We start from the raw sequence: 144,179 nt of genomic DNA, 5'->3' as shown, positions 1-144,179 counted from the left end.
AAGAACAGACTCAAAATGAGATGTTTTATTCAAGAACGGGGAGATAAAATTTAAAGATTCAAAAAGTATGTGAAAGCTGTTTTAATACTATATTTATTGATATTTATTGATTATCTAATACACCAGGCACAAAAAGTTTCGTGAAAATCAAACAAGAATTGACCAAGATATGCGCCTCCAAACCCTCAAACCCCAAAATCAAAAGTTGCAATTTCAACAATTTTCAATGGGAACGCATCGTTGTATTGCACACAAGCATCACGGGCCAATCAATAAAGCACACAATGTAACAGGCACAACTGAATTGTTAAAATTGCAACTTTTGATTTTGGGGTTTGAGGGTTTGGAGGCGCTTATCTTGGTCACTTCTTGCTCGATTTGTACGAACAGGGTGTCAAATGAGAAAACAAAGTCCAATGAAAAATCTGTATATTTCAGAATAATCGCATATTTATATACGGTACTCAAACATAACCGATCTTCAAAAATATGCATATAGTTTGTTGAACGTTGTTTAGGTTATTTTTGTGTTGATGACGGTGTTAATGTGTGTAGGGGGTAACCGTGTGAGGGTGTTGGGGAGAGAGGGAATGCTGAGGTGGGGTGTTATTAGAGTTGGAGTTGTGCAAGATAAAGCTGAATAGAAGTAGTTGTATTGATATGCAAAAGTGACCAATCCATCAATACAAACAAGTGACAAATCACCGAGTGTGAAGAAAGCAGTCCCACAACTAGCAATAATAAATTATTGGAATGATTATGATTGCTGTATCGTAACTCAATCACTCAGTGCTCAAAATTGAAATATACGAGGTCATTAATTTCACTAAACGTACTACGTCATAAGGTGCTTTTACTATGATAACTAAATCATTCTCAAACATCATTCTTCCCTACACACAAATTTGCGAAAAAATTTGAATTTTCCCCTTGTGTACCGTAACCAATCTTTATGTGGAGTTGTTAGCACGCATTTCCAATCCTCACAAATATACCCACACATTTCACATTATATTGCAAACTTTGATACTGCAATTTATACAAGACACACGAAAAATTATATAATTATACATTTAATATGGTGCTTTTTTCGAAAAATTCTCTTTTATAACCAATCATTAAAACCAAGACAAACGATTTGAAAGAAGAGTGATATATTAGCCTGTTAATTTAGTAACAGTTAAGTTTTAAAAACGTCCTTTAAAACATTGATTGAACAAGGAATTTTATAATTTTTGAGTAAAATAAAATAATACCAACAAGGCTACTCCAATAATATTCTAGAATTGGGAGTACAACAGGTTGATCCAAAGAGAAGTTAACTCTTGTTTGACGAGCTGTAACTACAGATCTATAACGAATTTGATGTAAATGAAAATATCATGGGAAAGAGGAGATTTTGAATGTTTGAATTAAAAAAGTAATTGGTGTATTTGCTCATAGCAAATCTGAGTTACAACCATTTGAATAAAAACACTCATTTTAGTATCTGCATGATTGATTTTCATTGATATCTATTTCGCCGAATCAATTATCCGTTAACAGGATTTATTGTTGAAATGACAACTTTTGCGTTTAATGCAAATTCTAGAACATAAGTACTGACAACATTAACCGAATCAAATTGTCAGTAAATATTGAATCTCTCGTTTTGGATAGTGTTCTCTTTATACGCTGGCGAAGTTACGTAATTAATCAGATTAATTACCATAGCAATAGGTGAAAACAATTTCGCGCATATTTCGCGCTGCACTACAAGCAGGTTACACTCATCACCTGTGCATGTCTGCAATCATAGATTTAATACAATACTGGTCTTTTCAAAGATACTAATCTTACAGGTGCAAGTGATCAGCAAGATATGGTTCAATGCAGAGGTACCGCGTGAACGTATCAGTGCAGCGCGGTATATATTCAAAAATTGTTTTCATTTATTGCTATGGTAGTTAATCCGATTATTACGTAACTTCGCCAACGTATAAATGAAACAACTCAATGCGTGTACGATGTGTGATACAGTTCTCGTGCAAACATCACTGCAATATAGTACATAACACAATTATATTGCACTGTATAAATTCATACAAATAAATACATTGCCCGAAATTAAGATAAAAATCTGAGAAAGTTTAAAGCTTCAATAATTGTACATATTCGTTCATGTGCCACATTTATGCTTGCAAAAATAGTGGAAAATTATGGAAACATTTCACATTTCAACGAACAATGTTCTGAATCTAACTTTTACTTTTAGTTCTGAAATCCAGAAACTTTTCCGTTTATGACAGATATCCTGGTTTGCAGGTGTGAACAGATTGCAAAAACATTATTGCATTTAACGTTTACCACTCTGGTTCACCACACAGTCAAACTTATCAGACGTATAGGATGAAAAATGGCATTTGAACAATTTGCAGGAAGCCTGAATATATTATATTCCTGCTCGCGATACGTATTATAAAATAACATAAAATGACATATTTATATAAAGTAATTCTGAATATCAAGAAAAAGGCAGATATGGATAGTAAAAGTGTAAAACACAAGACTCACCGTTGGATTTGATCAATTCAGTTGTAATATCCGAGCAATAGTTTTCATAACTTGTCCTCAGGATGTCGTATGGGTACGAATGTGGCCAATTAAAGCAGCAACCTGCTCCTATATAGTGGCAGCCTTTCAATGATCGTTATATATCCGTATAGAAGCTGGGATAGAAGCTCTCAAATTCATCCGAGTTATTTTCTGCTTTCCAGCAGCTGAAGTTAAAAATGAACAGGTGAAAAATATGAGCATTAACTGGGAGAAGTAGAAAAGATTTAACTTGTCAGCAACTTGGTAACACATATTTTGTTGTCAGTTTACCGTAGGGTCAGTGACGCAAAATAGGCCGGCAAGTTTTCGACATGTTTTTGTGAATCTATGGACCAATCACGTTGTACCACAGATGTTCCAATACTAACGTATAATGTGATGTAGTTGTACCAAAATGCTCTATCAAATTAACGCACCCATACTAATCACAGATACTAATACATGTAGAGTGAACGCATGTGTGGATCATCTTTCGGAAGTGTCTACTGGTCCGTTGGTCTTAAATCTACCATAAAATTCCTAAACGCCAAGTGCTAACAAAATGATTGACAGTTAAACATGTCACTTTAAAAATAAAAATAAAATTCTCAGGTTGAAATGAAATATTGCAATTATTGTTTAATTTATTTCTGGAATAGCTAATTAACCATATTACGTTGAATGAGGAGAGCAGCCGGTGAATTGAAATGTTGCACGATATAAGCTATTAATTGTACTTTATTATACGTCAAAGTTAAAATGTCGATGGTATTTCAAACAATACAGGGTGTCCCAGAAAAAATTACCGGGCAAATAAATTTGGACGTAAGTCGAAAAATAGACATCAGAATCCAAAAATCTAAACATCAGCGTGTAGCCCATCTTATTCTGCATCTTATACGCCAATTTTACTGGAATCGGTTGACTGATCGCGAAGAAATGAGCGATTACATAACGCATGTGTCAATTCACTTCATTCCAAGTTTGGAAGAAAGATCATTCAACACAATGTGCACGAGTGGTTAAACTGTCAATGGGCTTCATATTTGAAATCCTTTTCGTTCTTTATAACAACCTGTTTCTTGCAAAACATTTAATTAGGTTTTGTTCAAATTTTAAAACCTGCACGATATTGAAAATGAAAGCTTGCATGTGAGATGATGCTCGGTATTTGTAAATATCTTTTTTCGTTAATGTTGATATAAATGTTGCATGAAGAATACTACATAAAAAATTCCAGCCGGCTTAAAAATTTCTCACACACATTAATGTTTTCGGAATATTTCCAAGAAATTGTATTGCAAAGTTTAAATTTTTTTCAACTTTATCATTAATGTTGCGTGGTATCAAAAATCACACGTAAAGCTGTAAGCACTTGAACATTGTCATTCTTGGCTCAAATGTTCTTTGTAAAGTATATTTGCACAGCCTAAAGAATTTGAGTTGGAGAGCTTCCAATTACAGAAATCAAACTTTTCTCGGACAAACTGTTATTCATCTTCAGTGAAAGCATGAATGAGATAACACCGTCGGATTTTAATAGATAATGTGAACTAAATTTAATGAGATACACAAACTTTAGGAAGCGGTGAGCGAGTATGAAAAAAGCGCCTGTTGATCAAACTTGGAATGAACTGCATTGATGCACGCATTATGCAATCGTTCATTTCTTCAAAACCAGTCAACCGAATCAAATAAAATTTTCGTATGTCATGCACAACAAAATAGGCTATACGCTACATTTAAATTTTTTTGATTCTGATGTCTATTTCTCGACTTACGATCAATTTTATTCACTCGGTATTTTTTTCTGGGACACCCTGTATGTCTTTTACTTTAGGTAACTAGAACCCATGAAATGCTCCTGCACAGTCCTAGCATTTTTCGCTCGATTAGATTTGGCCTCTAATTAGGATGTACATTATCTCCTAGAAGCGTACCCCCTGTGCGTTCCCGCGTAAATAACTGGAATACTTTTAACTATTATAAAATAAGCGGATCGTACGCTAAAAATTGGTATCTAGTCGAGTCCCTTAATCTGAATAAAAATCATAACCAAAAGTTTAACCTTATGCGATATGTCAAATATGCTTGTATTGATCACAGTTATAGGCCTACGCCTATAATTTAGACAACATTGTGATAGAGAAATATCTTTTTTATAAAGGGGTAAAAAGAAAAAAATCTTCATCAGCCTTGTTGAATGAATGATATAAAACAGTGTAACTTTTATTTGACTTTTCAAACTCTCTCGGGGATGATTATGTATATTAAGACAACTTCCGCAAAGTCGAGGTGTAAATAAAGTCTTTTGAGCCACTAAAATCTTTTCAAAATCCTCAGAAATCCGTGACATTTGGAGTCAACAAATTGGTGCCAATTATATGCGTGTACAGGTGTGCGAACCGTAGTCGTACAGGGCAGAAAGAAGTGAAAATCGACCGATAAAAAGGGAGTGCGTTTTGCGCGGGACGGGTGTTTAAGACATCGGCATTAGAGTACAACAGGTGAGATGGCACGTGGCCTACAATATAGTCTCTTTCAGGTGAAGGTTGGAAGGCATATAGCAGCGGTAAACATTGCTCTGATAAACAGCAAATTTGTAGAGAGGGTAACCCAGTAAATAAGCATATTCCTTTCATATCATTGATTGAAATCATTTAACTTATCTGACGCATTCTAGTGAAGTTATCTGAAATGTAATTCTTATAGTACTGAACATAATCTATATGCATACTGAGCAGAACTCTACCCTAAAGCATTTGGGTTTTCATTTATATGAGGTACAGATCATCAGTTCCTATTATGCACACCCTGCACGCATATCATAATCATGATTATGTACTTCATGAGTTATGGTAAAAATCAAGACCCTTGTCATTTCATTTCTATAGTACTCTTTCCTAATGTTTCTTCCTTCGACGAAAATTAAAATTGCTTCGTTCAATTATGCCTGTAGATATCTAGAAAAATCCGCTACTAAATAAATTGAATCCATTTGCGAGATTTTCCCATTTAATTATTTAATATAGTTTGTCTTCAATGAGCCACTTACAAACCAACCAGTCTATACAAATGAAATGATACAACCTAAATCGTCACGACGGTCTGCGTTCACCGTTGGTAATCGGTATCTATCGCAAATTATGCGAACACAATATCATGAAATATTACACACTATGTCTTGGTAGCACTTTCTGTAACGATGTTGGGAGTGTGTTACCACCCGTCTTACCAAGTGCAACTGAAATATTCGATACCACTAGTTATAGTTTTGTAAAGAACTTTATTCGTGTATACTTCTGAATATTCATGATTACAAGTATAGTACTGAGCAGCATGCAACAGGCAGTATAGTAAGTTGTCTAGTGGAAAGAAGCCATAACAAGAAACAATGACGATGATAATAGCTGATGATGATAATGGGTAAATGCTGCTACTACTACAACAGCTATACTGTTCAAGATGATGTTGCTGCTGCTGCTGCTGCTGCTGATGCTGCTGCTGCTGATGCTGATGCTGATGATGATGATGATGTTAAAGATGAAGATGATGATGATGCAATGATGCTGCTGCTGCTGCTGATGATGATGATAATGATGACGCGACGATAATGATGATGATGATAATAAAGAAATGCGAAGAAAAGTTCATACCATAATCTACCGGTGATGGGTTCACAGATATAGGTCATTTTAAGTCAGTAACACAAGCTTGAACCTCTAGTTGGACATTCCAGGCATTTACCTAAGACATCAGTATTGTTTAATAATAAATCGTTCTCTGACAACAACCGTTCATCTCTGCCGAAATGTCGTGTTGTTTACATACAGTTTTGACAGCAAAATATTAAGCAAGCTTAATTAAATCGTTAATTTCAGATGGTAGTAATTTACTATGCTAACAGCTTTGTTAAATGATAATTCCTAAATTTATTAATCTGCATTAATCTTTTAAAATTCAGATTGTTAATAATCTCAAAATTAATGAATCCCAAATCATGCAAATGAACACGACTTTGAAAGGTTTCCTTTAAAAATCCCCCCTATATTTATAACGCACTAGCAGTAACACCTTTTTAAATGCTTGTAGAATTCCTGTTCAAATTTATGACTGTTTAAAGCATGGCCTGAACTTGAACTCAGGGAAGCAGTAAATGATGTAATAATTTCACGGTAAGCTAGCTACTTGGAGAACTCATTAATCATAAGATTTGGCATGAATTTAATAAGTGTCAACTTTTTTTTAAATATTATTTTCCCCACATCTTGGCAAGTTAAACTTTACTGTGCGATCCTTTTCATGTTAATACGGACAAATGGTATTGCAATAGACGAGATCATAAGCGCAGATTTATGTGTTAAGTTACCCCCAAAATACCGTCAAGATCAGTGTCAACTTTGCCTTTCCCCCTTATGTTATGTCGTCCGTCTCCTTGGACAAGTGGAAACTTTCTAGGAGTCAAGACATCATGCATCAAGCCCTTCTTATTACAGCAAGAAGAAGAATGAGAAGAAAAATTATCACAAGAAAAGAAAACAAAGCAGAAGAAGATGAAAAGAAGAAGAATATTATTTTAATGTAAAGGAGACAAAACGTAAGAAGCGCAACTTCACATCTCGCTTTTAAAGCCCTACGGGACGAGAATATACTAATACACGGTAGGCGACACCTACAAATTCTAACAATCAAAGTAAAATGTTGGATTTATATAAAAACGCAAGCTATTTCTACCACAGCGAGATTCCCTTATATATCATAACAAAATAAACATGCTATGTCCGTAACATAATTGCTGTTACAAATCTTGACAATTTTACTTATCTGAATATTCATTCTTTTAATTCCAGTGAGTTGAAATGTTTTTGTGTGTGATATTATCAGTTCTAATGCTCACAAAAGTACAAAGTATCGTTCGTTCAAGTTTTACACAATTGTAATGTACTTTGATCATACAAAAAATAAATGAAAAAATCTGTACTGATACATGCAGTAATTATGATAGGTCCAATACGTCTCTTTTTTCTAGTACGTATTGCGTGTCTTCCCAGTGAATTGCTCTGACATTGATACACAATACAAGAGGAACAGAATATACAGACGAACATGTTTTATATGTACTTACTTCATTAGTCAATGTCAGGCAATATGCACTGTGTCACAAATTTTTATTTATCGATATTTACCAAGAGACCACAATGAACAATGAAGTAAGTTCATTTAAAACATGTTCGTCTGTATATTCTGTTGCTCTTGTATTGTGCAACAATGTCAGAGCAATTCATTGGGAAGACACGCAACACGTACTAGAAAAGAAAGACGTATTGTACCTATCATGATTACTGCAGATATGAATAATCTTTGGGGTGTTATAGAGATACTCAAGAGCGACGAAGATCAAACCAAATGACACCGAATGAATTCTTTGAGGATTGGAAGAATTATTTATTCAAATGGTAAACTCTTCTTGATGTGGCGCATTAAATGCCTACAAATCATTTCTGAGTTCTTAGCTGCCAATAGTTTATTTCAACACCTTGCTCGTTATACTATTTCATATCAACAAGTCACTAAGTCGCTATCTATCTTGATCTATGAGAGAAGCTTCAAGATCAAAATCATTTGAGGGATGATCGTTCATTGGTAGGCTCTTTACGTGGACCTTAAATATGGTAAAAGTTTTATCTGTGATTAGTTAAAACTTCTCGCTTTCATTGATTAATAAACAATTGTTGTTATTGTTGTCTTCTAAAATTCTTATGGTGTGATTGTATCTTACAAAATAATGAAATAAATGAATGACGAATTAAACAAGACGCTTAAACCCTGAGCAGGAGGGAACACAATTAAGCAACAATCTAATTAAATATAAAATTGAGACTGTTATAGGTTCTGATCGCAGACCCTAAAACAGTGTACAAAGACGAGTTTCGTGCCCGGTTTCGTGCGTTCGATGACATCTCCGTTTGTATACTACTACGGTAAATATTAAGTTGCATTACATAACGTCTCCTCCTTCTTGAAAACGATGAATGCATAAAATGATGTCAGAGGAAAGGATACGTAAAGTTTATTATAAGAATTATTAAAATTCAGGGAGTTTGTTGATTTAGCCTTTACTCTTAACACATCACGTGCAACATACATGTACTATCATTCATTTAATCGACCGCGGAGCAGCTTCTGTCAGATTTGTTCTTACATACTATCACGTTGTTGATTTGTCTCAGTCTTGGCATAATTAGGTTGGCTTCCTTTACTAAATACTATTGACAGTGTACATGGTCTACGTGAGCTTTCATGTACAATCATGATGATATGATATATCTCAATCATAATATATTAACAGAATAGAATATAATTCATACCGACAATCAATTGCGAAGTCATCTCTCAGTAAAAATATAATACTATAAAGTATAAGCAGAGAAGATGTACATTACATCTTCTCTAATATAAGTAATAAGTATTGAAGACCACATATTTTCATACATGTATTGTCGAACTTGAAATAAGTATATCGCGCACCAACTTTGCGTTTGATTTACCTTTTATCTGAATAAGATGTGAGAAAAATACATTTATTGTACCCATCATTTCAAAAATCATTTCCGACTACAGTGATGGTTACTATTGTTCAAATGTACATTTGGCTAACGATTTATTTTATGGCAGATTGGCGGTGTAAAGTATTGAACCATAAGGTATCGTTGTGCCTTTAAGTGTGAATATAAGATTATAAAACGTAGCAACTTACAAGAGGTATTTTAATATGATGCATGGAATGGTGAACAAAATAAAAAAAATTATTGATACATAAGACATATTAATATAATTCAAATAGAAACATGATATATTTAGGCTAAATGGTGTTACAAAATAATGACAAACCTAAACAAGAAATGGCCACTGCACCGGAAATCAGTTGAAATAATAATCAAAACATTATCGATCAAGTTCAGTATATCCAGGTCAATCAAAGAAATCACTTTGTCCAAAAATTACTACCCAGTTAATCTTGACGATATAATTAAACTAAAGCTAATCCAATTATTACGCTGAAGTGAATTTCAATCGAATTATTATGGCTAAATTGAAGGTCAGGTGTCAGAATTTTGGCTTAATTTAGAGCTAATTGTTTAATGTTGGTTTAGTAATAAATGCAGAAAACGACCTTTTTTAACGTTCTGAAGTGAACCATGAAAGTGCAAGCAAATATATGTCGGGCTTTTGTTATTGTTACTGAATACTAATATTTTGTAAATTCATTTGAGTTTTTACTGATTGTTCAGGTAAGATGAAGGGTTCGCGAAATTAGATGTATTTTAACAATATTATTTAAATAAGACTACTAGTATTAGGAAGCCAATTAAGTTCATTATGCAAATTTCATTTCATCAAACTATTTTACACTCTATCATGAAAACTTGGAGGTATAATTTTGCCAATTTGCTGCTAATCCTCCACATACCGCATAATCATAATTGTTAATTGTATGAAATACCAAGGAAAGGGCGACAACTGGCTTATCAGCTTATCTTTCCTTTAGCGAGACAAAAATTTTATGGTAAATGTTAAATTCTGTTGGATTATTTTCAATTGCCCTTTCTCATTTCAACCTACATATGTTAGATATCGCTGAAAATGTACTTGTAATGCAGTAGGTAAAAGGCTCACCATTACCATGCCTTAAACAATGTTAAAAGTTAAGTGTATCTACCAAATATTAAGGTGTGAAGGGGTGTCCCGGGGGTGTCCTTTTGAACTCGAAAACTTGGCTTCTCCCTTACATCTTCCTTGAACAAGACAAATAACGGGACTTGACAACACTGTGTTTCAAGCCCCGTCCATCCACAACGCGCTATACAACGGAAGCGTGGTGCTGAAAGTGGCACCACGCTTCCGTTGTAGCTCGTTGTGGATGGATGGGGAACGTTTAACGATTAACCTCTCCAACTCTCTTCGATGAAGTGATGAAGATGCTAGATGCTCACGATATGAAAGCCAATTAACTTGGTAAACACTATCAGAATATGACTATAGTTTGATATGAATATAGATACAACATAAAAACACTCATGGTACTGGTCCCTCAATTCTTTAGAGAAAGCAGATTGGATTGTTGTATTTTAAGATCAAAAAAGCAGATGGGCCCTAAAACTATCTTCGGTAGACAGCGTATACAAACAAACCACCAGAAAATGATCCTATGGCTATGAGCAAAGCTTGAAATCAGGTTAACAACTGGCTGCCATGTATTTTGATGGATGGACGCCTATGACAATTCGTCATTGGGCACTAGTAGGGGGCTAAGGATGCCTAGTTTACCTTTACAGGTGTCAAAACATTCCTTAACAATTTACAACGGGTACTCCAAAGAGACATTGCAATGCGGCATTATATGTCACACAAAGAATATGTCCATGCCGTGGATTCGTTTTAAGTAGTAGTTTTGTGCATTCCATATTGGGATGATCTTCTTAAGTTTAAGGAGTACTTAAGGCGCTACATGTTCAACATCTATAGTGCCGGCGGGAGCCATTTAGTCTATCAAATACTCAGGTGTGCCCATACAACAGCCGTGTGCCAATATTTGCCAGAATTTCTTAAAACGTTCTAACCACATGGTCTTAAGACTTACTAGGTGCCGGATGGAAGACTAGAAATTGAACAACAATGACTTTGTTATTTCCGATCCCTCTCTTTCTCCATGTTAACATGGTTAATAGTCGTCATTCTTGCTATTTTTCTTGTTAGACTTCAAGTTCAAATACGAAGAAAACATGTTCTGCCTTTTGCCATTTGTTGCATAAATATGGGTCGGAATGTTTCAGGGTCGATAGATTACAGCAAATGAATTTTTGTTAGTTTTTCATGTCTTAATAACATTCAATATCTCAAAATTCCACATCTTGTGTCAAACTAGGCACTTAAAATGATTGACACGTATCAGTAGCATTAACATACTTACAGACAAAAAAATAGCTGCTGAGCAAATTGCACTTGGCAAAACGTGCGCCACTAGTATTGCTGGTAGCACGCTGCATCCAGTGATAGTGTTTACTCTCGAGTGAGTTTGACTACTGTTACAGAATATACCCGAGAGCTGTTGCCTTGGTAATAGGATACTTTGACTGGCACGTTGTGAGCAAAACCATTCAAAAATGAGTTAAAGAATAAGCAATGAAATGGTAATTGTTTGTACCATGCGCGACAGGTACATTATAAAATTGCATAATATGAACTTTTCTTTTACTTTTGGTCTTAACATTTATATTCCGAAGCCTCTCACACAAAAAGATGAAAACTGAATTCGTTTCTCATTCATGACAGTTTTGCGACCATGCTCATGACAGCACGGGACCTCAGGGTTTTCAGATTAAACGCTTATTGATTAATAACTCTTGTGCCTTTTTGTAACCACCTTTAAATGTCAAATGTTTGATATGTTTGAGCAATTCAAGCATTATGAGCAGTCTTGAAGCCACAAGTATTACTTTAAAATTTCAAACAAATCACGATGTTGAGATAAAACAGATACTTATTCAAAATACGTCCAGGACAAGGTACTTTAAAAGCATATAATGGAAAATCAAATCTAACATTACGCATTTAAAGAAATGCTTCAAAATATGTTTCTTTTCAAACATTTCAGTCAATTGAACACTTATGTGTACCATCCTCCATCCATGGAGGTATATAAATTTATTATATACCTCCATGCTTCATCCATTTCACTTTGCACTGAGTAGGTGATACTAATTACAGTTCCGCCAATCTTCGCCTTTACCATGTTTACTATCGATCCCGGCCCTGATTTTAAACAGAATTGCACTCATCAACCCTTCAACTGTTAACATAATTATGAGAATAACTTACATTTTGAAGTTCATCAAAGTTCACCTCTTTTCAGTCAAATCACTAGTATAACATTCTTCATAACAACATTGCTCTACATGTGTGTATATCAGCAAATAAATGAACGCAAACAAACCACATCGATGATGAGATATTTCTACTCAAGTTCAGATGGAGTGCACCAATGTTACGGAGACACCAAATTGAAAGGAAGGAGCCAAACCCATCTCCCTCCAGTGGAGTACAAGACCAAACTACATCCAATAACTCTAAATTTGGTACCGCAATGTTTTCTTACCGTAATTACCCCCATTTAAACCACCCTTAGAGAGGACATATTGGTTTAAATAATGACGATATTTATAAACGATTTTGGTTTCTACGAACCGTAGTTACCCATCTCAAATAGGCAACACGCCGAGGGTTCTAGCAGTTCCAAGTATCAAGTAGAGTTTGTGAATGAAATTTTATTAGGTCCCGCCATGCACTCGTGTCTTAAGCAAGAAAAGTCCAATAATAGTGATTACACCCACCTGAACAACCACTAGCGTTTTCTCTTTAACCACAACATGAAGTCTTCCTCATGGAACTATTAGAAACATTTTTTATTTGGTTTCTTTATATATTTTGCTTGCATGCATGCAACGACCTTCAGACAAAAATCTGTCTTTTGATATGACCTACAGTACCCGTATAATTTTCACCATTAGTAAATATCAAATACAAGACTACTTAGGAAACAAATCTACCACAAAAGAATGCTTGTCTATTCAGTAATAAGTAAACTCATTGCGCGACTACCTGACTATATTAAATTGACCTACACAATAAAGGTAAACTTGATTCTTTACCAAATTACATACAAGTTCCAGTTACAAAAGATTTCACAACTCCTTTGGTCCTGCAAACATATAGAAAATGCCAACTATGCTTATTTTGGTGCGTGTTAAAGGTAGATATGGTTCTGTTTTGGGTACAAATATTAAATCCATGCTACTGACATTCGCTGATAAGAAAATAAGGTAAAATTCTATTTTAGTCTGAAATCCCCAGGTAAGTCAGTCTCGCTTTATATATTTTGGCGTACCCTCGATAAAATTATTGAGAGAAATATCAGGGTTGGGCTAATTGTCTACTAATTGGGTTGACACCTGGGGCAGGTATGTAATGGACAGTCATTGGTTGACTGACAGTTTCAATTCAATAGCTGGTTTCTAGTTAGTTATTCATATTGGAGAGAATAGTTTTATAAAACTTGAAAGCTTTTTGATGGCTTTGTAAGCTGAACAAAATAAAAACGAAACATTTTTTAATAAACTTTATTTAAAAATAAAGTTTATTTAATGTTAATTTTAAGTATTGAGTTTGGCTTCCAGGTCTGGCTTATTCCAACAATCCACGCGGCGTTGTATAAACACAGTCATTGTATTTGTAAATATTTATGATAATAATAATAATAATAATAATAATAATAATAATAATAATAATAATAATAATAATAATAATAATAATAATAATAATAATAATAATAATAATAATAATAATAATAATAATAATAATAATAATAATAAATAGTAATAATAATTATTATTATTATAATAACAATAATACTGTCCAGTTACTTAGTATCTTTGTAAAGCTTTTAGAGTTACATTTGCTATTGAATAAAAAGTTGTGAGATTACAGTACAGAATACATGCATAAGAAAATAGATGTTGTGACGGAAATGCCCGATGAGCAGCTTTAAAACTCTTGAGTTTTAAGTCTGGCAGGTGAAAGGTATCAACAGGGGGTAAATTCTAGCCCTCTGCCTATAAACCGTAACCAGACAACAGAAATAGAAATGGGAGTAAAAAACCTCAACAGTTGTACATTTGCATCTTCAGACTAAAGTCATTTACTATCTATGAGTCAATTTAATATTTTTTGCAAAAACAATATTCAAATACCTGTACGGGCACTCGACTTATTTTATTTTATTTCTTAGTGATTTTCCAAAATTGTGTTCTTTTAGTAAGTTATTTTTATATTATGACAAGTGGAACTCTATTGCAGCAGAGAAATCGATAAGTCTGAGGAGTGAAAGATATGTGATAGGGGGTAAAGCCACAATGACTTGTGTCATAGCCTACATATTAACATAGGGCAATCTGGGGGCATCGAGGTAAAACTAATTTTGTTTGTTCACTGTTGTTCACTGGATGGACCAGAGAAGAATCTTTCCCATCTTCTCTGACTGGACACGCTGTATTTTTATAAAGAACGATTTTAAAATTAAACGATATGGTAGTACAGTCAATGGCTGAAATAGTTTTAGTAGAGCAGATATTCATTCAAATAAGTCCAGGTAAGCATATCATGACCTTGTAAGGTAATTGAATTCCAATGTTATCAACTTTATTTTTAACTTTCCATGTATATAACCACATAGTGCGAAGCAAAATATAGATAGATCAAATACAATGATACATAGTATAGTGTATCATCGCTATGATTATGACATCTCAAAAAAACATTATGGGACAGAATGTTGTAGTTGCAGTTCCAAATATATGGAATAACCTTCCACAACATCTGAAACTGTGTAATAAACATCAACACTTTCAAGACTCTGTTAAAGACACACCTGTATAAAACAATGATGCTCAAATTTCTCAATTGGTTTTGTTGTAATTTGTGTTTATTATTTATACTGCCACTCCTACCACAGACACCCAACGTACACCCCCTACACACACACACCCCACACACCCACGTACATCACTTTTAAAAAACATTAAAAGTGCAAAATCAGAACCAGACTTACCTTTCGACAAAAGATTATATATGGAAGTCTTCTAAAATAATGTTCCGAAGTTTGCCTTCTAATGTATGTTTGTAAGTTCCTACTATAATGATAAATTCCTGTGTTGAAGCTGTCTAAGATTCCACGTAGGAGCTTTACCATAAATTGCGTTAGCTGCTCAATGTTATGTCACCACTGGAATGACGTCTAATGGAGTGTGTAACCAACCAAGCAACTTGTAACGACCCTAGCCAAGTCAATTAATCAAGTAAGTATCAATGCAAGGTATAGGCATGGCCAGTCACTCACACAGCCACATGGTGATAAGTGGTCTATGAACCCTGCTTGTCTTCAGTCAAAATCTGGGTAGGGTCCCGAGGCAAACCTGCATTCCACCTAGCCAACCATTTGGCCGGACCCTGGGCCAAAACGGGTAGCTCAAGGCAAGCAAGACATGACAGATCGAGCCCTGTCTTGTACCACGCATCTCGTAGATAAATGAGCTCACATGGTTCCACAGTAACAGGTCATTGCTTTCAGTTTATCTTAACCAGATTAACCACGGTTGTCTCTCAACAATTCTATGCTATTTGTGTCCAAAATCATGCGGGTGTTTAATAATTTGTGATTTGCATAAAGAATAGATTCCTATTTAAATGTTAGTTTTCACTGATCACATTGTCCCCTTTTAATTTCGAGCCAAACAAATCAGGTAAAACGAAGAAAATTGCTATTTCATTCCAGCGTCTACAAATACAATGCGTGTATTAGCTCGCCGATCAAATGAGTATTGGTATAGCTTCACACAGCTAGAACGAACAAACAAGACCAGGAAAAGACGTATTACGAATAGCAATATACACACAATGATCCAATAATACACACGCACGCGATGTGTTTAGCCCCCACTGAATTTTTTTTCAAATTTGACCCATGTAGTGGTCAAAACTTGACTTTTGAGATCTTTTTGCTTATATCTCGAAAACGGTACATCGCAGATAGGTAAAACTATACTTTTCCTGAATCCGAATGACCTGAATACATTGGTCTAGATTTTAACATTTTGTGTATATATAAGGCCCTTCACAATTGATTTTGAGTTCACTGTTTCTCTCTCGCCTCCAAAATTGAGAATTGCAAGATATTTAATTATTTGATTTTTATTTGACATTTTTAGTCTGTAAATGGCAATTTAATTACATTAATTTGCTACATTCTTACTTTTATCATCTTAACTATGATGCTGAACAAACACAGAACACCCCTGTATTATTATCAATGTATAAAATCAACAATGCAATATAATTAAATCCGCAGCGCCAAAGTGTACAGTTGATATTGCTTGTGACCGCTCGTTTCAAAATAAAGAACATAATAAGTAATTAAAATTAATAATTAAAAGTTACCTCGTCCTTTACAATCTCCAACAGTCAACTCGGAATCATTATTGTGAAGGGCCTAAGGGGTTTAATATTTTCCCGCAAAACGGCTGGTCAGATTGTTTGTTTCCGTACTCGATATATCTTACAGATAAATGTGGTTATACCATAATACTAGGCTTGTGCGATGCATGAAAATACGAGTAGGAACTATTTGTTTGTGGGCCATCTGAAAAGGCTGCTTTAGAATCACTGAAATTGACCAAGTTATAAACACCAAAAAAGTATATTTTGGGTTTTGATACTTCGAAATGGTATGTTTTCTCGTATATAACATTGTTGTTGAAATATTACCAAAATTCATCCGCACGGCATCGGTATTTAGTAAATATTTCCCCGCCTTACCTAATTGTAAGTTTCAGCTTAAAGAGGAACAAACGTTGGCCTGGTCAACTGGCCAGTTGGTAGGTGACCTTGTCCTTATAGATCACACTCCTGTATACTTGTATACATGTCTGGACTTAGGTGGTGTCTGGACTGACATGCCCTGGGCCACATAACTCAATTATGTAGTTCATTATTCCAGATGTGCTTGTTCCTCTTTAAAGGGCGCCCTGCCATTTTAAACTGTATACGGTTCAGTGAGTTAGATTGATTGATTGATTTATTTATTTATTTATTTATTTATTTATTTATTTATTTATTTATTTATTTATTTATTTATTTATTTATTTATTTATTTATTTATTTATTTATTTATTTATTTATTTATTTATTTATTTATTTGTTTATTTATTTATTTATTTATTTATTTATTTACTTATAACAATTTCAATGGTAAAATACATACAACAATTACAAAACAAACGAACATTTAGCAGTTAGGTACCCAAATAGAAAAATCTAATCTTAAGGAATCCCCAGAAAATACAGGAAAAATATGTACAATTGCAAACATTGATATCAAAATATTAAAATTTAAAAAATTATTAAAATAAATTGCACACGCCCCAAAAAGCATACGATTACGAACCGGGTAAATAGTTCAAAAGTTGACCTTAGTCATTAGGGTAAAGCTGCAAAATTATATCGCTATTGCAATGCTCTTCATTTATCATTATCAAAATATGAACATTGCATGATGTACAGCACCGAAAGGTTCACAAAACATGATACAGTATCTGCCGAGGGCCCTTGTAGGTAGATATCATTATGTGTTTTATCGGTACACTTCGATGAAACTTAAATTAATCTGTTACGTGCCTCATATTAAGAATGTTGAACAAGACTGTATAAAGCCAAAGTGATAAATTATTTATAGTGCCAACATTCAACTGATGTAATATTATGCAGCACTATCTAGGTTGTACATCATTTGACCATAGGTATGATAGGCTAACAGTTCACAAGGTTCACAAATATTCTATATAGAGTAGCGGGTATATTATAGTTTGTTGGGCTTATAATTGGCAAACATTATTTGGTTTTCGGTGTTTGCAACTGTGCGAATCAATAAAGTCCCAATACACTCGCGTAAATTCACATAAGCGAGCGTCAGTCAGACATTGCGCAACGCGCAACTTGCGTAGATGGTGCGCCCAACTGCGTGCTTGTCATTCTATATCAATACACGATGTTACCTTATCTCATTTTTTTGCCAATTATAAGCCAAACAAACTGTAGCAGCCATTTTCCTTTCTTATCTACGTAGTAAGTGAAGATATTTGGAAACCTAAGAAACAAGATACTAACTGGCATACTGCTATTATTGTTATCTTCCGAACTGAGCATTCTTAACGCGCAAAGCATCCTCTATCTTAACGTGCTTAGATAACATACAGAAACACGGTTAGCTTGCTACTTTTTTTCTCTCTAGCTACGTTTTCGCTACTATTTTGAGAAAAGTATTCGCTGTCGTTTAGTGTGACGTCAAAAATGATCGTTGCCAACTGGTTCACACCATCATTCGGAACCACGATCAAAATGATCACAATATTGTCAATGGGTTGTTAACAGGTGTGCAAACCAAGCGTAAACCAGTAACTAAGCTCCGCTACATACTTTTCAGTGGGCATAAAATACTCGCCGCGCTGCAACATGTCTTCGTTATTTAATTTATTCCCATTCTATTTATTCCCATTTTAATTTATTCCCAATCTATTTATTCCCATTCCAATTTATTCCCATTCTATTAATTTCCAGTAATGTTTACGTAAAATCGATAATATACTTCCACCAGGCATTAAACAAAAATGAATTGAAATAGACTGAATCACGAATATTTGAACAAATACTCTACGTCGAATATTCGCGGAGTATGTAATAATGACGGCGAATACCTAAATAATATAAGAATGGTCTTCCTTTAAAACAACGGAGACGTGGAAATGACAATTATTAACTGCCATAACCTGATGCCCAGTTGGCTAAAACAGATCGATACCTTTTTGCGTCTTTACAAATAGCAACTAAGCTCAATCTAAATAAAGGATTTACAGATTTCTGAAACCAACTCACACATTTCTGTTTTACCAGGCATGCCAGGTTAACATATTTGTACTAAAGCACTAAATGTGGAAAATGTAATTATATTATTATTATTATTATTATTATTATTATTATTATTATTATTATTATTATTATTATTATTATTATTATTATTATTATTATTATTATTGTTGTTGTTGTTGTTGCTACAGGCAGCTTATATTTCTCAAAACTGACGAAGATCTGCTTCTGTGTAGCATGTGTAGTGAGATGTTCAATATGCTCTAATTGGGCTGCCTACAAACTATGTCCGACAATCCAGTAACTACTACGTCACGACCATCTGTGTTCGCCGTTGTTAATCGATGATGCATTGGAAGTATACGAACATGGTGTATCGTGAATTTACACACTTTGGCTTGGTATTACTTACAGTAACATTATGTAGTTAGTGCGTTACCACCCGTTTTACCAAGTGCAAGTGTGGCACTCAATTCAATATGTTCAATCACTGATTATTTATTGAACTCCACCACATATTTATTGTTATTACTGTTATTACTTCGCTATAGATATACGTTATCCGATAAAGCATCAGCCAATTCTTACGCATTTCAATTTTAGATTAATATGAATTGAGTAAATTGAGTACCGACGGAAAATCAGCGTATTCTTGCTTTGGATTAATCAGGTAACAATTACTAGTATATATACATGTAGCCTTGTAAATATGATGTACCCTGAACAGTATGAACCCCCGGATTGTGATTTACCATAAAGATGCCCCTTATATTGTTCAATAAACATATTCATGGGCAATTGCAAATTAGAGATGTTACAGAATGTGTATGTAACATTGACTTACATAAAACTGGCGATTTACAAAGTCAAGCTAAATTGTCGTTTTTATAAATAGGACTACATGTCAAAAGTTCAAAACTTGATAACTTTCATCGAATGCGATTACATTTCGATTAAGCCTAGACAGACGTGCCTACAGGTGTTAAGGACTAAGGTCTCTCCTATCCAGGTCAAAATATGTGACGGTTCACTAGCTAGGGTGGGGGACGACTGGGGGCAAACATAAACCGTGTTATGCCAAAATGAAAGATCTCACTATCAAGTGTAAGCCTGTTTCCGGTCAACAGGTACGTCCGGATGTTAACACATTAAGAGTAGTAAAAACCTTTTTAGGATCTATGGTTTCTAGGCCTACTACTGTTCCAATATCTGTGGTTCGAGTCAATTCCTCTTTTAACTGATAAGAGCAGATTTGCTCAATGAATTTAAATCAGTTCTTGATACTAACGATGGCAGTGTGTGTGCATCCATGTGTCCTAGATATCTGCAAGTCTAAGTGGTTGTTGATGAGTACAATGTGTTGAAAGGGTTGCTAAGGGCAAGAACACCCTACTTGCCAATCTGAGTGACCTTTGACCCGCCCTATCCATAGAAAAGCAGGTGGTAATATCTTGAGGGATCGTCCTGTCACTGGGCATCTTGTCTTTTAGTGATCCAACCCCGTCCTCAGTGGAGTAAATACCTCAAATTTGAAATCAATACTGAAACACCTCATCGACACACATGAGTGAAAAAGAAATTAATTCAATCTACAAAGTATCAGCATGAATGTATTTGCACAGTTCGGCTTGTTTGGGTAACAGCACCACTGTTTAAAATTATATGTTTCATGTATGTTAGGTCCATTTGAAAATTTACTACTGCATGTGATTTTCTTGAGATATTTGTAACATCTTCTTCACCATGTTCACGCATAAAGACGTTACTTCCTGGATTATAATCTGTGGGTGCTCTCAACACACTGGATGGGAAACACCAGCCCCGGGACACCAGCTAAATGCAGCTATGTATATTATCTTACTTAGATTGATGTCGAGATGTCATTGCCAGTCTATTTCTAACAACAAAATAAACACAAACTTGTATTTTTTGTGTACACAATTATATAATTCGGCTTTCTGATGCCGTCTGAATGTAAAGCGAATTTATGAAAATGTTAGAAGTTTGCAAATATCGTTGAACCACCATATCATCTACATGCCCACTCAGAAGGGTACTCTCTTTCCCAGCCGGATTTCAAACTTTATTCTTATTAGACCAAGTTAAAGAGGGCACTTGGTCGGTTTGGCTACCATCACCGATTCCATGGATGTGTTGGAATGGCAATCATGACGTATTCTACTTCAAAATAAGTTTGCTATCTTCAGTAGATAGCAGTGTTGTTCCCACGTCAAGCAAAGGCTTGAGCACGAATCACACTTGTGAGAGAGATGAAATAAGATCATTGAAGATGGTAGATTTTCCCGTATCTTCACAATGAGAGTCACATATCTTACATTGTGTGTCTTAAGGAACAGTTTTTCAAGACTAAATAAGATATGAAAAGAGAGCCTTGTGTTATACTTGTAGAACAATTGTTATATGTTAATGCATCTGGTTTAAAGATATAGTCTAACTTTGCGGTTGCCGAGAACGACTAATGAAATTAGCGGCGTATTTGATTTTTTTTGCAATGGAATATCATCAGTATTGGCCGTTATACGGTAGAATGCAATCTTTCAATTAACATCAACATGATCAATCTCTGTCTCGAAATGTTGCTTTTGATTTCTAACATTATAATTATGGTTATTCTGTGACATTTTGTGACATCAACTTTCGTGAAAATATGATATGTTAGATTTATCAATTTATTGTAATGTCCTATTATTTCCAATTGATGAATAATGACGTTTGTAAGTTAAAAACACGGTCATAATTGTCTGAAATCGGTCAGATTGACGACGATTTCCGCTACTGTAGGGCATACTACGGCCACAGCACAGCAGTACGCTCAGCAGTCTAGTAAGTATGAAGAAGTAGGTCTAAAGTGTCTTTTGTCATTTATTCTCTAAATATTCTCTAGCTATGAACCGTGATTTCTGGAAAATCAAAGGTAAGAGGAGCAGAAGATTATAGCTGAAATACGTATTTGTTTGTCTTTTATTAACAGAGCGAAGGGAGAAGGTGACAATAAAAAATTGTATAAGACAAAAAGCGAAATGCAAAGAAATATTATGCAAGTAAGGAAAAGCGCAAATTATGTAATAATTGTATGATCTGCATCAATAATCGTGGGAAAACAAGGTGAAAGACCTCTTTACATCATTGTGTTCATAGTGTGCTAATAATTATTTTATTTGTGAGAAATACTTTCGTTGGTCAATGTAGTTGGCTATGAGATACCTCCCACAATGGTATTGACTTTCTCTCACGACTGACCCACAAAATCTACCTTATAGGTGAAGTCAATAACCATTTCAAACAATGTTCACTTTATAATTATACAATTGGCCCTGAGAGTTCAAACTCCCGTTAACTCTGCTGGGTGAAGAATAGCGAATATACAAGGAAGAACCAATATAAGCAAGGAGTGAACGGCAATACCAACTGCCCTTTCCAAAGGCGAGTATGGATCCACTTGAAGTGATTAGGGCCGTTGCTCAATGACATTTCATCATGAACTTCTATTAATTTGATGTAGATCAAAATAAGTTTGCTAATATAAATGGTGATGGTGGCAATTTTCAAAATGTTCAATGTGAAAGTTGGACCTGTTAATGGGTACTATCTTTTAGTACACTTATACATGTTAACCAATTTCCCATGAGTTCAAATTCCACAGAATCATGAAGCGTCCATACGTTCTTCATTCCGAAAATGCTTACATGTTTAGATTTCCCAACTCTATTTATCCAGTTATTTGCACAGACGTTTTCAACAACTTAATAATGGGTAGTCTTTTGTGCGAATGTCGTTTGGAAGTAAGATCCGATGGAAGACCGTCATGAACGTGATGAACCGTCCATACTTTCTTCATTCCGAAAATACATGAGTTAATTGATTTGTCTACCATTTCAGCACAAGGAGGTATAATTTGCTGCCGCCTTATCATCGGTTTCAAATAGTAGCACATGTAGACGTAGTAGTTGAACTCATTTTACCCGCCCGTTGTGGAATCTCTTGTTTCATTCAACTCGTAATCAAGGTAATGTATCAAACGACAATTTGATAACAACTTGAAGGTGTGATGAAAAGCGCAATCTTTTAATAAATTATCTTATCAACAACTACTGTGATTTATATGCTATTATATCAGCAACAAATCGCTGTACTTATTTAACCTTTTCACCCTTGCTAATAATTCGTGATCCTAAGTCATGTTTTACATAGATTTTATAAAGGTAATTTTATTGCTACACTTGCAAAGTTGGTGTCATTTGACATCAACAAAATGTCGAATAAAACCATTCGCTGATATTTTATCTTCCTGTTGTTTTAAACTCCCGGAGAGTATAATTCCTTGCCCTTTTGGGCAAAGCTCACACCCATAAACTCATAAATACCATATTGGACGATATTTAGGAACCAATGTATATAGTTATTTCCATACTACATCGCTAGTTGGGGCATTTATGTTGTTCACTGAACGGCACGATTTTGTGAATACTTTATAATCATCACTGAAAAGGACTATGCGGATATAGGAGTTTTGTGCTCATCGCCTTTTGGACTCGTTCTTAATTGTCTAAAGACATTTACAATATCGGTTGTGCTTCATTAAATAGATAACCTAATACTTTATATATTCAACTTATTCAAGGAATTTTCTTTCAGCCTTTTATACTCAACTGAAAGGATCCTTATACCCAAATATCAGTGATTTACTGCGATGTTTTACTGGATAGTTCAAATGACGACCAGTATTTACGCAGAACGGAAACTGCTAGTATGGTCTGTTGATCACACTAACAATAATGATTCTACAAATTGGTCAGAAATTATCACATCACTCTTACCATGTGCATAATGTGTAAAGCCCAAAAACAGGAATGGTGTCTGTTTAAGGTTGGTCAGGAGTGAAACCACTGACACGCCTTAATCATTTGTGTGTCTATCTTAACAATCGAATTACACTTGTATACAATTATGGTCAGTAGCTAGATTACGTCAATTTTACAAATACTATTCATCAATTTTTTATATCATGATATTTTTATTTGATTACTATAATCATTTATCATGTTTTAGTTATTTCGTATTTTGTTTATTGTTGTTATTTATTTGTGTTGGACATTGGATAGAATAATAAGCATTGCTTTATACACAACCACCCAAAACCTACCCCACAGACGACATACACATGCACACGTGCAAACCACCCCAACCGCACCCTTCACCCACAGTGACATCCCCATATATCCAAGATAGTAACGTCAATTTTAATTATTTACAATATATATGTGTTAGTGGGTGTGTAACCGCTTTGTAAGTGGGTCACATAACGTATTAGATATTTGATAGTACTACTACTAGCTAGTACTACTAAGGTGTTTTGACGAATCTATAAACGAATAACATAATGTAGAACCTAAACTTGGCATATAGCGTAGTGTCCTTGGTCGAGACGTATCGTGCATTGTTGACACCTTGGTTCTATCTCACCCATGACATAATTACACGCTATACCTCTCAGAAACGGTAACAATACAGCCAACCTTTGCATGCATGGTGTGTGTATAGCATGTAGGCTATATTAATATACAATACGGATATACGCGAACTGGTCTGGCACTATTATAATAAAGGAGGGACAAAATCAGAATCGAACCAGCGCGCACTCACGATTTCATGTCGTTGAGCTCATAACCACATGCCACAACAGCTCATGGCGGCGGATCTGCCAGCGAATTAAACATGTAATGATTTTATTCTAAAACGCAATAGTAACAGTTTTTTAGGGTTTTACATCTATATACATTTAGAGTTTATTACTACTAGTAGTATAAACATACATGCTTCTAGTAAGTACATTATCAATTATATGTGAACTATATCGAGTTACCAGCATTTAATACTCATGTACTACATGTAGATACGATGATAGAATAATTTCAATCTATTCAACCAGATCATAATCCAAACATACATTGGAGCAACCTACATGTAAACTGAGCTCAAAAAGAAACTTATAATTTTTTACAACTTGTGAATCACAAGGTCATATCTTAAAATACTGTCAATCAAAATGAACCAAACTTACACACAGGATTACCTTAATACTCTACTCAAAACACATGTCAGTAACAAAGCAGTTGTCCAACTGACAAAACAGCAAAATGCACTGTCATGGGACAGCTTCCTGGACTTCCTTCACTTTCACAGCCCAACATTTGGCACCCAGCACAAAAAATCTGTGAGAATGTACACAAGATCCTTGCACAGATGATAAAACGGTGCTGCTTTCTGCTTTTCATACACTTTTTTTTTGTTATTTTGCTGGGCTGTGAATGTGGTCCAGGAAGCTGTCCCATGTCAGTGCATTTTGCTGTTGTGTCAGTTGGATAACTGCTTGGTAACTGACATGTGTTGAGAGTAGAGTATTGAAGTAAACCTGTGTGTAATTTTGGTTCAATTTGATGGACAGGATTTCAAGATATGACCTTGTGAAAAATTACAAGTTTCTTTTTGAGCTCAGTTTAGATATATGTAGTCTGATGAAATTCAGTGAAAAATAAACACGGATTGTTTCGAACAAAAGGGTTTCGCCATTATATTATAAAGCCAAAGTCAAGTATATTTCAGCAATTTCACACCCGCCTAACACAAGTCACCCCATTTCGGAAACTGGGTGCTGATTGTACAATCTCATGAATAATGATTGGCCCCAGTTTCGAATACTAGTATGTCAGCGCTCAAATCGGACACACAATAGAAGAATAAAAGCTGCAGTCCGTTGATGAAAATACATCACAAGAGAAGTAACAATGGATTTTTTCAGGGCTGTCAACTCACGCATTGAGCGTGACACTCACGCATTCGGGCACTTTCTCACGCCAAGGTAGTAAAATCTCACGCCAAGGTAGTAAATCTCACGCCAAGGTAGTAAATCTCACGCAAAGAGCGATCAAAGTAGTAAAATCTCACCTATCGTCAAAATATTACGTAAAAATAACAAATATTAGTGTAAAAATGATGCACCAAATGGCTTCAGTTAGACTTTCATTTTCGAAATTTTTCCACGGCTCAAGCGGCACATCCCCCTCAGACACCTCCTACTCGAGCAAGCGTCAACTTTATAATTTAGACAATATCTCACGCCAAGCAATTCCGAAAAGTTGACAGCCCTGGTACTCCCCGTGTGATGTGTCATACATCAGGATGGTACAAATATATCTAACCATGAAGATTGGAATTGCGATGAGCACAAGCGAAACACCATTAGACATCTAACGGTATAGGCTGAATGTTACAGTTGGTTCTGTACTTACCTATTATAAGTTTGACTTAAGATCTCATTTTTGAAATCACATGTATTCCAAATTGTATATTCCTCTTGGTACTGAAGATCTGCAATCAGAGTAAGAAATGGAAATCACAATTATCAGTTAACCGTTTAAAAATCCATGTTGCAATACTTTGAATCTCCGTGAGGTAGTATTGTGAGGTGAGGTTCAGTGAAATATTTATAATTAAGTAGTATTTATCATTTGGGTTGTCCCTACCCAGAGAAAAACTGATAGGTGAAAGGTGAATGTTGAACGAAGACATCGTATGCTAGCCATTCAAGGTGTATGCAAGGTGTTATCAGGCGCACCCTTAGCTAAGTGAATTTATGTTTAGCTTTCCCAACTCTGTTTATCCAGTTATATGCGCAGACGTTTTCAACAACTTAATAATGGGTAGTCTTTAGTGCGAATGTCGCTTGGAAGTAAGATCCGATGTAAATGGTTTTTCCAAAATTGTATGCACTTTCCGTTTTAATTCTAAAATATATTAACAGAGCCTGTAAAACTGCAAATACAATGTAAAAAACAATACCAATGTGTTGTATTTTGATTAAGTCCAGTAATGAAGTGTTAATTGTTAAGCAACAAATCAACCTTTTGTGAATCCCTAGAACAGAAGCTAACTCACGTACGTATGCTGTGCACTTGCTCTATGTTTCATCCAAGCATTCATATAAACAGATGTGTTACAGTGAAACGGCGCAGGTAATCAATGATACTGATATGTCACCATACCTGATTGATATACTTTATCGTTAATGACCCTACCGTTAATGCTTGGTCGATTAGCGTGAAGATAGGTGCGAAGTTGGAACACTATTTACCCAAGCTAAATTCACTCAACTGACAAATATCACTGCCAATTTGTCAGTGATAAATACTGTCACGTGACAGTTGATTCGCATGCATAAAAATTGAGTTGCTCTGCAAATTTTACGCACAGATATTGTTGTAGAAATGTCAACTTAGTTTGATAGCTTTGAGGCAAAATGGCTGAATGGAGGCTGAATTAATAATTACGCATTATCTACTTAAAATAACAGTATCTATGAATGAATATTTTACGAAAATGATGCAAACATAATCAATTGATAGTAGTTTAATTGTTTTAAAAGATTTGTTTGGATATCCTGTCTAAAGGTAAAATATTGTTCCACAATATGTAGAGTAGTATACTCGTGGCTATCTCATGAGATGCCATGTTTTGGAAACATATCAAAAAAAGTCTAAGTTCAAATTAATATCAGAATTCCTAAGATGGTTTCGAAGCGTGCCTGACACATGTTAACAAGAACTCCTTCATATGCATGATATGTGTTATGACCATTTTTCCCCGTTGATAATTATGACATAGACACTTGCCTCACACAAGACAATTTACTACAGTAAACTACATACATTGAATAATGATTTGCAATCTGTTCCAATCTGTTGCAATGAGTGTTGGGTGGTTTACGCATACTTCTGGTTTAACCAAGATGTGTGCTGTGGTGCAGGTGTGGTGTAGTACAAAACTATTATTTTAAACTTTTTCCAGAGTGTTTTGTGTTCAATAGTCTTGGCCTTAAACCGTGGCATGTGGCTCAATCGCAATTAGGAACGACAAAAACTGGCTGTGAAGGAGATTGTGTGTTAATATTAAGACTGACCATCATGCACATCATTGTCTATTTAATAGCCAATAGAGTAGGAGCTTTTGTATTCACACCAGTCTGTGCTTAAGGGTTAAATGACTACATGTATATCATGATGTAGATGTATGTTTGAGACCCAATGCATGCTATCTCGGCAAAAGGTTACGTCTATACAATGACAATGCTGGTGTTTTCAATCCAGGTGAGCGCACAGAAGCTCTAAAATGAGTATTTCATGCAAAGTGTCAGGTAAAACACTGCTGCATTCAGGCATAGGCGTCCTTTTTTAGAAACTTTGGTCAGGTGAATGTTCACAATGTTGGAAGTAATCCGTCTCGTACTTAAAATGGTAGATATGTCAAAGATTCTACAGAATATTTGTACCAATTACAAGAAAGGTTATTACCGGGTACCTAATCAATTATTTGATAATAAATGTCCAAAGCGAAAGACTTTTTGTTATAAATAAGAGGCTATGACATGAGTGAGACAACCCGGTATTCCGAGTGTTTCTGCAACCATGATCATGATGATGAAACAGCTAATGATCTTGACAAGAGTCTATGACTGGTGACACCCCTTTATACCTTAGATTATGAGGTTATCGTTAAGCACGTGAATGTCGAGCCGACAGGTGATTCGGGTATAGACGTCCTTTTTACACAGAAACTTTGAACAGGTGAATGTTCACAATGTTGTAAGTAATCCGTTTGGTAAACTCGTACTAGTTAAAATGGAAGATTTGTCAAAGATTCTGTAGACAGAATATTTGTAACAATTACAAGAAAGCTTATTACTAACTTAATCAATTATTTGATAATAAATGTCAAAAACTTTACGATAGACTTTTTGATACATTTAAGTGAGTGAGACAAACTGGTATTCTGAGTGTTTCTGCAACCATGATCAAGAGGATGAAACAGCTAATGATTTTGACAAGAGTCTATGACTGGAAACACTCTTTATACCTTAGATTATGAGGTTATCGTTAAGCGCGTGAATGTCGAGCCGACAGGTGATATAAAAACTTCTGAACTTAATCCGACAAAACTGAAAATGTGTAGTATTGGGTGTACCATAATAGGGGAAACTAATCAAGCACTTTCAATTACAAATCACAATATGAGCCAATCACAGCATTAGAAAAATAGAGATTCTTAACAGCCCTGTGTTAGTATCCCAGCGTAAGTGTAACAAAATTAAAATTGTTTATAAATTGCCTAAAAGTGACGGACAAGTCATTGACATTGTCATTAGATATTTGGAACTTTTAGCATAAATTTTGGGATTTTGATGATGTTTTGGATAATCATATCACCAAAATACAAACCCTAAACGTCAATATTACACTCACATCGAAGCTGTAACCACCATTGAAAGTCATTGAAAGTGGTTGTTATCATGGTTATGGGCGTGGGAAAAGCTAGGCCAAATTTACATTAGCGTAGATCCGAGTGATTCATAATTTGTATGAAAGGCACACAAAAGCTTTTCCTTGGGTCATTTCAAGAAGAATAGTTAATCCTGTGTTTAACATGCTGAAAAGTCTTAAAAGTGAGTTACTGTGGTTGTTTTGTGTCAGTGCATGGGATGTGGATTTCAGTTGTTGCAGAGATATTGTTATTTTGTGGGTCACTTTATTTTGGTGTTAACATGGTTAATGAAACATAATTGGGTCATACCACTAGCTGCCCTTCAATAAATGCTGACTAGAAGTCTTTTATAATCGCTGCTTACAATATTTGTAACGATTTGATTTTAATCATTGAATTAGATCTTATCATGTTTGCTTTATATCCAATGCAATGTGGTCTAGCCATTTGACCACAGTCTTGTACAATGGTTAAGTGCCCTTTTAATTACACTATTTCGTCAGTTTGAGAGTACTCTGGGAAATGGATATTATTTATAGAACTGTGTGTTGTTATTGTTAATGATTTGATCGATTGGGCTGTAGTAAATATGACACTAAGTCAGCAAAAACATTTAAACAGCCTGCTAGTTCGTTGAGGCATGCTACCAACAGGTCGTTTTGATTGATACTGCTTATTTAGCTAATGAACTGAAAGATTGGTGCCAAACACCACTATACAAATCAGCCAAACACGCTAACTGCAATAAGAACTGTTATTCTGTTAAACGATTCACATACGTGTTTGATAACGTGATCCCGTCAGGTATACATTTTATTATTCTGTTACTTCTTGATCCTACCTATTTGTACCTAATTCTCAAACTAGACCGTTAAATGTTTAGAACTGCGTAAAACTGAACAAGTTTATTTGCCAATTAAATTTCAATGATAAACGTAAGCTTTACTTTAGAACTTGTAGCACGTTAATCGCTCGAGTCCTCCCACGTAGCTGGTGTCCGTTATTTGACATAGCGTACATGAGATGATAGTACGATCTTAATTGCGCGCGAATTGAGTGTACTTAACATCGACACCTTACCACGCTTAAAGCAGGGTTAGCTAAAGTACATTCCACCCCCATCTATCTGGGCAACAATAAAGAAATTTGTCATAAATTGGTGCTATTTGTTCAACTCTGGTTTGGGATCAATCTCTGTCTATTGTATGACCTTGGCACTGTGTTAATTTTACGTTCGCACGAAAATTACTGAAGAAGAACCGCCAATGCAGAGCTACAAAGTATCTGCTGAATCATTTTCTAGAATACGGGATCACTATTTAAATATCAGGAAAAGTCGAAATTACTCTGTTGACCTACAAACACATTTGGTTGGTTCCATTTAGGTGCAAGTTGATACATGTGTAAACATTACATTACTTTTAAAACAAGAACAGTCTTTAAAAAGACAACGCCACATATGAAGATCATAATAATTTTGCACTGGAACACTGGTAATAATATTAAATGTGTTTTGTGTGTGGAATAATAAAGTGGGTGGGAAATACTTTATACCAATTTCATATAATAAGATCGTACATTATGGCTTTAAATTCTGCTCTTCATCAATTGAGCTTGATAATCCGTTGAACAAAATAATTCATTGTATCATTTATAACCTAAACCTAAAAAGGGGAGTAAATTATGGCTTTGTCAGGATTAAAAAGGTCGTATTTTATTTCAGTTCAAAGTACGTAGGTGCATAGGGGTGGGTGGGTGTGTATGTTGGGCGGGGGTATATATACTTTTATGTATTACGTACCGATACTAAAAGCACAAGCATTTTGATTTTTCTCTCAAACTAACGCTAGATTAAATGCAGTAGGTGATAGGTAAGGCAATATTGAATAATAAACCTACTCATGCAGTTAACTGCAGTGACTGATAGCGATCTAATTTTGGTGTGCACAACTTGACCGTGCGCGTGGGGAAGATGTGCCATTACAAACAACAAAAAGACAAGATAGCCGACGGTCGGCGCCGACTTTACACATTCAAAGTTTAACAAATTGTAGTGCATATCTGATCAATTTCATTTCAATACCAGTAATAAATGGCATTTTAATTACACTATTTAACCCATCCTATACACAACACCAACACGCACCCAGCTGCTAACTTGTTTATACCGATTTCAACTTAAAAGGGTAAATATATGTCTTTCAGCCACTGCACGCGATACCAGATACACTATTCAAACTTTCACACGCAATTTCCACATCAGAGAATCTGACGGGTAAAAAAGTTAAGATTAGAGATAGCTGCCTATTATTCGTTTTCACATTGAAGACTATCCTCGCTTCAGGAGTAAGAAAACAAAAGTCGGGTGTATGCGCACAATATATTTGATTGGCATAATTAAGTACTAATGTGTCCATAAACTTCAAATACAAATATGAAAAACTGTGATTTCTAGGTTAAGTGTAAAGTGTGCCGAGGCCCGTTGTTTGGTGTAGTAGGGCAATATGAATCACCTCAGTTTTTTTGTGTGTGTGTGTTTTGTTTGTTTGTTTGTTTGTTTGTTTGTTTAAAGTTCTATGCTGAAGATCTATTAAAGTTGAGCAGGCTATTCATTACTATTAATATAGTACTCACAGAGGAAATATTTCATTATGAAAACGTAGTAAGTTTAGGAATCCAAAGATAAAAGATAAAATTGCAGTTACGACATTTCAAAAAATGGGATGACATGAAAAATTAATGTCAATAAATATTTAATTACTTCTTGATTTAAATATAATTCACTAATTCAAACCAGGAAACTTTTAAAGGATTTAGACATACAAAGTAAACAACAAACACACGGAAGGTAGGACGTAAGATCAGCATGTTTTATGTCGAAAATAAGGCTCTAAACTACTTTATACACTGAACAGATTAACATTCCCTCTGTCATGTCTGTAGCATAGCATTCTATTATTGTATCTGGTTAGCTTACAACTGCTTTTAGCCATGATCTTATACTACATTACAATTGGTTGCTTTTCTTGGTATTTCTTGTATTGTTTGTCACTTTTAAGAAACACAACTTTGAAAAAGAAATCTCAATTTGCCTTGACTATATTTGAGTATTATAGTTTTATGGTAATATTGTCTACATCTTGTTCATTATACCTTTTATTTACCTAGTTTGCAGGAAACCTAATAACTTGGCCCTATTTTGTTCCTGCTAACAGTAGCAAACTATATCAGGACACACTGATTTCATTATTGTCAGAACCTTCTCCTTCCTTGCAGACGTTGCAGTGTGAATTTGGTACAAGGCCATAGGTTCTTTAAATAAGGGATAACAAAAATTATGTAGAGATTTAATCAGATTCATTCAAAAACTACAGAATAGATCAAGGACCACTAATCTGGTGCAAGACATCATCACGAATATACGAAAGCAAGCTTTAATTTTTAGGACCAAGCAATTATCAACATTTTAATTCCTTACTACCATAACTTACCACCTGTAGACTTTACCCAACACGAGTATGTGCAGAGTGGGTTAATTCGTTTTACTTAGTTACAATTGTTTAGTCAAATAAATACTGTTGTCATATTTTATTCTATCCTAAGTAGTCGCATTGAATGAGGCTAAACATGCAATTTAAATGTTCAAAACACGTAGTATGTCACTTTGATTTGTGTCAATTTCACATATCTCTCATGCAATCAGACTTCTTGCAAATGAGAAACACACTTTATACAATCACGTACTGCTGCTGCCAATGGTTGCATAAGGCAGGTACAGATATAAATATACGTGTTCAATTAAGGTATGAACAAACGTTAAGTGCGTTAAGAGTTTCTGGAAAGATATCTTTTAAATGCATTTTTAGCTGTCACAAAGTGATTTTAAAGGTACTTTGTTGGTACTGATCGAAATGAACTTTTTCAATTAATTTCCCAGAGAAACCAAAATCAGCGTACAATACCATCAGGTACAGGGATTGGACTCAATAACCTTTGAACGAAGCAATTTATAATAAGTCAAGTAATATTAAATAACATAGGTAAGTACATTATGTTACATGACAAATCTATATGGTTCTGCTTCCAGTGGCTTATCCTTTATTGTAGTCTAAAGGTTTGGTGCACCCATTCCTGAGCTCAAATGGATTTATTGCGTCGGTGTTTTTTTATGTTGCATTATGACAACGAATGAAGTATAACATAACTGAGCGGTTTTATCAGCAAATCACAGAAATATTCTGATTTTTAAATTGACATTTCAGGTAAGAATTAGTTGACTATCATCAAAATATCGTTTTTATTTCTTGGCTCTTTTTCATGTTTGTTTTCGGTGAATAACCTTTGAAAACTGCTGAAAATGAACCTCAAATAGACCATGACGTGCAAATTGAACAGTTTGTATGTTTTGTGTCATTGTCACCAATAGGTTGTAATCCAATGCTGATGTCGGTGATATCAAATACAAAATAAGCATGAACACTCATATGATTGGTAGATTTACGCTAATTCAGGACTATAATGCTTTTTATTCAATGTTATTTACACTAAGCTATAGATTTCATGGTGTTCAGAAGCAGATTTCAGGGTAAAGTCCCCAAATCAGTCTAAAATCCCAAATCATCATGACAAGTACAAGTACGCAAATATTAGGCATGTTTGTACCTGGACATTGCATGCAAGATTAGAAAGAATGCAACATTTATATATTTACATTTAACCCAGCCTAAGCCAGTATTCTACAATTGGCATTGGTGCTAAAAGGGTTAACCAAAATCAAGACATATATATTGCGAAAAAAAACTGTATTGGATATTAATACCCGGCCTTAATACAACACATTTCGTATGTCGCTTTTTTGGGGCGACGTGATATCAAAGATAAAAAGAACAAAACACTACATTATTTCCGCATACACACTCAGAAGCTAAAGTTACCCTTACTACGAAAATGACTGTTGGTAGAGTGTCATGTCACTGCTATATAGCCTTTGTACATTTTGTTTTTGATGTATTTTCCTTACTCTGTTTTCTAAGAACATTTAAGAAATAAACAGCTCTTCATATAATTGAACCGTTATATTCGCAAACGTTGATTACAGGTTTTAGATATCTGTGAGTGCGAAAGTGGATATGTTATTGTTGATGTGTTGTTTATTTATTTATTTTATTTTATTTATTTATTCAAACCGACTGTGGAATAGTTTGGCTGTTGACACCATGGAATGTAAATTCTTCCATTCCAAGGAGATGGTTGTCCAGCTAAATTTTCTCCATCGTGTCGTCTGACGATCGCCTTTGGGAGTGAAACTAAGAGTAACGATTTCTATTCTGGAAGGTCTAAACTTTGAATATTTATTTATTTATTTATTTATTTATTTATTTATTTATTTATTTAGAGTTATTTATTTATTTATTTATTTATTTATTTATTTATTTATTTATTTATTTATTTATTTATTTATTTATTTTATTTATCTTATTTACTTGTTCTGGTTGTTTAGTCATCATTTTTGTTGTATTGATTCATCTTCATCATGTTCATTATCACTAGTTTGATAATAATAGGGCGAACTCTTACCCACTAAATGCAATAGATCGATTACCAAGCACGTACTGTAAACTTACTCTGTATAGTCTTTTTCGATTCATGTTGGATTGGTGAACCATGCTTGTAACAATCAAATGTTGTTCACATCAAGCCGCCCTGATTCGTATCATAATTGAGACTTTAGGTGGTCCACCTAAGATGGTGGATTTATTAATTTATTTACTTGATTTAAATGAATGGGTAATATCTAACAACACTAAATTGTTGAGAAAAACTTCAAAGCGTTTCATAAACTTGTGTGATACATAATAATTATATCGTTTTTTATTTTTATGTTGGTTTTATTGATATAGCATGACATTTTGTTGCCTTTCACATACATTGTAGTTCCACAGTTTTCTTTTAAGGGCTGGGGTATGAACGTTTGGACAGTATTTATTTTGGGACATTAGAGCACATCAGACATATCGAATTGCATTCTGAATACGAAGAATGTCATTCTGATATCAAATAATTTTGATTTTTTGAAATTCGCAATTTAATACACATTTTATGGCAAATCATTAAAATTGATATTTTTGATATTTAACAGTACTTGAAGTAAACTTTCTAAATCTGATGATTTGTACTTAAAGTGTATGTAGGTGGGATGAAAAGCCGACGATCAATTGAAAATTTTGACCTTTCGTATTGAAGATATGGATTTTTTCCCAAAACACCAAAAAAATTAGGTCTTTTTGGGAAAAAATCCATATCTTCAATATGAAAGGTCAAAATTTTCAATTGACCGTCGGCTTTTCCTCCTGCTACATACACTTTAAGAATATATCATTAGATTTATATAATTTACTTCGAGGACTGTTATATATCAAAATTTGAAAAATATCAAATTTTTATAATTTGTCATAAAATTTGTATTATATTGTGATTTTCAAAAATGAAAATTATTTGATATCAGAAAGACATGCTTCGTATTCAGAATGCAATTCGATAGGTCTGAGGTGCTCTCATGTCCCACAAAAAAATACTGTCGAAACGCAATAAACGCTCATTTTAGATCCCTTAATATGTCCACTGTAATTTATATTTTCCCAAACTCTATTTTACGTGGTATTCTTTTCGTAAATGAATGAATTTTAATGTTATTACATAAGCGGATAATGCTGGGTCATGATCATTCCCACGATATTCAGTGATATTAAGAATATCCTATCATGCAAGAATATTACCAAACTTAGACTGTTGATTTACAAATATTATTTAGTTGAAGCGTTTTCAAAATAAATCAGTGTAATTAACATTGTATTTTCTTTACATAGACAATACTTCAAATTGTCCATTTGGTCCTGAACTTGGACGGGGTTACATCTATAGTAAACACTATACGTTTCCCATTCACACGCTGTATAAATTACGCATGGGTATGTTGTTATTGTTGGATGAAACGAGGCGCAATTAAAATAGTCATTGTAGAGCGACTATAATAAAAACAGTGTTCTTGTTTTATCATCCGCACACCTACAGCTGATAAAATGCCAGCTCTAATGCAGCTAGTGTCAGTATTATTGTGTTCCCTCAAATAAATATTTATGAAAAAACAGACCATGAAAGGTGCGTTACCAAAATAATGGTTACCTAATACTCATCACCTTTTGCCGATTCATTGGACCGGTTAGATTCCTTGTGGTTTTCATTTCATACATGTAAAAGTTACATAGCTGCTTGCTATGATGTAGTATAGATTCTTTATCTTATAACAAGGTAGATAATACATGATTCTTTTGCAACTTGAAATACAGTCGAATCCATGTACGACACCACATCACAAGGTTATAATGCAAAGTTGCGAAAAAACAAATTGTGCAGATTTGTGAAAAAATTTCAAAGTTACGTAAGACTCCCATTTTTCGCAATATGGACATGGACAACTTAAAAAAAGGTTGCACATGACATGCCACATGGAGATCCAGCGTTTGGAATTCCACAAGTGTCTCACATCTCATACCATGTGATTGTCGTAATATTCGCGCGTTGTGGGTCACGCATATTCGCGCGTATTTGATATGGATCATGGTGATACAGTTTTGTCTGAATAAGCATGATAAGACGATGTTTAACCTGGACCAGATTCATGGACCGTAAAAACCGGTCATTCGTCCATTTGATACACGTTTTCATGGCAACCCCAAGCAGGTTTTGGATTTTTTCAAAGACTTTCACAGTAGTAGCCATTTATCTTGGTGTAGACATGGTAGATATATTTGAATTTCAGAATTTTTTTTAAAGTGGAACGTACCTTTAAGGATGATGAACAATTGCATTGACTCTCCAATAATACCCATGATACCTGTTATACAGGTCTTGCAGCACTCTCATAAAAATAACAAGATTGTGTCTTAGCAGATTCTAAGTTAAGGGTATAAAGACTCCGAGTATACGATCTACAATATTCGATGTAACATGTCTGCGTCCGGGGTCTGCGTTCTTTAATCTATTCCCATTCTATTTCCAGTAGTGTTTAACTTCTAACGAATGTTTGATGACGTAAAATCGATAATATGTTATGTAGAATGTCTGATTGAAATATATTATATGTTACAAGCATATCGTTAGAAGTTAAAAATTACTGGGAATAGATTAAATAACCGAGACACGTTACATCGAATATTCTACATTCACTAAAAAGTCGATAGCGGCCCTAAGTGCACAATCTGTAAACAACATCGCCAGTCAAATACATTTAAGTTAAGTTGTCTTACAAAAAAATAAAAAGTGGAAAAAACAAAACGAAAATCGCTAGCAATAATGCGCTGACGACATCAAGGTAATACTACCTACCTTTTTGGTGTCTTCCAGAAATGATATTTTAGTTATGTAGTGTTTTATAAGTCGAACAATATATTCCAGGTATTATTAGCTCGTTTCCATGGATTCCAACTATAGGAGCTGTCAATTTCAGGAAATAATCTTTTTACGTTAAGTACTTTTTGCATTTCCTATTCCATCATTACTCGAAGTTCCACAATGACAAGGACACTTGTTTTGCCAGCCAACTGAATGAAACATTGCATGATATAACTTACGTACTTACTTGTCACATCTTATATTAATCTTCTATGTAGGCTATTCCAAATCAAAATACAGTAACAAGTGTGCAGAAAAGGCTAGTCTGTCAACCGTGCTAAATTGCAACTGGTAAAACCTCGCTGACGTTGCTTGTCGCACACCAACAAATCCGATGTTCATTGAGTAAATTCGCTGTTATTTACACAGAACTTCTGGTGTAAAACACAGGTAGGCCTAATGCTTCAAGTTCCATTGCAAAACAGTCATCGATTTTATTGTCCCAAATCATTGCAAAGACTTTGAAACTTCCATCTAAAGTCGATGCAGTATACAAAATCAGGTGAATTCATAATGGTTAATTGGTGCAAATAGTAAGCCAGTTCCAAGTTCACCCTGTCTCCATCGCATATTGAAACTCGCACAATTATTCTCAATAGCAATTACATATTCATTGTAAATTAAACAACCCATGGTAGAGATGCTATCGATTCCATTGAAGACTCAATGTTTTGTTCACATGTAACCGGTACACACGGGTGGTAGATATATGGTGTGTTTTTTACATTACTGATGTCTTATTTTAGAACAATGAGGTAAACCTCGCTGTTCTGTCCCCGGTTCTGTCACTATAAACACTGCTTTCTACCGTACCATCGCAAAGCAAAAACTGGATAATGATTTAACTTTGATTCGAAACAAGTCTATTGTAGGTACCACTATGGCAACTGACTGATTAGCTGCGATATGAAAGAACCTTTTGTCACCGCTTATTGTCTACATCAAATTCCAATCGGCCGCAAATGTGTAAATGAATCATACATCTTGTATAAAGGGTAAGGCCACAGAACAACTTGTAGACTGTAAGTATCGGTTTACATACCGATATATTGGGCTAAATAGAGATCGTGCTTATACTTGAATATATGGCTGTTCTTGTATGTGATACATGTCCAACAAAGTGGTCCACCGTTTAATATAAATGACTGTCTCATTACCACTCGGAATTGTTCGGAAGCTGGAAATTACAGAAAGCTGTCAAAAGCCCAGATGTACAGCTTGTCCCAGTGAAATGTTACAACTAAAAATTGTGAATTTGCACGAATACATTCAGAATTATCATATAGGCTATAAAAAAACACGACACCAACGGAATGAATTAAAACAACACAGTAATAGAAAACCATAAAGTCGTACGTAAGATGTGGATGCTATCAATGCCAAGAGAATAGGTAAATTAACAATTTATTGCAAAAGGACAAAAAAAACCCTTTGAACAACATTTGGAACAAGCAGTATACAACATTACTTTAAAAGCAAAAATGAGAAATTGACGAATAGGCAATCACAGACGCGAGCTCGTCACTTTGAAGTGATTTTGTATCGAAATGTGTCAGGAAATTGGAAACATAACATATTGTCTAGTGGTTGGGTGTGGCCCTTGGAGTAGCAATGTAATAGTTGAATTAATTCAAATATAGCATTTTCAAGTTGTAAGTTTGCTTCATTTTACAGCAACTGAATCTTACTATTCCACTACACTAGAGCTAGAGAATGTGTTTGTTTTAGAGACAAATATCTCAATGAACTAAGGTTTCGCCCCAGGTTGTTTGAATGTTATCGGTAGCACCCCGTGATTAGTGGTTTTACGATAAGGTACAAAGCAAGCTTTGCAATTATTTCCAATATTAAATGGACATGATTCAGTGTGATTTGAAATAGCAGACCTTTTTGTGGATTGTACACCTGAAAATAATCCGGTCACTTACCCTCTGGCAACCAAGTCGGTGTTGGAAGAAAGAATATGTTAGAAAATAAACAATGGAGCCCCAGATATTTCGCCCGATTTTTGCATTTGCTATAATCTGGATGTAGCAACAATGAGTAGTCCCTATCTAATCATTGTGAAGGGCCGCTACATACTTATTACACTCAGAACGCTCGCTAGTCACTCAATGGCTATTGTTAAATAGTACAAGACTCACTCAGTTATTTTTAAATTAGGCACTGGAACCGATCGAATTCGGAGTTGAAATGAGCACAATTATTGTAAGCTACACCTTTCCACTTTAGAAATTAATTTTCTTGGCCAAATGAAAAGCAGTAATTTATTTCAGTAAATATCAGAAGAAAACAATAATATATATTTGTTTTGAATCCTGGTGTTAAACTTAGGCGTTAGGTTGACCGCTGGTTCCGTCCGGTTTCTATTGTTCTAAACAATGGAAACCGGACGGAACTGTACGGAACCGGCGGTCAACCGCCAGTCGAGTTCTGATTTCATCCCTTAAGAGCTCTTAAGTAATAAGTGATGCAACGCCTATCGAAAGAACACTCAAATAAATAAACTGAGGCGCAGACATTCTATATCATGTATAATTATAGTAAGCAACGAATGGTTCGTGAAATGAATTGAATTGACTAGAAGTGTTTTTGATTCACAAGCCAAGAGTGCAAGCCAAGTACAGAACTTAGATGATATACTGACCATGCTGACGCTGTTGCTTTTGTCAAACCTAAACACGAATTTTACAATAAACGGAAATAACTTACATTTTAACTACTCCCATGTTATGCCATTTCAAAGTGTCTATATGTTAATGTGATGAGTTTCCGACTGCAGACTGCGACAATACTAAAGACCCACAAATACGATAGAAGAATAAACGTATGAACTTTTTTCTACGTGCTTTGTAGATGAATGTTCCTTAATCTCACGGTCTGCGACTCGATATCACACAGGTTGTGGTTTTCTCACTCCAAGTAAATAATTACGATGAACAAATGACAACAGGTTCTCTAAATTTAAGGGCTTGGATGTCTGAATTTTAAAAATAGAAATTTAAAGGGACATATACTTTGATCAGCTCCTAATCGGCGGGAATTGTTAGGCTTTTACCACTACGCCGAAAAGTAGATCGACGTTATTAAGAGTGATATAGTTGACCTGTATGATTTATATTTTGCGTATTAAAGAAAGTAGACAAAATATAGGACTTCAATTAATAACTTGTGATGCTTCTGGCGAGATGTCACAAGACATTTCTCAAAATAAAATATATTAATATTAATCCGCGATGTTATAAGGCCCGCAGCTTCATGGATTGAGTTTGAGAACATATATCACAAGAATTTGGTGGCTCTGAAAAGAACCTTTTAAATCATGTAGTGATATCGTAGTAAACCATTTATAGATAAGATCATTTATATTTTTGTTTGACAAATCCAAAAAATTGTACTCACAACTTGAGCTTCCCCATCCAGGCTGCATCATGATGCCTTGTTCACAAGTAATCTGGTCCACTGCATTTCCCGCTGTCTTTGGACGCAATATCAATCCTCGGGATCAAAGATGGTTTTAGCAGTGGATCATTATACAGGCTGAGAGGGAAAGTGCCGTTATCGGTGATAATTGCTTTGGCACCCTTCTTGTGCATCTGTATTGCTTCTCTGATGCTTCTTGATGTGCTATTGGAGTCTTTGTCTAATATGCTTGCTATCTCCCAGTTGATAACATTCTTTTCTTGTGCGATGTGATCTGTGATCTGCGACTGATGCTGTTCGGATGTTGTTTTCCTAATTGACTTGGTGAACTCTGTGTCTTTAGTGTCTCAGAGTCTTTTTGGTGTTCTTTTAACCGGACGCCAAATTGTCTTCCTGTTTCTTCAACATACGACTTATCACAGCCTTTGCAGAGGATTTCGTATACAGCGTCGCTGGTTTCTCAGATGTCTTTGTTGTATTTGGGATGAACAAGGATACTTTTGAGTGTGTTGGTTGGACGCATGGCTGTAGAGAGTTTATGTTTCTGAAAAATCCTCTCAGAGTTGTGTTGTTCTTTGGTTTGTCAGTAGGGTTTATCTTCCATCTGGTGCTTGACTCTATCAAACGCCCATTTTGGGTAACTACAGTCTGTTAAAGCATTCCTGATCTTACACTCCTCGTCGCTTTTGTCTACTTCTTTCATCACCATCACTATATTCTCCTCTCTGTCCTTGAGGGTTCTAATTACACCGAGCTTCTGATGGAGAGGGTGTTGAGACTTGAAATTCAGGTACTGATCCGTATGTGTCTTCTAAACTAAACAATTTAACCCATCCATCCTCCTTTCGAACAATTAAGGTATCCAGTAAAGGGATTTCCCCTGGTCTATGTGAACTTACCGACCAAAATACCTATGAAAAGCCGAGGAAAGATCCCACGCCAGGTACAAAAGAAAGTTGGTTGAAATCATGAAAAGGCTCCGATCCGAGGATAAAATTGACAAAGGCCAGTACAGGTTGTTGTACCCCACGACGGAAAATTCAGCCCCACAGGATCAATTGGATATCAGACCTCTAAAGCCCTAGCGGAAATTCTTGCTCCATTTATAGTCGACACATCTCTGAACATCATGTGGTCAATTCAAAGTCTCTAGCAGAAGCTAGCAGAGGAGACGATGGGTATGTTCATATCCGATGGTGATATTTTTTTAATTCACGTGATGTCGTTTCACTATTCACAAAATTAATACCCCGATAGAAAATATCTTGACATCATCAAGAAACAGCTAGAAGACGTCAAACCCCTGAAAGAAAGAATAAAAAAACATTATCGAACTCCTACATTTCATCTTCATTGCCACGTATTTCAGCTGTCGTGGACAAATATTTCGCCAGATATTTGGTGCAGGCATGGAAAGTCCGGTCAGCGCAATTGTAGCCAATCTTTTCATGGATTGGTTAGAGAAAGAAGCTATCATATCACAGATGGTTACAGAGCATCTAAACACCATCGATCCAACTGGCAGCATTAAGTTCACACCCACGAAGAAGAAGACCAGGGGAAAATTCCTTTGCTGGATACCTTAATTGTCATGATTGTTCGAAAGGAGGATGCATCGGTTAAAATGTTGGGTTGTCGTAAGAAGATATATACGTACTGATCATTAGCTGAATTTCAAGTCTTAGCACCCTCTCCATCAGCAGCTCGGTGTAATTAGATGTAATTCGGCTCCGTCGAACATTTTCTGATCATTTACACTCTTCAGAGGAATGGAATCCCACCTACGGTCGTACGCAATAAGGGGGCCGAAGCAATCAACCGAGATGACGGCACTATCTCTCCCAGTCTCTCTCAATATATGATCTACAGCTAAAACAAATTAGGATCCCGAGGATTGAAATTGCATCCAAAGACCACGGGAAATGCAGTGGACCAGATAGATCCAGATCACTTGTGATCAAGCCATTAGCCTAAGTCGTATAAAGTACATTTTTTTGGATTTGTTAAGGGCTGGGGTATGAACGTTTGGACAGTATTTATTGTGGGACATTAGAGCATCATCAGACATATCGAATTGCATTCTGAATACGAAGAATGTCATTCTGATATCAAATAATTTTGATTTTTGAAATTCGCCATTTAATACACATTTTATGGCAAATCATTAAAATTGATTTTTGATATTTAACAGTACTTGAAGTAAACTTTATAAATCTGATGATTTATACTTAAAGTGTATGTAGGTGGGATGAAAAGCCGACGATCAATTGAAAATTTTGACCTTTCGTATTGAAGATATGGATTTTTTTCCCCAAAACACCAAAAAAATTAGGTCTTTTTGGGAAAAAAATCCATATCTTCAATATGAAAGGTCAAAATTTTCAATTGACCGTCGGCTTTTCCTCCCTGCTACATACACTTTAAGGATATGTCATTAGATTTATATAATTTACTTCGAGGACTGTTATATATCAAAAATTTGAAAAATATCGAATTTTTATAATTTGTCATAAAATTTGTATTATATTGTGATTTTCAAAAATGAAAATTATTTGATATCAGAAAGACATGCTTCGTATTCAGAATGCAATTCGATAGGTCTGAGGTGCTCTCATGTCCCACAAAAAATACTGTCGAAACGCAATAAACGCTCATTTTAGATCCCTTAAACAAACAAAAAACACAATCTTATGATCTACAATCCTACTGATGCATCTGTTTACGGCATTTATTTATACAAATAACAGTGTGTGTAGTACATGACATCTGTAGGGTTGGCTGTTTGGTTGTTGTTCTTCATGTTAGTCAGTGCTGCTGCTAATGTAACTTAATGTTGTTATATTGATAGCAAATAAGAATCCTGTCGAAAATCGGGCGTATTATACATGGTAAACATAAAGAATCTACGGTATGTGGTCAGCGCTATTGCACAAATAAATTTGGTAAATGTGTGCATACATAGAAAAACCTAAGTGTGTAATACATTCCCTTAACATGTTTTTAAAATACCCGCTAATATATGGCTGATAAGGTGATTTTGTCTCTACTATTCTGGTGGTCTGTGTCTTGACTTTCTACATTTGCACCATGCAGGGTTCAATGTTACACACCGCAAATCAACCTAAAATCTATGCTCTATATTTGAATTTGCCCCCAAATTATCCTGCCTTGCACCCCACACACAACAGAATAGCAGTTAGTACCTTGCCATCACATCCGGTTCACCATAGGAAAGGACTTCCGGCAGGTACAAATTGGGTTGATTTCTAAATTTGAAATTCTCTGTTATTGAAATTAACTTATCGGGTAAGAAAGGAATATTTCCACAATCCACAAATGACTACAATCTGGTTGAAAATTATGGCTGTTTCAAATCTGGAGATTGCGTCAAAACCCATTAGTGTTCACATTACTAAAATATGTTCAATACGCATACTGTCGCCAACAATGTGCATCCTTCTAAACAATTTCCTTTTATTAGACTACCAAGCTGTCAGGTTTCTATCCCAGGCGCTAACAATGTGCAGCCTTCTCAACCAGTCCCTTCTATTAGACTACCAAGCTGTCTGGTTCCTATCCCAGTCGCCAACTATCCCTCTAAACCAATCCCTTCTATTAGACTACCAGGCGCTAACAATGTGAAGCCTTCTCAACCAGTCCCTTCTATTAGACTACCAAGCTGTCTGGTTCCTATCCAAGTCGCCAACAATGTGCATCCTTCTAAACCAGTCCCTTCTATTAAACTACCAAGCTGTATGGTGCCTATCCCAGTCGCCAACTATGTGTATCCTTCTAAACCAGTCCCTTCTATTAGACTACCATGCTGTCTGGTTTCTATCCCAGTCGCAAACAATGTGCATCCTTTTCAACCAGTCCCTTCTATTGAACTACCAAGCTGTCTGGTGCCTATCCCAGTCGCCAACTATGTGTATCCTTCTAAATCAGTCCCTTCTATTAGACTACCAAGCTGTCTGGTTTCTATCCCAGTCGCAAACAATGTGCATTCTTTTCAACCAGTCCCTTCTATTGAACTACCAAGCTGTCTGCTGCCTATCCCAGTCGCCAACTATGTGCATCCTTCTAAATCAGTCCCTTCTATTGAACTACCAAGCTGTCTGGTGCCTATCCAAGTCGCCAACTATGTGCATCCTTCTAAACCAGTCCCTTCTATTGAACTACCAAGCTGTCTGGTGCCTATCCCAGTCGCCAACTATGTGTATCCTTCTAAACCAGTCCCTTCTATTAGACTACCAAGCTGTCTGGTTCCTATCCAAGTCGCCAACAATGTGCATCCTTCTCAACCAGTCCCTTCTATTAAACTACCAAGCTGTCTGCTGCCTATCCCAGTCGCCAACTATGTGCATCCTTCTAAATCAGTCCCTTCTATTAAACTTCCAAGCTGTCTGGTGCCTATCCCAGTCGCCAACTATGTGTATCCTTCTAAACCAGTCCCTTCTATTAGACTACCAAGCTGTCTGGTTCCTATCCAAGTCGCCAACAATGTGCATCCTTCTCAACCAGTCCCTTCTATTAAACTACCAAGCTGTCTGCTGCCTATCCCAGTCGCCAACTATGTGCATCCTTCTAAATCAGTCCCTTCTATTAGACTACCAAGCTGTCTGGTTCCTATCCAAGTCGCCAACAATGTGCATCTTTCTCAACCAGTCCCTTCTATTAAACTTCCAAGCTGTCTGGTGCCTATCCCAGTCGCCAACTATGTGTATCCTTCTAAACCAGTCCCTTCTATTAGACTACCAAGCTGTCTGGTTCCGAGCCAAGTCGCCAATAATGTGCATCCTTCTCAACCAGTCCCTTCTATTAAACTTCCAAGCTGTCTGCTGCCTATCCCAGTCGCCAACTATGTGCATCCTTCTAAATCAGTCCCTTCTATTAGACTACCAAGCTGTCTGGTTCCTATCCAAGTCGCCAACAATGTGCATCCTTCTCAACCAGTCCCTTCTATTAAACTTCCAAGCTGTCTGGTGCCTATCCCAGTCGCCAACTATGTGTATCCTTCTAAACCAGTCCCTTCTATTAGACTACCAAGCTGTCTGGTTCCGAGCCAAGTCGCCAATAATGTGCATCCTTCTCAACCAGTCCCTTCTATTAAACTTCCAAGCTGTCTGGTGCCTATCCCAGTCGCCAACAATGTGCATCCTTCTCAACCAGTCCCTTCTATTAAACTTCCAAGCTGTCTGGTGCCTATCCCAGTCGCCAACTATGTGTATCCTTCTAAACCAGTCCCTTCTATTAGACTACCAAGCTGTCTGGTTCCGAGCCAAGTCGCCAATAATGTGCATCCTTCTCAACCAGTCCCTTCTATTAAACTTCCAAGCTGTCTGCTGCCCATCCCAGTCGCCAACTATGTGCATCCTTCTAAATCAGTCCCTTCTATTAGACTACCAAGCTGTCTGGTTCCTATCCAAGTCGCCAACAATGTGCATCCTTCTCAACCAGTCCCTTCTATTAAACTTCCAAGCTGTCTGGTGCCTATCCCAGTCGCCAACTATGTGTATCCTTCTAAACCAGTCCCTTCTATTAGACTACCAAGCTGTCTGGTTCCGAGCCAAGTCGCCAATAATGTGCATCCTTCTCAACCAGTCCCTTCTATTAAACTTCCAAGCTGTCTGCTGCCTATCCCAGTCGCCAACTATGTGCATCCTTCTAAATCAGTCCTTCTATTAGACTACCAAGCTGTCTGGTTCCTATCCAAGTCGCCAACAATGTGCATCCTTCTCAACCAGTCCCTTCTATTAAACTTCCAAGCTGTCTGGTGCCTATCCCAGTCGCCAACTATGTGTATCCTTCTAAACCAGTCCCTTCTATTAGACTACCAAGCTGTCTGGTTCCGAGCCAAGTCGCCAATAATGTGCATCCTTCTCAACCAGTCCCTTCTATTAAACTTCCAAGCTGTCTGCTGCCTATCCCAGTCGCCAACTATGTGCATCCTTCTAAATCAGTCCCTTCTATTAGACTACCAAGCTGTCTGGTTCCTATCCAAGTCGCCAACAATGTGCATCCTTCTCAACCAGTCCCTTCTATTAAACTTCCAAGCTGTCTGCTGCCTATCCCAGTCGCCAACTATGTGCATCCTTCTAAATCAGTCCCTTCTATTAGACTACCAAGCTGTCTGGTTCCTATCCAAGTCGCCAACAATGTGCATCCTTCTCAACCAGTCCCTTCTATTAAACTTCCAAGCTGTCTGGTGCCTATCCCAGTCGCTAACAATGTGTATCCTTCTAAATCAGTCCCTTCTATTAGATTACCAAGCTGTCTGGTTCCTATTCCAGTCGCCAACAATGTGCAACCTTCTAAACCAGTCCCTTTTATTAGACTACCAAGCTGTCTGGTTCATATCCCAGTCGCTAACAATGTGTATCCTTCTAAATCAGTCCCTTCTATTAGATTACCAAAATATAAAATGCTAGAGTGAACAATAGTCTATGAGGAGTGACACGGGTCAAGAACTTATATAGGCACATAGGCACTATAACAGACAACCACATGGGCCAATCAGTGGTTCGCAGCAGCTTAGGAACAACCAGAGTGAAGGGGTACAGTAAAGCATCAGACATGAGTAATGCACTCTGCTCTTGAAGGATGGTGCGCCGTTGTCAGATATGTCTCCGACTACTCCATCTGGTAGGTTATTCCAAACGTGAACTGCAGTGCGGTTGAAGGTCCTGCCAGTAGATATGGTTCTAGAAACTGGTTGTGAGAGCGTAGCTCTTCTGACTACAAATGGCTTTGGTAGCAGTGCCTTCAAATCTGGTGAGCACAAGCTAGTATGTATTTTGTAGAGGACCACTTGACGTCTTTGATGGAGAGATGTGATGTTCAGCTCTGTGTTTGCTTCCTCCTGTTTCTCTTCGCTCACGCCTATAATTCGAATCGAAGGGAATTCCTCTGAATCTAGTAATCCTAGAGTGGTGGTACTTGCACTCATTCAATACAGTGAGGCGTATTCCATTACACTGTGAACTTGAGCCTTGTAAACGTTTGCTCTGTACTGCCTCTGACAGTTTATTTGCAACTCTCCTCAGAACGCCCAGCTTCTGTCCTGCTCTGGATGAGACTTACGTCGTATGTGCTTTGTCCAGGTTAGAAGATATACATGTTATACATTTATATATTCCTTGCAGTTTTATCTGTGCTTCTCTGTTAGCACAAAGTATTCTAGCTGGCTAGAATACTTTGGTTAGCAGTTGCATTTTTGTCCATTTCATGAACGTTTGCATGTTCATTTATTGTTTTACCATTTGTAAAGTGGGGTAATCTTACGTAAAGTCGCTATATACGTTCCCTATTAAAGTCAGATAAAAGAGCTAAAATGGTAGAACAGAAAGTAAAAAACTGTTTATTTTCGACGTGCTTTGTGGATGCATGTTCCTTAATCCCACGGTCTGCGACTCAATATCACACCGGTTGTGGTTTTTCTTAAATAATTACGATAACTAATTGACAACATGTTTTCTAAGTTTAAAGGGATCGGATAGCAACGATTGCACAGTATTTTGGGGGGACATGAAAGCACCCTAGACACGTAAAATTATAGAAAAATACTATTTTTGATACTTAATAGTCCTCGAAGTAAACTTTATATATCGAATGACAATGCGCTAGTTGGGAGGAAAAGTCATCATATATGTCGGTGGTCTATGTCGTAGCCATGATATTTGCACCACAAAGGGTTCAAAGTTACAAACCGCAAATCAAACTGTAGCTTGTTAATTTGGCCCAAAATTACCAATAACTATGTTTTTACTAAATATGACTGATTGATGAACCCTCCCTGCCTTGCACCCCCCACAAATGTGGGAAGATTATGACAAAAGAATAGCAGTTGATACCTTGCCATGACATCAGGTTCACCTAGTGACCATAGGGGAAGGACTTCAGGCAGGTAAAAACTGTGTTGATTTAATTATCTCAGGAACACTTGAACTCGGGATGACAAACGTCAGCTTCGAATTTTTGGATTTACATAGGATCTTTGTCTGAAATAAACATAAAAGGTACCATCAAACAGAAACATTGCCAGAAAGAAAAACACATTTTAGATCTTAATTTCGTTTTTACTTCGCTAATTACAATCAATTAAAAATGTTTTATTACGAAACATTTCACAAGCTATTAAGACCCAATTCTATACTTCTTGACAATATTAAAGTATTTGGTCAAAATCATGATGGTATTGTTGGTAGCTAAATCAACATCTTGTCCTCCCACAACTGTAAGATCACTGGCGTGTGACCATTAATAAGAACTCAGTGGCTATTTTTGCGAGCCGTCTAAAAATGCAGTTGCCATAAGTCAATTAAAATAACAAGAAAATGCAGTTGCCATTAGTCAATTAAAATAACAAGAAAATGCAGTTGCCATAAGTCAATTAAAATAACAAGAAAATGCAGTTGCCATAAGTCAATTAAAATAACAAGAAAATCACATATTTTACCACTTTCTTTACAGTAATTGACAGAATGCCTTGCAGAATTGTTGGCTATTGTCTGATTGCTTTGAAGGACCAAGTGGAATGGCCCCGAAGATCTCCTGATCTTACACCTCTGGATTTATTCTTGTGAGGCTATCTGAAATCAATGGTTTTCACAAGTCCTCCTGTAGACCTTGATGAACGACAGAGATACAAAATTGCACAAGTTGAAATCCTCCGACAGGACGGACCTCTCATAAGAATGGTGTGAATGTCATTTTACGTAGAGCTGAAATATGCATAGAGGAATGGTGGCCATAGTTACCCGGCCAAGTGGCCATGTGGAAGACTAAGACTATCAAATACTGTAAAGAAAGTGGTCAAACATATGATTTTCATGTTGCTTTGATTTTAATTGACTTTGTGCAAATGCATTTTTACTCGGCTCACGAAAATAGCCACTGACTCCTTATTAATGGTCACACGCCAGTGATATTACAGTTGTGGGAGGACAAGATGCTGATAAGCTACCAACAATACCATTTTGACCAAATACCTCATACTTTTTAATCTAATGGCATTTTTCTGTATTTCTTTATTTTGATACACCATGTACTGCGAAAGCGGAGAAACAGGTTTGAGGAAGAGATTGTTTAAAGAAGATTCAAGTCCTAAAATTTTGTGCATATACTTGTAAATGATGTGTTTTTATTTACTTTGAAAATTGTATGTATTTTTGTATTTTAAATTTGTCTAAGAGTTGTATATACTATATAAATTGTATGTTGAAAATTGTTGCTTTTAAATTATTGTATATATGTGTAGCAGGGCCCCATGTTAGACCAGCTATTTGGCTGAATTGGGCTACCCTGGATAAATATGATTAAAATGAAAATGAAATGAAAGAAGGTGCTTGTCAATTATCATAATTACTGACGAGAACGGTAAATATTTGAGCGTTTTGTGAATCCGATAAGAACTAAACACGATCAAGGTTTTAATTTGTAAATTTTTAATAAAAGTAGTCAAAAAACCTATAGAATTGGATTTAGTTACCGCTAACTTAAAAATCCTTCTAAACTGAGCGAAAGTGGAACATTATAGCTTACTTTTCACAGTTGAATTCTGGGGAACTAATTTGTGTAACTGGTTTCCAGCTAGCATTCGATCCTGGTTTGAGTCTTCATATCAACGTAGGTATCATGCATCAAATGGCTTATTTATTATCGGTGTTGGTGCTATTTTAGGAATACAAAAAACTGAACTGTCACGATTGAAAACACATGCTATAGGCTAACCCTTTCAAAGCGTGGAATATCCGGAGACATAATTCGCAAAATTGTCTCAAAAGTAATATTTTTTCTTTTCAATATTACCTGAGAAGAATATTAAAATGGTTACAAATAAGCATAAAATTGGTTCAGTGGGTTCTGACCTGATATTGTGGTGAAAGTTTGTAAACCATGACATGATAGCAGGTGTCTGAGTCCAACTTCCGCAACTATTGTTCAATTGAAGTTCAATTTGCCAATTTGTCAAAATCTGCCCACATTATTTAAATTGTTAATTTTTGTCCAATTACGGAACCAAATTTAGGTAGGTAATTACCGGAGATGGATGGTTTCTTCCACGAATGATTAGCCTACAAATTATATCTCTTAAGTCAATGATTTCCTTTTGCACGCAAAAGTAAATGGTTCATTCAAACAGTGCAGAATCAAAATCATATCTCTTTTCTGTAAATGACAGCCAACTGATTATAAACATAGGTTTTTTAAATGACTTGGGAGATAATTTAGTTTTTAGTTTTCCTATTTTTAAATATTAAAATAGATGAAATAAAAAGCAAGATTCAGTGCATCAAATAAGATGTTAAACGAAGATAAGACTTAGTAGAAAAAATATGAGGAAAAACGCCCTGCGTGTGAGCATGGGTAGGAACAACTTTAATATAAAATTGAAGACAGGTGCGAAATATACAGTGCAGGTTAAAAACTGAATGATGCGGACTATTGCGGAGCTACATCAGGAGACGATCCCTCAGTGCAATCTTGAAGGCGTCGAGGAATGGGTACTCGGCTGGAACCTTCTTCAAGATGTTCCAATCCTTGATGGTATGCGGGAAGAAGGAATTGGCATAGACTAATAAGCTGGTCTGAGGGTACACGAAGCGAGATTTGTGTCCTCTTGTCTGAGATGTGGATTGGCTAAGGTAGTTGGTCCAATCAATGTCGACTAAGTCTTATACATCATTACAAGGTGGCTTTGTTGGCATCTCTCCTGTAGTGATGGCCATTCCAGGTGTTTCAGCATGGCAGGGCAGTCACACCCCCGGGGTCACACCGCTCTCACGACTGTAGTCACTGGTGACAAAGCGTGCAGAGGTACGCTGTATCTGTTCAACTTTGCAGATTTTTCGCTGGGTGTGGGGATCCCAGGAGGTTGCAGCGTACTTGACGATTGGTCTTATAAAGGTTGTGTATGCAGCTGCCTTGATCTTACAGCTACAGTGACTGAGGTTGTGGTTCAAGAAGGCCCAGGTAGAATTAGCCTTCCTGGTGATGGCATCAACATGGGCATTAAAGCCGTGACTGTGAGTCCAAGTGCACTCCAAGATATTTTGCCGAGCTCACATTCTCCAGTCTGTGTCCATGGATGGTGTAGGATGGGGGGATTGGATTGCGCTTGTTTGTGATCTGCAGGACTTGGCATTTATATGTGTTGAACTTCATCAACCACTTGTCTTCCAACGCTTGAAGGGAATCAAGGTCTTCCTGAAGGCGGGCAGTGTCAAGATAAGTCCCTGTACACTACGCCGTCGTCTGCAAACATCTATAGGTTGAGTTGGAGATGCAGTTGGGCACATCATTTATGTAGATGAGAAACAGTAATGTGCCGAGGACACTGCCTTGAGGGATGCCAGAAGATACTGTGGCCTCACTGCTGCGTTGACCGTCGAGGAGGATTTGCTGGGAGCGATTGTGTAGGAAGTCACGAATCCATTCCAAGGTTGGCCAACTTATGCCATAATGCTCTACTTTTAACAGCAGATGATGGTGAGAAACTTTGTCAAAAGCCTTCTCATAGTCCATCGGTTTGTGATTTGTCACCCAGTCCCTTGGCAAGATGTTGTAGTGTGATGAGTAGTTGCACGCCTCCTGAATCCATGCTGGCTGTCTGAAAGAGTCTTGTGTTCAGAAAGGTGACGGTTCATGGCACAATGTATGATGTGCTCGCATTTGCATAAGATGGCTGTTAAGGAGATGGAGCGGTAATTGGCAGCTTCGGATCGACTTCCCTTCTCATAGATTGGTACTATGCATGCCTTTTTCCATTGCGATGGTACTCTTCCCTGATTGATTGATTGAAGCTTGGAAGAGTAGGGTTACTGCAGGCGCCAGTTCTTCAGCTGTTTCTTTGAGGAGCTTGGCCGGAATACCATCAGGTCCTGATGCTGTGTGTGCCTTCAGATTCTTGAACAGTTTAATGACTCCATCCTTCCTATCAACTCTGTAGAGATCATAACCTGGTGGGAAGACTTCTGCTTGACTTAACTTGGCTTGCATGGCTTGAGCCATGTTTCACAACCATAGATTGGAGTAAATACTCTGGAAATTTATTTCAAGAGCACAAAGACCCTGAGAAGCTTGTTTGCTATTCTGTTTTCGCCAGAGGTGAACCAGGCTGGAGGTGAACCAGGCTGGTTCAAATTGAAACAGAGAAGATTGATGCCATCATAAAGAAATGCATTACAAAACAACATGGAATGACAAAAAAAAAAAAAAAGGACTCAGAAGACATGCACAGAATTTGTTATTATTGTATGAAGTGGGTGTATTGAGTCATTCAATTCTTTTAGCATATCAAACACAAATATATAGAGCTAATCTCCTACGAGGGGAGACCTTTCATTTGAATTAAAATCTTTTAAGATAGTTTAGTTTCTTGTTTGGAACTGTGGCCATCCACAAAAATCTGGTGTATCCGGGCCTCTTTAAGGTGGCACGGTGCACCTCTGGGTGTTTATGCAAAAACATGCAAAATCAGTATATATTACTGGTAGTAGTCACTCCTTCTCCAGGGTTAACATAACATTCATCACAAGCTTAAGGTTTGTTCCTACTACCACCGCATTTGCGATGCGTTGCTTTGCGATGCCGATATATTGATTACTTTTGCCGCAACTCAACGCAATTCGTCGCATTTCCAAGTTAAAATGTATTTAACTTTATTGCGATATCGCAATGCAGTAGTTTGCAGTACGATGCAGTGCGACAACGCACCGCATCGCAAAGCAACGCATCGCAAATGCGGTGGTAGTATGAACAGACCTTTAGTCTTTGGCAAATATCCTCGCGCTACATACTGAGGATGAGCAGCAAATCTTTGAACAGAACACTGAAGGTGCAACAGAGACATGAAGTGGCGACATGTAGCGGCTTTAAGTTAGCCGTACTCCAATCTGGTTTCCATGAGTGTGTGGTACCCTGTAGGTTCTCTCCCTATAGACAAGAGGGACATAGTCTGTAACTCTGGTTTCTGTGAGTACATAGTACCCAGTAGTTTCTCTCCTAAAGGACAATAGGTATAATTATGGTCTGTGACACTGCATATCAATGGCCATATGTCTAACACAGGGGTGGGACCCCTGAGGGCTTCTTGCAGAATGGGCAAATCAAGTGTTTTACTGAGATGGGGGATGAAAAACATTTGACAAGACCACACTTGCAAAAGATGGCAAATTTGATTTGATAAGCAAATAAACAGAAACTACAGGATCAAAACCACAGCTTTTCATATATTGTATTTTTTATTACAAATTATAAAAACCATTATTTACATAAGGCTATGTAAAAATATTGTTAAATATACTTAGCTGAGCAACACCTTATTATATCATACTGCTCTTCACTTTTTCAAACTATCAAAAAAAGGTCAACCTTTTCTGAATGTTAAAATTAGGAGCGGCCACGGTATGCCACTGTACTGAGACAGACTTGCAAGTATAAACAGTAATTGGAAACAGTTACACACCCTACTACAATATTTTAGCATTTGTTGGATAAGCTCTATGCTAATACTAATAAAATAAACAATACAAAAAAAATAATAAAAAATAAACAATACAAATGGCAAATTTGAAAGCAATCTGATGTTCAAGTACAAGCAAACATGTACAAGTGAGCTGTTTCAGCTTTAGAAACTTTTAAGTGTCCTTTAAAAAGGACACAAGCAGTTGATGTTGTGGTAGCAATAAAACTGACAGTGTCCTTTAAAAAGGACACAAGCAGTTGATGTTGTGGTAGCAATAAAACTTACAGAGCAATGTTTTATGAAAAGCTTGTAAATCATTTGGTAGCAATTTTTTCTTTGTTTTATTGTATATATTTTCATATGTTTTAAATTACACCAAATAATCATTGCCCATCAATGTTGGTGCTTCTTGCAACACATGCTTCTCCCATATGCAGCAAATTATGGAACCATCTGAAATGACCAGAATTAATAGGTTTAGGGCTTTTTATTACATTATAGGCAATATCAGCTATATTTAATTTTGCAATGATTTTTTAAAAGTGAAGGAAACCTGTAAGACCTTCAAGCTATAAAGTGGACCTAATACTGCATTTGGATTAGGGGTGTAAATTCTTTGTCTAACCGTTTAAACGGACCACAATCCGGTCGGTTAACCGTGTTGGAACCAGAGAAATGCTGCTATTTATAAAAAATAACTAAAAGTTCTGAGGTTTTTATTCAAAGCTGGATAAAGTTGTACATTTAAATTACTGTTACTTCTATTGAACAGCCAGGGACATATTGAATTAACATGCATTGCTAGCTGTTCAATAGAAGCAAAAGTAATTAAAATGTACAACTTTATCCAGCTTTGAATAAAAACCTCAGAACTTGTAGTTATTTTTTTTTTAATAGCAGTTTTTCTCTGGTTCCAACCTTGAATAACAAGAAATTAAGGGTCTATACTTTACTTTTTACTTTTAAATGGTTAGTGATCTTCCTAAATGGATAGTGCATTTTACGGTCGGATAAACGTGAAACGTGTAAACGTAGACACCCCTAATTTGGATGTGACATTTTTGGACATAACCTTAATAATCACTGAAACAGATGGGTATACCCATCATTTGGACACAGCATTTCATGTTGGGGAACATAAAGTTGTATAGAAAATAGTTTTCTAATATATATAGTAAGGAAACTTGTGGGTTAATTGTATAACTAAACATGCTTTGCAACTATAATATATTTATAAAATTTGAATCATCCATTTTCAAGTAGTATGTATGCTGTAAACCCCCTTTTCTAAAATAACTTTGGTTCCAAACTTCATTTTGCTGTAATACAAAGAAGGCCATCACCTTATATTAATATTCAATTGCTCTGATATATATGTTACAGATGTGGCTCACTGGATATCATCTTTGGAATGTTTGCCTCTTTCATGGTATTGGCAGAGTATATCCATAATTGAATGGAGCAGGTCAGTGTCAAGCAGGGTTTTCTTTAATGCACAAATAGCGCGCATACCATAAAAACTCGATAGTTAGCATATGTGCTTACTATCGAGCACTTTTGAAAACACGAAATTTTACCAAAGTCTGGTGCTTTACCAACTGAGCTAATGGGGTTGAAACACACATTTGCAGGTTTGCTTGTTCGAATATAACTATGTGTATCAATGATTTGCTCAAAACCCTTTACACTGGCCTTTACACCTTTATGTGACTTCCGAATCACGGACGAAGCACATACACTACCTATATCTGCACGTGCTAAGCAGTGTATGGGGGCGAGAAGAAATTCTTCAATTAAATTCTGAAATTAATTAACTGAACTTAATTGAAGGATTCCCACCATATAGGAACTTTTTGGGAGGGAAGAGAATTTTCACCTAAGGCAAGCCCAAGGCTCGAACCATCGTCGATCGTATCTCCCGGCTGGCAGCGCAACGCCTTAACCACTCGGCAATCTCGCCCTCTCAAAGGAAAAATTCACAATTCACAAGAGTAAATATACCATCGAATATACCCCTTCAGCAAAATGCTTAAAGAAAACCCTGGTGTCAAGCAGATAATCATTCAATAAAAAAAAAAACCTATTACAGCAGGCAGAATATTATGTAAATATTATACCTTAAAAGGTATTTCACCTTTAATATACCTAAAAAGGTACTGTAAAACAAGTTAATTTCATGAGGTATTTAATTTCGCTAATTTCATGAGAGTCTACAAATTCGCGAAATTAAATACTCATGAAATTGATCCTTGAAAACACACACAGAAAGCTTAAAACAAGCTTTATGTATTTTAAGCTTATTCTGTCTACACAAACCATCATATTTATATCCATTTACATCGCTCAGAATACAGCATGAAATTAATTTTTCATGATGCATGGAGGTAAAGTAATATTTTAATTTTATTAGTGCACATCCATTTTGTTAATTTTTCAGTCCTTCTGGACTTATTTTGATGTTCTTTTTTGATATATTTTCAAATGATCGGCCATCTTTAACACCCCCTGAGCACTACCTGCCAATCTAACATTGCCTCTGATTGGTCAACTACGTGATAGCTTCATTTTAATCACCAATCAGAATGGAGCTTTGCAAATAATTCACCCCAATTTTTTTGCATGGTGAAAATTATTCTAAAAATGTTGCTGATTGGTCCAATCGATAATGAAAGCTTCTTTTTGGCCAATCGGCAGGCAGTTCTCATGGGGTTAATTTGTTTATTTCTGAACTCCAGTAATGCACCAAATCCTGAAATAATAGGTTAAATCCATGTGTCTGTTAAAAGCTATGCATGGTCTTCAATCTTTAGGAAGAGGAGAGGAACTTAGGCCAATTTGTTACAGCATTGTGGGTAATAGGCAAGGGGCATTGGGAATAAGGTAATCAAATATGGCCGATGGTCCAACTCGGAAGTGGTAAAATATCTCAAAACTATCATCAAAATAGACAGTCAAAATGACAAAATATATAAAAAATCAAGGTTTAATCTGAATTACTAGATATTCATTGTACAGGCCAAGAAAAGGGAAATTTATCCAGTGTTTAAAGCGATGTAAATGGATAGAAATATGAAAGTTGGTGCAGAATTCTGTGGAGTTCAAAATTGGGCATACTTTGTAGGTGTAAGCTTATATCGAAATTGTAAATTCGCGAAATTAAATACTCGCGAAAATGTCGATCATCGCCAATTCGCGAAATAAAGTACCCGCGAAATTAAAGTGTTTTACAGTATTCTGTACTGGTAATCCAGTACAGAATCACAGAATATTATACCTTTAAACAAGTATATCTATACATATTACTGTGTGTAGGACACAAAAGGCCTGTAGGTACATGTTGTCCAATCCAATGATAAGGTGGTATAATAAATGTGATGAAACTACTGTCCACTTAGCTCTAGTTAGAGCCACATCAAAAGTACTAACAGACCAGTATTAATAGCTAACAGTATTGACCACCACTAAGGCACCACATCCAATTTGGTCCTATAGAACTATAGGTGCCCGGTTAGGTACCGATGACTCTTAACATCACTCCCTGGAGATGTAATAAATTGTATCAAGCATTAAAATTAACAGGTGCATAGTGTTATTGTTTTTGATTTAGACCTAAATAAAAAACAAATGCCCTGTACAAATGTCAGGGTACAATGAAAAGTGCCATCGGTACCTCTTCCGCACCGATAGCGCTATAGGACCAAAAAGATGTTGTGCCTAATCTATCTGTTGCTCAGGTCTTGTCTCGTGCTCATACTGTAAGTCCTTGCAATTTTTGGGATATTGCAATCTGAGTAAGTGGACCAGTTCTATAACTACCACAGAGGTCGGTATACACAAGAGTCGCATTAGTGTACATGTTCACGTAACCACCTTCAACTCATTTGCATAGAATTGGATACCAGGATCGTATTCTGATTTGTCGTGCCTTCTAACCTGTTCTAATTAGCATACTTTTGGATACCTCCATATTTGGTATTACCTAATTAAGTATTTATACCTCTATGTTGTTTACATAGTGATGTCATTAGAGCTGGTCACTTCGTCAAACATCCGACGAACGAACGTTTGTGGTTTTCTTTTTATTACTGTTATATCGTGAAATACCATATAGCTGACGTGTTAGTCCAATATGATAGGAAAATATTTCTGGTGATGACCCCATGTTCACATTGGCTAAATAAGCTGTATTTTCGCTGGAAAGGGGCCGGGACATGTCGGCCATTTTGTTTGCAAAAGGCATGTTCTTCTCCGCTGTTACCCGGAAGTGGCAGCACCAGAACAAATGACGTCATTTCTGGATTTCAGCCGGAACGGTTACGTTCACTGCCGTGCATCAGTATACGCATCAGCGTATCTAGGTTTTACTAAAGTAAAACATCTTTGATAACCACACAGTCCAATCAAGAGTGCTGTTTTATACTTCATTGCTCTCTCTCTCTCCATCACGAGTCAGTAAACTGACAATGCATGTGCCCAGCAAACACAAAACGTTTTCGACATCATTCGCAAAAGGTTATAAAAGGTTTTCAGAAAACGTTTAAATGTCGGGTTATATAAAGGGTATATTAAGAGTATAAAACGTTTTCATCACCTTAAAAAATATTTCTTGATAATCTACTGCTCAGCAAACAAAAATGTTTTACAGCAAACGTTTAAATGTCGGGTAATATAAAGGGTATAAAAACGTTTTAATAACATTTCAAAAACATTCTTGAAAACTTGATACAAAACATTCTAAACAGAATGTTATTTTGAGGTTGAAAAAATATTTTGCGAAAAATGTTTGCCCAAAATATTTTCAATAACGTTTTAAAAACCTTTTCATGACCTTTATATAACCCGACATTTAAATGTTATTAAAAGGTTTTGAAAAAACCATTTTAAGAACATTTCTGTGTTTGCTGGGTTCAAACATTTTAACATAATATTATTTAAGTATTGACACAATATTTGGCAAAAATATTTGCAAAAATAGTTTACATTAACATTTTTTGAAAACATTTAAAAATATTTGTTGTAGTGTGTTTTCATACAAAACGTTTTAAAACGTTATCATGACCTTTATATAACCCGACATTTTAATGTTATTAAAATGTTTTTACCTAAACCAAAAGCCAAAATATAACTTATTTAAAACGTTTTTAAAACGTTTTTGTGTTTGCTGGGTGGCTCCGTGTATCTCTTTCAGTGTACACAAATGTATACAAGTTTATCAGTCAAACATACATCTCTGTACATCCGTATTTCTCCAGATGACTTAGTTGTAATGTAGATTTGCTGTCTACTGTCGAGTGCTCATGCTGTGATGAATCTGCCACTGCCACATGGTAGAAACTGATATGTTCTGACATATTCCTTGCAACTGTTCCTTAGCCTCCACATTTATATGCATCTGTGTATCCACATAACTCCATAGTAGTAGACTAGTCTTGCTGATAGACATCATTTCTACACAATGTTATGTACCTTCCAATGTCTGTAGAGCAGTTATTAAACACTCTGGTGATGGTTTCTCAGCTGTATATGCAACTCTGTATCCAGCTTGCTCCATAGCTGTCTTGGTTGTTGGTCCAATGGCAATCAACTGCAAATTACACACACAATGGGAAAAATTGGAATATTAATTATGATACTAACTATAGAAATGAACATTTCAACTTGAGCAGACACAGCTGACAAATTTGAGCTATTTGACATAATTATGATCATTTCATTTCATAAAATACCTACTTCTTATTGCAATGCTATACACCAATCCGACTAGGCCATTTCTGCGGTGTCCCCGACGTAAAACTGTGGTGTCCCAAGATCGGAGGTTCCATCAATTACTTATTAGTGTGCTATACAGAATTGTACACAACAGTGATTTTCGATACACGGTCATGAATTTAAATCTCCCACACTAGTACATCTGTGGTTCCGTCAATAGAGGGCCAAATACAGTAAACGCTTCTCGGATTGGTGTATAGCTGTAAAATGATATTCAATTATTTGAACTACACCAATATGCTACTTTTGAAAAGAACAAAAAGATATTCAGACTGGTCCAATTCAGCCCTGCAGGTAGAAAGATATATGATCAAACAGCATGAAAGATGTAGGAGGCAGTCCATGGATCACATGTTTTATTCATGTCTTCATGTTCCCGCCCTCCTTCCTCAGGGTAGGAAATGCCCCAGACATAGCTAACATAGCTTTATGCAGCCATCAATGGCAACCTTTAAGCATAATCAATTAACTGATTTTTATCGGTTTAAATCAATATACCATAAATTTCCTGAAACCGAATTTGTTTTGTCCTAACCTTATACAAACCTTTACCCCATCCACAAACCTTACCCTAACTGTACAAACCCAATACAGCCCAACAAACTGTTACCCTAACATTTGCTCTAACCACAAAACATAGGAATAATTCAGGGAAAATTACTTTCACATGAAAATCTGACTGTTTAAGTGTTATTACGCATTAATGTGTCACTAATGTATAACTACTTCGTTCAGCCTCATTTCATCACAATTTACTGCCTATTGTTATTGCTAATAAAATAAATCCTTTAAACAAATTTTGGAGAAAAAAAATTTCATGTTTGATTTTTTTCTTGAGTGCAAAGGCCTTTTCCTTGCATTTTTGAATTATTTTCTTCAGTGCAACAGCTTTTTTTCTTGTGTGTTAGAAATTTGAAAATTAGGTTCACACATTACTTTTGAATGACATATTTAGTATATTTTTAACACACACACAAAAAGCTTTTGCACTCAAGAAAAAAATTCAAACATGCAAGAAAAAAGGCTTTTGCACTGAAGAAAAAAATTCAAACATGCACGAAAAAGGCTCTTGCACACAAGAAAACAATTCAAACATGCAAGAAAAAAGGCTCTTGCACTCAAGAAAACAATTCAAACATGCAAGAAAAAAGGCTTTTGCACTCAAGAAAAAAATTCAAACATGCAAGAAAAAAGGCTCTTGCACTCAAGAAAACAATTCAAACATGCAAGAAAAAAGGCTCTTGCACTCAAGAAAAAAATTCAAACATGCAAGAAAAAAACTCTTGCACTCAAGAAAAAAAAATCAAACATGCAAGAAAGGCAATTTAAACATTGATTAGTGTTACAGTGCTAACAATAGGTCCCAATTATCCCCCTCCTTTTTGGTTAGAGCAAGGTTATGGGTTATGGTAAAGGTGAGTTGGGTTTGGTTGTATAATTAAGGTAAGGGTTGTGAGATGGGTTAGGGTTTGTGTAAGGTAATGGTTTACCTGGCTAGGTTTGATTTGGGCAGTGGTGACAGCCTGACAGGATGGGTTAGGGTATGGGTTGGTTGCTTTTCATTTATATCTTGATAATGAAGTTTTTGGCGGGGTGTTCGCACACTTGTTTTTAGACCATAACTTAAAAAACAGAGCTTCTGGCGTGGGGGTATCAGTGCTACTTGTTTATGGTCCATAACTTGAAAACTTCTGCCAGGTGTTTGCATACTTTTTGGGTCTGTAATATGAAAATTGAGCGTCGGGTAGGTGCATGTTTGCAATATGAACAACATTTTTGGTTTTGGTATCAAGCATTTTTTGTTTGTTTTCATTATTATTGCAATATCAATTATGCTTAACAATCTTGGAACATGGTCTTCTTCAAGCATTCTTCATTAATAATCCAAAGGTAGGATGGTTGAGGATGGTAGGGTCAAGATGACATCTGCAGTAATTCAACTCACAGATTCAAGGAAACACTTCAGGGATAGATGGTATCATTGAATGATTATCATCCTTCATCATTAATAACTAGCTATAACTAGAAACAGTAATGCAAAACAAATGGTTAAAGTACATGTACAGATTGACATTTTGCTAAATAGTTAAACACTGATTCCCATCACTCTGACAAACCCAGAGGAGTACCTGTAGGATAGTGAGGAACTTGCAACATGGTGTACATAATATCCCCAAGAAACCGAGGTGGCTATTAGAGAAAGTGGGTGTACCTTGTCAAATACAAATAAATATAAATAAATAAATTTTGGATTTATAAAGCGCCTTTCTCCAGATCTTAGAGGACTCAAAGCACTGTAATTTTGTTGCAGTGGTGAATCATCACAATCAGACCGCATCAACTAGGTTGCTGCCGAACGGCGCACACCTATCCGCATTTAGATTGTAACATCCACCAATTATCTGTGCAGCTCCCCAAATTCCATTGGGTGAAGGAAGTTTTGATAACCAAACAACTAATCACCGATTTTTGTGATACTGGAGGAAACCGGAGATCCCGGAGAAAACCTGCGAGAGCGAGCATGGAATCGGGATAAACCAAGTGCACATGAGTCCTTGGGCCGCACCGGGGCTTGAACCCGGGACCTCAGTGGTGCAAAGCGAGAGAACTACCGCTGCGCTAACTCGCCCTCCCAAATACATACACATATTCCAAAACTATCACCCCACACTGCCCCCCACATATATATATACCTGGTCACCAGTACATAATTACTGGTTAGTGCCCTCTTACATTCATTCATATGACAAAAACCAACCCCAAAACCATCAAGATTCTGATTTAGTCATATAGTCACACTGACGTGCAAGTCAAAAGGACATGAGTGAATTCCTATCAGTTCAATAACCCGTAATGCATCAAGGTGTGAATTCTTGTCATTAAATCATGATATATATGGACATTTTCACAAATTACATAAGCCACAGACTGAACATTGATTATTGTATGACATATCCATGGTGATTGCAACTTACAAAATGATGCACACACCAACCTTGGTGATATGATAGCTGGTTGCCAAACACAATGACATGACATTATTGTCATTAATTCTCATAGAATAAACACTAAGCAATAATTAGCCTGTGCGTCTTCCTTTTTAGCATGTAAAATGTAAAATTATGTGTGCTTCATAAGCACCAGCCCGTCAAATAGCAAAACACACCTTTCATTTGGGCTAAAATAGTCTGAGAGGCGCACCCTTACAATTATGTGCAGAAAGCTATAATTAATAAACTTTTCCATCTCAGCTCTTGAGTTTTTCACGAAAAAAGGAATATTGAAAACCCTACTGAACATTCAAAGAATCAAGAAAGGACTTGTCATGTACTGATGGTGCTGAAAAGAGCTGTATAATAAAATATTTACTGCTCTGATTGTATACTTAGAAATGGTGGCTCTGATAAGAGCCAGGTGATTAAAACAATCTGCATGTTTACACTGAGCACTCTGTATTTTTACCCGGTATTACCTACTGGTAACCCACAATCCGATTCAGGCAACAACCAGCACGTTTCTACCGATGTTTAAAATAAGGGTTGTGATGTGTACCGGAAACACCGAAAATGTTTTCCTGACCCCCAAGCTGCTTTTAAGGTCACAATGTGATACATAAAATGTACATGAAAGGAGTGTAACACCCAGCAACCGTTAACCGCTGTGTTTCCACTGACAGAAATACCGGGTGTCACACCACATGGTCTACCTCATGAGGTGGATCACGGTTGCCGGGTGTCCACACCGCATCACTCTGAACCAATCTGTTTCCACTGAGCACATTAACCGGTAACACTCTAAACTAAACCACATTACCCGCCAACCGTTCCCCAGTAGAAACACGCAGAATGACAACAAAAAAAGGCATTCAATCTAAGAGATCTGAAAAGCAAACAGTCCCTTTCCCTTGTCTACAGATACATATTTAACTTGTAACATGATTATGTCTTCAATTTCACCAAAATGTAAAAAGTTGAAACAGAGGTTACAATTTTTTAAATTCATATGATTTATAATTTATAACCAAGTCAGTATTAAGAGAAATAAATTGCAAGGCAAAATTTACAGAAACTTTTTACAGAATGCAAAGGTGTTGATAAGACATTGATTCCTCTTAGTTCACAGTTGATTGCACTTTCATCAAATACCAGAAATACTAGGAGAGATTTATAGCAAAAATGATATACATTTGAAGGGGATATGATGAAACCAGGGCAGTGTAAACTGCCAGGCAAAGTTGACTCATGTATTCAATGAAACAACATCTGACAAAAACAAGCAGGAAATAAAAAAAAAATCAATCTTTTCATTCAAAAACAAACAATTGGCTGCTGATTTATCCACTTCTGCAATCTGTGATCAGATTGAGCATTTGGTTACATACCACTGATAGGCCTGGGCGATACATGGAAATACGACAATTAACTATTTGTTTGCATGGCATCTGAAAAGACTGCATTAAAATCGCTGAAATTGACCAAGTTATATAGCCAAAAAAGTACTTTTTAGGGTTTGATGCTTCAAAATGGTATATTTTCTCTCATTATATGACATTTTTGTTGTAATAGTACCAAAATTCATACGCACAGCTTCAGTTTTTAGTCAATATTCGCCCTACCATACTGGAGCTTTCAACTTCGAGGACGCACTGCCATTTTAAGGTGTTTACGGTTCAGTGCGTTAAAACAAGAAAAGTCTCAGGTCAACCTATGTTGAGTTTTTGATCATTTGGCATCTAAATCATATAGTTTCACCTGATATTAGTGGCATTTAACTGTGAGATTTCTGAATATGAGAAAATTCCACACAAAATTAGCCATTTTCCCATTGAAACCCGTGTAATACATAATTAGTGGTATTTAACCATTTGGGCCAAATGAAAGCTATAATTTTCGAAGTCAGTCCCAGTGTAGTTTGAATGAAACATCTCAATGAAGCCTTATTTGAAAGTTACATCACTTTTTACAAATTTGCGATGGAGATTTTCAAATTTATGATCACATGATGCATGCTAGAGGGCTTATTTGACTAAGTTGCCAATATTTCAAGACATGATTCAATTAGCCAATCAGGACATCACTTTATGCAGTTATGTTATATCGGTAAAAGAGTGTGAAAACCAATGGCCAATGAAACGTTGTGAAGTATATACCAATCAGATCACAACAGAAGTTTTCCTGACTTTACCTCCCTGCTTCAGCATTACTTCTGGAAGGACATATTTGCAATTGTTGTTTTATTCCTCCCCCATCTTGCAACACATTGCTTCTGGAAGGACACATTTGCAATTGATGTTTTACTCCTCCCCCATCTTGCAACACATTACTTCTGGAAGGACACATTTGCAATTGTTGTTTTACTCCTCCCCCATCTTGCAACACATTGCTTCTGGAAGGACACATTTGCAATTGTTGTTTTACTCCTCCCCCATCTTGCAACACATTGCTTCTGGAAGGACACATTTGCAATTGATGTTTTACTCCTCCCCCATCTTGCAACATATTACTTCTGGAAGGACACATTTGCAATTGATGTTTTATTCCTCCCCCATCTTGCAACACATTGCTTCTGGAAGGACACATTTGCAATTGATGTTTTACTCCTCCCCCATCTTGCAACATATTACTTCTGGAAGGACACATTTGCAATTGATGTTTTATTCCTCCCCCATCTTGCAACACATTGCTTCTGGAAGGACACATTTGCAATTGATGTTTTACTCCTCCCCCATCTTGCAACATATTACTTCTGGAAGGACATATTTGCAATTGTTGTTTTATTCCTCCCCCATCTTGCAACACATTGCTTCTGGAAGGACACATTTGCAATTGATGTTTTACTCCTCCCCCATCTTGCAACATATTACTTCTGGAAGGACATATTTGCAATTGTTGTTTTATTCCTCCCCCATCTTGCAACACATTGCTTCTGGAAGGACACATTTGCAATTGATGTTTTACTCCTCCCCCATCTTGCAACACATTGCTTCTGGAAGGACACATTTGCAATTGATGTTTTACTCCTCCCCCATCTTGCAACACATTACTTCTGGAAGGACACATTTGCAATTGATGTTTTACTCCTCCCCCACCTTGCAACACATTACTTCTGGAAGGACACATTTGCAATTGATGTTTTACTCCTCCCCCATCTTGCAACATATTACTTCTGGAAGGACACATTTGCAATTGTTGTTTTACTCCTCCCCCATCTTGCAACATATTACTTCTGGAAGGACACATTTGCAATTGATGTTTTACTCCTCCCCCATCTTGCAACACATTACTTCTGGAAGGACACATTTGCAATTGATGTTTTACTCCTCCCCCATCTTGTAACACATTACTTCTGGAAGGACACATTTTCAATTGTTGTTTTACTCCTCCCCCATCTTGCAACACATTACTTATGGAAGGACACATTTGCAATTGTTGTTTTACTCCTCCCCCATCTTGCAACACATTACTTATGGAAGGACACATTTGCAATTGTTGTTTTACTCCTCCCCCATCTTGCAACACATTACTTCTGGAAGGACACATTTGCAATTGTTGTTTTACTCCTCCCCCATCTTGCAACACATTACTTCTGGAAGGACACATTTTCAATTGTTGTTTTACTCCTCCCCCATCTTGCAACACATTACTTCTGGAAGGACACATTTGCAATTGATGTTTTACTCCTCCCCATCTTGCAACACATTACTTCTGGAAGGACACATTTGCAATTGTTGTTTTACTCCTCCCCCATCTTGCAACACATTACTTCTGGAAGGACACATTTGCAATTGATGTTTTACTCCTCCCCATCTTGCAACACATTACTTCTGGAAGGACACATTTGCAATTGTTGTTTTACTCCTCCCCCATCTTGCAATACATTACTTCTGGAAGGACACATTTGCAATTGATGTTTTACTCCTCCCCCATCTTGCAACACATTACTTCTGGAAGGACACATTTGCAATTGATGTTTTACTCCTCCCCCATCTTGCAACACATTACTTCTGGAAGGACACATTTGCAATTGTTGTTATACTCCTCCCCACCTTGCAACACATTACTTCTGGAAGGACACATTTGCAATTGATGTTTTACTCCTCCCCCATCTTGCAACATATTACTTCTGGAAGGACATATTTGCAATTGATGTTTTACTCCTCCCCCATCTTGCAACACATTACTTCTGGAAGGACACATTTGCAATTGATGTTTTACTCCTCCCCACCTTGCAACACATTACTTCTGGAAGGACACATTTGCAATTGATGTTTTACTCCTCCCCCATCTTGCAACACATTACTTCTGGAAGGACACATTTGCAATTGATGTTTTACTCCTCCCCCATCTTGCAACATATTACTTCTGGAAGGACATATTTGCAATTGATGTTTTACTCCTCCCCCATCTTGCAACACATTACTTCTGGAAGGACACATTTGCAATTGATGTTTTACTCCTCCCCCACCTTGCAACACATTACTTCTGGAAGGACACATTTGCAATTGATGTTTTACTCCTCCCCCATCTTGCAACACATTACTTCTGGAAGGACACATTTGCAATTGATGTTTTACTCCTCCCACATCTTGCAACACATTACTTCTGGAAGGACACATTTGCAATTGTTGCTTTATTCCTCCCCCATCTTGCAACACATTACTTCTGGAAGGACACATTTGCAATTGTTGTTTTACTCCTCCCCCATCTTGCAAAACAGGTAATGCAGGAGTGTAAAATGCACTATTATTACTTTGGCTGCTATTCTGGAATTCTGGGGCTGAAATAAACAGCAGTAACAGCACTATGTGAATCATTACTTCTGAATACCAAAATAATTACAACCATGGGGGCAATAAATTAATTTCACTTGCTTACTCCCTTCCATGTTTTTGTACATTTGTTGAAATTTGTCAAAGGATTAACATTTTATTACAAAGATTTTCAGATTTGAGCACAATATGATTGGCCTGGGGTTGATACTGGCCATGAGAGTAGGGTCATCGGAAACTGACCCACTTTTTTCCCATCCACATTCCCTCCACCCCCTTCCTTACCCTGTCAAATAACATTCTCATCATAAAACTGATTTACAACATCACTGCCACTATTCCAAATCCCCTTTTTATTTCATCATACTTGTTTTTCAAACTTTTGACTGCATGCATGAGTTTCATGGTAGAAATATACAATCATTATTTTTTTTTATCACACATTAGTAGAATGATGAACTACCAAGTACCCAAGCACATACAGGGTGTCCCAGAATGATTTATACCGGGAAAGTAGAGTTTTTCTAGGTATGAAGAGCATTACTATTGGTAGTACTGTTTTAATTTCTAAAATCTAAATATATTTAGCTTTTTTAGAAATTTTAGATTTTAGAAATTGGACGTTTCTAATAGAAGTTACAGGATATTGCGTAAAAATGGTGAATTCCAAGTTTTGACAAAACAAACTATTTTGAAAACCTGTTATGCAGGTATATTTGTTGCGTCCTGTTCTTACTTCTACTAAAAAGTCGATATCTATCGATTATTTATGATGTTACCAAGCAATTCTTGTATGGAAGAAAGTATTTGTTACGCTTTGAGTGACCTTATACTATTCTTTATTTGGCAGCAGTTTTGAAGACAATTATTGCGTGTGTGAGTTTCAACATTTGAAATGCCGGCAGAGAAAATTTGTCATAAAAGTAGGTTCGTCCTTCGTGTCACAGCATGTATTTATGTCCACAGTATATTAGCAAACCCACAGCTACGTAACGGAGAAGATTAAAATGTGCTGCGAAGGATCCTCCTCGAGGAAGTTATATCCTCTGTAATAATGACATTTTTGGGTACAAATTTAGGTCAAAATCGCATAAAAACTATGTTTTTCAACTTAAATTTCTGAAGTCATATTGAAATGTTTCACTTAATCCCATATCAAGAATTATTCAGCGTTATAAGCTCTACAGCTGTGCCAAAATTGATGTATTTCCTATAAAATAATGTAGGACTTCTCCAATATATTGCACAGTCCGGCAGGACGATGGTGATAAAGGATCCATGCGTTATGATTCCTGTAAATTACACACACCGTTTTCATCCATTTTCAGTAATATCAATGTCACGCTAAAACGAATCAACCTATTTATATGAAAGTCACAGAATAAGTAGGAGACATGCCTGTCATTGTACTGCACTTATTAAAATTGGATACACTGTTGACTAAATATTTTTAATATTTTTTCAAACACGGTATAAATCATTCTGGGACACCTTGTACAATGTTCATCTTGCGTGGTAGTCTTTACTGTTAACTCACAGGTCTGTTAAATTAGCATCATGGAAGTGAGCAAGAAATCTGGGGTAGTAAAAAGTTAATAACATAGTTTGGAGTCAATACATTGCAATTATATTGTTTGTTTGTTTGTTTGCTTAAATGTCGCTCCGTGTGGAGACATGCTTGGGTCCTGATTTGACCAGGCTCAAACAAAATGCTCAAGCCAGGCTAAAAAGCCTATATAAGCATGCTGGCCTATATGGAAAGAGAAGTGAGAAACCGATTTGAAGACAAAGAACAAGGAAAAGAAGGCCACTCCCAACAATCAAGTAAGGCCATCCAGATGGCTAATCTGACAGTGGCCATTCAAAGGCTATCCAATGGCTAATCTGACAGTGGCCATTCAAAGGCTATCCAATGCCATCCAATGTCTGCCACTTTTTTATTTGAATGCTTTGGAATATTGAAACATATAATTTTGGCAGCAAACATTCCAAAGTTCTTTCATATTTCACAGAACTTTTGACAAACTTGCCCATGGACACAAAATATGGGCAAACACGAGTCACACCCAAGATTTTTTTTTTTCATGTAAGTTACATAGAATTTACATAATTTCTGCTCTATAAAATTTGCTAAACCTAACTTGGCAAACCTGATCGCAACTTCACAAATTATCAGGCTAAGCTTAAATTACTATCTTCTGTTCTGATGGCTATAAGAACCAAACTCATGAACCCATTGCAGTAGGAGTGTGCATGGAAAACAAATTCTATACATCCTTCTTGGTCTTTAAAAAAATTGTTTGGTTTCTCTTTGGGTGGCTGCTTGAATCTGAAATGCCACATTCCAAGATTTTAACTGCAATTTCCATTTTCCCAAAAATTATACCAGGCAGTCGAGTTGGCTATTAAAAACCTGACACTCATTTTGAATGATGAGTCAATGGTATGTGAAAATTCAAAGGAATAAACCGCTCTTTACATGTTGTGAATTTTACTCTGCTTGTAACCAAGGAAGTTGGGTGTGAAACTTTACATTTACATATTCCCATCACATAAAAATATGAAATACAAAGCCATGTACAAAGCATAGCAACTAAAACCAAGAGTTCTTTGCACACTCCATCCCTGCCTTGGTATAGATACCTGCCTCCCATGGCCAAGTCACAAAGAAACATCAAATCACACACTTGGGATACTTCTGAAGAGGAAAACACCAAAAGATCGATGACATTCTATGAATAAAAAAACTAATTTTTGATTATGTTTCTCTTATGCTCTTTAAACATTGATGTTATTTTGGCCCACTTCAGGTTTTTGTACACATACGTGACCCCGGTTGTAGTTGTACAGTAAGGGAAATTCCCATAAATAAGGCCTATATGGTCGTCTCCTGCTTTCCATGAAAAGCTGCATCTTTATATGAGCTGTTCAAAATCACATACTACAGATATATAGCCTAATCATAAATCAAGTTTTTATTTTGCTTATGATAGAAATACTTGATATTTCCCAACGTTCACATACTGGTACAAGATGTTCAGCAAGTAACCCTTCCAGTATAACCAAAATATAGTGAAAATATGGCAATTTTACTGATTATCATTTTTCTGGATAAACATGGGGATCTAACCTCAAAATTTAAAGATCTGTTACTCCCACTGACATTGACAAATGTCCTAATCCTTGTCATGATAACACAGTGAAGATTCAATCTTGATTAGACCAATTAGTAAAAAAGTACCAGTTGAACATCTAGATTTTTTTTCAAAAAGAGGAGGAGGTCCTTTTTATTTACTATTTTTATACAATGCAAAATCTCCCATTAAATCAGTAATCAGTTGTGTAACTTGAAGAGGAAGAAGAAAAATATTTCTATTTGATAGTTCTGAGGGGTTGATTAAAACTAAAGCTGTTCTAAAAATGCTTATTGGATAGAAGCAAATCTAATGTCAACTGATGGAACATATTTACAAAAAGGTTGTGCCTGAAATAAAGAAAATGACAAAAAAACTTAAGAATCTCTAAAAAACGGAAGTGACCGAGCAATCAACTGGTATTTATTTTACTTAGCCTTATACAAAATTTGCTATATATGTTCAAAGCAAACAAACAAGTAAAACAAAGCAATCATAATTTATTACAGTTTCATAGAAAACAAAACTTCAAACCAAACAATTGTCATCATATAAGTTTAAAAATAGGATTTGACACATGCATACAAATGGCTAGACCATTCACAAAATCACTAGGAAAGAAAATCACATAAAAGGGTATAAATCAAGCAAAAAAAAATCTTTTCTTCCAATAATCAAAGCCTTAGGGTAGTAGCCACCAAGTGCGTCATAGAAACAGTACAATGCTAGTAAACCTATTGTTACAGACAACTGCTCATTGTCTTATTCAACAATAGGAAAAAGTGCTTCTTTTATTGATATAACCTAATCTAAATAGTAATGAGACAATGCATCAAAGGCGTAATCTAAGCCACCTATCAATGTGTGCTGCTCATTAAATCATACTTTGTATTGACTCATTGTTTGTGAATAAGGGATGTATTTACATGTGAATCTATACTCAATGAAAATGATACAAAGAAATGGTGGCTCATAGTTAGTTGGCTGTTCATAACCTCTGTGTTTTAATAAGGTCATAGACATATGGATCGATTACCTTTACAAATTCAATCACTGTTTACGTGAGATTTCAATTTTTTCTAGCAGGTTTGACAGGCCTGGGTGTATGGATGGGTGAAGTTTCACAAGAGAAAATCTGCCTGAACTGAATGTGTTTTTACATGAAGACAATAGACTGCCATTGCATAAGCTCGCATTAATACACAACATTAATTACATGTATGATACACTGTGCAACAGTCAACAGGATATATCAAACATTTTATTTGCATGATTATTTTGCAACACAGTTCCTTCTTTTCTGCCCTGCTTGATCCTCTTTCCTTTGATTTACTTTTTTTCTTCGTTCCTTGTTTTTCAATCTTCTTCTTTCTTTAGTCTTCCCTACTTTTCCTTCTTTCCTTCTATCTCCACATATATTTTACTCCTTTTCCCAGGTCCTTTTTCTCACATGTATGCATTCACTTTTTTGCGAGTTACGAGTTACTGACAACAGCTAATGAGTTCATTGAAGAAAACTACAAAAGAAATTCTCACACACAGTTATTCTGCCATAGTAATTCAAGTTCACACACAGTGTATATTGCCTCTAACATGGCATACAAAATGCATGGGAACCTACTCATAAATGGTTACAAATAAGAGTAATTAACAGAATGATTCCTTTATTTCCATCAATTTATGGGCATGTAGGATTAGCACAATAAAAGATTGATCTCAACTTGATGTGAACATTAACCTCCTGGGTTTAACTTTATAATGAGTTGCTTTACATGTTGTTTTTCCTTCAAGTTTATTGAGAAAATATATTAGGTGTAAAGCACTAATTGGATGATGATCCCAATTAAGCATTTGATGACTTTATGAGTCACATTCAAATTGCAACTGATCCTGCCTACACTATTTTGACTATGAATTCAAGAATTCAAATCACTATTTTTGTCTGACCATGTAGCTCAATCGGTTTGTCAACTGCACAATCAAATTGCCCAGTAACATTATAATGGTACTTTCTTTTAGTTGTAGAAATCACATGAAATTGCTGTAATAATGTGTCAAAATCTGCCTCCCCTCTACTCCACATCATGTCACAAAGTAGAATATGAAACATATTATCCACGGCTAGCTGACTTGTTTGCAAGCAGGTTTCTGATCAATCCATCTATCATTTGGTTACACCTCTTTACTACACAGAAGCTTACACATACCAGCTACGGGTCAATGAAAGTTTTCTCTATATTATACACACTCAACACAAGATTGACAATTTAACCCTCTGTGTGATTCAACTTGTCTATGAGTAGAACACTTCCTGTCCGGTCTGGTGCTCCAACTAAGTGAGATCCTGTATCATGTTATAGTGGTTTACCAACTCTGATAAAACCAAAGACAATCGACTAGCAGAATCTAGACTTGGATACTTATTCCACCACATACCCTGCAAAGGTTGATTTGTTCATATGTGACCAGCTCCAACAAAACCAGGAACAAGTCGCCAGACATGTTTTTGAGTTATAGGCCTTTAAAGATGAAATTCCCCCAAAAAAATGTTGGAATTCTTAATTTCATGGTTTTTTACTGGGAGACTAATTGGACTTTCAAACCCTTGAAAGTACTTATTAAAAAGAGGTTTATTTAATCAATAATTAGCAGTTGAACTATGATAATCCCTATTCAATCCTGTGCAAGGCAGGAAACTAATTGGCCCATTACTCAGAATAGCAATTTAGCAAAACTATCAAGGTATCATTTACAAAATTATACATATCTTGAAAAATATTGATGCTATTTATATAATTTTGGTATCATTTTAAAGCTTAGGGAACAAACCAAAAGATCGACGACGTCCTATAAACGTAACTAGTTTCGTTTCTCGGCCGACCCCCTCCCTCCCTGCCAGAAACGTAATAAAGAAATGTTGAACATTTTGACATAATAATAATAATGACACATTCGATTCAGACCGATGTTTATTTTTACCCCCTCCTCCTAAACGAAACTAGTTTCGTTTATAGGACGTCATCGATCTTTTGGTTTGTTCCCTTACTGTCTAGTGCTTACTTTTTATTGAAATCAAGAAATGTCAAAAATGTGACTTGTTCCTGGTTTTGTCAGAATGGGTCACATATATTATATGCTTTTGATAGCTTATACTGTATGTCATGGAATTCTTTATCAAATCCAAATTTGATGTTACATACCTCGATCAATGACAGGCTAACACATAGCACTTTCTCGGAATTCTGAACTATATATATCATTTATTGCCAATCTACAGTCCTGATATAGACTTATTTGCAGATCTTCTGAAAGCTTACATCATGCATTGTGCCCATTACGTGTATTACGCATTACATGTGCAAAGCTTTCAAATTCTTTTCATATGACACTGCACATTGCCAACAGTTGCATCTTTATTTTCTCATATTTTGTAAGCCCACTCAACTGTTTCATTTTAGAATGTTGTTCAGAATATGAGATGATGGATATTAAAATAATGCAGATGAAATTTCACTCCAATTAATCAGTACTGACTGACCTATTTGATACAATAAAATGCTACATGTAAGTTGATAAATTAGTACATTTGTACCACTTCACCTTTACATGTCAATACCAACACACCTTCAGCAAATAGAACAAAATCTGGAAGCATTCACTGAAATAAGCCATGGGTTTTGAGCTGCCCAGAAATGACGACATTTATTTTAACAATAACATATTTGTGACCCACCACATCAAACCCAACCACTTGGCTTCAGAAATTAAAATGGGATAATCTGCTGTTTTTAAGCTTTAAAATGACACCTTACTTGTTGAAATCAGATACAGTTAAAATATTTTATGAGGCAAAAAAAGCTCAAATTTCTTTTTACTTTCTTTATATTTTCTCATCTTCTTTCATTGTTATCTGAAAATGAAGCCAGCCGCGCCTCGGCAGCCGCGAAGTGGTCTGTTTTGATGTGATGGGTCACATTTTTGGTTACCTTGAAATTGTATACCTGGATAATTCCAACAAATCCACAAAATCCAAGTTAACCATAACATATTTTTGGTTACCTTAAATTTTATACCTGGATAATTTCAACAAATCTACAAAATCCAAGTTTAAATGAAGTAAAAAAAAATGAACCATACCAAAAGTTTGAGATGAAAAAGAAAAGGTTTCAACCCCTGTTTTCAACACCGGAAATTGCAGATCTAGTCTACATCCCACAGATTTCCATTGGTATAGTGCTGCAAGTATTAAACATCTCTTGTTTCGATATCAATTTTTCATGCAGATGGCAATGATTATAGGTTAAAAATCTGTATATTACTTGTTGGGAGTGACTGGATTTTAAAATCATTAATAGAGTATGACAAGAACACAAATTATCACTTTGCATATTAAACCCCCCCCCCCCACAATTTTTTTTTTTTGTAAGTCAACCATGAATGAGCCTAGCATTTAGCTCTAGGTCCAAGAAATTTTTTTCCCAGAAAATCGGAGTTCTCCGTTTTCTGGGGTTTAAAATTCGGGAAATCGGAGTGACTCCGCAAAAATCGGGAGTAGTCGGCACTTCAGGTTCCAAGTTATATAAATCAGTAAATCATGAATATGAGTACCAGGGCAGCTCTCCTGATGCCTTGCAAAATAAAATTATAAAACCATTAAATCCTGTATATTAAAGAGCTACCAAAAATTGTGTGACAATGAATCTCTAAATTTTCTGTCTAGAGTAAATGAGAGTGGACAAATGGAGTCAAATCCCACTGTCCCCACACCCACTAACAAATCCCATTCCAATCCTATCTCAATAAAAGAGCTACTCCATCACACTTACTCAAAGTGCAATTTTAATACCAATCCTTGGAATTAATTTCTTATTCTCAACTTCGCAGTAAATATTTTCCTCCAAATATTAATCCATCAGTGTCACAACTAACCTGCCTATCTTTCCACCTAACTGACAAGATTTACTTCTAGTATGTTTACCTTCTGACAAAACACTGCAACAATTTTGACATTCACCAAACACAGCAAGGTGAGTATTCTTACAAGATATTTGACCAAAGATGACTGTTTAGCTGCAACCATGAGCACACTAGTCAGAGGTAATTCAACTTACATTTGTGGTTAGGCCATCTTAATAATAGTTAATAATTACTACATCTTAATAATAGTTTATCTCAAAGCCCCTGCATGGATTAGTAAAATCCGCTTTCATTTATTCCCCTGTTTTATTTTTTTCGATATCCACCGCACAAAAATCTTACATCTGACATCGCCAGAAGTCAAAATAGCTTAAATCGTAATCTTGATGACCACAGTGAAACCTCCTTGAGAGATGAAAAGGTGGTCTATTCTTGTTAAAAAGCTTGTCCCACAGATAAAAAAAATAAAGTAAAAAATAAACCTAAAAAAATGCATTCGGCATTAGGTTTTCGCCAGCCCATTCGCGGGCTGGTATATATTTCTGGGATCGGGTCTGTTTGCTCAAGAGATTAACTTTTATTGGTATTGGAATGACTTATTTTTTAAATTTTTTATGGAATTTTTAAAATTATTGTAATTCGATTTGTCAGGAAAAGTAAGTATGTTTTGCCGTTTCAACGAATGAAAACGAGTGAGTATTACCAAAGTTATGTTTGAATTAATATGACTTTAAAAGTTTTAGGTATAGGCCTAAAATGTAACAATAATAGTTAATATACAGCATCATATGGTCAGCAGAAGAAAAGTATGTCATTTCAGTGTCTTTGACCCGGGGTCCTTGACCACTGAACAGCGTGATATCATGTTGATAACAGATCTAAGAATCAAAATCTTCATCATATGGACCATATTGATGTCAAAGTAATTATCTATCCTATCCTGTGTCGTTTTATGGATAAAAATGACTCAAAATGCTATTGATGAAATAGTTGCTATCATAAACATCAGTTTTGGCTTTTCAACAGGAAAAATCCGATGCAAAGTTTTTAGGGCCTAGCTATAATATGGGCATAATTTATGCATGTAGGCCTATAGTATTGAACAATGTACCCATTTGACATGCACTTATAGATAAATAAATTGTCTTACTTTATTAATTTAATAACTTCTATGTTATAAATAAAATGACACATAACGTAAGTGAAGCTACTTTCTATCTTTTTTATTTGATTCATAAACTTACAGTCAAAACACACAAGAGTGAAGATTGCAGTGAGTAATCAGTCCTTTATAAATGTTCTTGCCACCATCTATCATATAGTAAACTATACATTGCTAATTAATATCAAATTATTTTAAAATAAAAAATGTACATGTAAGGTGAGTTTATATTATGTTATATGGCGAATTAAAGGAGTATTTCGTGATCCTAGCATCCTCTTTTTATGACATTTTCAGTAGATATCCACAAAAAAGCTTATTCTAAAAATTTCAGTTGATTCCGATTTTGCCTTTACGAGTTATGCATGGTTATGTGTAGACAATGTGTTGCAATTTTGTTCTGGTATACCAGAACGAAAGTCAAATTTCACGATTACTTTGCTAAACGAATTAATCTGCAAGAAATATTTTGTACATAAACATATAGCCAGAGGTTTCCAGTGATATACAAATCTCAACTTTTTTGAGAAAAGTTGGGGGATGATGCTGTGGATCACGAAATGCCCTTTTAACTAAAACCTAGCCAGAGGTTTCCAGTGATATAAAAATCTCAACTTTTTTGAGAAAAGTTGGGGATGATGCTGTGGATCACGAAATGCCCTTTTAACTAAACCTGCAGTCAGTGCAGTGTGGTATTTGTGACGTGGTATATCGAAAGCAGACACTTTTGGGCAGGATCGTAAATGGAGAAATAGCCAAAAATCTACCCGGGGTGATTTTTTCACGAGTTGGGTTTATGATGTTATTAATGTTTAAAATATTGTCTGATCGTTTCAGACCGGAATATAACTGGCATCTTGTATTTTTGAGACATTTTTCAAGGTAATTCCTACTCTCAACATTGTCAATAATATTTTTAAAGGCAGCTTATCTATTATTAATATTAAAGGCCCATTCAGTGATTTGCTCATCCGGACGATCGTAAAAATCATCAAAATTTTGGTACCGTACCTTTGTTATTACATAGATGTGCTAAGTCTGCGAATGGTTCAGCCGAAAGCCGTGTAGGCCTATTTAAGACAAAATAAGACATTTTACACGAATCTGTAATTTTAGATACTGACAGTCCCGGCTGACAGTATCTAAAATTAGCTACAAGTATTTGAATGGCGGGGCTTGAACTTCGTCAGTACTGCTGTTTTCTTCATTTTTTGCCAAATTTGGCATTTCAAAAATACCAAATGACAATTTGAATGACTTAGGCCTATCCTTCTCTTTTAAGCAATTTATAAACAATTTTAATTTTTTTACTCTTGCGCTGGGATCACTGAATGGGTCTTTAAGAAATGTGGCGTATCATGTCAAAAACAGACATCTTTTGGACAGCTTATAAATTTTGAGGCTTTCACATAAAGAGCTATTTTGCTCCACAACGCCGTTTTCCCTAATAAAATCGGACATTCCTAAGCGAAGATATTGAGTTCGTAAGTTATGGTATTAAAAAATTGGAAATTGAAATATCGGGGGTAAAAAGCTGAAAAGACAAATAAAACCAGAACAGAACAATTTAGAGAACAATAATGAATTAATAATAATGAACAATAATGAATTAAAGAGTTGACAGGAGATTAGGAGTTAATGTTTTCTGCAGTTTCAGTGTACATCTTCTCACCGTTGATGGTTTGGTGGACTGTCATGTAACATGGATGTAGTAAGAAAAAAAAATAAAAATGCCTTTCACATTGACCAAAACTAATTACAAGACCTCTTCTACATTGAGGCTGGCTTTCCCTTTTAAAGGGAATTTTTATCAACTTGGGAAGGGCTTTGAGACAAACTATAAAATTAAGATGGCCTTATTATATTGAATGCTGATATAGTAAAGTCAACCATTATTTTCCTTTTTCTTAAATCTTGTACGTAATACTAAAAATCCTATCAATTTGAACAAATTTCTTCTCATTTGTTGCTCTTGCAGAGCCAATGGAGAAAAACTGAAAATGCATGTGAAATTGGGCAAAAAGTACCAAAATGAGGCTGAAATTTAAAAAATTTGCAGAAATGTTGACTAAAAAATAAACTGAATTCAGTTTTAAAACTGAAAATTCTCATGCCTGTTGAGTACAAATAATGTTTGGTATCAGATCAGAATGTCAGGGGAAAATCAACTTTTTCTGTAAAAAAAATTAGCCCTATTTTAAAGAAAAAATCCACAAAAAGATACCCTTTTCTTGAAAATACAATTGAAATCAGCCCTTGTTTGAAGAAAAAAATCACAGAAGGTCCATTTTTATCCCCCTGCCCCCAACGAATCCTCGCTACAGGCCAGTATATGATTCTTGCAAATGTTAAAACACATTAGTCTAAAGTCAGCCCATATTTCTTATCTCATTTTCCACCAAGGATCTTTGAATGTTTCAAAGCCTATAGGCTAGCTTATAGAGTGATGACATGGGTGATAGAATAACCCCTGTTGTTTAACAGATGAATGTGTTGACTGCTAACTTCTTCACTTGTCAAAGCAATCTTGATTGATGCTAAGGATTCAACATCAAGTCACTGATGAGGGAGGAATGGAGAAAGTTTTTCATGTCATACATGTGACTAGTCTTGCTCAATATCCAAGCACATACTTCCAAGGCAACCGCGTGTTCATAAGATATATATGCAAATGAGGTGTTTAGGTATATACTTTGATATTAACAATGGGTGATATTTTTGGCAGAACAGATCACATACTTTTTATGGATCTTCATGTTGTGGAAACCTCTTGAACTGAATATGTATGACACCCATCTTTTTACCAATTCTATACCACCTAACCCCCAGCTGGGCCCCCAGCCCCTTCCCCTTAAAAAAACAATAGGTGACAACAATGCAAGTTGTATCATCTCATATCAAATAAAATTTGACCACTTCTTTTTATCAATTCAGCTGATTTGCATTTAAAAATATTTTGGTTGATTTTGAACCATATTTGCATTAATCATTTTAAGACTAAACACACCTGGGTCTTATTCAGTTTTTGAGACATCTTAGCTCTTTTCATGCTTTAGCATTAACTATACAAGCTCATACATAGACCATGCCTAGAGTCACACCACACCACTTCATGAGATAACATGTTGACAGTCCTGTGTAACCAACAATTAGCAAGATATGACAGCCTTCACTGGGCAGCATCAGAAGCTGATAACAGATTATACCTGTCATACCTAAGGAATCTTGCTGTAACCAAAATGGCACAATCTAGTCTATCTGTTGGAACTGTTTCATACTTGGAAATGAACACGTAATAAAATAAGTGCATTGTACAATAAATGCGTAATGAACCACATATGTGACCATCCAGCACAACTGAGCCCTGAAGTCGCCAATCATCATTTTTGAGATATTCAACCAAAATATTCTGCTTGAAATTAGCTTTAAAATGATGTATATCATGTCTATAGTACTTGACATTTAAGTAGTGAAAAATCAATAAACCAGTCAATAAATCCTTTGTTTCCTATTGTTTATTGTTAAGTTCAATGGAGCATATCTCAATAGTGGCACTGGCGACATCCGGGCTCAGTTGTGGAGGATGGTCACATATCGTACAGCATTTGCAAGAGATGGCATCATGCCTTGCCATTGGTAGTATTGAAGGGAGCCATCATCCAACCATTTACACAATGACATAAACTTCTCCCTGCCTTTAGACTAAATCTGTTTACGCATCAAGCAGCAGAAGTCTGATATGTCAAAGTGGTTTCTTCATTCTCACCTGATGACATCAAAATGACAACTTAACATTAATATTTGTCTAAATATTTAAGTGCTGAGTTTGATTGTTTTCCTAAATAGCCGGACCTTTACATTTTCTAAATATTCAAGTGCTGAGTTTGATATTTTTCAAATAACTAGGCCCTAAAAATGGTTAATAATAATAATATTGTCTTTTATTCATGAACTGATCTGGGATGTTCAAGTAACATAATGGGAAAAGAGTTAATAGGAATAAAAGCAAAATTTGATTGTATTTTTATGTTTACATGTGACATTAATGCACTGCCTTTCAAACTTATCAGTCGTTTGTAGGTTGATAAATGCATATAACTTGTTGGGAGTGAAATTGTACAAAATTATACTCGCATACTGAGATGTTGATGTATCTCATGCACAAGCCCTGCAGGGGGGAGCGCATTAGACATATCAATCAACATCTCAATAAAGCACTTTATTTTGTACAATTTCACTCCCAACAAGTGATATGGATTTATTAACCTATTTCATACATGAGAACAAAATCCTGTGATTTTTAAAAACAAAATTGTCACTAAAAATGTTGGAAAATACAAGCTAAACATACATGCATCAACTTGCAAGAAAAATGAACATGTCCGAAAGTACTGTACGAAGTACGAGTCCGTGCATAATACACAACCGATGCATGTATCACCATGTGCACAGCAAACTTGGATTCTTCTATGCTACATATATTTCTGTCTTGTTAAATAGCACTCCAATATGGGGCTATTCCGAGACAGATTCTAGAAGGATACAGTTCCAACCTTATTTCTTTGATTTCAGTTCATCAAGTTCTAATATGGATCAAAATATTAACAATAAAATATTTTGGCTCTTTCTGACCTTCGCTCACGATCCACAAAACTTCAATAACAATTTTAACATTCCTTGGCAAAATCCCTCCAATATGATCATTATAATAATTTTAGAAAGAAAAATAATCACAAGATATGCAGAGTATGTAAAAAAAAAATACGCAAACAAATTTTTTGACATAATCCAAACAATACCTTAAAATTGAGTATTGAAAACTTACAGAAATTACTCTCTAAACTCATGCGAATAACTTCAGTATATTGCTCAAATATTTTGCATTTTTAGCTTTCATTGTTAAGCCAATTATTGTTCCTCATTATTATTTGTTAGTTAAAGTGACCTCTATATTTATTTGAATTGGTTCAATTTATTTATTACCAGATCCAAGTTGGAAAGAATGTTTAAAAAAGGTCAGAATCAATACAAATATCCTGAATATCATGCAGTAATGCAATTTAGCTCAATGTTGATTAGTTAATTAGTAAAGTAAAAGATTAAATTCAAACTAATTAATGCCCTAAGGAGCTCAAAGGCACTATTATTGATCCACATGAAATTATAAAATAGTTAAAATATATGTAGGAATAGCTAATAAGTGAAAGGTTAGTGTATAGAATTCTAATTGGTTTTTTTTTCACATGAAAAACTAATCAAAAGAAAACAAATACAAATGTGAAGTTCCATACTATTATTGTGTGTTGCTGTATTGTTGTCTATATGAACAATTAAATAAATTGTTAAATTTAATCCATTTTAAATCATTTTTAGTTGTATCACTTGCAGAGAAAGTTAGGAAACCCTACATACTTCATATGAACAAATCTGATGATACAGATTTAGCGGTGTCACTGACAGTGCCTTTTAGCCACTTCTTATAACATTATGTAATGAAATGTTTCTGTGAGATTATTTTGTCTGAAAAAACAATGATGAAAAAAACTGGATGGAGTCAGACTTGTGATTATTAAAATTAAGACATTCAACAGATTGAATTACACTAGAACACTATATAAAAGATAGGTGCCCAGGGATGTAAAGTTAGGGTGTATGGGTGCACTATTTATCAAATATGAAAATTGGAGTAACATTGAATTGACATATACCCATCATGCTTACATCACACGTTACCTGTACCATCAGGGGCGGATCCATGAATTTTCTATAGAGGGGGCGCCGAGACGCCGCTGCGGGACACTGCCGGAGTGGCTCGGCGCCCACACAAAGTCAGGCGCCGCTCTGCAAAAATACATTAAGTCAGGCGCCGCTCTGCAAAAAATAGAGGGGGCGCGCCCCCCTCTAAATCCGCCCCTGACCATGGTCCGACCATCTTTACTTGGTAAAAACATGCACGACTGACCAGGGTCTAAGTAAAGTATATATTAATACTGGTATTTTTCCTCAAAAACACAGCAATTATATTTCACACAATTGCAATGTATTTGTTATTACCGTATATGCAGTTCAAAATGTTTTTGACATATGCAGCAAAATAGGAAAACCTGATTTTAGAGGGGATTTGTTGTTCTGATTATGCTTAAAAAATGAGCGAATAGTTAATTTCTTAAAGAGGTCCAGGATTCATATACTATGGATGTGCTAAGGGGGAAACAGGTTCAAAAATCTGTCATACCTGCCTGACAGGTATCCAATTGTTTTGGAAGGTAAAAGGCTAAAACCAAACCCATGTATCTTGATCATTCTCACCTCCAGTTCAAACTGATGACAGATCCTAGGCGAGTTTGTTTACTGTTTGTTTTCTGATGCTTCTTGACAGTTCAAGGAGAGGTCAGCGGAGGGAAGGAGTTGATCGGCGGATCGATGCGGGGCTTTTCAGCTCTTTTTCGGGTATTAAGGTAGCTTTACGTAGGTTTATCCAACACTGACATAGTCCAGTAGAAAATAGCTTCAATTATAAGCTGACTGGATCAACAGACACTTGTTACATATCAAGTGGCTATCAGGTGTTGTTTATCCATGAAGTATGATATATACAAAGATGCAATTGACAATGTCATCTCTTTAAGGCAATTCAATGTTCCAGACTGGTTCCCCAGGATTGGTTCTTCATAATATATGCTTTTATTTCATTTCTTAAGTGGGGCACAGTTTGGATTCCAACCATTTAGCATTGACACTTTAAGTTTTAATCCACCAAACCACAATGCACAAGAAAAGTAAATTAAGGTCTGCAGGCCTTAGTCTTCTTCACAAAAATACAGCCTGTAAGGTAACAATGAAAAACAAGACCTATTCCATAGAGCCCGAAGAACCGCATTTTGCGGTTTGGGTATATATAATTATATTTTTTTATGTATGCATGTAAAATCAGCCATTCTTTTGGTAAGTGTGAATTAATTTTGACTGAAAAAAAAGTTGAGCGAGTGAACATAATAATAGATGCTTTAATGAATCAGTCATAGCTTTTGTACCCAAGCATCAAAAGAAATCAACTGAAGTGCTTCTAGTAGCCTAAACATTACATATTTTAATGTCGGAAATATTGTGCCATTGGGCTTTTTTAAACTTTCACTTCAAAACAAAAACGTAATTGTATAATTCTTTCTGTTACATCCTGCAGATAGCATTGGTTGAAAAGGAAATGGAGTAATCAAAACTGAATTGTGATGAGAAAACTAAACTGTATCCTTTTACAATTGCTGGAGTATAAATCATAGAAGAATCTGAACTGAAAAGGAGAACTGACTCAAGCTCAGATCAACTGTTGACCAATTCCATATTCAAAATGTGAGTCTCTAATATAGCAACCATTTACAAGGCTCAAGTTTGCAGTGTGATGGAATACACCTCACTGTCTGGGATGAGTGCCAGCGCCACCAATCTAGGATTACTAGACTCTATCCAGAGGAAGGTCCTTCGAATCATAGGCATGAGCGAAGAGGAAGCAAATACACATCTCTCCATCAAAGACGTCAAGTGGCTTCTGCAACAGTCCTCTACAAAATGCACACCAGCTTGTGCCCACTAGATCTGAAAGCACTGCTAGCAAAGCATTTGTAGTCAGAAGAGCTACCTGTTCCATGCCTTTCTATAGAATCTATACTGAGTATAGATGCTCTCACAGTACCACTTTCTAGAACCATATCTACTGGCAGGACCTTCATCCACACCGTAGTTCACGTTTGAAATAGCTAGATGGAGTAGTCAGAGACATATCTGACAATGGTGCACCATCCTTCAAGAGCAGAGTGTATAATCATCTTATTTTATGTGTCTGATGCTTTACTGTATCCCTTCACTCGTGTTGTTCCTTAGCTGCTGTGAACCACTGATTGGCCCATGTGGTTGTCTTTTATAGTGCCCAGGTAAATGATTCATACTCAGCGAAAAAAAAAAATTCATACTGAATGATACCTTGAATTTATAGATCATAATATTAATTAAAACTTTCAAACTTCCATTTATCCACAACTACCAGGTTTTATTAACAATAATCAACTAATTCTTGATACTTTAAAACATAACTAATGGCATTTAAATATTTGCTGACTTTTTTGTGTGTTTTTACTCTGTGTTTTATAACTGATTCATGGGATGATGCAACTACATGTAATTAACCTAGTCAAAAGTACAAGTGAAGCTGTTACTATTGATGTTGAATGACATAGGGTTAACCTGTATGATAGGGAACATTTGACCCATAAACTAATAAAATGTAGCTTTAATAGATATAGATAATTACAATCCTTTTCAAAGCTATAGCCCTGTATCACGAAACATCTTTTCTATATGGGATTTTGTGTAGGCCTATGGCATGCACTTTTACTCTGTTCATAGAAAATTAATTAAATATATCTATTCCTATCTGGTCTAATTCTATGATTTTATTTTCAATTTGAAAAGGGCGAATTAAATAGTGCCTTCTATATATGCCTTGAGCACTGCCACTAGGTGTATTTTTGTGCACTACAAAATACCATTATTATCATGTTTCCATAGAGTGTATCAGAATCAGCTAGCATCCTCCACAAGTTAAATCATGAGAGTTTGCAGTTTTTAATGCCTGTCTTTTTAAATTTATATTTATATGACCTGATGCTGCATAGTTATAGTATGTATGCCTTCCTCAAGTCAAGTTTAGATATTGTTTTTTATTATATCTTTAAACATAATAATGATACGTACATAAAAGTGTACATTTTCAGAATGAAAATGAGACAAGGAATCCAACTAGCATAACAGTTTCCTGCAAAAATGAGCAGTTTAGGAGAAAATCACAAAATTTCATTTTACTTTACTGCCTCGAGGAAGGCATACAGACTATAGACAGGTTTAAGCACCAAGATGTTAGAAATTGCAACCTCTCAAGTCTGTCTAATCTGACTGTAAGATTCCATGATATGTGACAACACTTGACCAACTGCTTAAGAACCCAATTAAACAACATTCACATGTTTCCTTCATTTACTTAAGACAAAAAATATGTATCATATATTTAGAATTTATGTGCTCACATTTGAGGCAATTTTGAGGGTTTAACATAATTATCGTCATGTTAGTGCAAGAACTTTGTTTTCATTTTTGGCATTTTTGTGTTTCAAATTATTTACTTATTTATCGTTTTTTAACACTTGTGTATATTTACCTATATTTTTATTAATAACTCAATTTTTCATCAAAAATGTCACTTACATATTCTTGCACTGACTCTGCAATATACATAACCCTTCATCACAAGTTTATAAAAATTGTGCTTGAGAACTAGCACAATTGAAGTTGGCATAAATATTGTCTAGAAAAGTAGAATCGATCAATTCTACTCAGTTCATTTAGACATATTAAACAATGATCTTATTTTTTTGCACACTCAGTTTGCCTGTCCTTGGTCATTGAATCACTCAGCCAATCACCCATCAATCAAGTCCACACCATGCTATCTATCACACTGACCCATAACACTTTGACAAGTATAATCCCACCAATCTAATCCAAGATTTGTACTTGTCTATCAATTAATACATATTTCTTATTGTCAGACAGATTGACACTTTATAGACATTTTGACAGTTTTCCATGTTACCATGTTCTAACAAAGTTATATCTTATCTCATATTTTAGGGATAAAAAACATTGCAATGCAATTGATTTATTCTTTATTTTTAAATTGTGTTCAATTATTATTATTATTTTGTTCATTTTGAGCTGAAATATTTGTGCAGATCTTTAGATTTAACCTTACCCTTCATAACTTTTTTTATTCTCGACCTGTTATTGACAAGCTAGAATCCCCAGCTAGAATTTGGTTTATGCTTGGATCATGATATTTGCTGTGAGCACAAAACACTGCCACCTCAGCTGGCTTGTGGATAGGGGAGTGGACATGGCTCTTACTGACATTGTTACTATTGAAAAGGCTAAAAATAAAACCTTCGTGAAAATGTTGCACTTTAACAGTATTGCCAGTGTACAAAAGATCAGAATCCAAATCATTTTTAGTGGACGTAGATGAAATGGTTCATCATTGCTAAGTTATATTAACAAAAATAGTGCTGTATTTTCTACTGGAGTTAGTGGTACTCTTAAATCTGCATTATAATTTATACTAACCTGTATCTTGTCCATTGCATATTTTGTAAGAAACTCTTTGGAGAACCTTACACCAGAAGGACTAAAGAACACTATGAATTCTGGCATTCCCTGAATTACATACACAGAAAGAAAAGAAGAAAACAAAATAAAGCAATATAATTATGGTAGCATTTCTGTGCAAAGATCACTGCAAAGGGACACTCATCTTTCCTTTTCAGATGTTGAATTATCGTTGTTGCACTAATTCAATTGACCTCAAACAGTTTACAAACTATGATATTCAACTGAATTCCTGAATAACACAATTCACACATTTTGTTTTATATATTTTATCTTGTTTATGATATAAACAATCAACTACCCATACATGTATGTAGGTGTGTCTTTATCATGCAATAATTGCTTCAAAATGTATTGTTGCTGACATTTCCTTGTAATTTGTGCAGCCTATGCAAGATTCAATCTTACCCTGGTACATGACATGGCAATTTGGGAATTATGCTTTTGCTTGCTTTTGTAAATTGTGATATTTGAAATAAACATCTTGCCAGAGACTATCTTTGCAGAAACATCATGGAACTTCTTCATTAAATTAATAAAACTTGTATTATGGAATGGTTTCAGAAAAGTATATCACTGCAAGACAAATCTGTCAAATATCATTGATTGATTGACTGATTGATATTCTTACTCATGTGTCAATTTCTGACAATGTGTCTTTTGTTTGATTTTGATTGACACCTCATGAATTGAAATCATATGATTTACAGTTAGCATGTTAATTACATAATTAATTTATGTAACTTAAATATCAATTATATACTAAGCTAATGATTGGTACTTTGAGTCTGCTTGGTAGGATCATGTAGGTTTTGACAGTTTTTCCTTTGTTTTCCTTTTCCCGCTCTGATGGTATTACTAAGTCTTTTGGTTCCATGCAAACAAAATCTTTTGAGCAAATTTATGGTCTTCATTCTAGAATCAAGAATCACTAAGCTTGACTGTCACATTTCACTGTCAGTATAATCTGGCACATTTCCGATGTGCATAACACGATGAATGAAATTGGTGAATGCCAAGTTTGTATGTTACCTATAGGGATGGGAAAATGTACTTCCTCATTGGCAGTGCTACAGGTAGGTGGTAGTAGGCTGGTTTGAGTTAGGGACTGGTGTCAAAAGGTGGTATGTTACCACATTTTCCTTATCTTTAGAAGCCTCTATTGAAGCTTATTTCCATTGGGGTCCATTTGAACACCGGAACGGGTTGGGAACAGTCAGGGGTTAACAGCACTCTTCTCGAAACTGGCTGCAAGATACATGTACAGGTATGGTACTCTGTACATGGGACCAACGGCTTAATGTCCCCTCCGAAGGATGGAGTATGTACTTTCATGATTCATTTACCCAATTCTAAATGAACCATGGGGAGAGCAGAAGTCTGAATTCTACAGAGGTTGTCAATTAATTTCAGATATTTTTTCCCAAGTCAATATCCCAGCAAATCTCCACAGCCAGGAATTGAACCCGGGACCTCAAGGCAAGTACCCTAACCATTAGCCATGTTCTCTAAAATCTGACACTACCATATGATTTTGCGACTCATTTCCCTTACAAAATTGTATACACTTGATGACTGTTATATATACTTTGGACCTAAACTTCAATAAATAATGAAGTTAAAAGAGGGCCATGTTTTCTCCCATTACTCTCCTTCTTTAAACAAAAATAATGTTTGTGGGGTAGGACATAATGGGAAAGTTGGAAACATAAGTTGTTGTTATAATTCTACAGAAATTACTTTGTAAACTGCCAAATAAAAGGATATCGACCCATGCAGCTAGCTAACCATGCAACCTCAGGGCATGCATAATATCAGGGACCAAGTAACACAACTGAAGCTTAACCTGTATCTTGTCACAGAGATAGGCAATATACAACAGCAGAATAAATCCATGACATGATTGGCATATCAAATTGCCCGTGACTACATCATGCATGGTGACAAAAATACTACACCCAAACACCATTTTAAGCTACAAGGACGGATGTGGTCTTGCCAATAGTAGCGTGACTTTCTGCATTTGGAACTTCATATTGTTTTAATACAATTATGCTGATTGTTAAGGGTTCCAAAATGAGCGTTTATTGCGTTTCGACAGTATTTTTTTGTGGGACATGAGAGCACCTCAGACCTATCGAATTGCATTCTGAATACGAAGCATATCTTTCTGATATCAAATAATTTTCATTTTTGAAAATCACAATATAATACAAATTTTATGACAAATTATAAAAATTTGATATTTTTCAAATTTTTGATATATAACAGTCCTCGAAGTAAATTATATAAATCTGATGATATATTCTTAAAGTGTATGTAGCAGGGGGAAAAGCCGACGGTCAATTGAAAATTTTGACCTTTCATATTGAAGATATGGATTTGTTTCCCAAAAAGACCTAATTTTTTTTGGTGTTTTTGGAAAAAAAATCCATATCTTTAATACGAAAGGTCAAAATTTTCCATTGATCGTCGGCTTTTCATCCCACCTACATACACTTTAAGTATAAATCATCAGATTTATAAAGTTTACTTCAAATACTGTTAAATATCAAAAATATCAATTTTTAATGATTTGCCATAAAATGTGTATTAAATTGCGAATTTCAAAAAATCAAAATTATTTGATATCAGAATGACATTCTTCGTATTCAGAATTCAATTTGATATGTCTGATGTGCTCTCATGTCCCAAAATAAATACTGTCCAAACGTTCATACCCTAGCCCTTAAGTATCACAATGTATTCCCCCAATATTGATTAGTTGTGTGATTGTGTGTAGGATTCACAAAAATCAATTGAGCAGAATCTCTGTGAGAATGCATTCTCAGATTCTCACTGCCTGTGCAAGTCCACATTTACAGCCCCACATCCACCAAAAGGTTCACTCCTGGAGAGAAACTAGTATGTTTCACATTATCATTTATATTTTAGCCTTCCGTGTGGTACAATAAATCTGTGTATCGTATAGTTTCAGCAAAGTACCCAGTGACTACAATATTACTAAAATATAGTTTGCGGACATACATTTCACTGAACGGTATCACAATCGCACTGTTCTATAAAATTAGTCAAATTTGATTCATTTTACCAAGTCGGTCTTATAAAAATCATAATAGTAATTTTGAATGGCTTATTTTTGTGTTATATTCCTTCCCCCTAGGCCCGCCAATATATTTTATGGTAACATAAAGCTCCCAAAATTTGCCACATCAATTCCAAATTCATGACAAAACTAACCACCAATAAACAATAATACTAATTTGCTATATCCAATCAAGCTACCAATTCAAAAGCTCTAGAAATGAGCTTACTACAATATTGACAATAAAAGTGGACCAATTTGACATCAAAGGAGCAAAAAATTAAAAATATGACTCATTATGAGACATGACAAAGGCTGCATACAGCCCTATGTGTAATGCTACTGGAGATTCACCATGATATAGCATGTTCCAGCAAAGACTGAATCTTTTTTGATGTATGAACATTGTTGATGGGCATTGTTGATGTAGAATAAAATATCAATAGGCCTAAATCAGGGGCTTCAGATCACTTTTGAATTTTTACTTGTGCAGTGTTGGTGCACTTAATTCCATGGATTGCATGTACAGTACTGCTGTATTTTTTATCTTTCTGTGTCTTTGTCGTGTTTCCCAAATAAAGTTGGTATACTTAGCTCAAATCTTTCTGTTTTTGGAGACACCATTACCTTTGTCTTATTTATAAACTAAAGATCATTTAATTAATCCTTTCACATGAATTAGGTTTGTGCCTATATGCAGATTGCTATCTACTGAAGATAGCACAGCCTATATTGTGTGCTACAGGGGTTTCCTTTATTTTGCCATCTTAATACAGGCCTGTAGATCCTTCCTTGTGGAACATCAGAACTAGAATGCTGAAGTTATTAATAAATGTGTTGTTGTTGTTGTTGTTGTCCAAACAAATTATGCCACAGCAATTCTACTGCATTAAGGGTCTTACCATGGCAATATATGATGGGGCATGACTTTACTCAAATCAAATTGACTATGATTCCACTCTATAATAGATTATTAATATTAGTGGTGCTTGGTGCAGTAAATACTAACCCCACCCCACCCACACAACCAGAACATTAATTTCTGGAATTGTTTTTGCTGCCATGTTTGTTAGTTTCAGTTATTATTTGATATCATTGTCAAAACATTTGTGTACACAAAAGCTAACATCAAAAGGATGTGAAAAGTATGCATTATTTCCACTTCTGTTCTTTGAAATCTCATTTTGGTTTGAGGACACAATCAAAATATGTAGGAAACAGGTATCAACAGGTATCTCCCTGCTCTTATGCTTTAGGTGGTCATGTTTTGACATTCAATTGTGACAGCCACTCAAATAAGAATCAATTCTATAAATAGCTTATTCAGCGAATGGTTCTTCAAATCTCAAGACTTGTTTGCAAAAAGATATACAATTGTTGCATTTTGGGTTTTCATTAATTCTGCATGATCAATGAATACAAAGAAATATCATAAATAAAAGAATCACTAAATGAGAGATGAATACCATATTTCTTTGAATAGTCGCCCCCTTCAAATAAACGCCCCCACTACTTTTTCAACCAAGATGTTTCAAAAATGCCGATATTTCCATGCTTTCTTGTTTGGTAAACTTACCAAGCTGCACACATAGTCGATAATCATGATAATAGCATCAATAATCGGCGAAAAATCTGGAAACCCGGAAGTGAACCAGAAGTCAGTGTTTCAAAGTTCATAGTTCGTCATTTCAACGTGAGTTTTAAGCTTACCTAATGATTTTAACAGGAATTATCATTCTAAAAATGACCTAATAAACTCTCCCGTTTGGAAAATGTAACATCATCTGGGGCGTTTATTTGAGGAATTACAACATTTATTCCACAAGGCAGCCTTTGTATATATGGCATGTTGCATCTCAACTCTTCACTTGTGCCTTAAAGGCCACCACAGACTCCCAAGTATTTGACATAGAATATTTGATGTAACATATATCTACATTATTTAATCTATTCCCATTCTATTCCCAGTAATGTTTAAGTTCTAACGAATGTTTGATGATGTAAAATCAATAATATGTTACATAGAATATCTGGTAGAAATATATTATTGATTTTATATTCATTAGAATTTTTAAATTACTGGCAATAGAATGGCAATAGATTAAATAACATAGAAATTTTACATCAAATATTCTAAATTCACTAAAAAGTCTGTAGGGTCCTTAACTGCTTTCAAATAAATAATATGAACACAGAGAATAAATCAATTGCTACATATATATTTTTATTTAGGTTCTGATTTCCTCATATTTATGAACAAATCATCACAAAACATATTTCTACTGCTGACTTTTGACATCCTTTTATTGATCTGAATTATCCCCTAGTTTAGAACGTACTGGTTCGTCATCCGTAAACAGACACAATTAAAAACACTGTTTTTTCATAATTTCACAGGAACTTAATACATTTTGATACGTCATCCATAAATAGACACAAAACAACTATATTTACAGGAACTACACCTAGTTGGTACTGGCGCATCATCAACAAACTGATACAATTAAAACCACTATATTTTCACATCCTGCTTACACCACATTTCGCCATACTGCATTTTAGAAACGCTTGCTGTTAGAATAAGAAAAATTTTAATGCTAATTTATTGCACATTCTAGGGAAGCGTGGTTACCGCTTTTAAAATAACCGAGTGAGAGGGTTTTCAAGAAAATATTTTTCCTGTCAAAACTGAAGCATCCTCTGTATAAAAGAAAATATGAATATTAACTGCACATCATATATAACGATTCATGATACCCAATTGTGGCACATTTGATGTCGTTTATGAGGCAGAGAATTTTATTTCAATTTTATATACGCCAAAATATTTTTTTAATTGAGCGAGAATGGCGATAGAAAAAACGTTGAAAATTCCATTTATAAATTACATTAGACCCCATCAATGATTACTGTTTCATTTTTATAGTAATCTAATCTTTTATTTCCTGGAATAAAATTAGGGGTCTAAAGTGGATTTATTGTATAAATGATGAAAATATCGACGTGTATACACAAGAAGCTACAAGAAAAATGGTAGGCCACGCCACACCGACATACTTTTAGTATACGGCGAGCATGTGCGAGTCAAAATCGATATAATGTATGAAAAAACTATTGTGCGTAGGCTCATTTATTGTATATAGAACACGCAGTTATCAACAATTGAGCACTAATAAATACACATTAATGTTTTTAAACAAATAAAAATTCCAAAATATGGTATGTTTTCTTTCTTTGGTATGTTGAAGCAATGAAGTTGCGATTATATTTTTAAATTTTCATCATGACAACATCAAGCCCTAATAGCCGAGCGGTCTAAGGCGCTGGTGTTATGTCAGTACTGAATAAGAGTACATTATAGCGGTTCAGTGCAGCGTAGGTTCGAACCCAACCGGCGCCTCTCCCAAAATAAATTTCTTTTTTTTTTAAATTTCATATTATGTTAGGGAAATGTGGCTGGGAGAATGTATGTATGGCGAAGAGTGGTGTGCATCCTGCTAACCTACTTTGAGTTGGCTATTCCAGTTGAAATCCATACACCCCCTATGGAAGGCATGACCTATAAGTCTCCCATACAGGGGGTGTGAATTTCAAATGCGGTTATTTGAATGGGTGGCTCCGTTTGTAAAGCACATAACAGGTTTGTGCTCCAAGCAGTAGTAATAAAGATGTCTACAAATTGGATGCCTTTAACAACATAATGACATTATACCAACAGAATGTACAAAATATATCCCTCCCAAGCTGGTGAAGCTGGTGAAGCCACATAATACATTTTCATGATTACAGTAAATGCAATCAAGCTTTCATGTACTGGATTAATGACATACTTTTGAAAAGCAATTTCAATATCAAACGATTATTGGTGAAAGGCATGTTCCAAACAATTGAGCAATAAAACAATACAATGCTTGCCACTGCCATGGCAACTAAACTTGCATTTGATTAATAAGGCACAGAGTATTGGAATCACTGAATTGCTAACAGAAGATATAAGTCATCTACAGATTAAAATGACTATTGAAATTGGTGCTGGATTTAATGTTAAAACATCAAGATACCAATCAATTCCATCTGACATTTGACAAAACTAAGATTTTTCATTGGAAACAGAATTGCAGAGGATAGTCCAAGGTTAATCAATACAGAAGTTGAGGTCATCAAGTTTGTGAAATAACCTTCCAATTTACGAACCATGGACAGAGGTATTTGCACATTCTGTGGATTCAACTATAGACGAAATATTCCTGGATTGCCTTACCTTACCTGCTTAGAATTGGGAAGCTGATCCTGGCTCTCTACTGTCTATGCTTTAATGGGTTATTGAAACTTTAAGTTTCTGTGAGTTTTTACTGTACATATAACATTATTTTCTATCCTTTTGGCATTGGAAGGTTGAATCTAATTTGCAGTTCAGTTGGAGTTAAATTAAGCAACTCTATTGATGGAATATCAGTATAAGCAGTTTTATATAGTAACTCTGTTGCACAGCATTTTCTATAATCAAGTTTATTGAATTAAGACTCTTGCATCTACATGCATCAATGTCCTTGCACAGTAATTTACATCCCCATTCGCTACGCTGTTTTTAAAAAAAACATTTTGCTTCTCGATTTATTTTTATTCTGATCTCTGGAAGTCTTGTCCACCTACTGCTGCTGTTATATCAGATCGCTAGCGGCCCTGCCGGTCATGGTTTAGAAAAACAGGGATATGATAAACCTGAGAAAATCCCAATTTTCTTTTAGTAACTGCATGCTCTCAACAACTACGGGTGCACAATCTATTATAAGCTCCCTTTAGATTTTGGGAGGAGGGGGCCTAATCCGGTCTTAACCCGGTTCTTTAAGCACTGAGCAATGCTAGAATAAGAGCATTCTATCAGAGGAAATATTGACACTTTAAACCCTGGTGTTGCAGTTCTTTGCATTGACCATGTCAGAACAGGAAGCCATTCTATCATATGAAATTTAAACATACCAGAACCCAGGATAAAAGCTCTATGCTTATACATGTAGAGCCAAAACTTCTAGCACAGCCTTCTAGAAGAAATTTGGGCATATCAGAACCTTGTGCCATATTATAAGAGCATTCCCTCAAAGTTCCCCCCCCATTCTTTTTTTAAAGGAATTTTTATTTTGACTGCTACTTTACCATGGTCTATGTGCCCAATTCACAGCATCTTAATGCTGAAAGGGTTTGGCAACACTGTCTCCATTTTCACTTTATTTTTCTTAGAATATAAAATTGCTATGATATCTACAAATGTACTTTTACATTGCTTTTTATAATACTGCACTTGAGTTTGTTTTCTGTGAAATGCCTTATGGGCTTTGCTATAAAATGTTAACATGTAGATACTAATTTTGTTTTAATCTTTTATTGTTTTACTTATAATCAATATTTTTGTTACGTTTAACAGTGATAATTATTGATTTAGGGATTCAATCATGTTTCACCGTTGTTCATCACCGTTTAACAACGATGCGGCCGCGTCGTCTGCGTGGTTTACTTGCGAGGGCAGCTTTAGCTGCCCGAGCGAAGTAAACTCACGCAGACGCTGCCGGATGCGAGTTGTTAAACGGTGATGAACAACGATGAAACATGATTGAATCCTTTCAACAACGAAAAGAAGCTAAATATCGTATAATTCACGATTATTTTACGAGGAATGTCAGTTAATCATTGCCACTCAGCCTTACAAAAACTTTGATGATTTCTCTTTTGATATCAGCAATAAAACTACAGAATAAAACGGCAATGTATAGCCGCTACCTGAAAAATACTGAATTCAACTTGTAAGCTGGCATACGCACAAAGGTTCCACGCATGACAAATTTTACGTGTTCTCGCGTAACGCGTAGTCTCGCTCGCGTTCGCGTATACCCTACAGTAAAAGTGTGGGTTCATCACCGTTTAACAACGGTTGGTTCCTGTACAAAGGTATAGGAAGAGTTGTTGAAGGTAGAATTAAAACATCCATTATGAAATTCACAAATAATCAAGTAATAATCCATGACAAATGAATTTCTGGTATAGCCCATTATTCCGTTGTCATGTAATGTAGCATGTGAGTTGTCTAGCTGTAATATGAGGTTTTTAATATAGCCTACTTCACAACGAAAAAATAAAAATAAAAAATCAATAAAAATAGTGTCCAATGCTAGCAACCAGCAAGTGAACCATTGGATTACAATAAAAGACTGAAATAAAAAAGATCATGTTTAATGATTCTGTCAATCAAACTTTAGCATAAACTGTGATTGGCAGATAGTGGCACCAGAATGTTTTGTTGGGGGTGTTGTGATGGGAGAGTGAATTTTAGGAGAGGAAACAAGCAACAACATCAGGGAGACAAAATTTACCCCAAATCCCTTTTTGTTTTTTTGCCTAAGACAGCATTTAAGAGCACTAGTGGTCACCCGTCTTTCGCGGTCAGAGTTTTTCGCGGTTGGTAAATTTGGTGTACATGTAAATGTTTTATTTAATGTGATTAATGGTATGAGAGGAGATTATCATTTAGAAATATAATATTTAATATTTGAAATTGCAATTAGACCATGATCGAAGCAAGTCTTCTTGACACCATATCATATCCACCGTGAGAAGTCTTGCCCCTGTGAGATGCTGGCCGTCCTGATATTTAAGATTTTTATGCATTTGTTTATCATACATTTTAGCCCATCAGGTTTGACCCTGACGTATGGCATTTGGCTGGATATCTTCTCGAGTCTAGGCTAGACTGGTGTGGATGATGAGTCATCCCCTTCCAAGACTATTCTGGAAGAGGCTTTGTTCAGAAGATACTCTACAAGGCTGTCCCATAACAGATACCAGATCTTGCTCTTTGGAAAGGTCTTAAACTACTCCTACATATGTGACACTTTTGAAACTGGTCTTCCAAGTCTTTAAATCTCAGCACAGTGACCGATAGGACCAATGACCATAAATATGATCTCTTTTTTGTTACAATTTTTGATCATTTAGTTTATCTCACCTTCCTACTTTTCTTTGTTTGTTTCTTATGATGAGCCATTCACTTTTTTGGCTTTCCACACACATAAAAACATAAAGTAGGAACTTATATGAGAGGCTCTGGGCATTGGAGTTCAAACAGTTTTGTTGGCTGGAGACCATCTAGCAAAGCCGTAGAAAGCTGGGCGGCCGTGAGAAATTTGTTATGTTTAACTTAAATAAGTTTTATTCTAATGTTGGCATAATATTTATATTTTGGGCGCCCCAAATTTTGATGGCCGCCCCACATTTTTCAACCTTGCTATTCTGACCATGCCATCTAGCATCTCATAGATACACCCCTATTCCATAACTATTTGATAGTATTATTATATTTATCAAATTAATCAATGATGTTCCTTGTAAAATGTATTTTCCATGTTTTGAACACTTAAATTCAAAACTATCAGGTAATCTTGCATTTAAAGTAATAAATGAAGTGGCTTGTAAAATTGCATTTGCAACATAAACAGTAACACAATGCAAGGTTGTATCATTAATAACAGAAAGTCACAGACAAATGTGTGAAATCGGTTACATTAGGTAAAATGCATACATGAGATCGATATGGCTGGAATAAAAGATCTTGCTAGCAGCATTATAATTTTATTTATGTAAACACTTTTCTGTTATTGTGGCTCCCGATAAGGAACTTGCCTTAATTCGTATATAGAATGACTAGTTTCGCAAGCAATAAGCTACTTCATTTGCCATCATACGTTATCAAGTATAGCATAAAAAGCCTGGGGCTTGAAATAGCCTGCCCACGGTTTAAAGGCCCATTCTCTGATTTGCTCATCGGGAGGATCATAAAAATCATCAGATTTGGCACCTTTGTTAGTGTGATAGATGTGCTAACATAGCCTGCTTTAGTGGTTAAGGTTTTACCGTCGTCACCCGATTCGACTTGACTATTGCGCCTGTTTTAAAGGCGTGCGTGACGCCAGCGTCGTGTTCGGCGTTATGTTGCAGACATCGCAGAGAACGATGCGTGTTGTGCGTGTCAATGCTATTTTTTAACCGCGATAACTAGGGCCAAAAAATAAAGAAAACAATGTTTGCTGAGCGCAAAAAAACCAAAAAAAACCACAGAATCAGGGTGTGTTTTTTTAACATTAGGTCTAAACGAGTGTTGGTTAAATGGGTTAATTCGTTTTAATAATATTTTCGCCTAAATGTTGGGTAAGCACTACGGTATATTATAGGCCTATTAAAGGTTATACGTTTGTAGAACGTTTCTAACACTACAACAAAATTAAAAACATGTTGTGAAAATGTTATTGTAGACATATATTATTTTGGCAACATTGTTCCAACTTAGAATATGTTTTGCAGCAAGTGTTCAATGTTTTTGATTGTTTTTTTTAAAATGTTTTAAAAGTTTATAATCCACCATTTAAATGTTTAAAGCATTTTGTGTTATTGGGTAAAGACCTACCGGTACTACGTGTACTGAATTCATAATGCATGCGATATAGACAACACCATCAAAACTATTCAGTAAAAAAAAACCCAATGTGTCATACATTTACAAAAATGATATCATAATTGGCCAAACGTTTTTCTACAGCTATAGGCAACCCAGCGTTTAACTTTGCTTTAATTGAACTGCAACAATTGATGATATGAATCCACCTCGAGATAATTCCGTAGGCCTATAGTTTTTGTAACCAAAAGGTTTTCCTCTCGGTAAACGGCACTAAGCATGCTAAGTAGGCCTATGCCTATAATAATTGTAGGCCTATTATAGTCAAACACTTCCGCCCATGGTGTCGAACGCTTCGCTTTAACATGTTTAATAAATCCTCTTTTTGGTCATTCGAGTCAGGTGAACATAAAGCTGAAAATAACTCACTTTGTGTAACTAGAATTAGGCTAAGAATTTTTTTATATTCTTAGCCTTAATAGTCGACATCATTATAATTGTTCATAATTATGGACACTTCTTAGCCTAAGTATCTTAGGTAACTTTTTTTTACATTGAAAACTTTCCTGCGTAAACAGACAATTCCTTTTTTGTGGCCATATGCGTAAATAAACGCTGATCCGGCATCAGATCGCTTCATACCAGCTGCGTTGGCACGCACTTAAAATATCCACGTGCGCAATTAACTACGCATGGTGTCGCAGAAAAATGCATTTTTGATCTATTTTGGTCAATTTACGCGAAAACTAGGTCCGGTACCACCAATTTTTTTTGCGCGTTTTTACAGAGCTTTTTCTTTTTCATAACATATATAAAATTAAAAAAATTTTGTCTCGACAATTTTTTTATACAACATAAAAGGTGATATATTTTGGGCAAATTGCTGATTTTGCCATTGAAGTGTACAGAGATTTTTGGAAATGTACACCTCTTTTAAAACGGCTGTATCTCAAAAGTTAGGTCCGGACCCCCCTGTTTTTTTTCCTGATTTATTATCTACACATATTAATGTACAAAATATGTCAATTTAAAAAAATTTCGTCGATAGGTTTAGTAACGACGGTAAAACCTTAAGCTGAAAGCTATTAAAGACAATAGAAGACATTTTACATGAATCTGTAATTTCTCTACTTAAGGTTAGTAACTATTTTCAATTGTTGCGATTTGGGTCGTTTGCAGCATCTTGCGAATGGTAGCGAGTTTTGGTAAAAATTGCATTGATCATTTCATAGCGAGCATGTAGAAGGATTCAGATATCACAGATATCCATTTGTAGGTCCTGTGGTTCTTGAGTTCTGTTGTAAAGAGGGCTGAAACCACATCACCTTTGTAAAATGTACATAACTCATTAAAAACAATAAAATCATGCAAGTTTTCAAAGTATATGATTTGTAAACTGAAATTCTGTCAAACATAAAGGTGTTACTTTTCAATAATATAATGATTTAAAGAATAAAAAAATTAATCTTTTTAGCTGTCTCGACATACTTAATCAACCCGTAAGTAGAGAATTAGCTTCAACTTTGTCAATACTGCTGTTTTCTTGTTTTTTTGCCAAATTGTTCATTTCAAAAAAATACCTAATGGCAATTTGTATGACTATTATGCACTTTTAGGCAATTTATAAACAATTAAAATGTGTTTACACTTACGCTGGTATCACTGAATGGGCCTTTAACTACTTGTATCTTGTAACTTGTAACTACTAGTTTATCTTGTCTTCAGGAATCAAACGCGATTACTCTTAATGCACACACATTCTATATACACAGGTGAAAATCCTTGCAATCTCAATGATTGCGTAAAAATCTTATTTCACTTCTGTGCACTGAGAAAAAAAAGTTGAATTACTGCCACTCAATTCTGTCATTACATTTAGCTGCTTGATAGTTGATGCTACAGAGCTATCTATTATTTGTCTCTTGTTGCAATTACTGCTGCTGATTTTGACATTGACAGATAATGCTTTATTGCTTTTGTAGCTGTGGTTCCAAAATTGGATTTCATAACGGGAAAATGAAGAATTTGTGATTACAATCAATATTGACATATTTCCTTCTGTTGAATAATCTGCATTTTTATTTAATAGTCTGAATATTACAACAAACACATATCAAAATGTCAAACAACACATCTATAGAGTATCTGCCTGAGGATGATAGTCAACTTCCATCTGTTCTTGGACATACTGTCAACATCATCCCCATCACTATCTTCATGATCATTGTCGGTTGCCTGGGAAATGCAGCTATAATTGCTGCTTTTTTGAAAGACCCAACTGTTAGCAGCAAACCTAGCGACTACATCCTGCTCAATTTGGCCTGTGCTGATTTAGGAGTGGCAATTCTCATTCTACCCAGAGTAACTCTGGTAAAATCAATCGGTTACTGGCCTTTTGGTGAAATTGGTTGTCGTCTGATTGCAATATTAATCGATAACACATTCTTAAATGCTGGTGTGTTTATGGTGATGCTGTTAAGTTGGGATAGATACCAAATGTTAGTTCAAGACTATTCTTCATATTTGAAGAAACATACAAAAAAGTATCTTCTAAAGGCTATTGCATTAGCTTGGATCATTGCAGCTGCACATGGTATTGTTGAAAACATTGCATGGAATGCAATCCTTGCGTCATTAATGTATCGATTAAACTTTGCATTCGTCTGTGTGCCTCCTTCTCTGCTGACATTCTCAGGGGCTATTGCAACTCTGGTACTCAAAATTGTGTTAGCACTAGCTGTTGGTGTGTTTGGTGTGTTGATTGTCATGCAGTTGCACAAGCGTTTGATGAAATGGCAACGTGTTGGTCCTGATAGCACTGTGAATGATGGAGGATCTAGTGTTATAACCGAAGGGACAGGTACCGAAGGGACAGGTGTCAGACCAGTAGCTGTGGTAGCTGGTTCTTCAAATGCCTCAAATAATGTTGTGAATGCCTCAAACAATGATGACATGAATGCAGCACCAATTACCAATCCTGGATCTAATTCCAATCCTGACCAGCAACAACAACAGCAGAACACAAACCGAAACAATACAGCTCGTTTTCACAAGCGTTATACCAAGCCAATAGTCACCTATGTGTTGCTTGTCCTATCACTTTTAGTTTGCAACCTACCAGTGTATATCTACACCTTAGTGTTAAATTGTTGCATTGAGTGCCGTAGCATTTATAGTGGAGCCATTCTGAATTACATGACTTGTCTACTGTACTTCAATTCATGCTTGAATCCAGTATTATATGGTTTCACTAATACAAGAATAAGAAGTTTTTACCAGAGAAAACTGAAACTATTGCTACGTCGGTAAGGTGAAAGAAGAGTAAATGTTTGCATGTGAGCAGTTATTTATCTTGTTAAATGGTAAAAATAAACCTTTGGGTTTGTATGGAAACCCAGTGTATGTAACGTTTCTGAGAACGAAGTAGGGCAATTTAACCCTAACAAGTGAGTACTACAAAACACTACAAACAACTTCACTGCACGTGTGTGTATCCCACGGGATGTGATGGTGCAGGTACTGCAATCGCCCTAAGTGATTAATGGGCACAAATTTGTTGGCCTGGCCAGCGTAAGGTCTGTGGCTAAGTGTCGGCGGCCTAGTGCTTGGCATGCAAGGGGTCTGGGATTCAAATCCCACCCAGAGAAAAGAACTTCTTTGTTTGTTTTCTCTCTTCATTCCTCCCTTCTTTCCTTGCCAGTCGCCAAAATGCCCTTCAGGTGTTAAGGGTTAATTGGTCCCCGTTTCCCACCCACAATGATTTTTCGTTTTAAATAACCAACATTTTCAAAAAATTTCATTATTCATTAAGGAAAATTTAGCATACTTGATAATACTGTACAAATGTCAGCCTTTTCCTCCTAATCATTTAAAGTGAATGTGTGCATCATTTAAAAACGTATTGAATGGTGCAGCCTGCATAACATGTTACTTTTCACAACTTTCTGTAAATTGGGACAAAATTGACAATAACTCAACACAACCATTGACTCTTTCAGCTAGTCAGCATTTACTTCAAATACTTCAGGAGCTTCATTTCAAGCAACACACCAAAAGATTTATTAATTTTCCATTTGTATTTTAAACTTTGATTAACAACTTCTTAAACAATCAAACATCAGTTTTCCCCCACTATATGTGTGGGCGTGTATGATTTAACACATAAATAATGTGACAAGTAATGTTCTTTCTATCATACTAAAAGTCAATTTTAATTATTTGAAAACATTTATTAGCAATAATATGGTACACGAACCTGACACTGGGGTGGATAAGCCTGAGAGAATGCTATGAAAACTCTAGTTATTTATAAGACCTATTGCTCATGGTGTAGTGTTTTCACACTTGGATTTATTTATATATTTTTGTAAAAATTACACCGGAATACTACGACTCCTACAGGAAACATTAAAATTACTAACCAAATTCAACCATTTTAGCCATTCTGTATCCAACCCTTGTTCATCAAATAGAGTAAAGCTCAAGTTTTTTAAAGCTTACCTCCCATTTATTTGTATAAAGTGCCATGGACATCTAAATCAAAATAACAGGATCATGCAATTTAGTCCAAACCTTAACTTATTCAATACTTTTTAATTCATAGTGGCCAGACAAATCTTTGCAAACCTGTACTTCTCTTCAAAAATTACAACACAATGGAAGTGAGTTTGTCTGTTTTAAGAGAGAAAATTTATTTTCATCCAATTTCCAGATTTGAGTTCATTGTTCGGGGCTCAGGCTATGATACACAATGTAGAATACATTGTCATGCATGGTTTATGCGTACGGTCAATAGCCTCAAATTAACCATGTTGTGATCAATTACATACTTTCTCATAGGGAGAATATGTGACTGCAATACTTTTCCTTATATTATTTTCTTGCATATTTACGTATGAGAAATGCAATTTAGATAACTTCACACTAGAATATCACTTGTCCAAGTCTACATAATTAATACTTTGTTTATGAGATATTCTCACAAGAGCAGATACTGATGCAAGTGGTGGAATATATGATCTGATCTGATAACCTACAGTAAAATAAGTAATCCAGAATCCTTGGGCATCATTTGCACTGTGTTCTGTACATGTAAATTGTAGCAAAGAGGTGTCCACCAAAAGAAGTTTTGAGCAATTCATCAGTACATTCTGGATTCCCATGTCTGAGCCCGTATTGGTTAAAATGGGAATGTAATTCCAACTATACTGATCTAGCCCTTGATCAGAGCCCTCGCTATACAATAGAAGGTCCAGTGTCTAGGGTCTATGAGTGACCCGAGGAAGTAACTAGTAAAGAAAATATTTAGTAGCAGTAAGGCCAACGTTAGACCACTCTACAAAAATACTAAAAGCTAGCCTTGAAGTAAGACCACTCCGAGCATCGCTTGCTGAACAAAAGCTACCAATCCCACCAAGTAAGCCACAAATATATGGTGCTTTTTTGTTTGTTTGTCCATTTGAATAGAAGATATGAAATTAACCAAATTAACCGCATATTTGTCTATTTTAACATAAGTGCAGAATTTGTGTGGAAAAAGCAGGTTAGTACAAGTAGTTCAACCTGGGAGTTCAACAAGGGAAGTACAAGGTCTGTTTTGTCAAAAAAGGAAGTGCAAGGTCTGTTTTGTTTAGAATGTATGTGTAATTGTCATGTGATTCACTTCATGCAAAAATGTGATTGGCTGCCACAGTCAGCTCAATCTCATTCCACACTCGTTTTTGTGTATCGCAGAATTCTATCCACAAGCATTTATGCCCCTAAATGAGGTATTTCTGACAAAATCTCCAAGGCAAGCTATAAGACTGGTCGAGAACCTTGCTACAAAAATCACCAACAATCGACCACTAATGGTACTACTACTTGTAAAGATACTGTATCCCACAAACCGCCAAAGTCCAACCGAGCCAGGGGCGGCGGAACGATTTTGAAAGTGGGGGGGCCAGTTAGGGTGATGTAAAAAATCGAAATAAGCCATCGCGTCGCGCTTGCGCAACACAGGGTGTTGTCTGAGGGGGGATGTGCCCCCCTCAGAAGTGAGAAACTCATGCAAAATGAAGGCTATTTGGTACTATTATTGTGTACAATTTGAGTTTGAAAAAGCCGAAAATTGGTGAAATGAAGCTATTAAAGCTATTCGTGGACAAGTTCTCACTATTATTAAGTGTATAAATTATTTCTGTAAATATTAAGTGTCGGGTGTCCAAAGCAGAAAAAGGGCGAAAGCAAGGGGGTGTCTGAGGGGGGATGTGCCGCCCTCAGAAGTGAGAAACTTTTGCACACTGAAGGCACAATTGAAGCCATTTGGTGGACTATTCTGGCACTATTATTGTCAATTTTAGTTTGAAAAAACACACCCGAAAATGGGTAAAAGGAAGGCCCAAATTGAAGCCATTCGTGGATAAGTTTTTACTATTATTGTATAAATTATTGCTTTTAGTGTTGGGTGTCCAAAGCAGAAGCAAAAAGGGGAAATTTTTTATCCATATGCCTACACACTGTGTATTAACACGGGGGAGTTGGAAAATTTTGCAAAATGAAGCCATTTCGTGCATCATTTTTACACTTTCTTAAGCATGTTAAGGGTCTAGAATAAAGATTTGAATATTTATGTTCACCCAGACATGTTACACACAGCACATTATGGGTTAAAAGTGGGGGCCAGCCCCCCCCCGTCAAAAAAGTGGGGGGGCCATTGGCCCCCCTGGCCCCGGTTCCGCCGCCTATGAACCGAGCTCTTGATTATTTGCTGTACATTTTACTGCAGCCAGTATAATGAGAGTTGAATTGATGTTATCATTGCCAATGTTCAATGGTTTTTCATTTTTTCTTTCTATTGGATGGAAAATAGGTCGGCTTTGGAGCAAAGCTATACTGATCATGAAAGAAATGAGATTTCATCTTCTATTCCAATGGACAAACAAGAAAAAAAGCACTGTATATTTTTGACTTATGAATGTATGAATATCTATAATGTTGCAGCAATTAAGGGATCTAGAATGAGCGTTTATGGCGTTTCGACAGTATTTTTGTGGGACATGAGAGCACCTCAGACGTGTCAATTGCATTCTGAATACTGAAGCATGTCTTTCTGATATCAAATAATTTTCATTTTTGAAATTCACGATATAATACAAATTTTATGACAAATTATTACAATTTGATATTTTTCAAATTTTTTATATATAACAGTCCTCGAAATAAATTTTATAAATCTAATGATATATTCTTAAAGTGTATGTAGCTGGGAGGAAAAGCCGACGATCAATTGAAAATTTTGACCTTTTATATTGAAGATATGGATTTTTTCCCAAAAAGACCTTTTTTATTTTTGTGTTTTGGGAAAAAAAATCCAAATCTTCAATATGAAAGGTCAAAATTTTCAATTGATCGTCGGCTTTTCATCCCACCTACATACACTTTAAGTATAAATCATCAGATTTATAAAGTTTACTTCAAGTACTGTTAAATATCAAAAATATAAATTTTAATGATTTGCCATAAAATGTGTATTACATTGCTAATTTCAAAAATCAAAATTATTTGATATCAGAAGGACATTCTTCGTATTCAGAATGCAATTCGATATGTCTGATGTGTTCTAATGTCCCACAATAAATACTGTCCAAACGCTCATACCCTTCCTTAAGCTAAAGCATAAAAGATGGACCATGGTCATATGAACAACTTTATTGAGGACTTGGAAGGATTTTGTTCTTACCTTTTCAAAGTATTGGTTAATAGATGCTTCAAGATCTGGGTGTGGTATTGTTTCATACACTACATGGGCTTTGAAGTCTACACCTGCACATAAGATACATATAATAAACCAAAAAACTTGCACTGTCATTGAAGCTGTATTAAACATTGCAAAGCAAACACTGTCATTGGTATGAAATGTGTCATTGATCTGTTATTATTATAAATGTCCTTGTCTTCATCATTTATGTATAGAGAACTGCCTACTACTGTCTATGGCTGCAGAGAGCAGATCCCTGCTTGAAATCACAGGATAAAATCTACCTGCAGTTATATTTTGACCCAGTTCATGACCCCCCCATTTACACAGAGCCTGAAGTCGACTTTAGTCAAATTTGAACTCAACTTCATTTGTGTGTAAACAGGGTCACTTCATTTTGGACTCAACTTCAGAAGTCAACTACTAATCCCGGCTTCTAATGATGACCAGGAACAACTTGTTTGAATTCAAACTCAACTTATGCAGTATAAACAAACACCTCATCAACAAATAATGTATGCTATTTTTTTATTTTAGTTGCAATCTGAATTTGATTGCAGGGGGGTCAAAATGTACAAAAAATGTACAATTGGGGTTTTGCATGGGTAATATCTCAGCTAAAATTATTCGAATAGCCTCAATATTGGATAAGAGTAATGTCCTACCAAAGGGCTCTGACTGGCAAAAAGTGGACAATAAAATTATTTTTACTTTTGGAGTTCTGACCCCCCAAAGTTGGTCCTGGATGGACGAAGTTGCATTTTCAGGGCCCTATATCTTTTAAAGTAAAGGAGTTACAAGTTTTCTGATGCCAGATTTGAATTCTACACAAATAAGTACCCCAGGATACATACTTTTCAAAGTTGTAAAGGGTTCCCTTATACATTTATGGACCTCCAACGTCGTCTTTTCGGCTTGCGACACATTTTTATGCTGACCCCCTAAATTTCAAATTGATGCCACGGGAAAACAAAATGGAGTATGAAGCTCAAATTTTCGGGATTGTACTTTCTCATCAATATCTACCACCACACAGAAAAAGAAAAAAAATTGAAGAGGTGCTGCGGTGCACATCCCTGGAGTTGACATGGAATGGGTCAGGGGGTTTTATGCCTTTTTTGGTCAAAAAGGTCCACATTTGGACAAAAAAGATCAATTTGTCAAAATCAGCCCCTCCAAAATAATTGTACTTTGTACTTTGATGTAGCAGGCCTACACCTCAGCATATTGCATGGCTCATACAATGAGGTAGAAACATCTATACTGATAACTCACAATTATCAGCGACTATTGTTTTCCAACAATAAACAAGTTATATTTACATTATTAAACATTATATTAAACTTCATTGCAGGAAGTTGAATGTATTGCATCCCAAAAATTACATGCCTAGTCAATTTAATAACACAACTGAAATGCTCCTTGTATTTTTCATCTTGTATAGAAATGAAGATAATTCAAGATATTTTTGGCCAATATTTAATCAAAATGATTTGAAATGATGAAAGAAACTGATTCATTTACTAATATCTGCAAACAGAAACTCAATTTAATTATCTTATTCAGTCAAAATTTGTGTTCTTTGATGGAAATTACTAATTGCATGGTTTAAAATCCAAGGTGATGAGTCTCCAAGGTGATGAGTATAAAGCATTGAAAATGCAAAACTAAAATACTCACAAAAAGTATTGTTACACTTGAAAATGTCACCATGCTTTAAAAACCATAAGGGTATTGGACCCATTCCATGTCAACTCCAGGGATGTGCACCGCAGCACCTCTTCAATTTTTTTTTGTTTCTGTGTGGTGGTAGATATTGATGAGAAAGTAAAATCCCAAAAATTTGAGCTTCATACTCCATTTCGTTTTCCCGTGGCATCAATTTGAAATTTAGGGGTTTCAGCGTAAAAATGTGTGCATAACCGAAATATGGCGTTTGGAGGTCCATAAATGTATAAAGGAACCCTTTACAACTTTGAAAAGTATGTATCCTGGGGTACTACTGGTGTAGAATTCAAATCTGGTATCAGAAAACTTGTAACTCCTTTACTTTTAAAGATATAGGGCCCTCAAAATGCAACTTCGTCCATCCAGGACCAACTTTGGGGGGTCAGAACTCCAAACATGTCCAAAAGTAAAAATAATTTTATGGTCCATTTTTTTGCCAGTCAGAGCCCTTTGGTAGGACATTACTCTTATCCAATATTGAGCCTATTAGAATACTTATAGCTGAGATATTACCCATGCAAAACCCCAATTGTACATTTTTTGTACATTTTGACCCCCCTGAAAACCAATGTCAGACAATTGAATATATGAATACAAAAGCCACCTAGGTCCATACTTTGGCCAAATTGAGTTAAGCATGGGAAATTGTTGCTATACATAGGCCTGTCATATGCATGAAAGAACAACTCAAATTCATTCTCTGTGTCTATTGGGCATGTGAAAAATAGCATGTATGAAAGAATCACCCAATTCCATGATTTGAGTCTTGTAACACATTGATTGAAATCCAGTATGTATAAAAGTCCACTTGTAACACATTCATTGCTAGAGAATGACTTTTGAACAAAAAATGGGTTTAATAAAGGAAAGTGTGTGGTTTATATTACATGGCAGAATGCTTATCAACATTATACATACCTGTGTGCTTTATTTTGTATTATCTTACTAGTGGTAATCTCATTCTAACATTGTTGTCTTTGTATATGATTCAAAAAACCACCTAAGTCCAAAATTTAAAATGAACCCCACGAAGTCCCTGAAATGCTAATCGTCATACCTAATACAGGTTAATCCACTCATTTGCACGTAAAACTTACCATATTGACCAGGTAAATCTAACTAAAGGAATTAAAATGATACACGGGTTTTTCTCTCAAAATAACTTCGCATGGACTTAGGTGGCTTTTGTATTCATGTATTCAATTTGATCCACCACCAACTTCAGGTATGTTGAAAATATGTCCTTGGACAACATTTCTGAGAGATATTGGCTTGGGGTCTCGATGGCTTCAATACATCAGTTAGGTTTGCATTCTCCATAGAGTTGTACATAAGTCATTATACATGCGAAATCAAAAATGTGTACAACTCTATGGAGTAGGCAAACCTAAGTGATGTGTTGAAGCCATCAAGACCCCAAGCCAATATCTCTCAGAAATGTTGTCCAAGGACATATCTTAAACATACCTGAAGTTGATGGTGGGACAAAATGTCTGACATTGGTTTTCAGGGGGGTCAAAATGTACAAAAAATGTACAATTGGGGTTTTGCATGGGTAATATCTCAGCTAAAAGTATTCTAATAGGCTCAATATTGGATAAGAGTTATGTTCTACCAAAGGGCTCTGACTGGCAAAAATATGGACAATAAAATTATTTTTACTTTTGGAGTTCTGACCCCCAAAGTTGGTCCTGGATGGACGAAGTTGCATTTTGAGGGCCTTATATCTTTTAAAGTAAAGGAGTTACAAGTTTTCTGATGCCAGATTTGAATTCTACACAAATAAGTACCCCAGGATACATACTTTTCAAAGTTGTAAAGGGTTCCTTTATACATTTATGGACCTCCAAACGTCGTCTTTAGTGTTGCGACACATTTTTACGCCGACCCCCTAAATTTCAAATTGATGCCACGGAAAACGAAATGGAGTATGAAGCTCAAATTTTTGGGATTTTACTTTCTCATCAATATCTACCACCACACAGAAACAGAAAAAAATTGAAGAGGTGCTGCGGTGCACATCCCTGGAGTTGACATGGAATGGGTCATTGAGCAAATTAATAAACTCGCTGGATGCACCATTTTAGACTGCACATTTTTACACCTCATTTGTTGACATCTGAATGGTAAAATAAATAAAAACAATACTTTTTGTGAGTCTTTTAATGTGCTGAGGCTTGTGGATCAACGTCTAGGCGTTGTGCCTGTGCGTATCGCACTATAAATCACTGTGCTTTTCTTTTTTTTTTTTTTAAGAGTTGGATTTTAAAAGTTGCAGTAGCCCCTATACAAAGGATCCTGCATCCTGCATGGTAGGCCTACTTGTTTTATAGTTTATTATGTCCCTTTTCCATTCCAATTATGTTTGCCTCATGTCTGGTTAATCCATGAAAAGCTATGGCAACAACAGAAAATGTGATTGATCTAAATGGGGCACAAGAGTCACTCTGGATTTGCATCAAGCACAACAGAATTCATCTGAGAGAAACGTGGACATTGAAGCACCCTGTCTGGCAGACGTAACCCTTGGAGGGCCACTTCCAGGACAGTCATCAACATACATGTCTCCCCATCTCTTTACAGTTGGTTGAATCCCAACCCAGGGTCACAACTCGACAGACTGTCCCTCTGACCGTAACACCAGCTTATAAAAAGCCAATGATTCGTTCTCTTTGATGTTTGCTATTGGGCTATTCCAAAAATAAATACACACCCCTATAGCGGAGTAACTTTTCAATAAAAGAAATGTCTGGATTTCCAAGTTCGCTTTCCGAAAACAACTGGAATTCCAGTTGCCAATGTTACTTGTTACCGAACTCCTCTATAGGGGGTGTGCACTTATTTTCTGGAATAGCCCATTCCACCAACTAAACGTGAGAATCACTGCTTCATGAGTGTCCATGTGTCTCTCTGCATGTGATGGCTTCTGTAGTGCTGGATGTGAATCCAGATTGATTCTTGATCTCCATTGACATTGGTCACATTTTTTACTGTCATTTCTTTTCTTTGATTAATTAAACATGCGGGGGCAATCATAATAATTTTGATTTGAATGAAAAAGGTGTGTGCAGTAAAGCAAGTAACGCATTGGGTACTCATCCAGAAACTTATATAGCAGGATCCTTTTTAAGGAGCGAGTGCAACTTTTGAAATTCAGATTGGTGTAACTTTTTTTCACAAGATTGCAGAGCAACAATACCCTTTTGTTTTTTTAAATATGGCGACATTTTCAACAGTGGCGTAGCTAGGGGTTGTGGCACCCAGGGTAAGGATGCATAATGGTGCCCCCTCCCTGCCCCAACCTTGAAACAATTGTACATGGAGTGTGAGAATTTTTGCACAAACACCACTTAATTTTGGTTATAATGAAATTGAATTTCGGTCTTAAATTGATCTTTCAAAATGACTATTTGTGCTGAAATGTGTGCAAAGCGTGCAAAAATTTTGACTTTTACCTCTTGGAAGGGGCGCAGAATCAATTTTTTCTTTATCCACCATCATTTTGGTGCCCCCAAATGTGGCACCCAGGGCACGTGCCCCCCTCGCTACGCCACTGATTTTCAAGTGTAACAATACTTTTTACGAGCAGTTTACACAGGCAAAAATGATTTGCATTCAATCATATCTACTGTGTTCTTCATGCTCAAATTACACCCAAATACGACAATAAAAAAAAAAAATCAAAGCATTTGCATTTAACAGAAATTTCATGGAAGGGGAGAAAAAAACGTTTTAATCATTGAAAAACATGTCACATTACCAAAATATAAACATGTCTTGACAATAAGGGTATGGAAAATATATACCCCTACACTTGCAATAACACTTCTGTGGTCTGAGTCAGCAAAAATGAAACTTATAGAAAGAGCTCTATAATTTTTATAGCGATTAAAGTACATGTATCATAACTGGAACTATCATTTATCACATAAATTTTTTATGTTACTATTGCCATCATGGATCACTGCATCTATGACAGGAATATTGTTACACATGTTTTCAAAGTAATCTGACCCATTTATGAACGCATGCACGCTATCTTAAACATACACACGCAATTGACTGCTCGCTCTTAGTGTACGTTTAATAGTGAGAAGTTCCTTCATGCATCAGATAGCTGGCAGTGTCACTGAGTGTGAGAAACGATTTACAAAGCTGTCAGCTATACAGAAATAGTATCAGTATGATACCATTTCAAATCAATGGAAATGATATCAATATGATACCATTTCAGGAGAGATTTGGTTCAAACTATAAATCATATCAGTCTTTTTATAGAATGTTTCAACTGTAAAAATTTGCAATTTATACCAGAGTGTTATTACTTACCATATTGCTTTACTTTTTTTTACAAATATTATAAAGATAGTCAATATGATGCATACCTACATACATACCTCCCTGCATACACAGTACACACCCAAATATATACCCCATAACTGTGATCCCTGCCAAATGTGCACCATGCATGTACAGAATTATGTAAATGTGGACATACATCATGTATACCATTTCCAACTATCTAACTGTGGAAAGTTTGTATATCAATCATGGATGTTGTATATAAATATGCCATTTAACCTAACAACTGTGGACTGATATGTTACCATCTGAGAATGCCGGATACTTTTTAAACATGTTTTTAAGTGCATATTGATACATGTACTACAATTTGCAATCATTTGCAAGTAGCAAATTTGTGTAGCAGATTGTCCAAAATGGGCAGTGGCGTAACCAGTGGGGTGGCCGGGGGCAAGCTGCCCCCAGACACAAAAAACTGGGAAGAAGAGCAAAAATTGGGAAGGAGAAAAGGGGGAAGGAGAGAAAGAGGGAAGAAAAAGGGGAAGGAGAAGAAAAAAGGGGAAAAAGAGGAAGAAGAGAAAGGGAAGAAGAAAAGAAAAAGAAAGAAAAAGGGAAGGAGAAGAAAAAAGGAAGGAGAAGAGAAAAGGGAAAGAAAGAGGGAATTTGAAATTTGTACTCTTAAACACTGATTTTTTAGCTTCTAATATGCCAAAAACCAGGAGCTTCAGGGGGCTCCGCCCCCTTGACCCCCACCGGGGCTTTGCCCCTGGACCCCACCAGGGCCCCTAAAAGTAATACCAGAGATCTATACAATGAGATGATCAGACACTCCGTATACATGGCTTATGCCGATGTTGAGGACATCAACACAGTGTCAAAAATGTGACAATATATAAATAAATTAATAATTAATAAATTATCCATGGATGTGTTGAACCAATCACAGAAGAGAGTTTTGCCTAGTCTCGGGCCAGACTGTATATCAGGACCGGCACAAACTGGTTGTGTAAGAGATTAGCAGGGGTTGCAAGATTGCAATTTATTAATTTATGAAGAATCACATAGGCCCTATTGTACTATCCTCAAACTAGCTCCGGAGTGTCTCGGACTTGATAATACATACATGTAGACAGGATACAGACAAATGACACAAGTATATAGCTTACATATAGCGTGTTTCTATTGGGACCGTTTACAGGTAAAAAGACGGTAAAGGGATTAATTCTGCTCAATAGAAACTGACCTTCCCCGCTATTTACCGGAAAACAGGGGCAAGTTTTTACCGGTAACGTTTTCCTTCTTGAGGAAGGAAAATAGCGGGGACGCTTACCGGCAAACGCCAATAGAAACTCACTCCGTTCGATTGAATGTGCATACAGGGAAGAAAACGGAAGTTGAGTCGCGAAATTGAACTCTGTCTGTATCATCAATGAGCTAGCGTTTTTATAGTACCATTCCGTTCACAAAAATTCATAGGCCTAATCATACAATATTTGACTCACTTGCTAATAAAGAAAATGGCAATATTCATAATGCATTATACATAATTGATGGTAAATATTTAACATGAGTTATGATTTATGACCCTAGTAAAAGCCATACAATAAACCCGGAAATAAAACAACAACAACAGCGGATGAATCCAGCTGTGCATGCGAAATAAATAGAAATCAACTCGGATCCGGGGCGGTGTGCTTCAGAAGATTAGAAAAATTTCATGATTTTAATATTATGTTGTAAATGTTAAATTACTATTCATTAAAAAGAATATTATCTGAAATTAAAATGTGAAAGATTAAATTCTAAGACCTATTTTTTTTGCGCGCAACAATACTGAATACTCACGGTCGATATCAAAGAACCGAGGGGGGATTCCCCAATTCCAGGCGTACGAGAACGAATGACAACGCTAATAAAAAAAACATATTCTTCAGTCTTCTTTTCTCGAGTTTGGTACCTCATTTTTAGCCAAACAATTAAGAAAATACTACAATACTAAAATCCACAATGCTTGGCGATTGACCCTGGAATTGACCCCAGTGCATGACCTTTCGCCGGCAAACTTTCGAGGCGTGTCAATCGATGCTGTTCGTCAAGTGTTTACCGGTAAACAACGTGCAATGGAAACTGACCGTTATCCATCTTTCGCCGCTATTTGACGGCGAACAGTTTTACCGGTAAAATACAGGGGACTCAATAGAAACACGCTATTTGAAAGGAGAGAAGAAATGACATACATTCATCCATCATAATTTGAAATATTACATAGTACACTCTTCCTCACACACACTTTTCTATCTTGCCCTGAAGGCAATGTAAATATATTTATTTTCGGTGATATTTTTACCACTAATAAAATGTAATATTTACTATTATATACTGCCTGTGATCCCTACGCTTAATGCTTCAATCATTCACTTCATTACATGGTATTAACATCTACTTACTTATTTTATTCACAATCAACAAAACAACAACTATCTATCATATTGACACATTGCCCCAAGCAATATACATAAACATACATAAATACACAAAACGTGCTAAAGAATCATGCAGAAAGTTTAAGAATCAAGACTGATTTGTGCTAATTAATAAACATGGAGTTATGGTTATCAATCAATCATATTTGGTTGGTCTGTGTGCATAGATAAGATTAAGTCCAACAATTATGTATTTTCACCTTTATTGCTCAAGGTTTGCAATGCAACAACACCAGTCAAACAATGGCTGCGTCACACTCAAATTGTCACTATTTATTCCCTCAAACTTATTACTATCAATTTGTACTTGGTGAGCCTACACTTTAATCTCACAAATCTCAACTAATTCTATTTTATACTTTCTTTAAGTAGGGTAATAATTCATACAAATATTTAGCAAGATACAAATACTACCTTCATCAGTCACAAATTCATTTTGTTGAATTTGATGATTTCGAATTTAGTCTAATTTTAGTCTAGTTCATTTCTGTTTTTTCAACACCCCATTTTTTCAGTTTTGTAACTTTCTGGAGCTATAATCATCTGCATTTGATAGGCAAACTTAATATATGTATGTATTAGATTCAGTTAGAATTTGAATTGCTTGATTGAAAGAAAAATGTGAGAGAGAAATGATTTAGCATCTTAAGACCTCTATAACATGTTGTTTTAACTTTCCACGACAGTAAATGCCATAATATTTGAGCATGGCAAACTATGGAATATGGGTTTAGCCTACCTGTATCTACAAACATGTAAATTAGTATAAAATTTATGCTGGATTATATAGGATATATTGATAAATCCACAATTCCTTTGCTAGAATTCTTTGCTAGATTATCTATCTAGAAACTTTATTCCTTTTGATGCATTAAACTACCATTTTATGTCTTTAAATAAAATTATAAATAAACCTGAACCACACACACACCACATAAATTTTCACCACACATACACAAACTGCAGAAACCAATACATCACTTGAGTCAACTATGGACACGCACACACACAATTGAGTTTTGGTCTTAAACTGTGGAATTTGCTAGTTTTTCCGCAAAGTACACATGCTGACTGACCCTACAACATCCATTGTAGAGGTTGGTCATAAATGTATCATTATGCTAATTGTGATCTACCATATAAGATGCATGTAGATATTTTTGCAATTTCCGAAACAAAGGACTTTTGTGCGTGATGATATTTTCGCGAAAAATGCCTTATTACCAAAGTTATCATATATGACAAAATTTCATATTCGCAAAAATAAAACCCTTGCAAAAATGACCTACAGTACCAACCAGGAAGCGCATGCAGAGAGTAGTCTCTGGTACCCTTGTGTCCACTGTTATGCAGCTACATCTTGTTGGGTGGGGTGTGTGTGTGTGTCCTCCGTTGATGATGCTTACAAAAGCACTCCCTCACATAAATACACACATATCTTTATCTTTTATCATGTTTAAATTCTCCATATTAACAGTCTCTTGCTCTTGAATAGAACCCCCCCACACACACACAGAACAGAGTTCGTTTTTATAAGAGTCCCCTAGGTCCTTGCTTATACCAAGGAAAATCTGGAGTGTTGTTATTTGGAAACAAACACCAAATCACTCTCAGTCACACACCCACCCATCTCCCCCCACACACACAAACAAATAGCCCCTCCCCGCACCCACACATAGAGACAAAATATGCCTTTTTTATGCTAGTGACAGTGAAACAAACAAACAAGAGATTCAAACTGTTATTTTTGTCTACTCTTGTAGGTGTCCAATTATTTTGCTAATATCAACGGTCAAACTGTATTCAGTTGCAAACTTAATGGTCATTCTGTTTTCACATTGGCAAAGAATTATATCACAAACTCTCCATATCAAGAAAAAGGTTGATGGTCCTGGTCGAAGTAAACTGATCAAATTCACAGGCAATTTTTGCCGGCAAGAAATAAAACGTATCTATCACCTTTATAGATCAAGGTCGTGTCCTGAATTGTTTACCCATCAATGACAACTTTTGTGGCCTTGACATTTACAGCAAAAGCTGTCACCAAATTGAATTTGATTGACTAAATTTGGAGATTGATGGTAATTTGTGGCATAAACTTGTTGAATGGTGTGAAATGTAATTAAAATTTAATTAGTGGTTTGAGCGTGACCCTAATGAAAGGTGAAAACACTATAGAGTAACAGATAAATGTCATCCTATATGGTATAGAATAAAACTTTGACGTTTTGGGAATCCTTGAGAAACTGACCCATAGGTGCAAATTAACAATTATCCAGCAGTTTGTTACAGAAGTGATGTATCTTTAAAGGTCGGGTAAAATCGAATACTGGCAATAATCTTCCATTACATGATTTGCAGAATTGCAACCACAATTTTTGACATCACATGCACCAAGTTCATGCTCAACTTGTTTTTATCACTTGTTCCTTTGGCCCTAATTGGGCCAATTTAGTTTACAATATACCAATATTTCAACTAGCCAAGATTTCTATAATATTCTTTCATAAGTACATAATCATATTTTCAAACCTAACAAATATCAAAAAACCTCAATACACAAAGCAACTGCTGGAGCAAGTATCCTATATGATCGAACACACACATGGCCATGAAAAGCTTGGCTAGCCAAGCTACACCTCATGGAATGCAATCCCTGGTCATGATTCTAGCACCCGAGGTTCAAAACCGCACCCAAGAAAATATCTTTTATCTTCATCTCCTTTTTCTCTTCCTACCTTCTTTGCTCTCCGTTCACTATAAACACCTGGGACATTAGGTTTAAAGAGCGATTTCAGGCAAGAATTTACACACAGAGCACAAAATTTTCATTTCCACACCAAGACACATATCAGGGATGTGAGAGGCCTCAAACAAACAAAATAGGATAATTATTAAAAACGCTGAAAAACAGCGTAAAATAAGGGTAAAAACGCCACATATGGGCTGTAAAAAAAGTTGAAATCAGTTTAAAAGCTAAGCTCTCACACCCCTGATATATAAAGAGCTGTGATACAACTTTTCAGATGTGTTTAAACTCTTATTTGCAAACAGGAAAGTGTCTCTGTTTTACAACTTATTTGCTCATCTGCATATTTTTGTTTCCAAAAACAGTAAGTCTCAAGGCAAATTGCAGCTATATTATTAAACCTATTACATTATTGAAATTCTACTGTTACTTTCTTCTCTAACTCTTTCACATTGGCTCATCAGCAACTTTTCTTATTTTTTTGTCATGGAAGCATTGAGAACATCTACAAGTACTATTGTTAGAAAAAGAAAAAAAATTGCCATTTTTCACACCAGTAATTTTGTATCTTTTATTGCTGTTGTTATTGTCATTGCTTAGTTGTGGTTCTTATTTCAGTGCAGAGAGCAAGAGATTTACTAAGGCATACAACATTTCATGAGAAATGATCCCACGCATTGCAGGAGATGCCCATATATAGAATGTGGTCTAACCAAAAATCAGTTGGTATAACATTAAACAGTTATAAACAATCCAAAAAGGACCAAAAGGACACTAAGCTCACACAACATCTCTACTTGAGAGAAGATCGGGTCCATTGAAGTCTGTATAAATCATTTAGGACAGACAATTTCTCACAGGTTGTATTACTTACCAGGGTTCAGTCAACTGTATACAACTTGTAAATAAGATTTTTTTAGCAAATGAAATAAATAGCTCCCTCTTCAGTGTTACAACCAAACATTACAATTGAGGGGGTTATCATTGTTATGTACAGTGCTCAAAATCAACAAGACATCTTTCTTTTCATTTTACAGGTTTTTTTGTTAGCAGTTAATGACTAGCCCCAGCAGGTCCCTGTCCAATCACATACCAAATCCCAAGTAATTTTCAGACCCTTCTACAGAGGCTGTAGTTCTGTGCATGACAAGCTGTAATCATGTGCATATAATACATATGAGTCGACATCGGCAAAATAGACAATCACACTTTTGAGGCTTGCAGACACACATATTCAAGTTTTAAGCATTACTTTTTACGGTACATGTAGAGTGCAAACTCATCCTACACCTCCAGTAGTTACTATGGATATTATTCCTGATGCAATTTAATGCTATTTTCAATCTAGTAAAATTGTCCAGAAACCTTGACCACCTTTGCATCTACTGTTCATGTGTATGTCATCAATTGCTGGTATTTATAACATACAAAACATTAATTAACAGTATACATAATTCACTGACCTGCTTTTTGTAGAGAATCTGGAATAGTTTCTCTTCTTAAAGTACCACATGGGAATAGAAGTGGTTTACTGCCAGCTTTTGTCCCTATAAAAATAAAAAGAGAATAGTATCACCACCCAGCATTTAATTTAATGCACATTAATTATAGCTCTATACACTGAAAAAGTTAAAAGGTATACTAGTAGTACATGTAAAAAATTAATGTAATTCACAGCACAGCACTTCTAATATGTGAAGCTAATGCTTCCCCTTTCTGTGTATGATAATTCAAAGTTAATGGGGACTGGATGGCCAATCTAAACGGGGCACGTACCTGCTTCAGTCAATATTGAACAGAAGCAAAGTGACAATAAAAACACAGTATAATAAAGTTACCTACATGTAATTAGTCACCCTAGGTACATAGCACTCATAAGAAGTGCCCCTTGAAGTGGACTTTCCTAACTTGCTGTTTTCAGCATCTCTTTGCAATATAATAAGAATGCAATGTAGAATTGAATCATACCAAATATCTGAACAAAAAAAAGCAAAATGGTCTACATGTAGATATTGAGTGGCATTGTTTGTGACATTCATAATACAGTTCCTGTTTTTATATCCTGAATTGCATTGTTGACTTGCACAGAAAATATCCCATTTGACATTCAAAACAAAATGCACTTACTTGGGTTCCCAGGATGCTTACTGTTTATTATGTCAAATATACAAAAATGTATTATTGTATTTATATGCATAAGTTTTATGAATATGATATAATTGAATGCACGATAGAGAAAAATCAAACAGATCTTCTCTATACCTTCTAAGATAATTTTTGCAAGGTTTTGTGCATTTCCAGACTGTTCTCCTACTGGATTTAAACCCAGATCATCTCGTACTGAATTAGCTGTAGCTTGACCTACACAGTAAGCAGTCAATGGTTTCCAACCAGGTAAACCTGTGTATGAGAGAAAAAAGAGTTAGTTACAAGTTGAGTTGCAGGTGGGGTAAAGTTACAGGTAGTGTGAATCAGGGCTGTACAATACCACCTGACTGTGTGATAGGGGAAAACACACCTCAAAAGTACCCATGTGTCCAAAGGGTACCAATTTTAGATTTTATATCATTGGTCAGTGTAAGTTTAGTCCAAATGTTAGTCCACTGATTTTTTACTGGCCCAACTCGCTAGTGCTCAAATGTTATGGTGCAGTCCTAGAAGACAAGTATGGCCAAATCACTCATGTATGTATTTATCTACATGGAATCAATGTTCTTACATTAATATAAATGCTGCTGTCTTAATGATCCAATAAGGAGGGGAGGGACACTACAAAGTGACACATCTGGCAAACGGCAGTGTAGTATTCAGCCCTTAACGTTCATTGTATCTCAAGAGTTACATCCAATATAGTCCAAATTAGTATGCACATGTTTCATAGAAATTTAACACACAAATTTGAATATGTAGCAATATACCTTACCTCACCTCACCTCACCTCACCTAGGCTGTTTCATCCTCTGTAGTATGAAGCCCTCTTCAAGAATCTTCCATTTCTGTCTGTCTTATGCATCCCTTGCCCATGTGGTGCCTCTATATGCTGTTAAATCGTCTCGCCATCTTCGTCTTTGCCTTCCTCTTCTCGCTTTCCTGTTCTTGGTTGCCACTCGGTGACTCTTTTTGTCCATCTGTTGTCGCTTTTTTCTTGCCACATGTCCTGCCCATCTCCATTTTGCTTCACCGATCCTTTCCATGATGTCTTTGACTCCAGTTTTATTTCTTATGTCACTGTTTCTGATTTTGTCGCGTATAGTTATGTTCAGCATACGTCTTTCCATGGCTCGTTGTGTCGTGGTGAGTTTATGTTCCAGATCTTTAGTTGTCGACCAGGTTTCAGCGCCGTGGGTCATGGTGGGTAACACACATTGATCGTACATGCGCCTCCTCAATGTCATTGGTAGCTTTTTATCACAAAGGATGTCTTTGTACCTGCCAAAACAACACCAGCCAGCCTTGATTCTTAGTAAGACTTCCTCTCTTGTGTTGTCCTCCATTTTGACTGTCTTGCCCAGATACTTGTAGCTATCTACTTTCTCAATCGGTTCATTGTCAATTTCAATGGACTCTGTAGTGTCAAAGTTGGTCATGTATTTCGTTTTCCCTTTGTGTATTTTTAATCCAATTTTCCTGCTCTCAGTGTTCAAACTATTTAGCTGAACTTCCAAGTCTTTGACTGATGGTGATGTAAGGGCTACATCATCTGCAAACCTCAGGTCAGTTAACCATTCTCCATCGATGTTGATACCTCTTTCGTCTAAATCTAGTTGTTTGAAAATTTGTTCCATGGCAGCTGTGAATATTTTTGGAGAGATTGTGTCCCCTTGCCGTACTCCCCTCTTTATGTGGATAGGCTTGGAGACATCCTTATCTATGTGGATTGTAGCTGTGGCGTTTGTGTAAATGTCCTCCAGAATCTTAACATACCCTTCGTTGACTCCAATCCTTCTTAAGGCTGCAAATAAGTCACTGTGTTCCACCGAATCAAAAGCTTTCTCGTAATCTATATAGCCAATACAAAGCTTCAGCTGATACTCATTTGCTTTCTCAATCAGTTGGTTCAAAGCATGTAGATGATCAGTTGTTGAAAAGCCCTCTCTGAAGCCTGCCTGCTCTCTAGGTTGATTTTCATCCAAGATTCTCTTGATTCTATTCTGAATGATTCGTGTGAAAATTTTATATGCATGTGATAGCAGACTAATTGGTCGGTAGTCTTTGATATCCTCTTTATCTCCTTTCTTATGTAGAAGAATAATCTTAGCTTCCTTCCAGGCTGCTGGTATCTTCTTTTCTGTCAATATTTGGTTGTATAGTCTTGTTAATTGAGTGATGATTTCCGCACCTCCTATCTTATACACGTCACTGGATATGTCATCAGTGCCAGGTGCTTTGTTGTCTTTCATTTGTTTTACTGCTGTCTCTACTTCTTTAACATTTACATTTGGTATGTCTGTTTGATCTGGAGACAAGAAGTTTGGTTTACTTTGGTTAGAATGAGAGCTATATAGGTCTTGGTAAAACTCTGCACAGATGTTGAGTATTTCTTCTCTACTAGATGTAGGAATACCATTTTTGTCTTTCATCTGGCTGATTCTAGTTTTCTTACTGTTCATTTTGGAGATCTGTTTTGGTCCTTTACCACTTTCTAGGATGGACTCAATTTGTTCTCTTCGTTTTCTTCTACTTCTCTGACGCCTCTTCTTTCTAACTTCCTTCACAGTTTCCTTGTACTCTACTTTCTGAGTAGTAGTTTTGTCTATGATTTCTCTGAGTATCTTTCTTTTAATATCTAGCTCCTCAATCTCAATATCTTCTTTGGTTTTTGGTTTCTTTGTTCTTTCTTGTGGTGCTATCTCTTCAGCAGCCTCTGTCACTGTGCTGGATATAAGTGTAGATCTTGCGTCTATATCCATATCATCCATATCCAGTGCTGTGAATCGATTCTTGAGTGCAAGTTGAAATTCTTCCCTCCTTTCTTTCAGCCGCATTATATTAAGTTTGCTCTTTTTAGCATTCTTGATGAATTTGAGTCTTGCCAGTTTCTTGTTCAATAGTATCTTAGCTCTAATCATCCTGTGATCGCTGCCAATGTCCACATTCGTGATCACTTCACAATTCTGTAGTATGCCTCTCTGGCTACTTAGTACAAAATCAATCTGATTCCTGATCTTTCCTCCTGGGCTTTCCCATGTCCAATATCTGTTTTCTTTCTTTTTGAAGAAAGTGTTGGCAATAACCAGGTTTTGTTGTGTAGCATATTCAAGTAGCATCTCTCCTCTTCTGTTTCTTTCGCCAATTCCATACCTTCCCATGATTGATTCCTCTCCGGATTGACGTCTACCTATCTTGGCGTTGAAATCTCCCATTACTATGGTGTAGGTCGCTCTACTTTCTTCCATCGCCTTACTCACATCCTCATATATTTCTTCTACTGCTTCATCCTCATATTCGCTAGTAGGTGCATACACTTGCACTACACATAGGTGATTGTTTGCTGTCAGTTGTACATTAAGTGAAACAACTCTATTTGAGTAGTATTTTATTTCTCTGATATAGTCTTTGAATTTTGGATGTATCATGAATCCAATTCCTTTACGCATTCCTGTTGTCCTCAGTTTTTCCATGATTATAAAGCCATGCTCCTCCTTTTAATTCTTCAATGCCCTCTCCAGCACGCTTTGTCTCTGACAGTCCTATAATGTCCCACTTGAGATCTCTTAGTTCATCTATAAGTGATTCCAGAGATTCTTCAGTCCTTAAAGTTCTGGTATTATATGTACATATATTAATACTTCTTTGTCCACTCATATGGCTCTCATCAATCTTGCAGCGTCCTTTCGGCTTTGGCTGCAAAACGTCATCTGAAGTGTTGGCTTCGAGTCATGACTGGGCAATCTGCAACCATCTTTTCTCTGGTGGTTATGCGCCCGTTTCAGCCTTGGGCATTACGGCCTCTTTTACTTTCACTTCCATATCGATTCTTAAAGGGTTTTAGCCATATACTGACGCGCTGGCTGGGCGAGTTGTCAGTAGAGGTTGAAGTCCGGGTTACCTCACCCTTAGTCTCACGATGGATGCAGACAAAGCAGTGTGCTGCAGTCCTCTAGGCTACCCAATAACCTAGCCGGCTACAGTCCACTACCCCCAGAGCCCGTCTGTTAACTCAGAAAAAGTTCTGAGCAGTAACAGGTGATACTGCGATTGACATGCAATCTTCGAGAACGTGGGGTTGGGTAACTACAGAGAGGCGATTAGGGACAGGTGGGCTGATGGTAATGCCACCTGTACCTACAACCTTTATCCTATAGTAAGAAATAGCAAAGCAAGCAAAGAGGGAAGGAAGCATGCAGAAGAAGGTTAAGAGCGTGCAGTAGGAAAAAGGGAGAAAGAATAGGAGCAAAGCAGGAGGTTGAAGTTGCGCATCATATAGTCTATTCTACCACTATACCTTACCATCTTGGCCTAAATCTGGCAGACACTTCTCTACAGCCTGTACTGTTCTTGGGCTTGAGAAGATGATCCCCGAGAATTTAGATGGCTGCTGTAGACTTGCTGTCAGTTGCTGTAGATTGGTAAACTTGAAACTGATTGGTGAACACAGTGATACTTCATAATTCTCCTTCGCCAAAGCCTGTAAATTGCAATGTTACAATGAAAGTAAACAAGTTTACAGCAGGATATTAACCCTAACACCAGGAAATACCACAAAACACCACAAGGATAACCACTGCTCACGCATGAATCCAGCGTGATGCAATGATGCAATCACCCTACATGCTATATGCTCAGGTAATCATTAGCCGGGTCAGCAAAAGCCCTGTGGCTACCTGTCAGTGATCATGTGCTTGGCACGCAAGGGGTCTAAGGTTCGAATCCCTGGAGTACCAAGTGGCTTCTTTGTTCATATTCACTCCTTTTTCCAAACACAAAAAGCAGTGTTCAATATTAGGGTTAATGAGCAAAATAATAAACTCAGACAAAGATTGTACACTCCCAGAGGCTCTTTAGTTACAGTGCATGATTAAAAGTAATAATAAAGTTCTAATGGCATACTAAAGGGTTATACCACTCATTCTACAAAATCCGGTGCCATCCACTATAAAAATTGAAAAAATAAAAGTTGTTTTTAAAGAGTAAATAATGTATCACTACTTTCAGATGTAAAAAATTGCCAACACCACTTGCATATTTTTCTTTCAGGAGGCCTTGATGTTTTTTAACACTAAAACTCAATGTAATGTGAGCTACGTTACCGACTACAAAATGGGCTGGTTTTACTCAATCCAAGGTCATAAGAAGCAAACTAAAGATCACTTGAGTGAAATGTAAAACAGATTTCACCATTTCATAGAAGTTTTGAAGATGCGTAAATGAGTGTGTAACGTAGCTCACAGTAACGTAGTTCACTGGTTTTTAATGTGATTTGCGAACGTTAGAACGTTATGTCGGTTAATTCTAATATAAATGGGGTTCGACCACTGGTAGCTTTCACATATTATTAGGAAGTACATGTAATACAAGTGCATATTATAGAATCCTGGTAACGTAGCTCACCAATCTTAACATGGTTGGTTGAAATTTCAATGTTTACAACATTTCTATGCCAAAATGCTACAGAATCACGATTTGTACTGTGATTTTTAAAAACCTATGAGTGTTTCCTTTCAAAAAACGCAAATTACATTGATACCTCTGTTTTACTTCTTTCCAATAACGTGTGTTAAAAAGGGTAACGTAGCTCACAGCGTTTTGGTGGAAAGTGCAATTTATTTTAGAATTACACAAAGACGTTTTAATCACTAAAAAATAATGTTGATAAACAATATGATGGTGCGTTATCTAACTAAAAAACAACAAATATGTAAATAAATCGCATTTATTCAAAGAAAATATTCAGGGTTAGATGTGACACTTGAGCAGTGGAAACGCATTTTTAGCGATTTTTGAGCCTTTGCAAGGGTTAATCAGGCTGAAGAAAGCATTTAAAATATGGAAAACTATATATGTCCGTGTAGATCTCGTTGGGTTCTACCAGAAAAACAACATATTTGATGCCCTAAATGCTCGATAAAGTGTTTGTGGACCAAAGAATGGGAAAAAGGCTATTGGCACCGGATTTTGTAGAATGAGTGATACACTACTAATCTCAGTACTAACCCAGAAGATGGCATACACATGCATACATATATATGCAAATTATGCATGTATCTACATTTTCATTTGGAGGTATTTCCAAGTTAAGTATGGTATTTATAACAAATCACTTTCCACAAATTTTCAGTACGGTACATATTACATTGCCTACCAATGCCAACACCTGTGAATGACAATATTCTATCCAAGAAACACCTGCCTTAATACTTAATATACAATTGTAATGCATGCATGGTGTCCAAATTGTGGACACAGCATGCATGGGAGGAATCTTTGAATCTTCTTTCATAGGCATTTAAAGCAATAATGTGTGATTTACATAAATAATAGAATATAATTTTCACTGATAGCTACAATACTGATCACATTGTCCTCTTTTAATTCCAAGCCAAGCAAATGAGTTACGTACATGTAAAACGAGCTGACATAGTTTTACACAGTTAGACGAACAAACAAGACATAAGATGAATAGCGATATGCACACAGTTTATCGTCAATCTAAGCCTATCGTATTATTATCATGATTATTGGCAGAACTACAGGCAACTGATGGGATGTACAAACAAGACGTAAGATGAATAGCGATATACCTACTATTTATACGGTACGTCACTAATTTAATGATACACACGCACGCGATGTGTTTATCCAGCACTCGATCAGTGAGCTCAGAATAAAACCAACGATCTCCGGTTTTATTATATATGTTAAATTAAAGCATTTCAGGCTTAGACTTTCACAGGGCATTTATGTACACCAATGGCCATTACAATGGTGCAAAAAGTAGAAATTCAAAAATAATTGAGAACATTGCTGTGGAGCAAATCACACATTGTGGCTTTAAGTTTAACCAAGCAATAGGCCTAATTTACCTGTACATACAAATCGCCTTCCTCTCCTGGTTTTACTGCTTTCAATAATAATACTTTCTTCATGGTATTTGTGTCTACTACATTTAAACTCTGATCAGTCCATCTATGAAAAAAGAACAGAAAGAAGGTGCAAAACATATTAACATTTATCTATATAATAATATGGAACGTCTGTGTGTCTGTCTGTCCACATATTTTCTCGGAGACTAGATCCACATCAATTTATTCATTGTCATCTCTTAACACTTCTGATCATGATTATTAAAATGTACATCAAGCACAAGAACTGCTTCGTAGAGTGGAGACTTCAGCTGCTAAAGTGGGCCTGAAGATGAATGGAAGTAAAACAAAGTATATGTCCTACAATAACAGGAGAGAAAGCATCACAACAAATGAGGGTGTAGAACTAGAGGAGGTAGATGACTTCAAATACCTAGGCGCTTGGATGAAAAGCACAGAAAGGGATGTCAAGTTACGTAAAGCAGCAGCATGGAGGGCGTGCAGTAAACTAAAGAAAATCTGGAGGTCAACTCTTACCAAGAGTTTCAAACTTCGTATTTTTGCTGCAACAGTGGAGTCGGTGCTGCTTTATGGATCACTAAGCATGGACCATCACCCCTAAACTTGCAAAGGGTTTGGATGGCTGCTACACCCGTATGCTAAGAACTGTACTGAATGTGCATTGGAAAGAACATAGGTCAAACGCAGATCTATATGGAGATCTTCCCAAATTAAGCCACAAGATCAGGGAAAGAAGAACCCGGTTTGCTGGCCACTGTTCTAGAAGTGATGAGCCTGCATCAAAAATGGTTCATTGGACACCCAAGCATGGGAGGCGGAAACCTGGAAGACCTGCTCTGACCTACATTGACATTCTGAAAAATGACACTGGACTGGAGGCAGCAGACTTCAAGACAGCAATGGAGGACAGGAAGTTGTGGAAAGCCATCACAGTTCGAGGACACCACTCGAATTAAGCAAGTAAGCAAAATGTACATTTTCTTTTAATTACAAAATTACAATATTTGTAAGAGTATGTCCAGTTCGCCTCCTTTATGTTTACGTCTAGTTCTTCCGTAAGTTTATGTCTAGTTCACCTTGATTTGTTCATTTCATCATATCCATCACATAATATTCGTCACAATTTGGATGGGTTATTAGTGTGATGGAGATGATTCTCTGTACAAATTTTATGTAGAGAATCATTTCCGTCACACCTGCATTATGTCCATCACAAAACCATCTTTGTCACTAACAGATAATGACCATCTTTAACAAAACTGATACTCCTTATTTCTTTTCTAGGTAAAAAAACAAATATTCAATGTCTGACACATTTTAGCTAAAGTAACTTTGATGCAACAAAAACAAAGAAATTGTGACAGATTAACTGAGATGTATTTTTCCAGATTAGAGCCTATGTTAACCCTAACACCCAAAAATCTTACAAAATCTTACGATGAAAAATTCTGCGCATGCATGAATCCCAGGGTCTCGCGATGGCGCAATCACCCTAAGTGTTATATGCGACGGAATTGCTGGCGGGCAGCAATAACCCGATGTAGCTACGGTCCGTCATCGTGTGGTTGGCATGCGAGGGTCAAAGGTTCAATCCCGGGGTGCCAAGTCAAAATCCTTCTTCTCCTTGACTTTTTCGGATCTTCTTTGACTTCCGATCCCAAAAAGCAGGGTCCAGTGTTAGGGTTAACAAATACAATACATGCAGTCATATACTTATTGATAGGAGACAGAGATCCTGAAAAATAGCTTAATTTGGTAGAGAGCATACATGTAGCTACTAATGATTGCCAATTGGTGACTATTCCTGAAAGTTCAACAAGCAACAAAATTGATGTAAAGACAGGTTCTAAAAGTGCTATAAATTGTCTAAAAACTTGTGCTTCAGCCTATAAAAAAGCACAGACAATGAATGAAGTGTTTTTAAATGATTATAATTTTTTTTGAGTTGTCATGGTCATCACTCGTCAGTTGTGCGTACAATAATAATGTCCTGGCAACTGCACATGTAAAATATATTGTGAACAAAAAATAAACTTAACTTCAAGCAAATTTGATAGTCATCACCAATAGTTGCAGTCGCGACTATTTGGGTGGCGATTTAGTCGACTACTAAAAAAGCCTACATGTATGTCGTGCATCCGTAAGCATAGCCTATAATTACATCACACAAACTTTGTGCCAGTTTATTGTCAAAGCTAGTTTAATAAAGTTGTACGCAGTAAGGGCTGTGTGGTGAGACCCAACACATGTGATGCGATCAGTCAGAACTCAGAAATATTAAATTTTCAGTTTCTTATAGGAGAGTAAAAAGCAATTTACAAAGCTGCATTTTGCAGACAACCCAATTGAAATTGAACAACCAGTTCCAAAGATATGAGCAATAAAAGAGTTTCCAAAACAAGAGGAAACAAAAGGAAATATTTTCTTTGTTTAGTTATATCTCAAAATCAATATTTCCGAGTTCTGACTGACGTAATGTTCATAACGCAGTATGTTAATGGTGTGCAGGATGGTATCGACATTAAAGGACGATACCATATCCCACAGCCGACAGATTACTCGTGAAGTCTAGCCACGAATTTGCTCACCAGACACCAATAGCTTCACATTTGAGGCTAGAGACCTTTGCATGGAGTTCTAGGCTAGCGACCTTTACATGGAGTTCTATGGGTAGTCTTGATTCGAAGCTGTATTCGCCCTGGACCATATACTGTATGTTAGGCCAAAAAAAAGGTTTGTCTCAAAGCTCACAAGTGGTTTGAAAACAAAATGCGAAATGCAATTTTTTTTATTCCTGACTTGGTATTTTGAAGACAAAATCTGATTTTCGCTGAATTTTTCAGAAAAAAATTTAAATTTTTTTTTTTTTTAAAAAAAAAAAAAAAAATTGCATAATTTCAGGTTTGAAACAAATTTATCATTGAGTTATAAATATCAACATACCTGTAACATAGATGAAGACTATGTACTTGACTTGAGTATATTGTGACTGTCAGAGTGAAAATGTAGTTTTGTGGCAATTATTGATACTCATGATGATCTCATCCACTGATCTCATCAGCTGAGCCGTGTTTACAAATGTAATGTGACCTTTGACCGATATTTTCAGCATTGGATTTTGACATTGAAAATAAGTGAAACTAAAAAATAAAATAGCCCAATAAATATTTTTATTTTTTATAAAGATAAAAATAAATGGTTAATTTGAATGAACCTGGCTTATTTATTAGGTAGCTGGTACAATTTATATATTTTTCTATAATAAGATGTGAACGAGCTTGAAAATATCCAATATGGCGACCTCCAGTAAGAAACGATGTGTGAATTTGACTGAAGAAAAGGATGAGAAAACGCCAGTTTCTAAAGGCACCAGAGATTCTGAAAGTAGTGAGGATGAAGGGGAAGAAGGAGGTTTTGGGTCAGATGATGATTCAGATGTTCCTGAATTGAATGAGGTGAGATATCATGTGAGAAACTTCTAGCGATGTAAGCTTAAAGCTGCCATGGCTGCATGCAATGTAATCCTGTCGAATTTTGCTACCTCCTCCCCCGCTCGCGATATTTTTTTAGCTCACCATATTTGACAAGCTGCTACGGGACGCCAGGTAACCTCGGTATTTTCTTGTCAACCTAACCCTAACCCTAACCTAGTCCGAATAATCAGACCCAGAACAAAATATAAATTTCTGACAGTGACATGATATGATCATGTTCTGGGTCTGAACTGTTAACCTGTTTGCATTCGAAATCTTGATGCCAAATTGGACAAAAGAAGCACATGGTCCTACTTCACAGTTTTTTAATCCCCTATTCATGTTGTGTGAATCACTCTATTGTGGACCATCCTTTTGATACTTGAGTAGTTGGACTTGTAACTTGTAAGCGGAACAGTTTTGACAGGCCTTTTGTCTACCTCTCTGTTTGTAAACAAACGAGGAGGTCGAAATTGTCCTCCTCGGCGAATACGAAAGGCAGCGTAATAGTACGGCACTAACCCTAACCCCTAACCCTTATTACTACTTACTGTACACAAGGTACCTGGCGTCCCTTAGCCGCTTCTAATATTTATATAGTCCAGCTTCTAATATTTATATGGTCTGAGTGATCACGACGTAGTCTTCACCGAGATGAATGTCCAAGCTCAAAGGCGTAAGCCCATACGACACAAGATTCTCTTATGGAAAAGAGCAGATTGGGATGCAATCAGAAGCAGAGTCAAGAAGTGGTCAAAGAATTTTACAGACCAGTACTCAGTTGAAACCCCTGTGGAACAACTATCTGACAAGCTTCAACAAGAACTTGAAGAGGTGCTGACTGACTTGGTTCCTTCTAAATTCAGCTCAACCCGTCATGGCCAACCTTGGCTGAACACTCATACCAAGAGAGCAATCAGACGCAAGAAGCGTGCTTACAGGAAGGCAAGATATACCAGAAAGGAGCGTGATTGGACACGCTTTAACAGACTGAAGAAAGAAACTAAGAAAGTCTGCAGGCAGGCGTACAACAAATACGTTTATGACATCGTAAACAGTGATCCTGGTGGCAACAAAAAGCTGGGAGCAATTGTGAAATCAAAACGCTGTGACCAGCTAGGCGTCTCACCGCTGAAGGAGAAGGGATCCTCCATACAGACCCCAAGCAGAAAGCTGACATACTAAATAGGCAGTTTTCCTCGGTATTCACCAACGACTCTGAATCCGCAATGCCTGACTTGGGTCCCAGCCCTCATCCTCAGTTACCAACATCAAGGTATGCCGCAATGGGGTGACTAAACTGCTTAAGAACTTGAAGCCTCACAAAGCCACAGGACCAGATGGTATCCCATCAAGGCTTCTCAAAGAGACAGCAGAGGAAGTTTCACCAGCACTAACCTTACTGTTCCAAGCTTCAATTGACCAAGGTGTTGTGCCTTCCTCCTGGAAGAAAGCCTCTGTTGTTCCTATATACAAAAAAGGAAGTCGCTCATCAGCAGCTAACTACAGACCGATCTCCCTTACTTCAATCATATGTAAGATGTGCGAGCACATAGTCCATTCTTGCAGTGATAAGACACCTATCGGAGTATAGCATCCTCTCAGATGCCCAGCATGGGTTCCGGAAGAAGCGGTCCTGTGAATCGCAGCTCATAGTCACCCTCAACGACCTGTCGAAAAGCTTGGATGAAAAATCGCAAGTTGATCTTATCCTGCTAGACTTCGAGAAAGCTTTTGATAAAGTGAGTCACCGTCACCTCCTCAGGAAGGCAGAATTCTATGGTGTCCGTGGTAACATCCTGGACTGGACGAGGGACTTTCTGCAAGACAACAAGTCTTACTCGAAGGCCAGAGGAGTGCAGAATCCAAAGTGACATCTGGTGTGCCGCAGGGAAGTGTCCTTGGCCCCCTGTTATTCTTAATATTTATCAACGACATGCCAGACTGCGTCTCCACCTCTACCACCAGGCTTTTCGCCGACGACAGTTTGCTGTACAGACGCATATCTTCTCCTGACGATAGTACACTGCTCCAACACGATCTGGATGCTCTTGTAGAATGGGAATCTAGATGGCTCATGAAGTTCAACGCTACCAAGTGCCAGGTCCTGCGTATCACAATCTTACACCATCCATGGCCACGAGTTGGAACTGGTAGAGTCAGCTAAATATCTTGGTCTACATCTGGATTCCAAACTGAGATTTAGCACACATGTGGATGCAGTATCCAAGAAAGCCAATTCCACCAAAGCCTTCCTGTGTCGCAACCTCAGCCACTGTAGTAAAAACATCAAAGAAACCAGCTACAAGACATTTGTAAGACTCATCCTTGAGTATTCGGCTACTGCATGGGATCCTCATACACAACGAAACACCAACAAGTTGGAACAGGTACAGCGTAGCTCAGCAAGATATGTCACAGGAATATACGACAGAACTGCTAGTGTAACAGCAATGATGGAACAACTTCAGTGGCCCTCACTTGCCTGTCGTCGCCGATCGAGCAGACTCCAGATGATGTACCGAATCAGGTTTGGCCTCATTGACATCGAGTGGTCCAATTATCTTACTCCATCAACATCCAGAACCAGAGGTCATTCATCTCGTTTCCTGTGCCAACACTGCAACTTAGCTGCGTATTCCAACTCCTTCTTCCCAAGAACAACAAGGGACTGGAACAGCTTGGAGAGTGATCCTGCAGCTTTCTCAACCCTCAACGCTTTCAAATCTGCGCTGAGGGCCCAACAACTGTAGCATCTTACAGCCAGCTTTTTACTCGCACATATGTACATATTGCACCCGATGACCCGATATTTTTGCACGTGTTGCTCCACGCATGAGCCACCAACGCAGTGTGATTATCCATATCTATATGTGGTCTGCACTTTAACGAAAGGAAGGAAGGAAAGGAAGTCAATCTAGACAAATTAGTGGTGTCACCCACCACTAATTGCAACAGAATTTTTTTCACTTTTATACATTTTAGAGATGTCCCCTGAACATCATACCAAAAGTATACCGAAATATACTTGGTGGAAAGGTAGTTTTTGGCGGGAAAATGTCATACAGGAGGACAAATTTCAAAATTGCTTTAATCTTTTTAAAAACTATACCAAAGCATTCCTCTAGTCTTAAGGATTCAGAAAAAGTATAGTTTGTCATATCTGTGATGTACCATTCTCAAGTTATAAGCAAAAAGGTCAAAGGTCAAATTTTGGGCTCCACGTGGGTGAACTTCGAAAAAATGCTCCGATCTCCTTAAAAATGGTCTCAATGTGTTCGTCCTTTAAAAACACTCCAAAATAAGAATAGTTTGCCATATCTTGGATGCTTTGTTACCTAGGTAGCAGGGTAAAAGAGGTCATTGACCATTGAACTCTATTGACCCCGACCTAGTTTTCGATGTTACGCATGTAATTAAACAACCTAAACAGTGCAAATATTCTCTAAATGAATTATGTTTGCAAGCCAACAATTTGAGACCATTTTGGTTTAAATCAGACAATTTTTATTTTTTTGACCTCTGTTGAACCCAACATTTGACCTTTGACCTTTTCGGCTATAACTCAAGAACAGTACATGACAGGTATGGCAAACTATATTTTTTCTGAATCCTTATGACTAGAGGAATAATTTGGTATAGTTTTTCAAATGATTGGAGCAATTTTGAAATTTGACCCCTGTATGACCTTTTCCCGCCAAAAACTACCTTTCCACCAAGTATATTTTAGTATACTTTTTGTATGCTGTTCAGGGGACATCTCTGACATTCATAGGAGTGAAAAAAATTCTGTTGCAATTAGTGGTGAGTCAAAACCCACTTTGACTGGACTAATAACAAATGTGGTAAAATCACTTGATTTTTCAGATATATTTTTTGTTATTGAGGTTTGCTTTATTCTGACATGAAATTGAACTTAAATGAAAAACAGTTCGACAATGGACAAAATTCAGACCCCTGTTGGTGCCTGTGCAATGCATGGCTGGGTGTGATATTGTTAGAGTTTTGGCAAGGGTGAAAATAAGTGGGAGACGAGAGCCATTTGGCCCCCAGAAACTGGCCTCTGGTTCCATCTCAATTTTAGTTGACCAGGGGACATTTTTCTCATGAAACTGGCCCCTGGATAGTGAACCAAAAATATCAAATTCAAAGCAACTCTAGTGCTTATTTCCGGGGCTTATTTAACTCATCTAGCACATCTTTATTTTTATTGGCCCCTTGGTGACTTGAATTTGTTGAACCAGGTGCCATTTTTATGTAAAAGTAGGACCATCACTCCTTATTTTTTTCCCCTTGGCTCCTGGTTCATCCAGAGTGGTCCCTGGTTCACTCCAAATCTTGGTGAACTAGGGGCTGACCCATTCCATGTCAACTCCAGGGATGTGCACCGCAGCACCTCTTCATTTTTTCTTTTTCTGTGTGGTGGTAGATATTGATGAGAAAGTAAAATCCGAAAATTTGAGCTTCATACTCCATTTTTGTTTTCCGTGGCATCAATTTGAAATTTAGGGGAATGCAGCATAAAAATGTGTAAAGCCTTGAAAAAGCAAGCGTTTGGAGGTCCATAAATGTATAAAGGAACCCTTTACAACTTTGAAAAGTATGTATCCTGGGATACTTATTTGTGTAGAATTCAAATCTGGCATCAGAAAACTTGTAACTCCTTTACTTTAAAAGATATAGGGCCCTCAAAATGCAACCGTCCATCCAGGACCAACTTTGGGGTCAGAACTCCAAAAGTAAAAATAATTTTACTGTCCATGCCAGTCAGAGCCCTTTGGTAGGACATTACTCTTATCCAATATTGAGCCTATTAGAATACTTTTAGCTGAGATATTACCCATGCAAAACCCCAATTGTACATTTTTTGTACATTTTTACCCCCCTGAAAACCAATGTCAGACAATTTGCCCCACCATCAACTTCAGGTATGTTGAAGATATGTCCTTGGACAACATTTCTGAGAGATATTGGCTTGGGGTCTCGATATACATTCAACACATCACTTAGGTTAGCCTACTCCATAGAGTTGTACACATTTTTGATTTCACCCCCTGTTTCAAATTGATGCCACGGACAAGTCTAAATGGAGTATGAAGCTCAAATTTTCAACATTTCTCATCAATATCTACTACCACACAAAAAAAGAAAAAAATTGAAGAGGTGCTGCGGTGCACATCCCTGGAGTTGACATGGAATGGGTCGGCTCCTTTTTTGCCCAAGTGGCCCCTGGTTCAAGCTCTCTTATTTTCACCCTTGTTCGGTGGTCTACAGTTTAGTACATATATGGTTCTGATTTAAGGGGGTACTACACCCATGTGGTAAATTTTGTGACAATTTTGCATTTTCTCAAAAATAATAACACACTGGTAACAAAAGTTATGTATATTATTGGGGCAAGGAATCCAATTACTACACTGAAATTTCAGTGACTCAAGACAAGCGGTTCAGTATATATGATAGGAAATGAGGTACATCCTAGCGGTACCTTATTTCTTATCATAAATAACAAACTGCTTGCCTTGGGTCACTGAAATTCCAGTGTAGTAATTGGATTCCTTGCCCCTATACATAACTTTTGTTACCACTGTGTTATTAGTTTTTGAGAAAAATGCAAAAATAGACACAAAATTATCGAGGGGTGTAGTACCCCCTTAATTCGAAGTGTTAAAATCGGGTTAATCAGATTCAGATATGTCATTTAAATCAATATCAGGAATGGATGATTTTCGTAATTGATAGTTACTACCCAATTTATAAATTTGCAAAGAACTACTATCTTATCTTGTCTTCTTGTCTTGTGCTGATACTACCCAACACAGTCCCCCAGTCAATTGAATTTAGCCACAGATTTTTCATTAAAATACCCAAGTACTCACTCTAATTTGTTCATCAAACTTGTCCACATGTATGTGCTTGTAATAAGCATTACCGGTATATGCAGTAAATTGAAGTGAAATTGCCACAAAAGATGAAAATAATACATCAGAAATAAATACATTTAAATTTTCTTGAGAAGTCTAGCCATGAATTTGCTCACCGATAGCTTCACATTTGAGGCTAGAGACCATTGCATTGAAAATCTAGTTAGATCACTGAAGCATGATACCATGTAAAGTAGTGGAAGGTCAGTAAACACGGCCGATTAGTGATCACGATGGGTGATCGCATCATTAAATGTTGCTCAAATTGCACTTCAAAAATATTTTAGACTGTTTAGAATATTGACCAACCTTTATGCAAAAGATACAGTTGACTCATCAAAATAACTTTGATCCCAATTTCAACATTAACAGTGTAAATAATATCCATTGCAAAAAATGTCAATGATGACTGACCAAAAAATTATAGCAATGGACTCTAACATCAAATGTGTTACTATCATGCAAATTTGAAGCAAAAGTTCTCGAGTAAATGTATGACACTAAAATCATATTCATGTTATTGTTAATCGGGTAATCCGTGTATTCCAACCGTTGAAGATAGCTATGAATAATTAAGCAGCTGACGTATTTACAAAATGTAGGATGTAGTTTTTCACGCAAAACACTGCATCCTTAAGACTAATAAAAGTTTGTAAATATGTTGTCAGATTAATTTTTCATAGGTACCTTGAACAGTTACCATTATACTTTATATTTCAACGTGAATGGGCCAATGAATATTTATTCTGGATTAATTTAAAGGAGTATTTTACAATTTCAAGTATACAATGTAGGTAAGAAGTGCAACAATCTGTGTGATTAATATTACGGCAAATGGTCCAGGAGGCTGTTTACTTTTTTCGCAAAACGGCTGTAATTCAAATTGCATGGCGACACTTCTGCATATATACGGATCTGCCTCCCGGGGCGTTACTCTCACACAAAAGTGCCTCCCACCCACGTCCGAACACCTCTGAAATGCACCCTTAATGGCGAGTTTTCACATAACCAAATTGCACCCCTTAATGGCGAAACATATAATCCTACCCTAAATGGTGTAGCACATGCAAAAACCATACCCTAAATGGCGTCAACTGAGAAATATCTATATTGAAACCCTAAGTGGCGTAAACAAGGAAATGAGCTAATTTGATACCTAAGGTGTCTTTTTGATGTTGCAGACATATAGATACTGAAGAAAACATGCTCAAAAGTAACAAGAATCAATTAAAAAGTGGTGATTTTGATCAAATTAGTGCAAACTCACTCAAACAATAATATTACTAACCCTAAACGCTAAGGATTTGGCTGAAAAAGGACCCTAAATGGTGATGCCTTCTGAAAAAGTACCCTTTTTTCAAAAAAGGCGTTGACGCGCTGTGTGGTGAAAAACATACCCACAGTGTTGATGAGTGTGTATTCACTGTTTAATATTTTACTTTGTTGGTTTGTTTTGAAGGAAATTCAAGTTGAGTTTGAAGCTCTTCCTCCTCATCCGGATGATTTCCATGGAATCAAACGACTGCTTCAACAGGTAAATGATTAGGCATGGATACAGATCACAGATACAGATCTTAAAAACATGATTTTCAAGTTTGGGCATGTTTCTATTTGATTTTTCGAGAATGGCACATCCGATACCCATAAAAATGGTGCCATTTTAAAGCTAAGATAATCAGCTTTCATCTTGTATGAATAACTCAAATTTTATTTTCCCAATCAAGAGGTCCCTTTTGATGTGATGGCACACATTTTGTCTAGCATTGTAGTTTACAAACATCCTACCTTTATCATCTGACTGCCTGCTGCAATGATGTATGTATTATTCCCTGATAGCTAAATGCACTACACTTCAATGGGACCACAATCAAAATTGTCATGTTGGCTCCAATTGCCAGGCATGATGTGCATGATAAACTGGGAACCAGCATGATCTTTTGCCACATCTTTTGTGACATAGAAAGTGTCCAACTTAGAGGAGAGCTGTATTCAGTTGTATTCAGGGATATGAATCCCTAGGTAAGAGTCAATCATATGTTTGTATGAGAACAGGCCCTAACATGCAGCTTGAACTTTGTAAAATTAAATGTTTTTGTGTTATTTTGCAGCTATTTCTGAAGAGTAAAGTGAATTTATCAACTCTCATAGACATCATCCTAGGTCAGAGTCATGTGGGCAGCGTGATAAAGGTATGGATTGGATCATGTCAGATAATTCATTCAACTTTTGTGCAAGAATTTATTATGTGCAAGAATTTATTAAAGCAATTTACTTAACTATATCATGATTTTGAAAGCAACATATCAATATGGATACTTTGCTTCCTTGCTAATTAATAGTGACCAGCAAACACAAGCACAAAATCATTTCCTAAATTGAAAACTCTGAATGTAATGTCATTTGAAATGTGAGATTGTTTTAGTTTTCTTCCAATACTTCTCAAAACTGTATACCCTAAAACAGGGGTTCTCAATGAATTTGTTTCAAGGGCCAAATTGTGTTGAACAATAATGCTGAAGGGCCACAAAAAAAATCAATAGAGCGTTATGTCTTAGCGGGTGGGGTCCAGGGGCTGCCTTAAGGCCCTTGGAAGCTGAGAGGTTTAACCTATTTTTTACACAAATTTTGCATGAAAAAACATTTTGATTTTCCCCAATATTTTTTTTGAATTAATTTTTTTTAAATTAGGGCCCTAAAACCTTGTCTACAAGCATATAGATTGTTTTTGATGAAAGCTAGTTTAATACGAAGCAGCCATATATATGCCAATACAATTGATTTGTCTTACTACGCTTGTTTGTATATGCTTGTGTTGGTAATTTATTTGCTCAAACTCCATAATATTATAATTTTGTCGATGGATGGCGCCTGGATTATTTAGCTTTCAGCAAAAGCACTCTATATGCTTGTAGATGAGGTTTTACGGTATTGCAAATGCTGTAGATTACTAATGCTTTCTCTATTTTAATATTGTTACACAGCAAAGTGCTGACCAGTTGGCTGAGTTAGATTTAGACTCTGATGAAAGTGATGAGGATCAGGATGGAGACAATATTTTTGGGTTTATAACAGTTATCAATATCACTAGTAAGAAGGTAAGTTACACACCCACCCATTTACATGTAATTGTAACTGTACATGTAGGTGATGTGAAGCAGTTCATTTCCCTTCCTTTCCTTTCCTACCTTCTGACGTGAGTTGTGGGACTGGTGGGTTAAAGTGGCATCAATCCCCAAGGGAGAAGGAGTGGCTTTTACATGTTTAAACATGCTGGTACTCTTTGAAATATTTGAAAGTACTTCAATGTTATTTATTGATGAATGAGTATGGAATTTAATGTTACAATATATATCGTTTAAAAGTGTTTGGATTTGTTATGATAGATGTCGGTATCGCCTGTCAGTTGTGATCCATTCCCTGGGTGCCCTGGAACCTGTGGAACATAAGCTGTGACATAATGGGGTATTTGGTATGAACAGGGACCACCAACAGAGCCCCATGTTTGGGATTGTAATGTGGATTAAAATACACCTGCACTAAGCTGAAAATAACAAAATTATAAACAAATAACTTAAATAGACATTTTTAAGATTTGTATTTTGTAAAACCATGTACCAAAAACATAATGCACTTTTGGTATATCACTTTAACAAACTTTCTCCATGGGTAGAAGAGCTGAGGTTTGGTTTGGGAAATTGGGATTCACCAAATAGGATTGTCAACCGAATGGATCATGGTCTGGGCTTTGAAGGGAATGTGACTCCTTTAAAATTTGAATCCCTATGCATTGCAATGGAATCTAACTCTGTTTATTATTTTCATCTAATCATTTTAGAATGAAGGATGCATCCAAGAAATCAAGACTCTACTAGATGAACGATGCAGCCAGTGTGAGTCAGCAAGTAAAGCTTCTGAATTCTCTCACTTGTTAAACAACAGCTCACATAGCATTGGTTTACTCATTAATGAGAGATTTGTCAACATTCCACCACAGCTTGCCCCACCATTGCATAACAGCTTACAGTAAGTCATATTTATATTGCTAGTGGTGTTTGTTTGTTATCTACCATGAGTTTATGATCAGAGGGAAATAAAACATCCATCTGATCTCCCACACATCCTGAACAACTGTAAATGGCATACAGTGCATTGTATTTTGCTACAAAATAAGGACACACAACTGTCAACATATTTGTCTATTTAAATGTAACCCTATAGGGCCTACCTGCAATTAGGGGAGTATCCTATTTTTTCCCTTTATTGCTGCAATGGAATGCAGATAACATCATGTCCTCCCCCACACTTTAAAATATCCATGCTGATGAAGTCTGACCATGTGTGTCTGCCACAGACGAGAGTGAAACAGGCCGCGTGCAACCAGTCAAAGGCCCTGTGTATTGTATGCTGCCAGTTCTCGCATATTCAAGAAGGCCGATTGTTTGATCATACCGTGTCTGACAATCACATCAGCATTGCATGCCTTCGCGCAAACCCGATAGAGCGTTGCGTGCCATAAAAATATGCGGTAAGTACGTAGCAGTTTTGCCTGTCGTATTTCATGGAACAATCGGCCCTCATTATCGGATGATGTGGAGACTTTGACTGGTTACACGCGATCTGTTTCTTTCTCGTCTGTGGTGTCTGCATTCAAACTTAAACTGTAAGTCTTAGTAGGAGGTTATGTGATCAGCCATAGTAGTATATTTTTTGCACATGTTGTTTCTATGTGTCAAAGTTAATTCCAGAAGGAAAAATACATATAATTTTGCCAAGTATAAACAAATACAGAAGTACTCAAACTTGATGACACACTTTTAATAACATATAAATTGTTAATTTAATGATTGTCATATGCAGGAAGGATGTGACTACAGCAGCTGTCAAGAATTCCAAGTTCAAATTTGATTACTACCTACTTCTCAGTAAAACATACAAAGATGCCATTAGTCCTGAGCAGGGAAGTAGTAAGAAGAAATCCAAAGGAACCAAGATTGCAGAGAGTGATCAGCTTATGTTTGCCAATGCTGAAGATGAATATTTCCACAAGGTCAGTGTGTTATATGATTGAGAATATATGTTTGTTTGAAGTATGAAATAATCTCCACTGTGTAGAAGTTAATATTTTGATTTTGCTATACAGCATGGTCATCATTTTAGCCTCAGTAACCACCAAATACAAAAATGGCTCCCCTGCAATCCACATTTGCTAGTATCACTTCATTCATTGACATGGCTTTAGGCAGCTATTTCATTTAATGAGAGAGGAAAAAACTTGAAACTGATCAGTACATTGGTGTTACAACCAACATCGGTAATGATGGCATGTAAATCCACGTCACAGAAGAGAGAGAGGGAGAGAGATTATGAAAAGAAAAGTACAAGTCAACAACCCAATTGACGAATTCCTATGCTACAAAAATATTGATTGGTAGTAGAACAATTAAAGTTATTAATCTGTTAAAATCACTGACATCATCTTTGCATTTTATTATTTTTATCTCAGGAATCTGTGATATCATTTGACTACCCCGTGACAGATGAGAGTGACACAGCATTGGGTGGAAAGTGGACATTTGATGATGCTGAAATGAGGACATTTAGGACTGTTATGATAGTCCCTGCATCAAAGATGCAACATATTTTAACACAAATAGAGGACAATCTAACAATGTGATCACTATATAGTTTCCAGTAAGGCACAACATCTTTTTTGGTCCTATAGGGCTATCGGCGCCCGAAGAGGTACCGATGGCACTTTTTATTTTACCCTGAACATTTGTACAGTGCATTTGTTTTTAAAATAACACTATGCAAATGTTCATTATAATGCTTGATACAATGTATTACATCTCCATTGAGCGATGTTTAGAGTTATCGGTACCTAACCGGGCACCGATAGTTCGATAGGACCAAATTGGATGTGGTGCCTAAGCCTACACACATAGTATACATCAAGTCACTTCTTCTCTCAAAGAAGATAATTCTTATGCATTATTTATCTTGATATTTTGAAGGTAACATTATTACAGATCATGGTGCTGAAAATTTCTCTGAATGTTAAACACCCATCAAAATTATGAATAAAATACATGATCAATGAGTCTTTGAAACATAGATGACCCGGTATTTAGGAATGTGTTGTACCTCTCAAATAATGATCTTTGAATATAACTACTAGCAATGTGTGAATTGGGTTCAACTGTTCTTTCATTCATACCAGCAATGCCATTTTGTATCCATTCCAGGACCACACCCAAATGTGGGAAACACTAATAAAAGAACATACTTTTGGTTCCCAAGAAAATAAACAATTATAGCTATTTCCTTTATTCTTTGCATCTAGAGTTGGTGCTAATGCATGTATACATTTGTGAACCATACAAACAATACTTGTTGGATTATTGTTACATTGGAATGTGATCATGATTTACTATTAGTGTACCAAAGTATCTTGGCAAGATACTTTGGCCTTTACCAAGATCAGCACCTGGGTCATCATTGGAAAAGAACTGGGTCACACCAGTTTTTAAATCCTTGAGAATGGCTATTTTGAGCTATAACCATGTTGATGATAATGAAAGATAATGGTGTCTAAATACGGTTATTAAGATGCAATTATATAAAGAAACAGTTGATTAAAATAGGGTTACAACAATGGCAGTGTCCTCCTGTCTGTGATTTGCTTGCTATACCATTGATAAATTCATAGAATGTCAAGTTCATTTACTCTGTTGTAGAAAACCGGTGAAAGGCATTAAAACAAAGTGCATTTAAAACAAGAGTGACAACACTAAGAATTCTGACTCTGCAGCCTCTGCAAGTGGTAAAAGTCAACAACAAAAAAATGGGGGGGGAGTGGTTGCAGGGTTTAGCAGTTCTCTGTATATAGCCAAGGTCTATGATACAGCATGGTGTTTGGATTGCCATAGTCTAAAGGCTCTATAGTAACTAGTATCAGCCTACGTTATTTGCTTCATCAAGTCAAGAGTTTGTCAAAGTATGATATAGCCTGGGTGATAATAGTGGCAAGTGTCGTAAAAGGTGGAGAGAGAATGAAGTATATTTTATATTTATTTGAAGTAATTCCAGTTCAGAGCACATCTCACAACATAGGTAACTAAGAAATCAAATTTAATTTTACTATTGTTATACTACAGATCAAGAGTAAAAGCTTTTATGAAAAGCAAGTACAAGAATCTTGTGTTTTGGCTTATATTACTGGAAATTTAAAGTCTAGTTCAGAGAACATCTTACGACGCAGTTGAAAAGTACTGTAGCTACAAAAATTATACATCAACTTTACTATTGCTATACTACATATAAAAGCTTTTAGAATATTTTATTTTTCTATAATGAAAAGCAAGCACAAAAACCCTAAGTTGACCTGAAATGTGAAATGCCATCCCATACCTGGTGTACAAGAAATTTCCAAAAGTCCTTTCAGTATTGCATGGTATCTCAGAAGAGTTTGGA

At 36.2% G+C, this 144,179-nt stretch overlaps 3 protein-coding genes and 1 long non-coding RNA gene across 7 annotated transcripts in view; 1 reads left to right on the top strand and 3 right to left on the bottom strand.

The window, feature by feature from the left end:
* The window catches only part of LOC140151441 (uncharacterized), a 17,595-nt gene extending 14,979 nt beyond the window's left edge, over positions 1-2,616 (bottom strand). Inside the window, exon 1 of the mRNA XM_072173793.1 lies at positions 2,554-2,616. The gene's annotated coding sequence lies outside the window, so the exon portion shown is untranslated. The remainder of the gene's footprint in view (positions 1-2,553) is intronic.
* LOC140151453 (uncharacterized) lies at positions 2,614-37,951 on the bottom strand. Of its 2 annotated transcripts, none has more exons than XR_011858940.1 (3): positions 37,825-37,951; positions 26,415-26,493; positions 2,614-2,759 (listed from the first exon to the last, which is right to left on the bottom strand). It is a non-coding gene; the product is annotated as an uncharacterized lncRNA (long non-coding RNA). The 2 variants fall into 2 exon arrangements; XR_011858941.1 differs by lacking the exon at positions 37,825-37,951 and adding an exon at positions 27,065-27,172.
* Positions 37,952-60,216: 22,265 nt separating this feature from the next.
* Positions 60,217-130,400, bottom strand: LOC140151424 (uroporphyrinogen-III synthase-like). 3 transcript variants are annotated; one of them, XM_072173764.1, is made up of 8 exons: positions 130,253-130,392; positions 127,289-127,391; positions 124,716-124,893; positions 120,528-120,665; positions 119,729-119,812; positions 106,986-107,068; positions 87,699-87,788; positions 60,217-60,362 (listed from the first exon to the last, which is right to left on the bottom strand). In XM_072173764.1, the coding sequence occupies exons 2-8, from the start codon at positions 127,349-127,351 to the stop codon at positions 60,237-60,239; spliced, it is 762 nt and encodes a 253-aa protein (XP_072029865.1). In that variant the 5' UTR covers positions 127,352-127,391; positions 130,253-130,392; the 3' UTR covers positions 60,217-60,236. The 3 variants fall into 3 exon arrangements, with proteins under 3 accessions (XP_072029865.1, XP_072029882.1, XP_072029874.1); XM_072173773.1 differs by lacking the exon at positions 60,217-60,362 and adding an exon at positions 60,520-60,747 and having other exon boundaries at positions 130,253-130,400; XM_072173781.1 differs by lacking the exon at positions 87,699-87,788 and having other exon boundaries at positions 130,253-130,397.
* A 180-nt stretch (positions 130,401-130,580) lies between these two features.
* LOC140151416 (protein BCCIP homolog) lies at positions 130,581-143,419 on the top strand. Its single transcript, XM_072173753.1, has 7 exons — positions 130,581-130,764; positions 138,166-138,240; positions 138,815-138,895; positions 139,688-139,801; positions 140,542-140,729; positions 141,564-141,753; positions 142,210-143,419. The coding sequence occupies exons 1-7, from the start codon at positions 130,603-130,605 to the stop codon at positions 142,378-142,380; spliced, it is 981 nt and encodes a 326-aa protein (XP_072029854.1). The 5' UTR covers positions 130,581-130,602; the 3' UTR covers positions 142,381-143,419.
* Positions 143,420-144,179: the final 760 nt, after the last annotated feature.

The sequence above is a fragment of the Amphiura filiformis genome, chromosome 1 (assembly GCF_039555335.1).
Source record: "Amphiura filiformis chromosome 1, Afil_fr2py, whole genome shotgun sequence".
NCBI classification, from domain to species: domain Eukaryota; kingdom Metazoa; phylum Echinodermata; class Ophiuroidea; order Amphilepidida; family Amphiuridae; genus Amphiura; species Amphiura filiformis.
Note: the sequence above shows the minus strand (reverse complement) of the source record. Positions and strands in the feature narration are given on the sequence as shown.

What these genes read in the sequence shown, in the direction of transcription:
- LOC140151424 (XM_072173764.1), bottom strand. Translation starts at nt 127,351, where the DNA reads ATGAAGAAAGTATTATTATTGAAAGCAGTAAAACCAGGAGAGGAAGGC. An exon ending in GCCAGATTTAGGCCAAGATG is followed by an intron (nt 120,666 to 124,715) that starts GTAAGGTATAGT and finishes TCTCATACACAG; the next exon opens with GTTTACCTGGTTGGAAACCA. An exon ending in TTAACCAATACTTTGAAAAG is followed by an intron (nt 87,789 to 106,985) that starts GTAAGAACAAAA and finishes TATGTAATTCAG; the next exon opens with GGAATGCCAGAATTCATAGT.
- LOC140151416 (XM_072173753.1), top strand. Translation starts at nt 130,603, where the DNA reads ATGGCGACCTCCAGTAAGAAACGATGTGTGAATTTGACTGAAGAAAAG. An exon ending in TCAAACGACTGCTTCAACAG is followed by an intron (nt 138,241 to 138,814) that starts GTAAATGATTAG and finishes GTTATTTTGCAG; the next exon opens with CTATTTCTGAAGAGTAAAGT. An exon ending in AAGATGAATATTTCCACAAG is followed by an intron (nt 141,754 to 142,209) that starts GTCAGTGTGTTA and finishes TTTTTATCTCAG; the next exon opens with GAATCTGTGATATCATTTGA.